The sequence below is a fragment of the Carassius auratus genome, chromosome 37 (genome assembly GCF_003368295.1).
Source record: "Carassius auratus strain Wakin chromosome 37, ASM336829v1, whole genome shotgun sequence".
NCBI classification, from domain to species: domain Eukaryota; kingdom Metazoa; phylum Chordata; class Actinopteri; order Cypriniformes; family Cyprinidae; genus Carassius; species Carassius auratus.
The window spans coordinates 9,836,137-9,957,907 of record NC_039279.1 but is presented as its reverse complement, the minus strand read 5'-3'; the positions used below and the strand labels follow the sequence as shown (position 1 = coordinate 9,957,907).

Below are 121,771 nucleotides of genomic sequence, written 5' to 3'. Positions count from 1 at the left end.
TGATTGGCTGGTGTTAGCACAATCGCAGACTCAAACACACTCTAATCAGGATTTTGTGCTGAATCATCTAAACAGCCTGAGTTTATGTACAAATTTCCAGAAGAGTGTTTAATCCCCTCTCATCGGATAACCTTTTTGTGAATAGACTTGGACTCTCGCGTGATGTCGGCAAGATTGTCCCTCCCATGCGTTCAGTCTTTCACATCGTGCCTGCGCCACTTCCAAGCAGGTCGCGCAGTGACGGTGAGTTTGTGTCTCAGACTTCTGGGTCTAATGGCGGTAGCATCTTCTGTAATCCATATGGGCTCACTTCACAATGTGCCCATTTCAGTGGTGGACGAAAAAAAAAGCAGAGGATTTCACCCCTTTGTTTTGCATCGGACGATTTTAATGACACAGAGGTGTGTTGTGTCAATAAAACATTGGATGTTCACCAAATTCCTTTGAGCTAGTTTCTGTTGGGGATTTGTTTTTGCCACGAGACTGTCATGACAGACGTTTGACGGGTTTGGGAGCTGTTTCAAGGATGTCCAGCTCACGGAGTGTAGACGGTGACACAACACGGCTGGCATATAACAGGTTGGAATCGCTATTGGTTTTTCTAGCGCTCCAATATTTATTGAGACTGCTGTTTGGCCATCAAGTGTTAAACAGGTCAGACAGCATAGCGGTTGTCTTGTATCTGAATCATCAAGGTGGATTACACTCTCGCCCCCTGTTTAGGCTGGCAAATAATATTCTTCTTTGGTCTCAGAACAGATTCTGTCAATCCGAGTGGTTCATGTCCCTGGTCGGTTAAACTTCGGAGTGGATTTGCTCTCTAGACAGAGCCTGGAGCAAGCGGAATGGAAGTTGTACCCCAGACAGTGAGCCATGTAAGGCAAGTGTTTGGAGAGGCGGAAGTGGACTTATTCGCGTCAAGCATGACTATGCATTGGCCACTGTGGTTCTCCCTATGCCTTCCATCACTCCTAGGCTTGGACACGTTAGGCACACGATTGGCCAAGAACCAGCTTATATGCTTTTCCTCCAATTCAACTAATTCCAGCAGTGCTAATCAGAATACGGCTGGACAGAGTGGAGCAGCTGCTGTTGGTGGCTTCGTGGTGGCCCACACTGCCGTGGTTTGCGGATCTGGTCAATCTGCTGATGGGCTCTCCGTGGGAGATTTCCCTCAGACAGGATTTACTATCGCAATCACGAGGGATGATTTGGCACCCAAGGTCAGATCTATGGAAGCTGTGGGTGTGGCCTCTGAGCGGAGTAAGTTAATATGTCCCGGTCTTTCAGTTGAAACCACAGAGACGATAATGAATTCTAGGGCAGTTTCTATGAGACGCTTATGTGCTTTCAAATGGAAACTATTTACTGCCTGGTGTGGAATTTGTAATATGTATCCAGGCTTCAGTAATGGAGTTTCTTCAAGACAGTTTTTCTGATGTAGTCACACCAGCTACTCTTAAAGTTTACATGGCAGCCATTTCAGCTAATCACGTATATATAGATGGTACTTCAGTGGGCCGTCATCTGCTGGTCTCTCACTTCATTCAGAGTTCGCAACAGCTAAGGCCTTTCTGCCCTGCGCAAGTTCCTTCATGGGATTTATCCATTGTGTTGCAAGGTCTATCAGGACATCCGTTCGAGCCCTTGGATACTGTAATTGGAAAAAATCCTGATTTTAAAGATAGTTCTTCTTTTGGCTTTATCAAGAGAGTTGGGGTTTTACAGGCTCTACCCACTGCACCAGGGTTTGTGAAGGTATTGCTGCGACCGAGGCCTAATTATGTCCCTCTTTGCCCTGTCAGAGAGCTGAAGACTTACAGTATGTTGATCGAACAGCTTCATGGTGTAAGTCTGACCAGCTGTTTGTCTGTTTTGGACATAAAAATAGAGGCCATGCTGTCACAAAGCAACGCATGTACCACTGGTTGGTGGAGGCTATATCTTTAGCCTATTAGGTGCTCGGACTCACTTCGCCCTTAGGAATTAGAGCTCAATCCACGAGAGCAGTGGCTTCATCACAAGCTTTTTTCAGTGGATCTTCTATGGATGATATCTGTGCTGCAGCAGGACGCTCCTCACTGAGCACTTTTGTCAAGTTTTACAGTCTGGATGTGAGGACGGCTACTGGCTCCCGGGTTCTCTCTGCTTGAGCAGATGCTTTCCTTAAATCCCAGCTATCAGGTATGGCAGGCGTTATAGTATAGGGTTCCCATATGGTGATGCCACCACAGCATCGAAGTCACCTATGAAAGGGAACATCTCGGTTACGTATGTAACCATGGTTCCCTGCATAGGAAAAAAGATGCTGCGGTCCTGGCCGTTCCGTACCTTGATAGCGATCTTTCTTCAGTTCATGAAATCTGAGTGAAATAGCGAGCGGGACTCGCGTAGGGCGGTGCCAAGTGGTATTTGGCCAATAAAATTGGCGGAATGGTATAGGGCTTCAGACATTCGTCACACCGAAAGGTGTTCCCATATACGGTGAAGTCACCGCAGCATCTCGTTCCTTATTCAGGGAACCGTGGTTACATACGTAACCGAGATGTTATTTTTAATCAGGTCATGAATTTTAGTGGGGGATTGTGTGTATAGTGCACATGGACAGGAGTTTTTTTTCTTTCTTTCTTTCTTGTGAGGACCAAATGATGAATGATAGCAGAATGAATGTCACACGTTTTAAAATCAACAAAATGGGAAAATATATATATGAAGTGCATGCTCACAGATGAAAACAACAGAGAATAAAACAGTGTTGGCCTAGCTCTGTCCTTGTCCGACAGTTTATCAGAATTATTGGCCCGAGTCGTGAGCCCGTCTTTTTTTAAACCCCTTCTCCCAAAACAGTTAAAGGTTCAGTTTTGTATGTTATGGAAAATGTATTTTAATTAATTTAATTTTTTTTAATAAGTTAGTGTAGAAAAACGTTTGGAGCATTTTTTGTTTGTTAAATGTAAGTTTTTTTTGTTTGTTTTTTAGTAATGACAGTGAGATGATCATGGCGTATGTTTGATCAGTGTAGCCTTTTCAACTTGCCTAAAATAAAATCTATAGATATATATCAGTTCAATATCACAATGCTATTTTAAACATTTAGGGCCCTATGAAATCTGTTTTATTTTTCCTAAATTCCATTTTATTTTTTTCAAAATTCCATTTTTCCGGATTCTGTTTTTTTCCAGTTCAATTTTTCTCAACTCCTTTTTAATAGTTTATTAATCATAGATTAACTTTTTTGCCAACAAAGGGGATTTACTATTAAAATTCAAACATGGAAGAAATGTTGTGTGATTATTCCTTAAAAAATAATGTTAGTTTCATTTTAGTAGTAGTAGGCTATGTACATTCTGATTAACCAGACTTTTATTTTGACGGGTTGCCATGAATTCCTTCAAAATTCTGTGCATGTGATATGTTTATGTTCAAATCAGATGGTCAAATGCTCATGAAGTGACTCTCAGAGCAGTTCTGGAGATGTTCTTCATGTATTTTCGTCCTCATTTAGTGAGACGGCAGATGGACTTCCATTGTTATACTTACCTGTCTCCAGCGATCCCAAGTAAGTAAGTGTGTGTGTCCGTGTCCATCCTCCAACATCTCTACTGCCACTTGGATCTTCACTCTGCTTTATACAAAGGACAGTATCACTCTCCCTCATCAGTCCTGATTGCCACTTCAGTTTGACTCACCGGTGTTCACTATCCCATCTGCTTGTGTCAATAAACCACCTTACCTGTGATCTCCCGTCTCCGACCTGTCTGTACTGTAACACCTCACAGACATGAAAAATATTTATATATGTCGGTAAAGGGACAAAAGTTTAGAATGACTACGCCACCCTGGGTCTAGCCCAAGGACATTTATTAAATAAATTTCTTCCTTTTTTTTAGGCAACACAGGTCAGCTCACGAGTAATTGGCAGGGAATGCAGATATACAAAAATATTTTTTTATTACGATTAATAAAAGGGTTTCTATTACATAGAGGGAGGTAGAAAAAAACAGAGCTTAGGGCTGACTGTGAATATACAAAAGTGCATGCTGGTACCTAGTCAGAGCATATCCTTTTTAGGAGTGGAGCTAAATTCAATTAATATTTGAGCGCGTCTGTCTGAAGAGCGCTCACAAAAACTGATCAGCTCTCTCGCAGTCTTCAAGCTGGGACACTCTCCCCCATTGAAATGCTTTCAGAGGATGCCACTTGAACAGTATGCAAATTAGGACTCTTACATATGCGACCACTTCAGCTCTGGCTGAAAAGTCTCATGCCACAGAGCGCATGGCATACAGGCACCTTGCGTCAATGAGTAACACACGACTGCTTGAAAGCACTGACCCCTTGGCGCGATATGACACTGTATCGCCAGGGTGTTCCTATTGGCCAAGTGATCAGGAGAAAGACTGTTACGACAGGTGTTTCCTCGAACTTTGAAGGCTGAAGTGCACAGAGTGTATGAAGGGGCGCTCTGAGTGGTAGCTCGGTCCAACGCTGCTCGAAGCGCATTTGAAATATTCTTTTCTTTAATACCAGTGAGGTTGAGCCAAAGGTGGCACTCAACCATCACCGTAGAGCGTGGCAGCCGCTTGACCTGAAGCTGAGAATAATTAAGACCAGATTAGATGTGACTTGACAACCCTTCAAAGGAAGGCGAGGTCGAAACATCCTGGTTGCGGCCGAGTTCTGCGCAAGATGCTCGGCAAGAGTATCTTCCACCACAGCGTTTGTGATGTGCGCTTAATAAGGCTGCTTCCAGGACCTCGAAATCTTTTGGTGGAGGTCCTGGAAGAAGAGCAGTGGATTATGGGGCTTGGCAGCTACACGACTAGTTAAGAAATGGATAGGGATTCGGCCTGGGCCGTGTCCACATCCAACCCCAGTTTATCCACAGCGTTGGTAACCACATCCAACAGCTCACAAACAGCATTTCTCCTGTTTGCTCGGAGGGAGAAAATCGCATGTGCCAGCCAGGACGTCCTCTGAGTGCAAAGCCGCGGTGGACAAAACATTGTTTGTTAAAGTAACTCTGCTGATTTATCACACTCGAGTGTGGGAGAGCGAGCAAAGTGGAAAAAACTCCAGTGCCGCACTGTCCTCATAGTCCAGGTTGCACACATCAGCCCAAGCCACTGCTTCGCGCAGCGCCTCTGCAACCGCAGAAGTGTTACAGCAGGGGTTCGACACGAGGGCGACCTTATAGAAAATTCCTGAGTGCAGAACTTTAGCTGCAGGCTATCACGGTGAGAACATGTAGAGAGGCTGCTTAGCAAATAAAGTCTGTTAAAATGCATTATAACACTGATTATTTCCTGCTTTTTCTACATGCATTATTTAAATTCCTTAAGAGTTAACATGAAATTGTCAGTAAATTATTCTTCAAAACAATCATGATTCAGACAAAATCTGTCACAATACATTATAACTGACCATTTCATGATTTTTATAGAGGCACTATTGAAATTCCTTCAGAGGTGACATGAAATGTTCAGTACATTCAATTTAAGGGTGACCGTGACTGTGTCCATGTCAAATTTCATAGAGTTTTACTGTATGGTTTGGGAGAAAATTAAACACAAAATCTGTCACAATTAATAATAACATAATTTATTGCCCTTTATAGTGTCTATTGGATCAGGAATGAAGAGACAGAGACCCGGTGTGGACATTGAAAATATTTTATTAATGTCACTTATTAATCTAGTATCAGAAGATAATTGACCAAGAAGATAGAAATCACAACTACATAAATCTCCCTTTCTGCCTGCTGCTATATTGGGATATGTCTCAATTCCTGGTTTCACAGGTACTTGTTTATTAGCTCTCAGAAACATAGGACACTGTTCAGCCTTGCATGTAAAACTTATTAACGAAACTTATTAAAAGCCCAAAAAGAAAAACGCAGCAACAACAACCTACCGGAGTCCACAACATCAATAGACGGCATCATTGACAAGCTCTTGATACGATATTGATATATAGATATACAATATTAAGTAAAAGTGATGTGACAGCCAAGTATGGTGACCCATACTCAGAATTCGCGCTCTGCATTTAACCCATCCAACACAGCATAACCACACACACACCATGAACGCACACCCGGAGCAGTGGGTAGCCATTTATGCTGCTGCACCTGAGGAGCAGTTGGGGGTTCAGTGCCTTGCTCAAACACACCTCAGTCATGGTATTGCCAGCCAGAGACTCGAACCCACAACCTTAGGAGTCAAACTCTAACCATTCGGCCACGGATTCCCCAATAAGTAGGCAACATATCATTCTGCAATTATTTATAATACGTAATAATAATAATAATAAACTATCAAACTGCAAATTGTGACTATATTTGGCTATATTGTTCGGAAAGTTTCAGCAATATACCATGTCAGGTCAGGGATCACGTAATACGTAAAAGAACATCTGAATCATTTTCAACCGATTCTCTGAAACCAACTGTTCAAACGAACCGACTCACGGATTTGAGTCGGACATCCCAACACGGATCACCTAGCTGGGATTCGAGCGGGGAAGTGACGCATTCTTCCAGAGTCTTTCCCCATCCGTATCCGCCGGAACACAGAACTCCGCGCAATTGGAGTCCCTTGATGTCAGTCAACCGCAGCTTAGCCTCCACCTCTCTTGATTCTCGTCTCTGCTGCACTTGGCGACCATATCGGCCGTCAGGAAAAGAAATACCAACGGGATGAGGGGATCGTAGGCCATGTAAATACAAAACGTAAAATGTTCACGATTTCATCGACACGTTGATATTCCGTTTGCTTTGTGATTGTCGCAGTTATGCTCCCGATCGTATCCCGTCCGTGTGTTTTATCCACCACCGTCTCTAGCCTCGGGAAAATGTACCCGACTATTCTTGATTGCATTTTTTTCGCAAACAAAAGAAGACACCAGAAAAAGCAATAAAAGACCACGGCAGAAGGATCGGTGAGTTTATCTCTCCGTGTGTTGTGAATGCTCATCGATTATTTCATATTATGGTGAATGTTCGATGGCTTTTAACTAGTTTTTTTTCCCAGTCGGCCCCTTTCTGATTGTTCGAAGCCGGTTTAACTAAAGCTACCAAGAGAAATATAGAGACACTTCAAATGAAGTACGTTGGGTTATTCAGTACAGACTTAGATTGATGAACCACATATAATTAATGCAATTCAGTAGTACTAATAGCAGGTATATTGTGGAGAGGATCATGAAGATATCCAGAAAATACCGCTATTTTCAAACTGCTGCTGGTGGATTGACTGCAATACCTGACTGTAGTGTAGGTGCACTGTTAATGCAAAGGCCTACACGGTTTATCACCAGAGTTTAAGTCATGTCAGTAAATAAATTATGGCATTCGATTGTTTTTATTGAGATACATTTATGCACGACAAATAAAAATAATAAAAAGTAATTTTCATTTATCTTGGGTCCAGATTTATTAGGTGTATACACGTTACAGCTCATGGAATGACATACAATAGAAAAGCTTGGCCATTTTTATATAATCATTGTCACAAATAAATTTTGTTTAATGGCAATATTTTACCATTATAGGGGAAAGTAAAATAAAAAATCAAATTGAATCTGCTCATTCTGAATCTGAACAATTGGCCATTACGTGGAAGATCAAATCATAAAATTGAATATAAAAGAATCCATAAATAATCCCAGCAAATAAGACAATCCCCACTTACAATGTGCTTTTGAGACAGCTATGTGACAGCTGCACAGTGTCTGTGGAGAACCAAAACCCATACTGAATCTGTTAATAGAAACTCCTAGATATATGTTATGAAATATGTCCAATTTTAGATAATTTACTAAGCACATTTGAAATATCTGGGATGTTTTTATAACTTCCAAGAGGCCATTTGCCCAGAGCCTTTGGTTAGTTTCTTCAAAATGTATGTTTGAATTTGCCAAAAGTGTATTGATCCAAGTGTTATCAAGTGGGAAATGTTACTCAATATAGGCTTAATGCCTATCTATATGCCCTCTATAGGGAGTTGTGGCCCATTGTTGCATAAGATCTACAGTGGTGTAACCTCAGTAGGCCCATAAAACCGCCTTAACACTTCAGTTTTATAGAGGTCACTTTCTTAAAAAAGTGTAGTTTGAGGATGCCTGGGAACATTTTCTATTTCAGCAGACCTCCTGCCACAGTACTAGACCGTAAGATTGTGGGTTCATTTCTGAAAACAAATTATCTTTTGAAATATTATCCGTAGGTCAGAGTATTAAAGATACATTCTCATACTGACATACTTCCGTGTGCAGAGGCTAAGGCCTGTCCAGATATTTTAGTTGTCTTGAGCGGGGCTTAGACATTGCAACAGACGTTTCCTAGAAAGCCTCTTCGCTGCACTAAGTACATTAGTAACACTGTACAGTAAGGTCTCATTTGTTAACATTAGTTAATGCATTAGCTAACATGAAATAATCATTTCAAATATCCATTGTTTGTCCATGTTAGTGAATTTTCTAATGTTACCAGATATTACTTTTTTAAAGATGTTTTGATTAATCTTATGTTAATTTAAATATGAATGTAGTTAATTCTAACAAATTAAACGCTTTTGTAAAGTGTTAATAGTATATCTGCATGTTTATCAGGTGTAACTTCATGGTAGCAATATATAATTTAAATTAGTCTCAAATATAAATCCTAATAGATTTGTTGGTTTTAATTTAGTAGAGAAATTATGCGGTTACAGCTCTCTTGAAATGTATATTAGGCTACACTGATTTTTGGTGTGATGCCAGAATCATTTTAGGTTCCCCAACATTTAAGTGTACAGTTATGCCACTTTTTACACGATGTAATATAAGTCTCAGGTGTCCCCAGAATGTGTCTATGAAGTTTCAGCTCAAAATACCCCACAGATAATTTATTATATCATTTTGAAAATGCCTTTTTTGAATGGAAGCAGAAACATGGGAAATAAAATGTATTTCTTTAAAGACAACATGTATTGTCAGCCACCACTATTCCAGTCTTGAGAAATCATTCTGCTTAAGTTCAAAAGAACAGCATTTATTTGAAATGGAAATATTGTGTAACATTATGAATGACTCCATTCAGCAGAGATGCATTCTGGTGATCAAAAATGTAATTCCTTTAAAAAAACAACAGCAACAGTAGTGTACATAATGCTCTTAAGTTTAATAATAAAACATTCTTTTTTTACTTTTATTACATGGATCAAAGTTGTGTGGTCCTATATTAACTATGGCTCTAAACCTCTGATGTTTCTAGCGTTTTAAAGGACTACTGTAGAATTGAAAGGTGTTGCCACATTTTTCATAGAGCAACTAAAGTAAAACCCACAAGAACTGTGGCTCTGTCCATCTTATCTGTTGTGCAAGGAAGTGCAACCCACCCTGTCTGTCTGCTATCTAGAGCATGGATGTTATCATCAAATATCAGTACAACTTTACCACTTACTGTACTTGTATTTTATTTCACATAATACAGATGTTTTTTCATTTAATATGGTTTCTTGTCAGAGAAGGGCATATTTAGCATCTAGTATTTTCCGCAGTAACTGAAGATGTATGTGGTTGATAGGGGCCCTTTCTCAGTCTCATGCAGTGCTCAGACTTTTATCAAAGGAGTTCAGGCATGTACAGTATTCAGTGTGTTTCAAATGACTCTGTAGTTTTGTGAGTGTCTGTCCAGCATGTGAACATGGCGGACTGCTCCACACTCCTTCCTCTTCTGGCTCTTGGGTGCTGGAGATGTCTGGTGTAGAATTTGGCTGCAGTATCAGGTGAAGGGGGATGAGACCTGGGGAACGGGGGGGGGGGCTGGGCCCACACTACCAGGAAGCAGAAGCTCTGGGCAAGGCTTGTTAGCGTTCTTGGTAGCAGAAACCCAAGCTGAGTAGAGAATAGCATAGTATTTAACGGGCTAGTGTTTTGTGATCTTGTGCCAGATTTCATCTGCAGACTGCCCTGTTGCATCTAGTCAAAGGTAGGACAAGTGGAACAGATCTACTAATCCATTATTATGTATCAACTACTGCAGAAACTGAAATCGTGGAGTTTCCTGTAAGCTGCAGAGTAATGAAGGTTTAAATGTAGATGTTCTTCCTCTGAAGCACAAGATGCTCAATGAATTATTCTCAAATCATGCTGGGGAACATAATCATCAGGTCTGACACAGACTGTCATTGAAGTAAAAGATGTGCAAACCACATTATCAGACATTTTGAAATTGTTTAAATGTTAAGCAGTGAATCCAAGAAGTAATGAAAACATTTGTATTTAAATGAAAGCATTTCACTGTATGTTGGACACAGATCCTCTTTAGAGATTTAGAGACAATTGCTTTCTGCTGTAATTGTTCTTTATCTTGATTTTGTCATATATGATTCTTGCATAATTTGTAGTGTCTAAAGGTCTGAATATGCACCAAGTGGTACTTCGCTGTTTAAGTATGATTTCCACTTAGTTGAGGAAGGGGTATTGCCTTTCCCAAAATGCTGCCTCAACCCAAATAATTTAAAATAGTTTTTAGTTTTTTTTTTTTTTTGCTCTTTGGGTGCGATTCTGTCTCTTAGCCACACAAGGCAGCCCCACAGCCAAGCACAAAACTCCCCTGTGTCACATGCACAGTTCAAGAAAACAAACAGCCAGATACATTTAGTCACGTTATTTCCAAGATTACCATTGCATAGTATGTATACGCATTCTTCCAAGATATATTTATCATTCCTTTACTTGTAAACCCCTCAGATATGAACATGGTTGAGGGCTGTAGTACTACTTCTTTGAATTGGTCTTTTGCCCATTGGGTTTCAGAAGACAGTATATTGAAGATCTTCACAGTTGGTGTGTGTTGAGAAGCGGTTGACTTTAGGTGATAGACTTGGTCTTGAGATCAGGGTGCACTAGGAGGTTAAAGGATTAGTTCACTTTCAAATGACAATTTCCTGATAATTTACTCCCCCCTCATGTCATCCAAGATGTTCATGTCTTTTTCTTCAGTCAAAAATAAAGTAAGGTTTTTGAGGAAAACATCCCATGATTTTTGTCCATATAGTGGACTCAAAGTGCTCTAAATGATCCCAGCCGAGGAATTAGGGTCCTATCTAGTGAAACAATCTGTCATTTTCAAATAAAAAATAAATTAAAATAAACATTTATGTGCTATTTATATACTGCAGTTTGACCTTCAACCCATTGGTTCGCATTGAAGTCCACTATATGGAGAAATATCCTGTAATGTTTTCCTCAAAAATCTTAATTTCTATGTTACTGAAATCAGAAAGACATGAACAGTCTCGGAGGACATTTTTATTCTGAAATTGAATTAATCCTTTAATGTACATTCTCTGTTGCGCGTCCCAACCTTGTTTACCATGGCATGGCTATATAATATCAATTTACTGCTTGTTCTAGTGATTTCAGTAGTGCTAACATTGGTCACGCAACACCTTTTGCGCAATAGTCTTGTTTCAATTCTATACAACTTTTTTTTTTATTGATAATCTAGGCAAAAGCAAATAACCCTTGACTTCATATTTACAACACAATTTCACAGAATACATTTTAATGAACTCTCTAACCCCTTTTTGTGAACCCTTCTGACCAACCTGCACCACAATTTTACAAATGTTATGTAGTGCAAGTTCATTTTGGAAGTGGAGCAAGGTTCCCGAGTTTGGGGGGAAAGGTCAGGCTTGTTGGCCTCTATGCACATTGTCGCCATAGCTGCACTGCCAGATCTGAACTTTGATTTATGGTCATCTTTTATGCTTTGAGGCTGGCTTTGAAAGGGACAAAGACCAGAAAACTACAGAGAAGAAGGGTAGAAAAGACAGAAGGAAGATGCTGAGAGTTAATAAGCTTTGGCTGTACTTGCACTAATTTGCCGTCCTGACATTGAGCAGCAGGTTTTTGCAGCAGGTTCTGCCAAAATGTCACCATGTTCAGTATTTGGAAACATGAATGAGGGTGAAGGTTTAAAAGTACAGGAGTATTATGTCTTGCTTTCCTTGGGTTATGCAAAAAAAAAAAAAAAAAAAAATCAAGACTAAAGAATTACCTCTTTTAGTTCATGAGTTGGAATTTGATATGACAGAATGAGGAAACTGCCTCTCCTTCATGGCTGTTTAAACTTTTTTTTTGTAAAGTCAACAGTTTTTCAGTATTTAAAGGTGCTGTAGGGAACTTTTGTAAAAAAAAAATATATATATATTTTTTACATATTTATTAAACCTGTCATTATGTCCTGACAGTAGAATATGAGACAGATAATCTGTGAAAAAAATCAAGCTCCTCTGGCTCCTCCCAGTGCTCCTATTGCCATTTGCAGAAACTCCATCGCTCCCGGTAAAAAGTAACCAATCAGAGCTGCGGTCCGTAACTTTGTGTTCAAAATGTAGAAAAATGTATATAATAAGCGAGTATACCATGAATCCATTTTCCAAACCTTGTTTTTGGCTTGTCCTGAATCACTAGGGTGCACCTATAATAAGTGTTTATATTCGGACTATTTTAGATTGCTTCGGGGATACCGCGGCGGACTAACACAGTACCTTTGTGATTCTTCATAGACATTAACAGAGAGAAGTAGTTCCGGCTACAATGTTCTTCCGCAAGACGCAAGCAGTTCTGTTTATTAACTGCTAGAGCGTCAAAAGTTCCCTACCGCAGCTTTAAGTCCGGACAAGACCAGTTTCAGACTGAAGTCGAAGATCATAGGAGCATTTGGACTCATGTTTGATATGAATTCGATTATGACACCACAAACAAGCCTTTGCACATTGTAAAATTCAGATATGTTTAACTAGAAACACAAAGTTTTTGACACATTAAAGAATTACAAAATTTCTAAATTCCTTTTAACTGTTTTTGCTATCATTTGCTACTAAATTCAGTTATAAATTTTACAATTTCCTCTCTGCACAAAATTTTGTCTGCACTTCCCATTCCTAATCCATATCTGAATCTATGCTGATACCTAGGGCTGCACAATTAATCAAATTTCTAATTGTGAATACAATTATGGATGCCACAATTACGTAATTATTCAAAGCGGCAATTAATTGTTCAAAGTCCACTTATGTTATTCTGCATGCTTAAGATGCGTTATTTATTTATTTCTTTTATTTTTTTTGCATGTTATCTTAAGGTTTTTCCTCATTATTTAAATTTTAGTTTTAGTATAACATTTTAATACCATTCCTATTTTTACTTTTTTTTATAATTTAAAGAAGAAACCAATCCGATGTACATTTGAGGCTTAATACTATAAGTTTTTTACTTAGTGTTTTTAGCTTGTATATTTTCATATAAAAATACGGCACAGAGTTGCATCAAACAATGGTATAAACATCATTCAATGTAAATTGCCATAATAGTAATTAATAATTGCAATTACAAATTCAAGAGGATTAATCGACAATTATGATTTATAATCGTGTTGCCCTACTGATACCAGTTGACGATTTTCTGTCAGCACCACAATTCATAAGTTGAAATTTGTAGTGCATTTACACAACACCCAGCAGCCTCTAAAAAATGTGACACCCATCCTTTTCTTCTCCACTTCCTGAAATAAGGTGAATAATGCACTGTAGCTCTTTCTCCCCCATGACCCATATTCTGTTGTTCTTTTTTGTTAGGAGACTTGACGAACTATCATTAATTATTCAGGCTCATTCAGGCTTCTGTTGTTGTGACATATTTCACATTAAATAATTTAAAGTCCTGGTTTTTGATTGCAAATTGATGCATGCTTTGATAGTTATTTCTTTTTCATTGTGAAATGATTAAGGAAAATAGGATTTATAGAGCTCATGAAAATCTTCTCAGTTCATTAGTTGCAGAGTGATCTGTTGAAGCAGGTCAGATAAAGTCAGACTCAAACCGGCATTGTAACTCAGCCCACACCAGCGTGTTGACTGGGAGAAGATCCATGAGTTCATTTTTAGCGCTGGCTTGAGTCTCAGTAAGTCTGCTTGGCAACACTTTAATCAGTCAGGCCCTGTTTACACCTGGTATTAACATCCAACTTGGGTGATCAGCCTGGAAAGATTGCCATATACACCTGGAATTAACATGCGTCTCCTGTGGCCACTTGTAATCGCATCTCATATACTGGTGAATCTTGGACAATTTGCCTTAAAAATATTGTCTATTACAGTTCTACACATTTAAGTCTTTTGCACATAATTGTAAATTAGTGTTAATTTTGTTGGAAAATGTTTGAGATTAATGAATTAATAACCCTTTTCACACTGCACGTTGGTTCCAGGAAATTGCCGAAATGCCTTCTGTGTGAACGTAAACTCTTCCCAGAATTGATTCCAGGATCGATTGATCGACTGTTTTCAATGATACAACCCTACAGAGCCGGAGGGGCTAGTTGGTGTTTTAAATGCAGAGAGTGACGTTTGCGTAAAAAATAAATAAATAAACAGAAATGTGTGCAAAGTTGACTGAAGCAGAGACCACTGAGCTCCTTAGTATCTGCGCAGAAGCTTAGATAATCAACTCAATGGAACAGTACATGATGTGGTTGTGTATGAGCAAATTAAAACCTAAATGCAACAGCGTGGTTTCTTGAGAGAGAAATTACAGGTAATAAGAGCTTACTTATTACCTGTGATTTCTCTCTCAGAAGGCACAAGTTTTCAACTAGTACATTACACATCACATCCTGATGTCACGTGTCATTACGGGACCTTTACGGGTTATGTGTGAACGCACACACAGATTTTGGGAAATCATTGGCAGTGTTCCCGGGACACATTACCCATGTGTTTTCCGGAATCTGTGTGAAAAGGGGCTAATGATTAATTAAAAATGAAATATTGACAAAAAAAATAAAATCTCTTTGGTTTTTGTCTTCATGTACTAATGGAAGTCTGACTTTTTGTTCCAGTTTCAGGTGCCCCCACCTCATGGAGAAGGTTGGCAAGGCGTGGAACAACCTGAAGAAGGGATGTCAATCTCTGCTCCACACAGATGGGGGTTCTCGCATTGAAACACCATCACAGCTTCAATCGCAAACAGACGCAGTATGCCAGAGTGTGGACAAGGCCCAGGGAGACAGCACACTGGAGGCTGCTAGTGCCTCCAGCAGTGTGGCAGCACTCCCTCTAGTGGCATGGAGGACCAGTGGTGTGTCACGACAGGGCCATAACTGTGTAGTGGATGTACCCCAGATACTAGAAATCACAGTTGAGCCGGATACCGAAGATTCTCGTGCTCCTCTGGGAGGCCGCAGAGACTCTTATTCACGTCATGCACCTTGGAGTGGAAAGAAGAGACACTCATGTTCCACTAAGGCTCAGAGTTCTCTGGAAACAACAGATCGGCAATCAGGCCGGTCTGGGCGCAGACATGGGACTGGTAGCAGCCGTGAGGAACTGGCGTCAGGGGCAACACGCTCCCTACGGCAGCAGATTCATGACACAGTGGGTCTGTGCCTCCCACTGCGCTCTACCTCTCGGAACAGTCACCTTCCACCACCCAAACGTAAAATACAAATCACAGAGCTGATGCTGGAGACATGCCCCTTTGCACCAGGATCAGACCTTGCCCGAAAATGGCACATGATTAAACAGCACACGTCACCAGTAACAGTGATACCAGTGGATTCATCCTCCGGTGCTTGCGGTGCTACCTGTGCATCACCGGAAGATGAGGAAGAGCGATTACGCGAAAGGAGACGACTCAGCATTGAGGAGGGTGTGGACCCACCTCCAGATGCCCAAATCCACACAGTGGAGGCCATCACAGCCCCCCTAACTTCCCTTTATAAGCTGGGACCTAAATTGGCCCCTGGAATGAGTGAGGACCTAGGTGATAGCCAAGGGGCAACAGCAGCTAACTGTGACTCTGAGGACGATGATACCACCACTCTTTGCCTGCAAGCTCGCAGGCCCAAGCAGCGGCACGCTTCGGCTGAGGGCCTCCTGAGCAGCAAGCAACTGGGCCCTTGGAAAGTACACACTCAGATTGACTACATCCACTGCTTGGTTCCAGATCTGCTGGAGATCACAGCACTTTCCTGCTACTGGGGTGTGATGGACCGTTATGAGGCTGAAGCGCTGCTGGATGGTCGGCCCGAGGGAACCTTTCTGCTGCGAGACTCTGCTCAGGAAGACTACCTGTTCTCCGTTAGCTTCCGCCGCTATGGCCGTTCATTACATGCACGCATCGAGCAGTGGAATCACAACTTCAGCTTTGATGTGCACGATCCATGCGTGTTCCACGCAGCCACCGTCACATCACTCTTGGAACACTACAAGGACCCTAGCGCTTGCATGTTCTTTGAGCCGTTGCTCACTGTGCCTCTGCACCGGACCTTCCCATTTGGCCTGCAAAGCCTAGCTCGATCAGCCATTTGCAATGGGATCACCTACGATGGCATCGGGGCATTGCCACTGCCCCCTGCTCTGCAGGACTACCTCAGGGAGTATCACTATAAGCAGAGGGTGCGCGTACGCTGGCTTGAGAGGGAGCCAGTCAAGGCCAAGTGAGGCAGGGCAGATACTTCTCAGCTCTCCAATAGGAGTAGTCCATTCAGCACTTTGCAGAGGTGGAGGAATTACAATTTTTGGGTTGGGGAAAGGGGTTAAATGTTGGGGATTATATGTATGAAAGGAGGGACCTGAAACTGAACATGATATATAAGCTTCTAACATTTTTTGTTATCTAACAAACAAAGAAATTATATATACAGTGGCTCTCCAGTGTGCACATTTCACTACAGCTTCTGGACTAGGATGAAGCAGCAGAGGTCTTAGTCTCATTTTCCCTACTCCTTCAGTTTCCATGGCTGTACTCTAGGGGAAATCTGCAGATACAGATATTTTCATGCCCCTTCAATCTTTCACATCCTAGCTATATGATTTATAACCATTTCACTTTATTTCTGTTGTACTGTTCACCTCCCAACCTATCCTTAATTTTCTTCCATTAAAACTGCATTGTTCAAGCTTATTCAAAGTAATAATGTGGACAAATTCTGAGGGGTGTGGAAATGAAGGGTGATGTTGCTTTTTCAACTTTCATCATCCTTTGCTTTCATGGTGCTCTGTCAGTGGTTCCCATGGTAACATTCTGTGCTCATTCCGTGGTCAGAGGAGGAGGCATTCGAGAGTAGTAAATAAAAAAGGCTTTCGCCCTGCTCATAGAGAACAATACAGAGAAATCCATGAAAGATGGATTGACCTTAAACTATGTATCAAGACCGCTTTTGGGAATGCGCTGCAGAAGGGCTTTTTGACGTTCTGCTTCCTTGTGCTTCTGGGAAGCGATAAGGATGACGGTGCACAACCTGACGCAGTGTGATGTGAGAGCGCTCGGTTTTCAAAAAACATAGTTACTCACACTCTGCATTCTGTTGCTGGCTATGTTTTGTAATCATGTATTCCTACCAATAATTGCACAGGGGGGGTAACCAATTCTGTATCGTCTTTTTTGTATTGTTGTGAATGGTCTATCAGTGCCCTGGAAATTGGGTGCTGATTCAGAGCACTTTAACTTAACTGTGCTTATGTTAGTGGGTGCAGCAGAGGCAATACATAAACCTGCTACACTGGGACCATTGTTGTTAGGCATAAACACCCTCCTATATAGGAATAAACACTCTACGCTCACTTTGTCTAACCCACATTGTTTTAGAGAGGACGGAGTTAGTTTTGATGTGACCCTTTCAGTGCCATTGGATTTGGGTCAAGCTGGCTTGATTTTGGGATGATTTAAAAATTGATGAATGATCTGTATATTTAGGTTTATCAGATTCCCTTATTTTTAAACAACTAGGAGGAAGGTTCAGGATTTAAATAATAGAGTATAATCACATTATTGGCCCCTAGGCCAAGACTAGCTTCATGATCACTTAAAAATCAGCCAAATCCACACTTGAAATTCTTGACTAAATTTGACTTTCAAATTTCACAGGCATTTTTGATGAATGCTGGAAAAAGGATAAGACCGATTTAAAACTTTTGTGCCGTTTGCCCCATCTGTTTAGTTTCAAAAACACCTAGAGCACTTAAGTAGTGTGCCTTCATACATCTAAAGCTTTTAGTTCATATGGTGCATTCAGTGGATGTGTTACCTAACAGTAGTCCAACTGGAAAAGACATGTTTTCCATTGACTGTTTCTGCCATTGGCACTGTGAGAAATACTCTTCATGGGCTTGGTGCTGATGTATGATGCATTTTGAGTACTGCTAGGGATATGAATATTGATTCCCACATCTTTCTGACTTGTTTTCTGTTGATGAGATCAGGTAGAACTGCCAAATGCTAAGCTCAGGCTCACAACACCTAAACAGCAGTGTGGTACCGTGCAACTATAACCAGCTTGTGTGTATGTGTGTGAGTGTGTTGAACTGCCCCTGACCTCCCTGTCAGCCCTAAGAGACTTCTGCTGACATGAAAAGTTGTGTGTCATCTACTCCTCCCAGGCAACACTAATTACAGTCTATCCTAATGCATTTAAAGTTGTCTTCCTGCACGTTATCCTGTTGAGTCTTTTTGATGTCAGGGTCATCCTGGGAAGAATTCAAAGACACGAGGAGAGAGCTTTGGGGCAATGCTGACTCTGTGTTTTGATCTCCCTCACCTCAACTCTTTCTGTAAGGTGTGGGTGAAATTAGTGCAATGTACACAGAGCCTTAGCTTAGATGGAGGTTGTGAAGCAGGTTTCAGGTTAACATGGCATCTAAAAGGGTCGGCTGTCCAGCTTACCGCTCACCTGTAAAAGTGTCATGCTTGGCTTTGCTCCAGACACTCCTCACTGCACTAACTCATGAAACTTGACAAGTACCTACCTATACCTGTGTGTACCAGTTTTCATCAGGGATGGAACATTCGCTCAGTCAGATTGGGGCAGAGATGCCCCCCCCCCCATGTATCTATATATAGATACACATTTTAAAATGAAATAATTTTTATATTCATAACTAAAGAAATGCAATAATGTTCTCGGGCTTAGCTCTAACGGTGACCCATGTGAAAACTGATGTGAATTGTCTGAGAGGTCCTTTGAAATTGTCTTCAGGTTAGGATCATTTTGTTCACATCATGACAAAAAATGGATATGGTGCAATGTGTCATAAAGGTATGTGTGAGAGAAACTATAGATCGATGTGACCAAAGGTTTAAGTTTGGTGACAAATTTGCCAATTTGATAGCTTTTAGACACCATCCTCACAAAACTGTTGTAAAAATGTTCCAAGATAAACATTTTCAAAGTTAAACAGGGCCTTGTTTTAGACCCTAAAGGTGCTAATTGGCTCATTGTATGGATTTATTAACTTTTCAGAAGTGCCTTTTCTTAAATTTATTCACCCTTTCCTCAAGTAACCCAACTAGGTCCCCAGTCTAGTTAATTTGCACGGTCCAGCAAATTAAATCAAAATTCCATGTTGTAGAAAATGCAACCAAAAACATGCATTAGTTTTATTCTATTTTTTTCATTCAAGTTTGAAGTTGTGTGCCACAAGAAGGTTAAGAAGTTGAAAAATCACAAAGAATTAGTGTACACAATGCTTTTAATCCCCCATATTTTATTTCCCAATTTAAAGTCTGGATTTGCTGTTCATTTGTTCATCAGGACAATGTTGCTATACATGATTAAGAAATATTTATAGATCATCAGGTATATGATTTTATTGGTCAAAATGGATGGAGACTTTATCACGGATCACAAAGCAAGAAGAAAAGTTGTGATTCTCTGTCAGTAGCCTAGCTGGAGTAGCTGAAATTTATTTTAGAAAATAACAAGACTATGTTAAAATGTTCTAAACTCGTTTTGTGTGCAGAGACTTGCACAATACCAACAGGAAAGGTATTCTGTTCAATGTTATTTGATACGTTTCTGTACACAAACTATAGGGAGGTTGTGTTCAGCAATGTTTAGACAGAAATAAAACTGACTGGTTGTCTGATTTGTATTAAATTCTGTTTAAATTCCGTTAAAATCACAAGCATCACTACGTTACCATAAAGCTGTATATGCACATTTGTTTTAGAGGAAGGGGCTGAAGGTGAGGTTTTGGCCTGGGTGACAGCACTTGACAATGATTTGACTTGGGATGACTTTTGCGGCCCCCCCATGACCTGCCTCTGTATTTCTGATTGGACCCTTGGGAGTAGCCCCTCAAAACTTGCTGAAACATGCACCATGGATTATCTGAAGTCATGTGGTTATCACTGTCCCTCACCACCTTATATGTATCAACTATTATTATATTTTTGTACACTGCCCAAGGTTTGTACTGTACGATGTAATTACTCACACTTGATGTCCTTTCTCTCATCTTTTCTTTGTTCTCTCTGGTGTACAGTTAATGGTCCCTACTCCCAGGCTGTTACTAAGTTGCTCTGTTGTATTATTTTGTTTGACTTTGGGTTACAGTTTGCTGTTTTTGAGGGGGCGGGGCTTGCATCTCTGCTTGCCCCTCTTTCACCAGTATCTGTCACTCATGGTGCTCTTGGCTTTTGCTTCATTGTCTTAATATTCAAAAATAAAAGTGTTGTATGTGTAATGTGTTTTCCAGTTTCCTTTTTTTCAATTAGCAAAATATGACATCAGGTTGCTTTATATTGCTTCTAAATAAATGTCTATGAAATTGTAGGTCTTGGAAAAAAGAATTTCAGAAATTTTATGTTGAAATATTTGAAAAGGTTACCTCCATTAATTTTAGTCTGTAAGGGATAATAGGTTTGTAAATTAATTCTTTATACTGAAGATGTATTTTATTTTACTTAGTTTTTAGTTAGCCTTTGCTAAGCAGTCTATTAGCTTAGCCTATTAGCTATTGTGTTAACATTAAATCTATCATAACGCACTACATTTTTAATAAGACATTGAGGAAAGGGATCTTGCGTGACACTGGAACTGAAGGCAGATTCAGGTTCTCGTGTCTCTGCAGTGTGTTCTGTTGAAGTCAGGTAAAAATAGTAAGTGAGTTCAGTTTATCTGCAGCAGACCTTTTTAATAACAGAAAGGCTGCATTGATTGAGGAAGAGATGGGAGGTAGCTGGGAAAATATTATGCAATCTCTAAATTTAATGCATTGGCCATATCAAACCAGTATTATATAATGCATGTCTTGCCAATTCTGCATTAACCCATGTTCCATGAGTCTTCATTCCCCTGTTCGAGGCTTCAGGTCAGTGGGTAAATGTGTAGGGACCTGCTGGAGTTCAGTATGGTTGGAGCCTGCCTTTTAGACACTGCACTGCACTGCACTATAAATATACCCAGACATCTAGGCCTTGCCAACAGTAGTTCATAGTAAGGTTCTTATGGTCTCATGGTAGCCACAATGGAAGTCACATCTGCTTCATCTGGTCTTGTCATCCAGCTCAAACAAGGTAAGAAAAGAAAAAAACCCTGCTAACCTTATTTCTTTCAAGCAGACAAGACTAAACATTAATTTGGAAGATTATTCTTCTACCGTCTGCTAGTGACTTCTGACTCAGGGCCTCTGTAATGCTCAGCTTTACCCACTCAAAGTACTTTTCTACATGAAGGCTGTTTCGTAAGTTCATAGAAAAGGTCCCAGGTCACTCACCTCTTATTGCCATACCCAGAGTTGAGATTCCCTCCTCATCGACTCTGATACTATAATATGTTGTCAGTTCATCACGAAGGGTCTCCATCTCTTTCACAGAAACGGGGAGGGCAAGGGTCGGGTTGCATTCTGTCCTTTGCACGCCTGTCTTTCTGGCGTTTGCAAGACACCCGTGTAATGGGCAGTGGACTACCAAATGATATGCAGTAAACCTATTCATCAAGGAATCCACATCATCTAGCCTGTCCACTAGAAATTAAGTATGTTTTAAACAGATTTAAAAGTCTGCTTTTTGCTGGACTCCCAGAAGTCTACGATTTGCTTATCAATTAAGGGTTCTGAGAATTCACTGTTAACACACACACACACACACACACACACAGGCGTTGACAGGAGCAGTCTCTTGAAGGTCATGATAAGTTCTAGTGTGTGGACACCAAAGAGGGATTTGTGCCATCTGCAATTCTGCTCGCTGTAAATGACACATTTTCAAGTCAAGTCATGTATAATTATAAAGGACCTCAATTTTCTGTCAACTTCTTAAAGGAACAGTTAACCTAGAAACGACAATTCTGTTGTATCTTACTGATGTTTTAAAACCTGTATGACGTTCGTAGGTGGGACATGCAGAACTGCAGGCCTACTTTCAATACGAATAGAATATACGGAAGATTTCAAGCTTCAGAGAGATCGCAAAAGCACCACGAAGGTCTGTGATTGTGGCTTACAGACCTCGTGCACTATATTCAAAGCCATATAAAAGCATGCGATATCTCACCGAAATCCAAGTTGTTGTCGGGTTCGAGATAACGAGCAAATCCTTATTGTGATTCCAGGTGTTGTTTTGTGTTTCAGTTATGTCGATTCATTCCCGAATCGGACTGATCCGTGGGTTCAGCTAATTGATTCACTTGGTTACACTGCGTTCATTGGGTTAACTGGAAGAAAATGTATATTTGAATAACATCTTAAATCTCGACATGTTCTTCGCACGCATAGACTTGTATCAGACGATTTTAGTGCACAAGGTCATATGACCAGCATGTATTATATTTTCTAAGAGTAAGTTTCCAACAATGGGTTTGGAAAGGCATGAAGGCAAGTAAACAATTTTATACATTTTGTTACGTTGATTGTTATTTCTGGGTTTCGATGTCATAATTAGTCTTGTGCTTCCCTTTGTGTCCAGCAGGTGTCGGTGCAGCCACGCCACTGCTCCGTCGCATAAGGAGGTGAGAGCTGCAGGTTGCTCTGATGCCTGATTACTTTACTTTTGCTGTAAACTTTTGGACCTGTGTTCTATATTTTGGTATTTTGTTTATTGGTATATGTGGATCAAATCATTTGGAACCTTAGTGTGTTGGAATTTTCTTTTAGATTATTAAAAATGTTTAAGAACTAAACCCCCACCCCACCCCCCGCCACACACACACTGATTATATCATTCCCACCCTCTTTATCCTTTCTCCCTCTCTCTCCTACACTCCTCTATACATCATTTAACTCTTCACTCATTGGCTCAGCGTGACTCAGCACAACGGCTCATACACTAGTCCATGATCTGCACACTCTATGTCTGTACTGGAGTCAGTTGTTTTTCATAATTACGGTAGGAGTATATTATTTTATACTTTTTTTCTGAAACCTGGATTCAGTTCAAAGACATGACTTTGTAGAAAGCATGTCAAATGGGGAGAGAGTGGTCAACTAAAGACTGTGTCCTCATCTTTGTGTCGCAATGCAGCTGCTGCATGGATGCTGTTGCTTAGCAACCAGAACCTCACCAGAAGCTGCTCATGGTTATGCAAGTCCTCTCTCTTTCTATCTGTCTCTCTTGATTCGTCTTCATTTGTTTCACATCTAGGCTCTCTTCATTAGGGGGTTTTATCTCCAGATCTGCCCTACAGCATGTTTGCTTGCTACAGCTGGCCTGACATAAACAGGTACATGACAGACTGGTGGACTTTGTGATTGGATGCAGGATGTGGGAGAGATTGTCTGAAGAGGGGAGATCTCAGTTTTATTCATTTTATTGTAGGTATCTGTTTGGGCCTGCAAAAGTTTGCTTTTGTGTGTCTTATCGACTCTAGAAGTCTTCATCAGATCAGACAGTTGTGCTGAGTTGCTGAGCAACCACTCAAGATGGATTGATGTCTGTGTCTTGAATAAACAGTCAGAAAAACAGATGTCATATAGACAGTCAAGTGGAAATGACTACATTTTCACATTTTAGTAAGAAAATGCTAGGGTGTTGTGGGTCCAAGCCTCATTGTTACTAGAGTGTTCTGAATGATTACTAGTTGGTTACCTGTGTATCCTGGATAGTTGCTAATGTGTTGCTGAATGGTTGGTGATGTATTTGGTTGTTCAGATTTGTCATGGGTGGATGTCAATTCATTGCTAGGGTGTTTTTGGTGGTTGCTATTATATTGCCTGGGTATTCTGGGTGGTTACTAATGTCTTGCTAGGTCATTGCTAATGTGTTCTGGGTAGTTGCTAGTGTGATTCTAGCTGGTTTCTGACCTGGATGGTTGCTAGTTCATTGATAAGTGTCCAAATTCAGGGTCTACATCCTTCGGAGTACTCATTTGATGGATGTTACGTCACAGCGCCGCGACAAAGGCTGTCCAAATTCGTAGTATCCTTCAAATGCGTCCCACAAATACGTCCTCCTTTTCCCCGAATTGGAAGGATGGGTGTGGTGGATCCTTTCCCGTCCTAACTATCCCATAATTCTTTTCGGCAGAGTGTAATGGCGGACGAAGCGAGCGGTAGCGGAGTGGGAGAGAAGTATGCTTTTCGATGTAAAAACTGGCTTTTCAAATAAAATGTTTTTTTTCAGTGGTTGTCTAGTTAGGCATTTTGTTTTAAAACATATATAAAAATAGGCTATAATGGCTTACCTGGATATGACTGTCTTGTAGTCTGATATAAAAAACTCTCCTACAACGAGCAAAGAAAGAATTTAATTTATTTAATTGCTTTATTTCTTCCAAAATAATTAAAATGAGGAGAATAACTCTTTGTTTTTCCATTTTCCCGCTTCTTGCTTAGTGCTGTCACGATTGCTAGGCGACAGGATATGAGCAACGGGTAAGGGAGGGAACTGAAAGAAGGGTAGGCTGTCTAAATTCGCAAACACCAACTTCCGGGTTTTGCGGTCGTCGGAGGACCCCTCCTCCTTCAACCGGGTAGGAAGGTATGGCATCCTCTTATGTAAGCCTCTTGAGATCAATGGAGTGAGGTTTGCAAGCACAGTTCTAACCAGCTGGATTATTTTACCCTCACCCCCTAAACATCACCCGCACCAGGGTCACGGCACCAATATAGCCCTTCCAGTTTTACTCGCCTCACTCGCTTCGAGTGGGATTCGAACCAGCATTTCCAGCATGGGAGGTGGGATGCACTAACAAGGATGTTAAAGAAGCCTCTAGCATTAGTCGCTAGAGATCAGGGGAGTGTGGTTAACCAACATGGTTTTTGCTTATTTGGCACGAGTTAAGAGCCTATGTAATTCAAGAGAATGTGTGATTTAAATTTAGGGGCACTTTAATGCTAGTTTAGAAATTTGTACAAACTCCATCTCCCAGAAAGTAGTCAGAATAGCTTCCAGCATGTCCTGCTGCTCTGTGTACTCCATGTGCAGGACCATGCTTATCATCCACCTCATCACATTATGCCATGAGCACTCCCTTTCTCTCTCTCTCACCCACTCCTGTCCTATCCACGCCCAGTGATAGTGAATCAGGCCAACCACTTGGGTGCTCTGAACTAGAACAGCAGCCTACTTCACAGTATAATTAGAGCTAAAACCAGAGAGAGGTGTATGTGTGTGTGTGTGTGTGTGTGTGTGTGTGAGTGAGTGTTAAGGGGGAAAAGATGGCCTTGGACATGCCGCTTTGTCTTGAACTTTGAAAAGGCTGTTCATTTTGGCGTGAACAGTGGAGTGACAGTCAAATACATATCCATTTCTCTCTCTGCAGGAGGTTGCGTGGATGGTTGTAAGAAGATGGAAGATTATGACCCCTCCGAGTGGGCATACAGAGCCGGGGATTGCGTGCACAACTGGTGATGGGGAGACAGAAGCTGTGGAATGAGATTAAGATAAAGCTGGATGGACAAGATGCTTAGAGCAGAGAAACAGGGGAGGAGACCGGCCCCCTTTGAAGGGAACGCTTCTCTTCTCACATTTTTAGTTTCATAATAGGGGTCAGTGAGTGCAGAAGAGTTGGATTACATTAGCGCCGCATTATGGGCCAAGCTTTTGCAGCACACATACATGCGAGCAATACGAATTAAAAATAGGTGAATAGTGCAAATTGCTTTCAGATAATAAAATGGTTCAACTTGTGATTATGACGTCACAGGGGAGTCAAGAGAACATTTGGGCACATCTGATGTTTCTGGGTATTAGTGTTCATTTGAATGAAATAGCATGTTAATGGAAGGTTACAGAATATTGAAAAAAATGTGAGTGCACAGAAAATACTGTGTGGACAAGGAACTGTCTTATGAAATGAAGATGCATGCAGAAAATGCTGCACTTTTACACACAAACCCACTGATTTCTGCACCTTGCTTTTCCTGGAATTCCTGAAAAGCATCCACAATTTTCCATTCATCTCAATGGAACCTGCTCAGCACATGACTCTTGCTATTCACCAAATATTGAGATATGCTTGAATATTTAGTTTCCAGCATCATTCACAAACAACTTCTTAAAATGAAAATGTAGGACGGGCCTTTTCATCCACTGGGAATTGATCGGATCATTGGATCGCCTTTGTTTGCTAATTGCTCATGTAAGTGAGAGTTTGATATAGTGTAGGAGATGTTGTCCCACCCTCACGCTGGTGCACACATCATCAGAGAAGAGTTGTTCTTCTGTGGAAGTTAACAGAAGATATTTTGAGGAATGTTGATAAAACATTGGCTTCCATTGATTTGTTGTCCACACATTGGAAGTAAATGGAAACTGAAATGGTGTGGTTACCAACAATCTCCAAAATATATTATATTATGATCAAATAACTCCTTCCCTGTAACAACCCCTATAGCTTCCCTATTGTGTGGTTAATTTTTTTATAACAGTCTCAGTGTGATTTACCTCACCAGACTGCAGTTGGTGAAAACTGAGGTTCAAGTGCATATCTGCTTCACATATGAACCTATAATAGCTGAGTGGTGTTGGTGCTGTTCCATCAACTCTGATGTATATCAGTCTTTCAGACAGTAGTAGCAGATGCAGATGCTGTTTGCATCTCAACCAGCAGAGGGCACTAAAGAGCTCTGTGTAAAAGACGGAACTCTTCAGGGAAGTTCTGGGATATTTCTGCATGTGTGTGTTAAGTGTGTGCATACTTCCTGTCTCAGCTGTTTTGCTTCAGTAACCAGTTTTACATTAGTGACGCAGCACAGGGCAACATAACATTTAATGTAGCATGTAACTTTTTCTTTCACCTTGTGTCATTTCATGGTTTTGTAAGGGCATGTCAGGCAACCATTCACCTAATTTGGCTAGTTTGACAGATGAATTTACAGTTTTTGCAAATTAACACAAGGAAGCATTTTTCCCTCACTTTAAAAAATTTAATAAAACAATATAATGATAATGTTAATATACACTACCGTACACTCAGTAAGACTTGTAATGATTTTTAAAGAAGGCTCGTATGCTTATCAAGGCTGCATTTATTTAATCAGGAATACAGAAAAAAATACAGTAATCTTGCAAAATGTCACTACAGTATAAACTAATCATTTAATGTCCTTTAAAATATAATTTATTTCTGTGATGCAGAGCTGGATTTCCATCAGCCATTACGCCAGTATAAAGAATCACATGATCCTTAGGAAATCATTCCAATATGCTGATTTTTATACAGCTGCCGAATTTTTTTTGGAAACTGCAATATACTTTTTTTTTTCAGGATTCTTTGATGAATAAAACATTCAAAAGAACAGCATTTATTATTTTTTTCTCTCTTTTTTTTTGTATTCTTGATCAAATAAATGCAGCCTGGGTGAGTATAAGAAAATCAAATAAAAAACATTAAAAATCATTCTGATCCCAAACTTTTAACCTGTAATGTATGTATAGCTAGCAGTTTATTATTTGCATTTAAGTATTCTTGGCTCTGTCAGAGCAGACCTGTGGGCCATTTTGAGTCACAACCCATCAGAACTTCTGATCTAGCACGTTTAATAGCAGTCGAAGGCTATGATCTAAAATATTCATTTCCGTCTCTGCCAGCCTGTGTCCAGTAAATATCTTCAGCGTCTTCTGAAGCTTGATCATCCTCTTTCTCTCAGCTCTCTGAGTGTGCCTTTCGAATCACAGGACGGAGCATTCTTAACCCTCTCTTTTCTTTCCCTCTGACCTATTTTTGATCTTCTCTGCTGTTTTCCACTCCATGCCAGATTAACATTTCACCAGGCAAGACGACTGGAGACAAGGAGAGAGCAAAATCTAAGATGAAATGACAGCTCTATACGCCCCCGCTCTCCTTGCTTTATAACTCCACTGCCCTGTCTCCACTTCTGCTCTGCTTTCTTCCTCTCTCCTTTCATCTGCGCTCGTTCCATAATCCAGTCCTCCTCTATTCAACTTGGTCACCCGACTTCAGACTGCAAGGACTGTTGCAATGCATTTGTTGGCATCATCATTAACATTTCAGCTTGAGCGAGTGCTTTTCTTTGTGGGAGAGAGATGGGAGTTTAAAACATGGATGAGAGTGAATTCTCTCAGTGAATAATAATAGGTCACGCTGGAGGAGAGAACGGAGGAGTTTCGTCACCTTGCTTTGCTTTTCTCTTCTGATGTGTTCAGTCTGCAGTTATCTCTCACGGCGGAGAAGTTTGATCATAAGCATCTATTAGACACTAATGAATCAGATCTGCCCTGATTTCGGTCATTAATAGTGAGGTATTGGCTTTGCAGTGATGCAGTGTGGAACATGCAGGGAAATATTCATTTTCAAAGCACATCTGCCTCAATGGATTCCTGCCTCCTTCTGTCCCTTCCAGGATGCCTGCGCTAATGAATGCATGCATGCATCAAACACTTGCACAGCAGCTGTACTGTCAAGGGAGCAAAACTGCATTTTACAACCTTACGACCAAGCACCCCCCTGCCCCCATCTGTTTCAGTGACCTCACAGTTGCTAGGGCAACGGGGATTCCTAACTCATGGATTGATCTGATTGGTTCAAAGATTGAGCGGAGCCTCTAATTGGGCCAACGGGATATATACATGATGTAACCAAATTAGTGTGGATGTGTTATCACTGAATCATAATAAATTATTTTATGTTGTTACCTTGTTATTATTATTTCAAACCGCCATACTGGTGTTCTTTCGGCTCAGGCTTTCAGCAGAACATTTTATACGAATGTGCTGGTATTCTAGGCTGATTATTAAGAAAGTAAACAGCCAACAGCGCATGATTGTGGGCCACAGCTGTTTTGCGTTTGCTTCATTTGCTTCTACAGTCTCGCTTCAAGCAGATTCATCCTCACTCTCTGTTCCTTTCAGAATCCTCAAGTGGGTCAACTCAAACATATTGGGGTTTACAAAACTATTGCATAAAGCAATGATGCAGATGGACAATAAGTGATATAAAGAAGCATACACAGGAGTGTCTGAACACTGTTGGCCCAGTCTCAAATGCTGGTCTGAGCCCTCACAGTACTCCTCCGAGTCCACACTTTGATGACGTAATGCCGCATAGACTGTCCATTGTGAGCACTGTTCTGAAACCCAAAGTGTCACGACACAAGCATGTGATGGTCTCATTGGAAATTCGAAAGACTGCAAGCACACAGTAAGTGTGCCAATTTAAGGATAGAAAGTAAGCATTTTATTCTGTTCAGATTTGTTTGCCATGAGAAATTTTAATTCATTTTAGGAATATAAATTAATAATTTTTGAATTTGCATTTATAATATTTTGTTTTAACTTTATTTTTTTTACATTTAATATTTGTTTGGGGATGGTAAGAATTTTTTCTCTTTATTTTTTTTTAAATGTCTTTATCTTGGCTAAATGTATTTATTTTATATACGGAAAACTTGTGAAATATTACAGTTTAAATTTTAAAATATTTGAAAGTATTCCTGTTATGGTAAAGCTGAATTTTCAGCATCCATTACTCCAGTCTTCAGTGTCACGTGATATGCAGATTTTTTTTCTCATGAAACCTTTTCAAATTATTATTATCAATATTGAAAACTGTGCAGCTTAATATTTTTGTGGAGACTGTGAATTTTTTTTTACATTATTTTAGTAGTAATTTCTTCAGAACAGCCTTTACTTGATATAGAAATCTTTGTAACAATGTAGACGTCTTTAATGTCACTCTCAATCAATCTAATGTGTCCTTGCTGAATAGACTTTTTTTTAAATCATACTCAATCCATAACATTTCCATGCTGCTCGCACTGATGTTTACATTCTTCTTCATTTCAATATAACCTCTTTCCCAATAAATTTAGCCAGATGATCCTCCTTATTGTTGAACCTCACAACTGTGTTGTTTTGTGTAAAGGTGGAGCAGTAATAAGAACAGCAAAGAACTGTATCCAGAATAAAGTACTATGTATACTTTTAGATGTCTGTAAAAACTGGTGAGAATCTTGCCATGGATATGAGACATTGTTCCTGTTGGTTAAGCAATGTTCTTTACATCTGACACAAATGTTTGTGTCCAGCTGAATGCACTAAACAAGAGCTGCTGTTATGTTGTCTTTAAATAACAAGACGCATGATGGAACAGTGCGCCTGCCTTTGAATCTTCATGTGGGATCCTGGCATTTATGTCTGTTTTTCTATTCTTTTAAAAAGTCTAATGACTTTTATGGAATATGGATGCTGCCAAGACCTTTTGTTATAGCAGTGATGACTGAGACTCATCACCTGGTCTTCTCATGATATCTGTTGAGCAATGTGTAAGCATGGGAAAGAATAGTAACCTGTGGGTATGCAGTTAATACCAAACACACCCCTCATGACTTGTAATCTGTCAGTGCAGAATGTGTATTTATAAATGCTTGATTGTGAAGTAGTTATGAGGGGAGGAAATGCCCACCCTTGTGTTGGTCACGCTGGACTATTCCTGTTTACTGGGTCACTGGGGCAGGTGAAGTCTATACTACTGAACAGGGACGCCCAGCTGCTCTTCTCTTCCCATCCATGAGAGGGGTTTGATTGCTCCTTGAAACCATCACCAATATACCAGTATTAGATGCTGCTTCAAATAATTCTCTGGACACACACTCTTGGTCTGTTCCAAAATCTACACTTAATTTTGCCGTCTCTTAAGACATGCTATTTTTAAACCAAGTTTTGCTTTGCTCAATTGAAAATAGAAAGTTGCCATAAAATGCATCACGTAGGCAGTGAGGTAATCCAAGCAACAGTCAGAGGGAGGTCAGACGAGGAATGTCTGCAGCATTGGAGCAGGGAAGGACTAAGGTTTACATCTGGCTCTCTTTCCAGCTCAGGCTGTAGCTGAGAAGAACTGTGTGTAGTGTTTGGCTATGCCAGAGAGCTTACTGCATGGTGTTGGTCTTTGCTAAATGTTTGACTGTCAGATCTACAAGCGGAGTGAGTCATATTCACACTCGTCTGTGCTTCAGTTGGAATGAAGCTGATGAGTCAGCTGAGTTTTTAAGTAGCACATCAAGGCCCTGTTTTCTGTGGGTACAAACCAGAGAGAACATACTGCTCTCCAAAGACTCACAGCCATTTCATAATCAGCTCTCATGTTATGTAAATAATGCATTTATTCCACCATTTATTTATTTAAGCTTGTAAAACAGGTTTTGATTAGGGTTTGAAAATATAGGCATATTCTATAAAAATAATAATAAAAATAATGTATAATTGCTATTTTTTTATTTATTTAACCTTCAAAGCATTATTTATTTAATCCTGTGTGACGGTTCTTGTTTGGTGTTAGATATGTAGCCATATTCTGTAATAATAATAATAATAAATATTATTATTATGTTTTTGATTATAGTCTTTACCTTTATTATTATTATTATTATTTAAACCTGTAAAGCTCGTCCTGGCGTCAGTTAATAATAATAAAAATACTACTACCACTAATAATAATATTTAACATGCTAATCACAGAGAGTCTGTTGTGTTTCACCTGATCTCCGGTTTGTTATTGAGAACATTGTGCTCCTTTTGCTGTTTGTTTACTGTTCACTAGAGATCAAGCAAAGTTTGTGTTTGCATACCTTATTGGACAAAGCATTTTTGTATATTTGCGTGTGTGTGTGTGTGTGTGTGAGCTCCATAAGGAGATGGTCAGATGTAGGCTGGGTGTGGGTGTAGAACATGGGAAGGACACTGTGACTGTACGTGAATTCAGAGGTGATTACTAGTGGGTGGTGATTCACTCTCCCAATGCAGAAATCCAGGCCGATACACAAGCTGTGCTCAAATCTGGACAGAATCAATCCAACTAAACACAGGCTTAGGCGATTTCCATATTGTAAATCCAAGTGGAGGATTTGCATCCTGCCCATCACGAGGAATGAGACATAGTAGACATCCTGAAAGGTGTGTTAAAATGAGCCCAGCTGATTTGCATGTGGAACTCGCTTTCTTTTGGTAAACAAGTGCCTGTTGGTGTACGTTCATCCATGTGTCTGTTGGGTAGAGCAGCTGAGAGCCGAGTGCTGGAGCTCATGGCTGGGCTGAGTGAAATGAGAGTGAGGGGGAAGAGTGACTCACAGCTCTGCCTGCTGGTGGGGGCTGGGGTGTTTGGAGCAATACTTACACAATTCATTTCTGCCCAGCTCATCTCTGTGATTCTTCTGGTGGAGTCACACCGAATTACAGTGGTGGACAGTAACGGAGTAGCTTTACTTCGTTACTGTACTTAAGTACATTTTTCAAGTATCTGTACTTTACTGGAGTAGTTTTATTTTGATCAACTTTTACTTTTACTTCACTACATTTCAAAGCATAAAATCGTACTTTTTACTTCACTACATTTCATAAAACATATCGTTACTCCCTATAATATCACGTGGTCCGACACTCAGAAGCGGTGTCTGACTCATCATGAACGAACTGAATCTTTTCAAAATAAACTTTTAAATCGGATCGCGAATCACACCAAACGATTCGTTTACGAATTAGAATGATCCGATTGCAGCTGTTCTGGAGTCGACCACTCACTGATTCAAATGAACCGTTTAGTGCGAGTCACCAGAAGTAAGAACCGGGAGATCTTGTGAGCGCGCGTGCGTCTTGCGTTGCTAAAAGTAAGTTATTAATGTCGAAATTTTGGATTAATTATTGTAACTGAATATCATATTTAGGTCAAAACTGTCCATTGTTTGGAAACTAAATCCGTTGTAAAGAGTGATCTGTTTAAGCCCACTCAAATGCTCGAGTGCAGACGATGCAGACACATCAATTCTAGGTAAAAAACAACAACAAAAAACCCATGAAATAAAACAGATTCAATACAATAACTCGTGCACGTTCAAATTCACCGCTGCCGTAATGTTAACAGTTTTATTAAAATGTCCTATGTTACGTCTGTTTTTATTTTGTTTATCGACAGTAACGTTATACATATGTATATTGTTTGGATTAACTAGACGAGTAGACAGACATGAATGTTCATCGTACTGAAAATAAGTAAATATTGTTAGCTGATGCTAACTGTCTAGCTAACAAGCTTGTTGGTGCTAAGTTGATGTAATTTTTATAAATAATGTCCAAATATTTTATATATAGCCACCTATATATATATATATATATATATATATATATATATATATATATATATATATATATATATATATATATATATATATAGTTTACATCTGGTTAGAAAAGAAAGGATGTGATGTTCAGAACATGGTAACTACACTAATTATCAGTGGGAAGAGATGCACCCTGTTTGGCCAGGGGTGTTTTTAAACCACAGACAAGATTTGAGAAGGAAAAAATCATTATCTTTATTTTTATTTCTTTTTTTTTTTTCGTAAAATGTTCTTCCTAACTTCAGGCCTTATTATCATGTCATATATATACAGTACAGACCAAAAGTTTGGACACACCTTCTCATTCAAAGAGTTTTCTTTATTTTCATGACTATGAAAATAGTAGATTCATGCTGAAGGCATCAAAACTATGAATTAACACATGTGGAATTATATATGGAATTATATACATTTCAAAAAAGTGTGAAACAACTGAAAATATGTCAATTCTAGGTTCTTCAAAGTAGCCACCTTTTGCTTTGATTACTGCTTTGCACACTCTTGGCATTCTCTTGATGAGCTTCAAGAGGTAGTCACCTGAAATGGTCTTCCAACAGTCTTGAAGGAGTTCCCCGAGAGATGCTTACCACTTGTTGGTTCTTTTTTCTTCTGTCTGCGGTCCAGCTCACCCCTAAACCATCTGGATTGGGTTCAGGTCCGGTGACTGTGGAGGCCAGGTCATCTGGCACATCACCCCATCACTCTCCTTCTTGCTCAAATAGCCCTTGAAGCCTTGAGTGAGACTATAGTCATGAAAATAAAGAAAACTCTTTGTATGAGAAGGTGTGTCCAAACTTTTGGTCTTTACTGTAACTTTGATATTCTGTAAAACAACAAACTTTAAAATACTTTGTTCTTACTGGTGAAAATCAGATGGTCATCTCTGTTTTCTCTCAGGTACATCACAGTGTAAGCTTCACAGTGAACATTACTCTCATCAGCGTAGTCCATATCAACAACAAAAATATATCTTGACTCCATATAGTGGTTATTTTGAAAAAATCCAAGGTATTTTGAGCAGTAGGATTATAAAAAGGATATGTGCTAATATAAAATTAAATTAAGTAGCCTATATAAAATTGCAAAAATCTATCTTGCAGTACTTTTTTACTTAAGTACATAAAAACTCGAGTACTTTTGTACTTTCACTTGAGTAAAATTGAAAAAGGAGTACTTTTACTTTTACTGGAGTAATATTTTACCATATGTATCTGTACTTTTACTCAAGTACTTGATTTGTGTACTTCGTCCACCACTGCCGAATTAAGTTATCCTACTTCTTTCTGTATCTAAACGGCTCTGGAGATCTTTGTGAAGATGCATTTTAGTGACCACTTTTAGGAGCTTGTGCATTAAGTATATTTGTGCATGTAATGTATGTATGTGGGTGTGTGCATTGTTGAGCTAAGAGCCATGTCCACTCTTATTGTGTTTGTTTGTGGTTGGGGTGAGGACAGACATGGCTCATTAATGGCTGTGTGTCCAAAAACCACTAACTGGCTGAGTGCAAATCATCAGTAATGCACTAGAGCATCGATCTCTGCTTCCTCCCATTACCCGTCCCTGTCTTTCTCTCTCAGATACACATCATTCTATTTTGCCATGCTCTTTCTCTGGAAAGCTGAAATGGATGTCATGATTTGTGGATGAAGTGCAATCTATTAAACACAATCTCATGGCAGTTCATAACTATTTTACATTTTGGCGATTTAGTGGCTGATTTGTGTGAACTAATACAATCTCATTCATATATTTTTGTACAATCTGCTAAAGCCCTTGTGATGATTATGTTTAGGGGTGGACCTTCATGCTTTCTTGTTTTAAAAAAATGTTTATAAGTATAATTCAAAATTTACAAATTCAGAATTTCCACCTCATAAAATTGTTACGTTTTCCTGTGAGATCGGGTTTATCTTTTTTTCTAAATGCATGTTTAACTTGTAATGTTTAATCAAACTATTATAACTGGACCTTCTGAAGAAAACAACAGTTTTCTTTTTGGTGCTGTATGAGAGCTTGATTGGTTCTGTAATCATAGTCCTTTTGATCCCGCCCATGCAAGCTTGCATTTTTCTGCCTCTACTTTTGAGGGCACAACCCACATCTTAAAATCCAATCAACAACCATCACAAAGAACCAAGTCCCCGCCTATTTAATTTTTTGATAATCCATTAAGGTCCAGTCACATTAGCAATTTTTTTGTGAATTTTGCAGAAACATAATGGTCCATTGCTCCAACCAAGTCGTCTTCAAACCAAGCAGCTTTCTGTTGGTGAACGTGGCGAATTCATGCGACCAACTTGCGAACATGAGAGGTATCTGTATGGGAATATTTTTTCAGCTTCATGCAAAACATCTGAACACACAGGTGTCTTTTGAAATGACTGGATTTTGTCTAAAAAATTTAGCTGAGAAACAGTAAATGTGACTGCAACTTTACAGCCAGATGTACGTCACAATACAGAAGAAAAGATCTGATGCTACTTCTATTTCATTTAAACTTTAAATAGTGCATGAGGGACTAAAACTTGAAGTTGTGCAATTTATATATATATATATATAAATATATGTGCTGAATTTTAACTTTAAGAGATTTTTGAAAACACTAATCATCAGCAATAGATTGCCTTAGCAAGCACCACTAATGGCTGTATTTTATCTGTTCTTCTCTGTTAAAAAGTACCAAAAATGTGAGAGCACATTAAGGTCTGTTACAATGAGCATTCTGCAGTAAATCTTGCTAATCCATATTCTGTTCATTCAGAGCACTTCAGCCCATTTCATCCAACACATCATCTCCCAAAACACTTATTTCCATTCAGGTGAACAGTTAGTAGCAGAGGTAAGATGAGGATTCCCTGGAGAGCCATAATTCCCTGAATGTTTTATAAGAGTGTGTAGTTTATATTTTACACTCATTTTGATATAAAGGTTGGTTTGATATTTTTGTTTGTTTGTTTGTTTGGTGGTTTTGATAAAGACAGAACAGAGTGAAGTGCAGAGTGTCTTTCTAACATTCCCATAAATCATGAATATTGCATTTTCATCTCTTTTCTGTTGTGTGTGTGTGTGTGTGTGTGTGTGTGTGTGTGTTTTGGGTACCTGATTAGATAGTGTGAATATACTTTTTATAAATAACCAGAACTTGTGCCATGGGCCTTAATGTTCCCTCTAACAACCTATCTAATTAATTCCAGTGAGAGAGAGAGAGAAGAGATGGAGATAATGAGGGAGGGAAGGTAGACTATTCATAAAATAAGCAATATTTGTAATGGTTAAAATAGCTGCCTAGTGGGCAGGACATGTATCACTCTGCATAGTGAAAATGTCTCAGACTGAGTCATTGCTTCACGGGGAAGATGTTTAAACATGCCGAGCCCTGCTGACCCAAATTGTTTGATGTGACAAAATTTGGCACAGGGAGCTCGCAGTGCCCTTTTCATTCTGCCAAGGGATTTTAAGACTGGCATTTGTTGATCCAACCAAAACTCCCAGTTACTTCCTGGAGACTGTTGAGTATGATAGGCATCCGAGGCGCCCAAATAACGCCCAAGAACCAATTAGGGCAACTAAAACTATTCCAAACGTTTTTGTTAACTTACAGAAATCTGAAGTAACATATAAATATTACATGAGTCCTTGGCAACTAACTGAAATTCATTTAAGCTGAAGCAATACAATTTCTAACTGGAAATGAATAAATATTTCAACTTAACTAAACTGAAAGAAAAATATATAAAACCTTAAAACAAATTACCAAAAATTAAAGTTTTTTTTTTTTTTTTGTAAATCACCCCCTTCCCCCCCCAATTGGAACATATTACTTAATTTTGTTTGTAAACATGATGTAAATGATCAAAATCTCTTTTGATAGACAGATAATGTTACAAAAGGTTTCTATTTCAAACACATGCAAATAGATAGATACTCTTGTTGGGTTAACCAGCCCAATACTTATATTCAACCCATAGTTTGCTATAAATAGTATGGAACTAGACGTAGCAAACACTTTAGTTTGTAATCACTGTCTCTTTAGCTCCGCCTCCCTCTCCATGATGAGATTGTGACCCCCAGAGTTTTGGTTAGTGCGGGTGTCATCTCTTGTCCAATTAAGTCAGAGCTGCAGTATGATGAGATCAGGGAGAGATGGGTGTAGGTGCAGATGAGGTCAAAGCACTTCTGACCTGCTTTTATTCTTGCATGCACATGGGTGCCATATCTTTCTCCTCACACAGTCAAAACCTAAGTTTAATGTCTGATACCATTTGAGTTCATTTTAGGGTCAGACTGAGTAGGCACCGCAATGAAACAGATCTAATGAAATTAATGATTAATACTATTAATATTATTATTATTATTATAAATACTATTTAATTATAAAAGTAATAATAAATAAGTAATATGCCAAATGACTAAATGTAAATGTAATTGATTGGCTGGATGCAGTTACAGAGATTACTTGCAAAGATACAATTTGCATTTATAAAGTTAAATTATGAATAAAATAATACATATCAAGCAAAAGACGCAAGTGCATCTCAAAATGGCTGTTTCTTCGTAGCTCAAATGTAGCAAGAAAAATCTAATGTTGATCTCAATATTTCAGTGGGTTGCATCACCCAGATACTTTCGTATGCCTGCTTGTATGTGTGTGTGTGTGTGTGTGAGACCGAGAGAATGGAGAAGGACAGCAGTTATTGTTCACATACCTACCATTTTCTTTTACCACTCTACTTATTCAAGGTTGCATTTTTCTAAGTCCAATAATGAAGTATGTTTGTTTTTTTGTGAGCACAAAGTATTTAATTTATAAGGTCAGTTAGTTCTCTTGCATCGCTTCACATCCAATTCAGTGTCGGACGTGGCCCCCAAATACACACAAATCTAATGTAAATATGGTCTTAATAGCATTAACCTGGGATGAGGATGAATTTGAAATGAAATTTGGGTTGCACTTTAGTTTACAGTACGTGTACTAACATGTACTTATAGTGTATTTACAGTGTATTTATCTAAGAAAGTTCTGGTACCAACTACATGGGGTAGGGTTAGGTTTAGGGGTAGGTTCAGGGTTAATACCTAGTTATTACATAGTTATTCTAATTACTATAATAAGTACATAGTATGTACATGAGAAACTATAAAAGAGGGGACTATAAAATAAAGTGCTACCGAATTTTGTAATAAATAATAATTAAATAATTATGACAGGAATTGGGCAAAGGGCTTCTGTGCTGTACAGATCCCCTTCTTGTCAACACTATACTTCATCATGATCCTCAAAACGCACTGCTGCTTATGGGACGTTTTTTTGTCAGTGCTTTGGAGATTTGTATCTGTGTGTTTACATAATTTGTACATTATACTATGCCATATTCTATGTTTATAATCATGTTTCAACTGATTCATTGAAAAGACTTAATGCCAAAAAAATCTTATATTTGTTCATCATATATTTGTTCCTCACAAGAAAATTAAATCGCACACGAGTCACATGGACCACTTTTATGATTCTTTAATAGTGCTTAAGTTTCCCATTCATTGCAATTATGTGCAAAAGAGCAAATGGTACACTTTAAAAACTCCTTTAGTGTTTCATCAAAGAAAAAAAGAAAGCCATAGAGGTTTGGAATAGTATTTTATCATCATCCACCTGCTGTGGACGATGTAATGACCTTGATGTGTACCAGTTTGACCTAAACGTTTACAGCATTACAAAGACAGGAGGCACAGCAGTCTGCTGAAGCTGAGTAAATTTGAGTTTCTATAATTTAGAGGGTGTTAGCTGGGCCTTTTGTGTGCAGTCTCCGGTCTAGGTCTATCACTCATTCACAGACATAATCCAGTCACTAAACTGGAGAAAGCAAAACACATGGATCAATACACAGAGTTATAATGAAGATCTTTGGTGATTGTGTTGAAAGCCAGGATGGATTTGATACTGAGTGGGTGTTGGTCATCTGTTTCTACTACTATGGTAAAAGCAGCCTGCCATTTCCATTAGTGTGATGCAGACCTTAGGGCATAGCTACACAAGTGCAGTGTGAATAATTGAATATTTATGCCATTGGAATAACCGTCTCACTAAGAATGCATATAAAGTAAAAGAAGAGGTCTGGAAAAGGACGAAGAAGGATGGATGAGGAGAGAGGGGAGAGTCAATCAGAAAAGATCGGAATTCAGATCCCCTCCTTTGTGTGAAGATTTATGCAACCACCTTGGTTTAAAATTAGACGTGACAATTTTCAAGCACATACATGTCAGACATTTGACAAAGCGTAATATTTTAATTAGATGAAAAGGAAGAGGAACCACATTGTGTAAGTGACAGTAACTGTTGGAGTTGTTTTTGGATTTGTATAATTGAGGTCGTGATGACTGTGCTGTGCTATTTTTTTCTCATAATTGCTACTTTGTTTTTCATAATTTCTGATCTTAATATCTCAAAATTTCAAATGTATTTCCTGTGTTTATATCTCACAAATGCAACGTCATATTTTGCCATTACACCATTTTTTTCTCACATTGTGACTGTTTATCACAATTTGACTTTATAAAAGGGCAAATGCTGATTTTATATCTTACAGTGTGACTGTTTCTGATTTTAAGAATAAATGTGCTACCTTCCAGATAGCTAAAGCTCAAATATGTTTCAATAATTTTGAGCATACAGTTCATATTACAGTTGTGTGTGGGCCTGACACTATGAATCACATAGTGTTATGTAGTTGGTTTTCATCTTTATTCACTTTTTTCCTGTACTAATCAAGCAACTTTGTGCGTCACAAAATCGTCATGCATGACCAGAAGACATTCATCCTCCATCTGTCATGATCAGAGTATGTTAGCCTGTATGTGTCGCTCTAAATTTCTTCCACATAATCTTCCCATAAATGCATGGAATGATATGATTAATTTCATCTTTCTGATTCTGGCCTAGTAGAAATTTGATTTATCTTCAGAGTTTTAGGATTTCCTCATTGCACAGCAGTTTCCAGGCACCCTGTCATGCCTGAGCGTGGCTTTCATGTATTTTTTTCAATAACCTGCCAACTCTGACTCTCCTGGGGTTGTAATTAAATTCCATTTGTGGGGTAGCATTCTTGTCAGTTATGCAATGGCGGTATTGAACCCTCGGCTGCAGCCTGACAGGATAAATATGCTCATAGAGAGAAGGCTGCTTGCATGAAAGAACCAGAGTTGTGCTCCAAACGGTTAAGAACTCTCTCTCACACAGGGCATGTAAGGTGAGGACTCCCAGAGGCAGTGTCGATGTCTAATCCACTTATCCTATTCTCTTGTATCCCACACCAAAGATCCTAGCAGTACCCTTAAGATCCCCAGGAGAAGATTTCTTATGTGGGGGATGTGATCATGTTTCCGTTTGGTGGGAATATCTGAAATCTATACAATCACTTGCGTTGTAAAGTCTCTCATTCTCCAGTGTGGGAGGTTCCTTTAATGCATGCGTTTGTTTGTGAACAGGGAAATCATGTCAGACTTTCTCTCGAGCATCCTCCCCTCCCCCATCCTTGCCTCTTTTCTCTCTTCTACTTCTTTACAGTCTTTATAATCAGCCCACCTTCCTTTCTATTCATAACAGGGATGTGTGTTATGTTAGTTATGGATGTGCAGTGGCTATGATTAACCATTCTTCCAGACCATCAGCTTTGGAGAATGATGAAAAAGAAAGAGAAGGCATTCTCAACTTCACATCTCATTCGTGCTCATACATCTATTCACAGTATTATCAGTGTTGATGAGTAGCAAACTACAAGTAGATATGGTACAAACATTCATTTCAAAGTACTAGCTTGTCCAATTACTGGGTATCAAATAGCGGTGTCTCATAACAAAATCCTAAATGTAAAGCAATAAAAACTTAATGCCATGCATTACTTGTTTACTTGCATTAATTACATTAGGCGTGATGTGAAGCATAATACCTAAGAGCCCCTTAACTGTAGAAAAAACACTTTCTTTTGCCAAGCTGTGTATATATAATTGGGTTTTAAAGTGACTTCTGCGTGAGCTGTGCTTCATACACTGCTACACTATTGACAATAGACTGGTTCTTAATAAATTAAACGTAATGTGTTCGTCCTTCGATGTGAATTCTTGAAGGGAAGTTGTCTTTACTGTAGGCAGTTAACAGTCACCAAGCAGTTTTAACTCTGCATTTAAGTATGGGGTGTACACATCCCTGCATTTTTGTTTATTTATGTCATATTACTGTAAATGGCATTAATTAAGTATGGAGATTTTGATCCTGCTTGTTTGCTTGTTGCTTGAAGCAAACTACTTGTTTCAAAGAGTTGCTTGACTATTTTATTGTGAGATACTTATAACTTAACTACAAATAGCTTATGCAAACTACAAATAGCTTTCCCGTGCAGTGTTGTTATTTCTATAAATGTCATGCGACAGAAAATTTGTTTTTCAAGCTGTGCGTATCTGTGGTGTTTCGCAGGAATGCATCTCCTCTTCAAATGCTTTGTTTGAAGATTGTATTGGTCCTCTGCCAGGAATATCAGTCTGGGTTGAAGATGGATTATTTAATGTTTTGAGCAGGCTTGTGTTACTATGCCCTGCTGTGCGTATTCATATTACGCAGATTCAGAAGCATTCATAAAAGGCTCAGTATTTCAAAGTAATTCCATACCACTGAGACTTAAGACATAATTTGATACCTTTACCTTTTAAAAATCATCTTAGTATAAAAAACACCTTTGGTTTTCTCACCTAAGGTTCTTGTTTTTAGTCTATGTTAATATTTTTCCAGTTCAGCTGCTAATATGGAAGTGCTGCAGAACAAATATATGCTATTTTCCAATTCATCACAGGCGAATCTGTTGGCATTTTGGCATAAGCCAGTGGTTTCCCATTATCTTGTTTTCATGGATACATGAGCACTGAATTGGCTTCAATAACAGGTTTTATCTATGTCCCATGGCTGACCCAGAGTCTTCCTAATAGTGCTATTGGACAAACAACACTCCCTCTTTGTCTGTGGAGCACTGGCCCATTCGGCCTCATCAAAGTTTCAAGAGTCATTCAATCGAGCAGCGCGGCCATCCAGGGGAGACAGTGTTGGTAGAGGAAATGGATACTAGGGCACCTGGGTCCAACTCCATTACTGAGGCCCTGTCAGGGCCATCTCTTCTGGGGAGTCACTGGAAAACAGCACAGGTGGGGTTCTAGGCCATGGATAATTCAAATGTGACCACCTCTGATAGCACTGGTAAGGTCTATGCAGATACATATCACTGTATTTATCTGTATTTTAAGTCATGCTTATTATACTATATTCAAAATAGTATTTGAATATAAAATAAATATGCTGAATAATTTGTATTTTAAATATTCTGATAATAGCTTATACCGTGATGAATTGTAAATAGACTATAGAAAGAGTGAAGAAAAAACTCCCCTGATGCAACAAATTTTTTTTTTTTTAAATCTTTCTAAATTATTAATTTAGCTTAATTTCTTTTGCTTCAGAGAGGTTAAGCGGAGGTCACAGAGATTTCAAGGGATCTTGTTTTCATTAGCATGCATCTGAATGCAGATCATATCTCTGTAACTTAGAGTGTGGCTGTTTTAATCGTAGTAAGAAGGATATGGTAGAGTGTGGACACCTATCATGGCAAAGTCACTGGATCAGGAGATGAGATTGCTGATTTCTTGGATTTTGTCATTAGTGAGCCTTCCAAAGATGACCTGGTAGTACAGAAAGCCATTGTTTAGAACAACCCTTTCTTTCAAGAGCTACAGTAGCCAAATCCCTCACTTAACTTTAATATCATAATTTACAGTATACTGAGTGGCTGTCTGCTCTGGGGCCTGTATGAGATCACAAACAGAGATCAAACAGGGATTATATTTAAGCACAAGCTATTATCTAATGAACTTCGTGCCTATTTAAAAAAAAAATGTTTAAGTTGTATTTCACGAAAATACTTTTTTACTATATTTGTGATAAAATAAAAGCAGCGTAATAAAATATGAGGCGTCTTCCAAACAACATAACATAAATCTTGATAAAAACACGATCAGTCCTTTTAGTGTATATATTTTTCTTTTAATATATTTTCTGTTATTTCATAAGGAGTAGTATAATTATTTATCTTCAAGTTAATACAACACAAAGAGGTGTATTAAAAAAAAAATTGTGTGCAAGATTGAGTTAAAGGATTAAAATCTATTTTTTAACAAAAAAAGCATCGATAAGACCAAAAAAGACATTAAACTCATTAATGTAAAAAACTCAAAAACATTAAAACATCTTGCACAACACAAACTTTTAAGCGCTAGCGTATAGCCCAAAAGTTATGAATTAGGTGCTGATATCTCATTCTATCAGGCTGAAAATTATTTTATTTGATTATGCTTTGTGATATCACAGACAAAAGATGTGCTTCCTTTGACATTTGTACACTAAGAAATATGATACATCCTCTCTGGAACTCAACTATGAAACTGAATTATCTTTTGAATATAATTGCAGGAGTACAATACTATGTTCCGGATGTGATTCGCTCATCGATCGTTGTGTCTCACTGCTTGTTGTGGCTCAATTAGAGAAGTCAAGGCCTTCCGAAGCCATCTCCCCGCTGAGCATCCATAAAATGACTTAAATGGATTACTCTGTGCATGATCACATTAGACTGACCACAGCTCTGGCAAGAAATGTTCAAACTCAATTTCAAACCTTTGTAGATCATTGCCTTAAGACCACTAATATCTATTGTCGTACAATAATGAAAGATATTCATACCAATTTACATTCAGTTGGACAATAAATACCTTCGTTTGACCACTTACACTATAAGTCTCTGCAGGTAGACTAAATAACATTTTCGCCCAGATGCTGGAATTTCAACTGTGCCAAAAGATTAAAGGGGCTGAGTCAGATAGCTGAATGGTTTTGATGCCAGTCTTTGCACAGGCATCTAGGGATGAGGTAAAAGCACAGGTCGTAAAACACAACACAAATTGTTCTCGTGGCTCTCGTTTTGCATTTAGGAATGCTGAAGGATATATTGCTGCTAATAAAAGTGATATTGCTTTGATCCAAATTTATGTCGGTCATTATGTACGGGCTGTTTAGAGACATCCCAATGACTACTTTAGTGGTCTACCTTTCCTATACAGTGTGCTGTTGCTCTGGCATTAATGGGAAACACTCCAAGGGTGATATTAGGGTTACTTGTCATGCAGCTAAAGCCTTTTTATTCAAGCCACAGGAACTGTCCCCCCTGTTACGACCTGACAATAAGTGCATTGCTCAAGGGCAGAATTGTGATTATATTAAGTCACTGAGTAAGTGGGTCTGAATTTATAGCCCTTGTGCTAATGGCAAAGGTCCCAGATTTGAATATCAGCATTCGTCAGATTGGACATGAACTCAAAACCTTGCGTTGCTAAGCCATACAACCCATATACATGCTGCTGTGTACTGATCAACCACCAAGAGAAAATTCTGTCATCATGCACTTGCCTACATTTCCCCCTATATCTGTATGACCGGAAAGAGAGAAATTTAAAAAGCTGATCTTGCTGATCTTCTGTGATTCTTCCGTATTGCAAACTTCAAATCCATATGACTCCATGCACTATATATTCCAAGACTTTAACCACACTAACTCTTAAAGGGGGAGTGAAATGCTCGTTTTCACTCAATATCATGTTAACCTTGAGTACATATAGATTAGTACTGCATCCTTCATAAATCCAAAAAGTCTTTAGTTTTTTTATATTCATAAGAGAAAGATAGTCTGTACCGATTTTTCCCGGAAAAACACGACCGGCTGGAGGCGTGACCTGTGGGCGGAGCTAAAGAATCACGAGCGCGAGTAGGCTTTTGCGTTGAGAGCATGTTTTTTTTTGGTAATCTGTGCAGGGTTGTCTTGCCCTGGCAACCAAAAACACACTTCTTTTGTGACTCTTCGCGACGCTCTCGCTGTGATCAGTGAATCGCTCTGATCAGTGAAATGTCTGTGCTGCTCAACCTCGCTATACGGGAGCGCGCGCTCTTCCGGCAGAAGTGCCTTAGGACCCATATAAGGAAATTCTGCTCCATCTAACGTCACACAGACCCATACTCGAAAAAAACTTTCCAAAACTTGTGACAAACCGGAAGGAGTATTTTGGGAACAAAAATACTCCTCCAAATGTACAACTTAATTTTTGAAACTTTGTCCATGTTTAGCATGGGAATCCAACTCTTTAACTGTGTAAAAAACTCAGAATGCATGAAATAGCATTTCACCCCCCCCCCCCCCCCCTTTAACCACTGCTACTAGATTTAGTGAACTGGACTCAAGAACCATTTCAGTCTAATTTGTGAACGAATTATTCAAACAGGTTTTGTGAACCAGATTGACTTTTTATTAAAATGATCCAGCTTATTGGAGTCACAGAATGCACAGCTTTAATTTGGAGGGAAAGATACATGGCTTTATTGAATCAGATACAGTATGTCACTTTGCCCACAGCTTATTGGTCTTGTTTTGATTTGCAGTCTTAAATAATAAAACCTGCTCTGGACTAAGTTAGCCATGTAGTTCAAAGAAACAACCATCCACCTTCTTGAACAAGAAAAACCAGAGCTGGCTCAAACTCAGACTTGCCTGGGTAACCACTGAATCTGGCTTTGTCAAATAGACTACTAGTACTTCTGTTGTAATACAAACAAATACACTCAAAATGATGGTGTAGAAGTACTTTTTTATTTTCTAATTAAGATCATGCTACTGTAACTATATTTTAATAATTGTAAGACTATTGCGCCAAGAACTTTGCTCTTTTTGGGTTTTGCAGAAAAACAAATGTTGAAGATTTGCAGTGAGGTTAAGTAAATGATGAGAGAACGTTTGGCAAGTTTGGACAACTTGAGGGTGAATAAATTATGACAGAATTTTCATTTTTAGTGTGAACTATACCTTTAAGGTAAATAGGTAAATAGGTCTTGAAGCTGTTCACCAGGGATTCATTTGAATGGCAAATGTCCTGCCTACACTGACTAAATCGAGTCTTGTAATACACACACACACACACACACAGTAGTAAAGTGAAAGGATAAACCCTGGGGCACCTTGCTTAGACAGATTAAATGCAGTCTGGTTTAACAGCAAGAAGAAGAATTCAGGTGATATTTTAATTCACTCCCCTCAGCAAGCAAAAACACATGAGTATTAGAGAAAGGTAGAACAGCAATGTCGTCCTAGCCCTTGGAAAAAGTGATTACAAAGACAAACTGCAACCCAGAAAACCATGCTAGCACTTAAACTGTCCTTTTCTTTTTCAGTTTGAGTTATATGACCTCCAAACTCTTTCCAGCACGCTTGGCTTCACCTTTAAGAGTTATTTTGAGTGGCTCTTGACATAATCTCAGCTTCCGACATCTTTTTTTTTTTTCCTGAAAAGAGTTCTTTATGGCATTGTGCCAGAAATGAACCACTCCTCTCAGCGTCAGACCCTTGTGAGTTACATTATGCTAACATTAACGCTCCCCTCCCCCATTTAACTCCCGATCTCTTTCATGCTTCTCTCCTCCGTTTCTTGCTCGTCTGAGAACACAGCTGTTTAGTTGAAAAAATCTCAGTTTTTAATCAAGATCATGCTAATAACTTTAAGATTTATCGGCGCTTCAATAAGTTTGCTCTATTTGGGTTTTGCAGAAAAACAAAAGTCAACGGTTTGCCTTGAGGTTAAATTAATTACTAGATAACCTTTTGGAAAAACTTGAGGGTGAATAAATTTTTTTCATTTTTGTGTGAATGGTCACTTTAAGGTAAATAGACCTCTGTATTTCAAATGTGGAAATAAATCCTTGTGAGTTGCATTAAGCTTCCCCTCCCCCGTTTAACTGCCTATCTCTTTCTTGCTTGTCTCCTCAATTTCTTGCTCGTCTTGAGAACACAGCGCTTTTGTTTCAAAAATCTCACCAGTTTCCACCCCCCGGGTTGAACTTTGTGATATTCTAATTGCTTTCCACTATTTTCAGCAACTTCCACCTCCCACCTCTCTCTCTCTCTCTCTCTCTCTCTCACCACCCCCTCCCTGGCCTTTGAAGGTGGGCAGAAATAGCGCATGTTGCTTGTATCTACAGTGTGCTTTTCTAGACAGAAAAATGAGCCACCATTAATGAAAACGGATCAGTTTTATGACCCAATTTTGTCCGTATCAGGCCTCCTGTGACTCAATCTCATCCGGTGGGTTTCCAAAAGGTCATTTTATGTTTGAAACAAATCGCCTGTTTTTTTTTTTTATTCATTCAAATTCAGGTTAATTGCCCAAACACCGATGACGACATTGATTTTGTGTGGTTAAATCAAACCTGGTAATCCGGTTACACTGACATTACATGTCATTGGACTCCCAAGGCAGGAGTCACTCAATCCCTTCAGAGGGGCAGAGAGACTTAAGAAGAGGTGTTAATTTTGGCGTACGCTGTAAAAACCGTCCCATCCAAACCTTGACTATGGAGACCTGTTGTGAGGTGGCCAAGCACTAACCCCATTAAAATTCCTTCTTTATGAGCAGTTGCCAACCTGGCTGGGATCTGAATTGGGTTTGGCTGCCATACAAGGAGACTAATCAAACCCCGGGCTTCTAGGCAACTGGGCCTATCTTGTTCCTTTAAATTAGAGCTGTAATTTCGTCTCTGAGGAAAAGGCCTTTGAACTGACCAACACTGCAGCGTTTGTATGAAATAACTGTTTGTTCTCATTGCTGCCCTCCTGTGATATCTGTTTTTGGCTTGTTTTTTGGTACAAACTGGGCCCAGGGGGTGCAATGCCCCAAGCCATCCCTGAACCCAGGATTGAAAAATAACCACAAGAGTGCACAGGGGCCCATTAAACACCCCTATCCCATTTATCATGGCACAACAACAGGAGCAGCTGGGAGCTTGCGCTCACACACACACACACACACACACACACACACATCCATCAGCAACATGTGATAATGGCCACAGCGATTGCCAAACCACGTACAGAGAGGGTGGACAGCCAGGACCCAGGGAGAAAGATGATCTTATTAAGTGTCAATGTGGTACGGAAGGCTGTACGTGAGGTGGCTGACACAATCTGAGAATGGCTGGCATTGTGTCCTTGCTGAGTGATAGCAGTACTCATAAGGATGGCAACAACACAAGGGCCAGATGAGCAGAGAACTTTTCAGCTGATGCATTCCAGAAACAGGACAATCAGAAAGACAGAGATGGATATTTGACAGTAAATACCTCACTCACCTGACACCAGAGTGCTAGTTAATGAGATGACTCAATTTTTTCCCAAACTAAATGTTACCAACGGTCAATTATCTCAGAATCATGGAAGGCAGTTTTCACCTCAGGTAATTGTGAGATGAAGTCTAAATACTTGAAATTCCAAATCTAAAATATATATATATATATATATATATATATATATATATATATATATATATATATATATATATATATATATATAAATAGAAAAAAATAAAAATAATAAATTTAATAAAGTAAATTAAAATAAATTGCCATTTTTATTTTTGTTGAAAAACAAAAATTGAAAAGTTTTAATTTTAAGCTATAATGACAATGCAAGATATAAACTTGAAATTATAATGAGATATTAAGTCCCAGTTATGAGAATTACATTTTTGATTTTTATTCTCCGAGGTGAGGTATAATTAACTTGATTGGTTAAACATTATAAAGTTGCAATTTATAAAATCTTAATTTGTAATTATGAGAAATAAAATTACAATATTCACTTTTCTTGAAATATAGTCATGATTGAAAAATAAAATTGCAGTTATCGTTTACCTTATTTTTTTACTCTGAGGCATTAATAAGCTTCCATGCTTAACACAATGATTGTATTTAAAATAGATTTGAACCTGCTTTGCCATTTCCCAAAACTCTTATTTCATTTTCAGGTCTTCTTTCCAATGACAATGAAGACATTACTAAAATAACTCCATAAGAACTGGTGAGGACTTGAGGTGGTTTCGAGATATCTTTTATAGTGCTGTGATAGTGTCTTTGGTTGCCTGATATCATAACAATAATGGGAAGAGCTATTGTTAGCCTGGATCGCAGTAATATCATGAGGTCCCATGACTTGTTGTCTTGTGGACTTTGTCTGCTGCCTTTAAATCCATAACACTGACAGAATCTTTAAACAAACCAGAGGGACAGAAACACTAGAAGGCAAAAATAATTATTTCTTCTGCTGGTCTCCATTTAATAAAGCCTACTCATGTATTGCCATTGGCTGGCTTTACAAATACAAAGCCTGGCCTTGTCTTTTATTTATTCTACCTCCACAGAGCAGCACATTTCCATCATCAGTCAGTTGCATAGTTACATGACGTGAAACATGGGAGCACTGCTCAACTCCCGATGATCCTTTAGAGCCTACTAGAAAAGGGAAGCAGCTACCCGTGAGACTGGAATTCAGGGTTGCTAGGAGACGTGATGGAACATGAATATCACACGCCAGAAAGCTCTGCGCTGTGGTAAATAGTTCGCTGAGAGGAGATGTGCACATATCTCCCTCGATACAGTGAGCTGCTTATGCCTCATTGGCCTCCATCAACATCCCTTCGCATTTGTTTGCATTGTGAATGAGCTTTTGCTCATCCCTCACACTCGCAGTTTCCTACACGTGATTACTTCAAATGCACATCATCTGTGAACAGCTTGTTAACAATGAAACACTCGGGCAGTGTTTGTGTTTCAGCCTTGCAGCTACAAAATCTGTTTTGTATCCAACAAGAACAAACATTTAAGAACATTTTAAGAACAAACATTTAAGGACATTTTAACAAGGCTTATTTTAAGGAGACTGTAACAGTAGTGGTTCGGTAGATGTTTAGTAGATTAAGCATCCTGCTTTTGAGTTGGAAGAGAATTAGCCTGCAAGTCTGACCAGAGGTCCTAGAGCACTTTTTAGGAGGACCAGTTGAATACAGATATTACGAATTGGAATAGCTGTGGCATTTATCATGTTATAAAACTTCAAACAGTAGACTTAGCAACCTCAGTGTGCACGTTTTAGTCATAAGGAGTTTGGGTAACACTTTAGAATAAGGTTCCATTAGTTAATGTTAGTTAACTACTTTCGTTAACATGAACTGAGCAAGAACAATCCTTTTACAGCATTTATAAGTCTTAGTTCATGTTAATTTCAACATTTACTAATGCATTATTTAAATCAAAAGTTGTGCTTGTTAACATTAGTTAATGCACTGTGAATTACCATGAACTAACAATGAATAACTGTATTTTCATTAACTAACATTAACGAAGATGAAAAAAATACAGTAATAAATGTATTATTCATTGTTTGTTCATGTTAATTAATACATTAACTAACATTAACTAATGGAACCTTATTCTAAAGTGTTACCGGAGTTTGAAGTCTTTAGCAGCAGAACAATGGCCATCAGGTTGGCCAGTTATTTGCAAACATAGATATCAATTTAAACAGAAATTGCAGTTTTTTCCATGTAAGACATCTTGACTAATAAAGTCTTTTAAAGAACCTAATTACACTGATTTTCACCATGCAATGTCAAAGTATGTAGCAATGACAAGGTAAGTGGGTAAAACCATCATCATGTCACCGGACTGGAGTGGACTAACAATAGTAAATCCAATTAAATAGTAGTGACATTTTGTTAGTAAATGCTAATCAACCAAAAGACTGTCAAATACTCTTGTTTAGTTAGATTCTACCAATGCAGTCACTTGATTAAAAGGCAGGAGAAGCAGTTTTTGGGTAAATTGTAAATTTTATTGGAAAACAAATATACAACTTGGAATGAATTTTGAGGCATGGCTGTGCCTTAAGCAGTTACAAAAGAAAAGTGACTAATTAAAAAGCATAGTAAGAACAGAACAAATACAAAAAGATTAGAGTGTATGAGTACCTGGTGATAAACCCGTTAGTATTTAATTCAATGATGTTGCAATAGTGCAATGCTGTGGACTTTTCCCATTTCTATTTATACTCAGTCCATTGTCCATGCAGAGTCGCACCTCCACATAAAATCAAAAGAGAAGAAAGAATCATGCCAAAAATAGTTGAAATAACGCCACGCTGACCGTCAGCTGAACCCTTGATGGCAGGCACACAGAGCAAAAGAAGTGGAAAAGGGGCCTGTGTGTAGTCAGTATCTGTGTCTATTCGTATCACCTGGTCCCATAACTGCTCCTTCTAACAAACTGTTTATGATGATTAGGAGTTGGGGGAAGGCATGAGCACTCAAATCTTATAGTATACATGCAGATCTTTTGGACAGGAAAGGATGGGGAGAAATTCAAATTAAACATTTTACAGAAATTAAAAACAAGAAAAAGGCAGATTTTTTTATACAAGAAATTCTGTACAAGGCCTTCACTTCGCTGTCATCATCTGTACAAATTCTATGAAGAAAGAGAAAAGGGTGTATTAAGTGTCATTTAGAGTCACTGCAAAAAAAAAAAAAGTGCAATTCTAAATTCATAACTTTACACTGTTGTAAATGATGATACTCACCTTCATAATTGACCTGACCATCTCCATCAATGTCTGCTTCTCTAATCATTTCATCCACCTCCTCATCTGTTAACTTCTCCCCCAAGTTTGTCATCACATGGCGCAGCTCAGCAGCACTGATATATCCATTCCCATCCTAAACAAAGAGAACAATCATCCAAATTAAGTCTTAGGAATGTTGCTACGAAAACCCTATTAACAGGTTTACTGAATTCAACAGTTCTTCAGAAGCCTTACTTTATCAAAAACACGGAAAGCTTCTCTGATCTCCTCCTCGCTGTCTGTGTCCTTCATCTTTCTTGCCATCATTGTCAGGAACTCAGGGAAGTCTATTGTTCCATTACCTAAAGTACACGGTCAGGTAAGCGATGATAATGTTTAATCGAGATAAAACACTTCAAGGAAATAGATTCAAGTCATATGCAAATTAAACCCTACTCGCAAGAGTTAACATCTTGCTGATGGCTAACAACAAAAATCTAACAACAAAAATGTGTCCTCACCATCTGCATCCACCTCATTGATCATATCCTGCAGCTCTGCCTCTGTTGGGTTCTGGCCAAGGGAACGCATGACAGTGCCCAGCTCTTTTGTGGTGATGGTGCCATCCCCATCTTTGTCAAATAGCGAGAATGCCTCTTTGAACTCTGGAAGGATAAACAGGAGACAGATCAGTGTTTGAGCCACATAACTACATATTCATAAACCCTACTGCAAATATCATACATATCATTCGCTTTTCCATTTAAGCTATAGACAAAAGGAACAGGTAAAGTACTTATACATCTTCATGTCAAGCTTTTCTGATATTAAATCCACATGGCGACTTTATAAAACACACAAAAAAGATCCCAATCCCAAAAAGTGCCATTTATTACATAGCTGTCTATTGCCAAGACCAGTAACAACAAACGCCTCCATTGATAAAAGTCTTTGGTGACAGGATACTGTGGAAGTCACATTCAAACACCCCAGAGCCATCGCAACAGCTGACCACTAGTACTTGTTAAGGTCTTTCAGTGAAGGCAGTTCAACCAGACCTGCCGAGCACCATTAGTTACATACACAGCCAACATACAAAACAAAAATCACCTTCTAGATTCAATTTCAAAATACAACATTTTGTAAAAGTCCAGTAAGAGTCAGCACTATCACTTATCAGTTTAAATGAGGAGAATAGATCCTTGCAGGCATAGTCTAACTAACCTATTGTGACAAGTGAGAGTGCATTTCACCGGTGCCTGTATTTGCCCAGAGGTCTGAACACTAAAGGGCAATACAAACTCCCCTCATCAACATGAGCTGATGAGACTATCTGATACTTCCTGTGATATAACATCAGACATTACAGGTGCTTTACAGAGCTCTCCTATTACACAAAACATGGGCCCATTCAAGATGTTTTTCTAAACACATGTAAAATAATACTGAAGCTTAAGGAGATGCATTGGGCTCATTTATCACGATCCAAAGAAACAACACAAAATACAGAACAATTACAACTTTCCCACTGCAATATGATAAGGTTAAAATCATGGTAATAACTCCATCAATAAACACCATTAGAGTGTTTATTAATATTTTGCATCAGTTTATATTTTAATTTTAAAGTTCTAAAAACTTTCTTGTGTTTTTGTCCTGTTAATAGTTTTTGTGTATATATAATGAATGATATAGTTACATACACAGTGTGAATGTATGTATACTTTTATGTATATACAAAAGAGTGTTTTTTTCCACCCAGCCCCTCCTCCTCGGATTTTACGCACACCAACAGGAATGACTGCACTTGATGATAAATTAAAAGAAATACACTGTGTTTTCTCCAACTGGCAACCAGGGGTGCCAAAATACAATTGGGTAAACTGGCAGTGGGCGGGTTTCTCAAACCAAAACAGAGACCGACATACCGGCCCGGAACGCATATTTTCAATGGAGAATAACTGACTGTAGCATTGTTTTTCAGATAAACAAGTATGTTAACTACACATGTTTCTTAAATATCTGCAAACATATTATAGTATTTTTATGCTTTAGTAGAGTCAAGCACTTACACACAGCACCTTTAATGCAATAATTAAAAAATACACAAGTAAAACATTTTTATATATAGTAGTTTAACATAAGAAAGTCACTTAAATTACAGTTACAAAAATATGTACAGAATCTGTTATAGTTTATGTTCACATATTACTAGATTGTAAAAAAAACTGCAAAAGTTATGAGGCTGCAAATTCAAGTTTTGACTAAGTTACAACCTTAAAAGACAACAAATCAGCAACTATAAAAAACTAGAAAAGACAGGCTATTGCAAAAAGCTATAATCAAGTACAGAAACTCGGAAGGGGTGTGTAAGCAAAGTGCATGTCCTTACCAGCTATTTGCTCCTCTGTGAGTTGATCAGCCTGGGAATGGAAAGAGATTACAAACAACCATATTACTACATAGTGTCGAGGATATGATTCACTAAGAATCCATAGTATTTTGGTTCTCTGACATCAATATCTACTTGTGAGACCAAACAAAGACCTCAGATTGCCTCCCTCCAAATGTTACACCAGCTGGAGAGAATAAAGTGCCACCATAGCGACGGTATGTAGACACTCCTAACAACAGCAGTTCATCCACCCACCTGATTCCCAGCATTTGGTGAACCATTCCCTCGTGGCACTATAGACAGTCATTTTAAATAGTAATTTAACCTTTTTATTGTTAAAGTAGCCCTGTGCAATAACGCTCGAGTAACCTAGTAAGAGAACTGCAGGCTATTTCATAATGACTGAATCTGATCACTGACGTTACGTTTTAACATGAATTTGCGCATTAAAATAAACCGATTTATGAACAAAATAGGTGTGATATTGAACATGAATATCTTAAAATGGTTCAAGAATTAGTATAAGCCCTCCACGACTTTCTGCAAAAAACACTACATTACTGTATTTTATTTTCGGTTTAACTAGCTAAAGTTACTTTTCTTACAGAAATCCGTTACGGCCGGGCAAGTTAACGTAACTTAGCTCACATGTGCTGCTGTCCATTCAGCTTCACAACTAAACAAACCAGGTCACTTTTGGTTCAAACAGAGCTTAGGCTATATAAAAACAATTCTGTCAAAGACTGTATATACTGTGACTTTCTGAACCCTGTTACACAATGTATTCAAAACTACGATGTCAACAGGGAAACTGAATGGGCTCAAACAGCCCTCTGAAGTTTAGTAAAGTTAAAGTTAATTTCCTTCCTTTGGGTTAGCGCAGAGTTTAAGAAAGTGACCTTTAAAAAAAGTAAAGCGGAATATGACAAAAAGTACAGTAAAAGCGGAAGGAATAGATAGAAGATGCGATGCGGTGGGTAAGTTAACGTTATAGTCCTTCATTCAGTCCATCCACTGTAGCTTATTCGTAAATTTGGCGGCACTTGTCTGTAAACGACTGAAGAAAACTCTTTATCTATTTCTTGACTTCTTTACTTACGCGTAAATATATGTTAAGGTCTTTTATCTTTTCATCAAAGCATATCCATCATTTATTTGAAATATTGGTGTGCACTCACCATGTTTTCTTTTTCTGTCGGTCTCCCTCCGTCTCCGTAAGAGATTCACAAATGGTGGTCGGAATATTGGTATAGACCCGCCTTAACGGTCGTACATAAACACCTCCCATCTAGCTGTATCCATCCGCCTACCGCACTGCATTCTGGCTAGGGGTGGGTCTGAAATGCCGCGATATTTGCCCACGAAACTAAAATAAGCTTGAGTAAACGTGATACAGGTCCTTCTTCAAAAACGATGTGGTATTGTTTTGTGCTATCGGCTGATCTTGAAGCAAAAATACAGGCGGACTATCTGACGGCGGAAGCATCCTTTTCGCCTTTCGGTTGTGCGGATGCCTCTGATTGGTTCGTTTGTACCTGCAATGCGTCACTCCCTGGTCACACACAGTAGAATTTGCCCGGCTATAAATGCGTAGAGCTGAAATAGAGAATCACCTGAGCTGTTGTGAATTCCACCCTTGGGTGGCCAACATTATAGTGTTAATGTTCTTGGTAGATGTTCAGATTTTTCAGGGCTGTATGGACACATTGTACATTTTTTTTGGATTCAAAAAAGCTTGTTCAGAATGTGCATTAAAGGGATAGTTCACCCAAAAAATCTAAATTATGTCATTAATAACTCATCCTCATGTGGTTCCAAACCTGTGAGACCTACGTTTATCTTCGGAACACAGTTTAAGATATTTTAGATTTACTCCGAGTGCTCTCAGTTCCTCCATTGAAGCTGTGTGTACGGTATACTGTCCATGTCCAGAAAGTGTTCGGTGTTCATCTTCAGTTCTCTCTTCACAGCAGTTCAGTCAGTGTACTGTTTGAGTACATGAATTACTCCGGGATATTGGTTTGTTTGAACTCAGAGGGAGTGTCAGCCACATTAAAAAAGTTAACATCTTAAGTCATTTGTGGATTCATGCGAATTGGAGACGCGAACTGCTTAAAATGATTCAGTTCGATTTGGTGAACTGGTTCAAAAAGATCCGGTTACATCGAATGATTTGTTCGCAAACCGGATATGACAAACTGCTTTGATTTGAAATCTCTCTCACAACAGACACGGAGGAGAAGACAGTGCTGAATAAAGTCGTAGTTTTTGCTATTTTTGGACCAAAATGTATTTTCAATGCTTCAAAAAATTCTAACTGACCCTCTGATGTCACATGGACTACTTTGATGATGTTTTTAAGTAGTGATTTACATTTACATAACATTTAATCATTTAGCAGACGCTTTTGTCCAAAGCGACTTACAAATGAGAACAATAGAAGCAGTCAGGTCAACAAGAGAACAACAACAGTAAACAAGTGCCATGAAAAGTCTCAGTTAGTCTAGTACAGAACGCATAGCCAGGTGTTTTTTTTTTTTAATAAAGGAAAAGACAAGAAAAGAAGGAAACGTGCTAGTATTAGTTGGTTAAGTGCTGGCGGAAAAGATGAGTCTTTAGATGTTTCTTGAAAATGAGTAAAGACTCAGCTGTTCGAATTGAGATTGGGAGGTCATTCCACCAGCTGGGCACATTCCAGGAAAAGGTCAGTGAGAGTGATATTGAACTTCTTTGGGATGGCACCACAAGGCGTCATTCACTTGCAGAGCGCAAACTTCTGGAGGGCACATAAGATTTAACCAGTGAGTTTAGGTATGTTGGTGCAGTGCCAGTGGTCGTGATGCCATCAACCAGATCCTGTTGTGTTTAGCAAGGCCTAAGCACCTAGCTTCTCAATGCTTAACTGCTTTAGCTCCCTCCTTGCAGGCCACCTGTCTCTGGCCATGTCCCAGGTCTGTTGGATATTGAAGGGGGGGATTGAGGAATTTCATACCAAAAGAGCAGTAGGAGCAACTGAGATTATCAGTTGAGTGAACCACCTTCAGTATTATTAATGTGATACATTTGTATTGTATTTGTCTTAGGTGCTATAGGGTTCATTATTTACCCCAGATGTTTTCCATGCCTCTGCACTGCCTCAACTCTAACCACCACCCCTCCAAAAAGGAGATGACTGAATCCAACTTCCTTTTAAGAAAACAGTTACGTCTAAAACAATACAGCTTGAACTTGGGTGGTTCCTGCATGTTTGCCTTTCTAGAGCTTGTAAAACCAAGGGAAAGAATGAATCATGCAGTGGTTATACCCACAACACCAACATGTGTGTTTTATGCCTCTTTCAGGTTACCTAAAAGTTTCCGCACTGTATGGATGCAGAGGGGTGTCTGGTATCTTAAAACTATATAAGACCTGTAAGACTTGATAGGTCTTCTCAACATAAAAAAAGTGCAGTGTTGCCATTTAAACTGAAAATGTATTGTGCAATATTTCATTTGGAAGGCAACATGAAAATGAGCTTTCAAGGACATTTGTTGGAATAAAAGTAAATTCTATTTTTAGAGTATCACACACACACACACACACACACACACACACACACACTCACACACACACACACACACACACACACACACACACACACACACACACACACACACACACACACACACACACACACTTTTTGTGAAAAAAGGGGACATCCCATTGGTGTAATGGTTTTTATAATGTAGAAACTGTATATTCTATCGCCCTTCACCAACCCTACCCCTAACCCTAACCCTAACCCTCACAGGAACCTTTGTGCATTTTTACTTTCTCAAAAAAACCTAATTCTGTATAATTTATAAGCGTTTTGAAAAATGTGGACATGGGTTATGTCCTCAAAAGTCACCCTCTCCTTGTAATACCTGTGTCATACCCATGTCATTTTACAGAGTTGTGTCCTGATATGACACAAAAACATGCCCACACACACACACACACACTGTGAAACTTAAACAAACTAAAAACCAAATCAATATTAGAGCTAAATAGAACTTGTCAATGAGAAAAACTAATAAAAAGTGACAAAAGCACATAACAAACTGACTAAAACTATACATTAAAAATAAAATATAAAATTATAGACTAAAATAGTCAGATTTAATCTTTAATAGTTATTTAAAAAGTTTTACTGCCTTGCAATAAGAATGTTATATTGTTAGGGAAACATTGTAGTGTCATAAAATGTCATAAGGATAAATATTATTGTGCAAATACGTGAATATAGCACACTGAAAAATGATCATCATGTTTAACTGAATTCATGTACTCACGATTTAAAATGAGTAAAGCTAAACCATGGTACTGCTTTCAATTATGCCAAGACATCTGGTAATAAGATGCCAGAGTCTGTGAATGGGTAATTGAGGCCATAAAAAGCCATGTGAGACACAGATGGTTGATAATCACTTGTGTAAAGAGCCCCTGACCACTCAGGTGTTTACTCAGAGTTAGGGCCATGATACTAAGACCTATTAATTCTTTATGTACATTGAGGCTTTGTACTGAATGCTGGCAGACTTAGCAGCACCAGGCTCCGGTTTCCCAACATAGACCCTTGTGTGGCTGTGTACACGTGTGTCTGTGTATGTGTGGTTGTGTTGTCGAAGCTGTACATAAAGGAAAAATAGCATGACTGAGATTGTCTTTCCCTTTCTGAGTATCCACCTGTTTCCCTCTCTCTTTTTTGAATGACAGCCAAAAATCATGTAGTCAAATAATAAAGGCATCAGTTGTCAATGTTAGCAAACTGCACAAAAATGTCAAAGATACATAATATTTCTGGTCGAGATTTATACCAAACTGACATGGTCTGTCAGGAATGGATGAAGGATATTTCAAATTAAATTCTGGAAAATTCAATTCAGATATTGTTAGGGAAACCACTGTAGAATTCAAAGAAGCTTGAATCTTGACTCATAACAGACAAGCTCCGTATCTTTGGAAATAAAGCTGATTTAAAAAGGGGATTTATGTTCACAAAATCTACCATCTCTGTCAGATTTCTCAATAAGAACAATAAATAAATCTGAATTAAATGAACAGAAATATAGTATTTTGTGGCTAACATAGGCTTTTATTTTATTAACATCAGGAGCTTTAAGAGATCAGTGATATTAAAAAAAGAATCTAAATTATGGATGGTTTTTGGTGCTTAGTGTTCATAGAGATTTAGCTATCTCCATAACTGAAATGATTATATGTAATTTTATTAGATAGTGCAGTCTAGTCCACAATGTTCTTCAAGTTGACATAATCTATTTATTAAAGAAGTGACATAATAAACTATGATAGCCATTGTGTAAACAAAACAATACATTCAATAATAAGACTCAAAGAATACATGACTGCAACACTGAATAGGATTAGATTTAGAAGCACTGATTTCTGTCTACAGTGAATATAAATTACGTCACATTCCTCTTTATTGCCCTTTGCAGATATGCTGTAGAGCACCATGGTTAAAATAAACCTCAACTATAGCTTTAATTGCTGCAAATAAAATGCTTAAACATAGGTTAAAGTGCATCACGACTGATAGTGCAACAAGTCGCCTAACCTAGTAATGGTAAAAAAGCAATGCCTTTACAAGATGGCTTGATAAAGGGAACAAATAAAATTTAAAGCTAGTTAATATGCTATGACTATTTTATTGATCAGTATTGTTGTGTCTTGTGATTCAAGTACAGCAGAGGATTCAGTTTCACATACAGTACAGTATTAATGTTTAATGTATTTAGTGAGACCTATCTTACATTACAGAACGCTCCAGATAATTAACACACTTTGAAAAGTAAGCTTAATAGAGAACAAACTGTATATTTATTCATCTGTTCTTTATTAGAGATTGTATCTGTACGTTAACACAATAGCAGAATACACATGCAATATATGCATCTTCAAGATGAATTCCACATTATTTTTAACCTTTTAGACTTTCTCTCCCGCTCTTTCGCTCTCTCTTTTATTCCAGACAGCCCAATTTTAGACATCTGATATGCAAGACTTGACTTCTCACACTCAGTACTTACTGATGGCCAAGTTACTGAAATGCCATTTAACAGAAAACAATGGGAAGACTAAATATGCACATCTATTGTGCTGACAAGAGCAATAACCGACATATGACCGAATTAAGTAACAATTGATAGCTTTTTTTGGCTGATCCTTGTATTGTGTTCTTCCAGAAATCATTTTATTGCTCCTTGCGGCCTTTTGTTCTACAGCACTGTCTACTTGTCTTGATGATGTACAGTTATTGACACCAGTATTGCTGGTTTACTTATACAATATATTTAGATAGTTTTAGAAAATCAAACACCATACTGTGTGTGCATGTATTACAACAGAGAAAAGTGGCATAAAACAGTAATTTTACATTTTTATTATGGTCTTGCAATAATAATGTTATATGGTCTGGACTAGTGTCATAAAAGATATTGACATTAAACACAATGATACAGATATATGAACATGGCACTGAAAACGGATCATTAACATGTTCTTGTGCACTAAATGCATGTACTCAGGATATAAATAATGACACCACTATTACTGCTTATTATATCTATATCTATCTGTCTGTTTCTCTTTATTTCTCTCTTTTGCTTCTTTATGGCTTTTTATGTGGTCTTAATGATTATTGTTTTACAGTTACACCAACTACACCACTATTTCTGCATGTATATAAGTTTGAGATCATGCACATATTACCATTATTTGAACTAGAAGTGATGACAGGTATATTCTCAATTCAACAGAGGGTACTTTAAAATCTGTCGGTCCACATCTCAATGATTTACTCCTCTGCAGTGCTCCCAGTTTTGCCATGTCACGGCAATAACAGTCAGACCACTGCATCTGGCCAACATCCAGAGCGCTGCAGCAGGCTGCAACCCCCATTAAAGCAGGCCATCCCGCCACAAAAGGACATTGCAGAGAACAAACACACTCTCACTCGGCCCATACGGAATTCATAGGAGAACAATATCTCTAATATGTTATTTGGACTGCAACAGATACAGGTTGTTTACATATATAATTTGGCATGTGTATACACTATTAGTGGCAGTTCCTTGTATATTAATTTGTAACATAGCCTACTTAACCGAACACTTATCCATAACATTACTTAGTCCATTGGGTAAATGTTAATTTTTTGGTGAACTATTCCTTTAATTTTAGTCGGTAATCCCTTACCTATTTTTACACTGAACACACACCACTGTGCACATCTCAACTCTCAACAGAAGACACTTTCTGACTGAATTTTGATTGAAAGAGAAAGCAAAAAATAAAAGTGTCATATTAAAGGCATAGTTATATGGGATGCAAGGTAAACCCAAAAATGAATATTTACTCATCCTCATGTCATTGCAAATGTACAACTCTTTGGGTAAACACTTTTGGTTACCATTGCGACTCTCATTAGATCAAAAAAGGTATTTATCTGAATTTATTTAATTCTCAAATAATCTTCTATGTTCCACAGAAGAAGTCATACATATCTGGAATGACATAAGGGTGAATACGTGATGACAGAATTTTAATTTCTGGGTGAACCTCAAAAAGGACACAACTGTATATAGATAATAACTGATAGGCCTACATATGAGTGAAGGGAAAGAACTGATAAAATAGATGGAATAATGATTCCTCTTCAGCTTTGGTTTGTTCTTTCAACCTGTTTTCTCAAGTTTGGAGAGTGACTTACGTTTCAGAAAAACAAGGTTGCGTGTGTGTACACATGTTGGCAAATATACACATTACTTGACTATTCCTACACATGCAGATCAAATGTTTACCTCATTTGATTCCCAGGACTGTTCATTCAGTAAATGAAGTGAAGGTACTTTAGGAAGGCACACAGCTGAAGTGGCTGTTACATAAGGAGTCTTTCATGTAGAATCCCTGCAGAGATGGATCACTTTTCATTCTGGCCTCACCAGCTCAGTTCTGACACCAAGTGACACTTACCTGCTATTGCAACTTCAGCACACCTTGGGTTCCAAAACTGTCAAACACTTGAAGCAAGCTTAAAGGTACTATTGCTTTTCAGCTATTTGCCATAGCTTTATACAAGCTCATTCGTTTGAGTGAAACTCAGATTGAGGGCTCAAATTTTCAGGCCTTTAATTACAGCTTCATACAGAATGGATGGTAATCTTGTCCCAGGGAATGAAACAAATAACCATCATTAAATGTGATCTTGCTGGTCTGTGATTAACCCGACACATGCAAAACAGCTATTTTCAATCAGTTTTAGCTGTGATTCAAGCATATTCAGTTGATTATGGGAGCTACGTCAGCAGGTTAAAAAACAACAGTGTCGTATAAATACAAGTCAGTAAATCCCTGGAAAAAGGGCTTTTGTTTAATAATACTTCTAATAATATTACATAAACGTAACATGAGGTTATTCTCAGTTCTCTTTTAATAAAATGTGTTTATGTTTATTTGTTCATTGACTCATTCCTTCATTCATTCTTTGTGAATTTATCATTTATTTTCTGTTGCTCTCTCGATCCAATACACACACAAACACACACAAAGACTTATAATTAAAATGAAACAGCATTAATCTGTGCACACCTTCTTGGACAAGAAAACAGAAAGTTAATGTTTTATAAATGGTTACAATAATAATAATAATAATAAAACGTAAATAACATTGTGATAAAAAAATACTTTTCACTTAAATTAAAATTTTATTTAATTAAATAACATAATTAAATATATTTAAATTATATAATTGTACATATGTGCAAACATAATAAAACACAAATAAAATATCACATCAAATACTCTAATTCTTACCACACATGCCAATATTCCCAATACATTTCCAAATCCTTCCAGATTAATGTTGAATTGAGATAATGGTAGAACAACTGAGGACTTGTTTCTTTTCCCAATCCACAAAATTCACAAATGCCATGTAAATAATTGTTAAAAATAACTCTTATTGAAGAAATTATTGAATATTACAATCAATTTTAACAACTGAGTCCACATACACAAGAAAGAACAATCTTAATCTGTAAAACAGAATTTAGAGTTAAATAAATAAATAACATAATAATATTAATAATAATAAGTAAACATACATAAAAACAACTAAACAATAGTTCAAATAATCTTCCTTCCTTAGGACAATATCAAGGACTAACGTTTGGGAGAATAATAATAATAATAAATCCTCCCTGAAATACAACTGTCATTCTTTTTGTTATTAATTCGCGTTAGAGACTCTTTCAAATATTCAATTTCTAATAAAAATAAATTTTGGTATGCATTTCGCAAATTTTAGTTTTTGAATGTAATATTTACATTGCAAAATGTAAAAGTTAACGACATAATCATTTTTATTTTGTGTGAATAAGTTCAAGTAACATCTTTTAAAGAGAGCATGTAATTACAAAATAACCATTTTTTTTAATGCTTTATTAATTCAGTGCCACAAGAACATGAGGTATTACATATTCAGATAATCAAATTAACATTAGCTGCCAGAGAAAACAGAGCGAGATAGAAAGAGAGAGAGAAAAAAACTTACATACATTTCAATGATTTCAGAGCATTAGGCTACATGTTTTCAGTGCTTTTTTGTTTTCTGTTTGTTCCAAGAGATTTATATATAATTTGAAGTCATTTATAAAATGTACAAAATTTGGTTTACATTGAGCCCATTTTTTCTTATGTGTATGGGATTTTCCTAACAAAATAAACAATTGTATAATATGTTGTTCTTTACTATTCAAATTTTCGTTTTCTGTATAAAAACTTACATAAAATATACAAATTTCTATCATACCTTAAATTTTTCTGTTAATAGAGAATTCCAAATCTTTCCAAAATATTACAAAATAACCCTTCTTTATTTGAAGTGTGGATGTTGTCGTCATTTTAACTCCGCCCCGTTTGCCTTTGACCCTCCCGGCGTGCCGGTGCGGTGGCGGGAGATTCCAGCATGGCGGTGCAACCTAAACAAAATCTTTCCATGGACAGTGCATCTGAGCATGGATTTCTGAATTTTTATTTTTCTATGCCAGAGAAACCAGACACCACCGTGAGAGTATTTGATCGAAACGATTATTATACGGTTCACGGAAAAGATGCAGCTTTTGCAGCCAAGGAGGTTTTCAAGACGAATGGAGTCATCAAAAACCTGGGCACAGGTTGGCTGTTGATTATGGAATTATTTCATAAAACAGTCAGTTCATTAAAGAAATATCTTTTTTTGTTTCTTTCTATTGTGAAGATATATGCCATGCATATTAAACGGCATCATTATATTAAAAGTTTATCAACCTTAAAATTATGTTTGTATTGTGAAATATATGATTATGGCTAATAAAGGTGATTTATATTTTCAAAACGCAGGAAATAAGAGGTTGGAGAGTGTGGTTCTCAGTAAGATGAACTTTGAGTCATTTGTGAGGGACCTGCTGCTGGTCAGACAGTACCGGGTGGAGGTTTACAAGAATGCCAGTAAGAGTAGCAAAGAACATGACTGGCAGATATCTTACAAGGTATCTTACTTTCTTAATTTTTTTCATAACATGTTTCTCAGTATATCACCTCTCCTGGTTTCATCATGTCTGTGTTTTACATCACAGGCGTCTCCAGGAAATCTGACCCAGTTTGAGGAGATTTTATTTGGCGGTGGAGGAGGGCCTGGGGAGGGAGCTGCTGGTGTTGTCGGGGTTCGTCTTGGCACCGGGGCCGATGGACAGCGTGTTGTTGGTGTTGGCTATGTGGACAGCACCCTCAGGAAACTCGGTGTCTGTGAATTCCCTGACAATGACCAGTTTTCCAATCTGGAGGCTCTTCTTGTGCAGATCGGGCCCAAAGAGTGTGTGCTTCCTGGAGGAGATGCAGGTGGAGACCTTGGGAAACTCAAACAGGTAACTTGCTTATAGAAGCCAGGTAGTGTGTTATTAAACAACGTGGAGATGCACAATATATTGGAGTCATGTTGAGATATAAATTCAGAATTCTGATTTTTTTTTTCTTTCTCAGAATTCTGAGTTTATTTATTTATGTATTCAGTTACAGAATAAAAATAAAGTATAAAAATGTATTCTACTGCATAGACAGCCAGGTTTTATTAACAGCCCATCTTGTCTGTGGTGAATGAAGCCCTCTTTAAATGTAATGTAAAATAATAAATCTCAAAATTTATAGAATTTGCTGTACTCTACATCATGTTGCTGTGATTGCTAAATTCAAATGTATAAATTAAAAATGTTTATTTTGATAAAACAGTTGAATTTGAGTATAGGCCATTTATTGGTTATCATACACCAAAACAAAAACAACAAAAATAATCTGCAGCTTATTGTATCAATTATGTATCATAATTGTAAAATTAATATTGGTGCATCCTTAGAACAAGATCGTATAACCATAATCATTTATCTTACATGCTGGTTTCTGTCCTTAACTCAGGTGGTACAGCGTGGTGGCATTCTGCTCACAGACAGGAAGAAATCTGAGTTCACAACCAAAGACATTGTGCAGGATCTGAATCGGCTACTGAAGGCCCATAAGGGAGAGACTGTGTCCAGTGCTGCACTTCCAGAGATGGAGAAACAGGTTTGGGGCTCTGCAGCACAAGTTAAATGTGTCATGTCAGGTGCTTGACCAGGTGATTCAATCAGGTTATTGCTTTTTTCCAGATTGCAATGTCTTGCTTACAAGCAGTCATCAAATACCTGGAGCTTCTCTCAGATGAGGCCAATTTTGGTTCCTTCAAGATAACCACTTTTGACCTCAACCAGTACATGCGTCTGGATAATGCTGCTGTGCAGGCACTGAATCTCTTCCAGGTCAAAAGTCAATTAAAAGACAAAAATATTAAATTTCTTCAATGGAGGGTTATTGTGAGTTCTGATTTGTTCCTCCTCTGATTTCTCAGGGTTCCTGTGATGATGCTACAGGCACACACTCTCTGGCAGGCCTCTTAAACAAATGTCGTACCCCACAAGGACAGCGGTTGGTCAGCCAGTGGATCAAACAGCCTCTCATTGACAAAAACAAGATAGAAGAAAGGTGATATTTTTTGCTGCTGCATATAACTTTAAATCTTGAAATTGGTATGAAATGTCTTTGATTCGGTTTGATACATTACATATTTATGGAATCATATAGGATATTTAAGTTGTTAAGGGAGGATTTTAAATTTTTCCCTAATGCTGATATCATTTTTGTTTGTGCTTATTTGAATTGAACTGCTGCAGCATACATTGAGATTATAATTAATGCTTTTATACTCTTTTAAAAGTTAAGGGATGGTGGGATTTTTGAATGAAGTATCTTATGCTCACAAAGGCTGCATTTATAATATCATATATTAATATCATGTAAATCTGTTACAACTTAATTATTCTTTTCTATTTGAATATATTTTCAAATGTAATTTATTCCACTGATGGCAAAGCTGGATTTTCAGCAGCCATTACTCCAGGCTTCAGTGATACATAATCCTACAGAAATAATTTTATTATGCTGATTTGGTGCTCAACATTTATCAATTTTGTAAATCAGTTGTGCTGCTAACAATTTCTGTTAAATCTCAGATATTTTTTCCCCAGGATTCTTTGAAAAGAATGTTCAAAAGAACACCATTTATCTGAAATAAGTCTTTTGCAACATTATAAATGTCTTTGTCACTTTTGATCAGTTCTATGCATCCTTGCTGAATATAATTACTTAAATATTTTTTTAAATAATAAATGACTTCAGTGATAAAACTGAACTATAGTGTCAGTTGACATTAATAGACACAGCAGCTCTTTTTCTTGATCAAGTTGAAGTATCTTGTGGATGTAGCATATTTTCAACATTATAGAGGTTTTATTTTTTTCTTTTACTTCATTCGGCATTTGTGGTTTTGATGTGCAGACTGGATCTTGTGGAGACTTTTGTGGAGGACTCTGAGCTAAGGAAGAGTTGTCAGGAGGATCTTCTCCGTCGTTTTCCAGACCTGAACCGAATGGCAAAGAAGTTCCAGCGTCAAAGCTCTAATTTACAAGACTGTTACAGGGTCTATCAAGCTGTGGGACAACTGCCGAGTCTGGTGCTGGCGTTGGAGAGATACAATGGTGAGCACAATGTTGCCTGTTAACCTTCTAGTTTGCATTTACACAACAAAATGTGTTGTGGAGCAACACAATGAGTGACAGCTGTATTTTGATCAGGGAAACATCAGGTCCTCCTGCACGCAGCATTCATCTCTCCCCTCAACGACCTCATCTCTGACTTCTCCAAATTTCAGGAGATGATTGAAACCACACTGGACATGAACCAGGTCTGCCTTGTCATCTACACACTTTAAGCTCCGTTCCTACGTTGCTCTGCCTAAAAGTTGGAATTCTTAAAATGTATGCCACTCTTGTTTTTCCTTGTCCAGGTTGAGCATCATGAGTTCCTGGTGAAACCCTCATTTGATCCCACATTGACTGAGCTCAGGGAGAACATGGATCGTTTGGAGAAAGCCATGCAGGCTGCCTTGAACAGTGCGGCTCGAGAACTGGGTAAGTGAACATAATATGGCAATGAAATTGATTTCCTATTAAACAATTTAGCGCTGAACTGGTAACCAATTTTGCTTATTTTGATTTAGGGCTGGAAGCAGCTAAGACTGTGAAGCTTGAATCCAATGCACAGATCGGTTACTTTTTCCGAGTCACATGCAAAGAAGAAAAGAGTCTTCGCAACAACAAGAAATTCACTACTTTAGATGTTCAAAAGAACGGAGTGCGATTCACTAACAGGCAAGAGAGATGTTGAGTGAGATGTTTAAATACTGGAGCAGGTAATGACTAGACTTAGTGAGTGACGGGGTTGTTTCTTGTTCACAGTAAGCTGAGCTCTTTGAATGAAGAGTACATTAAAAGCAGAGAAGAGTATGAAGAGGCTCAGAACGCCATCGTCAAAGAGATCATCAGCATAGCTGCTGGTGAGAGTCACTCAAGGCTTGTTCGTTGTGGTTTTTGAACTTTTCCATGTGGTTTAATTTCCTTAATGAAGGAATGTTCTGTTCGATGTACAGTAAAACACCTGTAAAAAATTAATTCATTAATACAGCACATTGTGCCCTTTTTTAACTTCAAAATATAAAATTCCAGTTTTAAAACAAAAAGTTTAAAACATGCAAATACATTTGGAAGACGTTTAACATGCTGTTTTCAAAGAGACCAGATTGAAACATTGTGTTAATGAGACTAGCTAAGATAAAACGGTTATGAAAGAAAACACTTTATAAATGACCGACATCAATATCTCAGCAGTTCATATCATGCAGGAACAAAGGAATTATTGGGATACAAGCGTTTAAATATTAATGTCAACCTGAAACAGAAATTTATTTTCCTTATTGTGAAATTCTTGTCATTTTAGAAATTGATTGGATCGTCTGAGGTGGCTAATTGCTGCCATCCCATGTATATTTGATAAGTAATGCCAGTATTCCTTAAAAATAAAAATGCCTATTTTAATTTCATAGTGACTTAGTGGCCTAGTTTTATGGTCTTAAATTATTTCCTGTGGTAATCCATAAATGTTTATAGCTCCTAATGTGTATTGAACACATTAACCGTTTTGGTCTCTAACATTAAACTGTTTTCAGCAATCTGGTTGTTGGCACATTGAGAATGAAGAGTTTAATAATCCTGTATTTGTACCATAGGATATGTGGATCCAGTACAGACTCTGAATGAGGTGATCGCTCAGCTGGATGCAGTGGTGAGCTTTGCTGTGGTGTCCCATGCTGCCCCAGTGCCTTACATAAGGCCTAAAATACTAGAGAAAGGGTCAGGGAAACTCGTTTTAAAGGCAGCAAGACATCCCTGTGTTGAAGCCCAAGATGATGTGGCTTTCATTCCCAATGATGTCACCTTCGCTAGGGCCGAGGAGATGTTTCATATCATCACAGGTAAGTTCTTATTTGATAGGAGGATACTAAAAATGAGCTCGTGGGTAGAGTTATAGCATTAAATGGAAGTTTCATGGACATAAATGCATTAATCCATAATTTTTATTTATACTGTTAGGTCCAAATATGGGGGGTAAATCTACATACATCCGTCAAGTAGGTGTGATCGTGCTGATGGCACAGATTGGTTGTTTTGTGCCATGTGATGAGGCAGAGCTGAGTGTGGTGGACTGTGTGCTCGCTCGAGTGGGTGCTGGGGACAGCCAGATCAAAGGAGTGTCCACATTTATGGCTGAGATGCTGGAGACGGCTGCTATTCTTCGGTCAGAACTCAAATTTGACATGCTTTGTATGCCCATCATTCTTAAAAGAATATTCTGCATTCAGTACAAGTTTAAGGGACAGTCCACCCAAAAATGAAAATTGTTACTCACTCTCATGTCGTTCTGAACTTGAATGGATTCTTTTGTGGAAGATAAAAGAATATTCTGAAGAATGTTGGTAACAGTTTCTTGTTGAGTTACTAACAATACTCCGTGGAACATAAAAGAAGGTATTTTAAAGAAAGAAATGCAGGTCTAGTAGGACATTAGGGTGAGTAAATGACAACATTTTCCTTTTTGGGTGAACTTTCCCTTTAAGCTAAATCAAATGCAATTGTATACAGGTTGTTGTTGTGAATAGAGGCAAAACATGAATATTAAAATACTTTTTTACCACTCAAATATGCACGTTTTAACAAGAGTGATTTTATAAAATATCCTACAGTTTCTAAATCCTCCAGAAACTGCCAATAGCTTCAATTGTAGATGCCTCACTATAATCACATTTGATATTTTTACAGCAGGGATGGCCAAATTTGGTCCAGGAGGGCCACTATCCTGCAGTTTAGCTCTAACCCTAATCAAACACACCTGAACCAGCTACCGTATTTTCCGGACTATAAGTCACACTTTTTTTCATAGTTTGGCTGGTCCTGTGACTTATAGTCAGGTGCAACTTATTTATCAAAATTAATTTGAATTGAACCAAGAGAAATGAACTAAGAGACATGAACCAAGAGAAAACATTACCGTTTACAGCCGCCAGAGGGCGCTCTATGCTGCTCAGTGCTCCTGTAGTCTATACTGAAAACAGAGCGCCCTCCCGTGGCTGTAGACGGTAATGTTTTCTCTTGGTTCTAAATAAATGCGATTTAGAGTCCAGTGCGACTTGTATATATATTTTTCCCCATCATGACCTATTTTTGGACTGTTGCGACTTACAGTCAGAAAAATATGGTAATTAAGGTCTTCAGGATCACTAGAAAGTTAAAGGCAGGTGTGCTTAATTAGGGGTGGAACTGAACTCTGTAGGACAATGATCCTCCAGGACTGAAGTTGCCCATCCCCCATTTACTTTTTTTTTTTTTTTTTTGTAGTGAATGCATGTCATGTTTTGTATTCGGACACTTTAGATCAGCCACAGAGGATTCTCTCATCATTATTGATGAACTGGGCAGAGGCACATCCACATACGATGGCTTTGGTCTGGCCTGGGCAATCTCAGAGTACATCGCCACCCACCTCAAGTCCTTCTGCCTGTTTGCCACTCACTTCCATGAGCTGACGGCGCTTGCACAGCAGGTTCCCACTGTCCGTAACCTCCACGTCACTGCCCTGACCACAGACAGCACTCTCACCATGCTCTACAAGGTGAAAAGGGGTAAGTGTCTCTTGAAACGTTTTTCTAAAAACTGTTTTTTCATCTTTTCATTGTGTTTGGTGGTGTCTAATGTTTGTGATTTATTAGGCGTTTGTGACCAGAGCTTTGGGATTCATGTGGCAGAGCTTGCTAACTTCCCCAAGCATGTGATTGCTAATGCAAGAGAGAAGGCTTTGGAGCTTGAGGAGTTCCAGGATATCTCAAGAGCTGGGGAAGAAGCTGGACCCGAAGCCAAGAAACGCTGCCTGGAGAAACAGGTGAGATTTGAAAGAAATGTTTGCATTCGCTCTGCAGCTCAATATATGAAACTTTTACAGTTAAATTGATGTGCTGTCATCTTACCAATAGGAGGGGGAGAAGATCATCGAGGCTTTCCTGGCTAAGGTTAAATCAATGCCTGCTGAAAGCATGTCTGATGAGGCTGTCAAAGAGGAGCTATGCAAACTCAAGGCAGAGGTCATCGGACAAAACAATAACTTTGTTAATGACATAGTGTCACGTTCTGCCAAAGTCAAACTGACTTCAGCCTAAGGGCTGAGTATTGGCTTAGTGGATTAAAGTCCAACATTTCTGTAAAATTGTTTATGTATAATGGAAATTGATATAATCTATAGTAGATCAGAAAAACGTTCCATTTTAGCATCCTTTTTAATTTTAATTTTTTTTTCCTTCAGGTTATTTTGCAAATTGTTGAATCACACTGTCATGAATCATAAATTCATAATAAACTTTTTAAAAAATATAAAAAATGGTCTGTATATTGTCAGTCAAAATCACAACTACAATTTTTGCTTAGTGACAATGTCGCCGGCTAATTGATGCGTTTGGAAATGTTTACTTTTTCAATTTTATTTTTTACCTAGTCTCAAAGCTAATTTAATATTATAATTACAGACATGTTTAGTTAAGAGTTATTTGTACCATTTTTAAATTTACATTTAAATAAAAACAAATATATATAAAATGTTTTATAAAGGCACTAAATACACTAGGATGCTGCAGTGAATTGCTAGGAGATATGGGCTGGGTGGAGGTTGTGAATAATAATAGGATTACATACATTAAAAAAAAAATACGAAACTATTTTACATTTAAATATTTTTGCACAGTATAGATTGGGTCTTTAAACAATGTATATAGTATCTGGGTTTTAAATTTAAGGATAGGGGTCCCACACACAAGGATCATATATGAGAGTTATGAATCATATTTTGGGGTCGGTGGCATTAAAAATCCCTGGTGGAGTTTACCTGGTAAATAAAGCTAAGACGAACAGAACATCTTTCACTGAGCTATGCTTTATTTATTAAATTGTTGAGGTTTGTAAAAGCAATACATTTAAGTATGTGTGTTGTCTAACGAAAACATCTTAAACCAGCCCAAGATATTTTACTAATCTTAGCTGGTTTAAGATAGCCAGCTGGTCTCTCAGCCCTCCTAAGCGGGTGCTCATCTGGTCTTGCTGGTCTCCCAGGATCTTAACCAACCTCTTGCTACCTTGACCAGACAAGGGGTCCAATTTAGGCTCCAGGGAAAGCTTTTACAACTGTATTGCCATTCAGATCCTTGCTTTTTATGTCACCAGGGCGGTTAACACTGTGAAACACACTTCAATTAAAATGAGAAACTCAGTATTTAAAATCAATGACACGCTGAATGTTACTCTTTCTGAACATCAGTGTGCAATGTTCTCAGTGTCCATGTTAATGGCTCCTCCTGTTAGAGAGAGAGAGGGAGAGAGCGAGAGACACGGAGCTCAGCACAGGGGGGAGCTGTCCGAAAAAAAACACACCAACAACACCCCGAATAAGAAAAACTGCCCTGGGTCGGTGTCCTTTTTTGGCGTAGACGGGTGACTTGATTTGTTTTAGACCAGAGATTTGTGTAAATGCTAAGTACAAGAGGATAAGGTTCGAGGGAAGCCTATTTTTTCTTGGTAAAGTCACCTCGCCAAATGAACTCCGTCAGAGCGAGCAGCAGGAGACCCAGGCGAGTGTCGAGGCCGCGCCCGGTGCAGCCGGAAAGAAACAACGCAGAAAGAGGTGAGACGGGGATCTTTAATTCAACAACGCTTCAGTGTTGTGCCGTGTCGTGTACGGTACTTTATCTGCAGGACCCGACACGGCCACTCCGAAGTCGCAAGGCCTGAATAAAAGGGTTTGTGTGCAGAGCGTCGAGGCGCATATAAACAGGCCAGGCCGCGCTTTGTTTAGGCTTCACTAGCCAGAACCGTAAACGGCTAGCTTTTAACACGCTTACCAGCTTTCCGAATAGACTTTAAACTTAGAAACAATGTGACAAGGTAAATATTGATTTACCTTTACTCTAAGCCACCTCTCATATGTGGCAGAGAGACGTGAGAAGTGGATTTAGGTATGAAAATCTGCGCTGCGTAGCTGCTAGTATCCAGTGTGGGCTGCCATTGATATAAAACACTGTACATTTAGGCCAAACACTATCACACTATCTGCTTGTTGCACCGCATTAGTACTTTCAACAGCATTGTTTGGTTTTGGTTCGCTTTCAATGCAGTAGCTGTGAAGTAATCTGTGTTTACACTGCTAGGTAGCACGCCTGCTAATACGAGTAACGTTAGCTGCGCAGTTGAGCTCACCGAGAGCAAACGGGGTTGATAAAGGCTGTCTTTGCTGTTTTGTTGTTGGTATGTGAATTACGGGACATTTATCACATAAGTGGTTATTGTCGCAGGTTTGTAGATGGTATGCACAAGGCCCTGGGTTCTGTTGGTGGATATGCATCTGCGATGATCAATCAGAAACCTTTGTTTCCACGTTTAGCTTGGTTACAGACCCCCCCACCCGGACAGGCTTTCCCTTAATAAAGTGTTAACCCATTGAGTTTTCAATGTCTTCCAGCATTTATTGATTCATTTGAGACTAGTAGTGATCAGTACATTTAGACTACATTGCTGTTATCATTTGGTGTGATGTGAAACGTTCGCAGTTTTAGCCTATTGCAATGAGAAAATCAGCCTAAGCAATGCATTGAGCCAAGAGTGTATAGTATATTCATATTAATATGTTTATATCACGTGGTGTAACCTGTACACATTAAAGTACTAAAACTGATAATGTTTTTTGGACATGCACCATAGTAGTTATATGGTATTACCATTTGATACCATCACTGCATTTCATTGGGGTAGTTGGGCTTTTAGACAGTAGAATAATGAAGTGTCTGTGTATTTGCATTAAACGTATGTTATGCGCCAGGCTCTTAATCTGTATTTTAGATTCAATTTAAGAACATCATCTACACACTGTTTATTTTGGTACTGCTTTCTAGGCAGGCACACAGAAAAATGTGTACTAGAGTCACAGCTGATCAGATAAGGATTAAATAAGCAGGTGTTGTCTTGATATTTTGCCCCGATGTAGCCTACTTTTGTTGCCTTGCTGTCTTGTTGCCTGTAAAGTCTTTGTTACCAATGGATCAGTCAGCTGTGAGTTGCCATACAATTCGTGACAGTTCATAGTCAAGCTTTAGCTGCTATTCTCATCTTTCATTTTTGGATGTTGTCTCCAGGTACCAAATGTGCTGTAGGGAAGGACAGACTGTAACGCTCTCAGGTGATCAGTACACCAGGTATTGACAGGTAGGTAGGGTACTTGCACACACAAACAGAAGTGAACAGGTAGAGAACTTTGAAACATTTTTAGCTGATTGAAGAACAGCATTTGTTGCATCTTACCTGGGCGGATCAAAATTCATCTAGCTATGGCTTTCTTACATATATAATGATGTTTACGATTGCGAAAACAGAGAAGGTTAAGGCTTTTAAGACTTTTCCTCCTTAAATATCAAGAGATGGAAAAGCAAGCCGTCTCGAAGCATGGAAATTCCACAGATTTTTCCACAGATTGTCACGTTCTTACTAAATAATGGGTGGAAGTGTCGTCTGCACTGCTATGCTTTTGGAGAAGGCCAACAAAAAGTTTTTTTTGACTGTTTTCATTGCGAGAATGGTTCTATTTTGTTCCAGCAGGAACAGTTTAAAAAGTGCACACATGGAAATCAGAAGTTTGCAGTGGAACTTGGGGTCTGAACCTGTGTAGGGCAGGTTGAGATATGTTTCGCTGAATGGATTGTTTTTTCTCTTCCTATGTTCTTTGTAGATGAGGACATCCCTGCAGATATGGTTGCAGAAGAATCTGGTCCAGGAGCTCAAAACAGTCCATACCAACTCCGTAGAAAGTCCCTGTTGCCTAAAAGAACCGTGTGCCCCACAAAAAACAGTATGGAGGTAAAGATTTTGCACTCATACTATCACTTTTTAACAGAGATAGCCCTTCTGATGTGTTTGTAATCCAAGGCTACGTTTACACAACAACGATGTAGTCAAAAACAGTTTTTTCCTTGCGTCTTTAAAAAGTTTTACGTATGCACGACTTCATTTTCAAAATGATTTGTTTTATGTATGCCAGGCCAGTAATTGACACTTTCACCTTGTTAGTAAACTGTATCTGTAGGGAAGTGACGATTGTGGTGTATTTGATGCGTCTCTGCTGTTGGTTGTAATATTGGTGAAGTAAATACACATACACATTGCTGAAGAAGCGTTAGCAAACTCTTGAGCAGCAACAACAGTACCATGTACTCCGCTATTGTAGTGTTTGTTTTTTCGCACTTGCCTTTTAAAAACATGTACTGCACGTCTACATACCTAACACGTATTATGCACACGCAAGATGTCTCCGTTTTTAAATATTCCCGTATTGGGTGTTTGCACAGAAACGATAATGGTGGCGTTTTCAAAAACTTGCACTCTGAAACCTGTTTTCAGTCCCAAAAACGCAGTTGTTGTGTAAACGAACAGGCAAAAGTTTCCCATTTTTGGCTGAAAACGTTGTTGTGTAAACGGCCCCTAAAATGAGTAGTTTAAAAGTCAGCGTCTGGTTTATGTGATGCAGGGAGCCTCCACTTCAGCCACAGAAAATTTTGGTCACCGAGCTAAACGTGCAAGAGTGTCGGGAAAATCTCAGGATTTGCCAGGTGAGTGCAGAGATTGGTCTCAAGTCATTCAATTGTGGTTACATTATAACAAATTTAGTTTCTTATCAAAGGGCTATTAATTCAGTGTTATCCGCAAGCAATTTGTTTTAGATTGCTTCTCCTGTTGACTATATTTCAGCTGCCCCTGCAGAGCAGTATCTCCAAGAGAAGCTTCCGGATGAAGTAGTTCTGAAGATCTTCTCGTACCTGCTGGAGCAGGATCTGTGCCAGGCTGCCTGTGTATGCAAGCGATTCAGTGAGCTTGCAAATGACCCCATTCTCTGGTGAGAATTTTATACTTAGAATAGATTGATTTGCAGAAACATTAATCTCTTAAATTGTTGGAGTATGGAGGAAAACTTTAAGGGCCATGTCTAATACTATTGATTTAATAGATCATAACGTAGGGACAGCTGGCACATTGTTGCATTTTTTTATGTTATGATGATCATGACAGGTATACAGCAATAATATTGCAGCAAAAAAAGAAAAAAGGTAGAAATCAGGAACATAAGTTTAATGCTTCTCTTTGGAGGAGTGTAACACCTGACATTGCCAGCATGCACAGTCTTGACAAAATGTCTATTGGGGCTTTTAGATATCAATCTTGATAGCAACTTTAATGAAATAAATACTGTAAAAAAAAAAAAGTATTTTATGATCGCCAAGATTGCATTTATTTGGTCAAAATACCATTATTGTAATTTAGGATAGCGGTTTCTATTTACAAATTCTGGGTATATTTTAAAATATACTTCATTCCTTTGATGGCAAAGCTGAATTTTGAGCAGTCATCACTCCTGTCTTCAGTGTCACATGATCCTAAAGAAATCATTCTGATATGCTGATTTCATGCAAAAAAAAAAAAAAAAAAATACATGTCTATTAATGTTACCATTGTTTTTTTTTTGTGGAAACTGATTATTATTTTGTTTTCATGAATAGAAAGTTCAAACGTTTTTGTAACAATGTAAAAATCTTTATTCTCACCTTCAATTCAGTGCATCCTTGTAGAATAAAAGTATTAATAACTTTTCATTAAAAGTAAATAAAAACCTTTGGAACAGTAGTGTATAACTGACCAATCGTGTGTAAGTAGTGACACTAGTGTATAACAGCTGACCTGGAATTATGGTACAGTTATTGAAATTTGCACGAAATGCTTATTTGGTACCATAAATGGGGGATTAGTTGAGATGTTACCGATTCCATAAATGTATATTGTTAGCGATTTTGTCTGCTTGTGTGATTGACAGGAAGAGACTATACATGGAGGTGTTTGAGTACACACGGCCAATGATGCATCCAGAGCCGGGCAAGTTCTACCAGATCAACCCAGAAGAGTATGAGCAACCAAACCCGTGGAAAGAGAGCTTTCAGCAATTGGTATAAGAGCTGAATTTCTGTGGTCCTTTATAAGTCCGCTTATGGATAATAGTCTTCTCACTTCAGAATAGTATCATAGATGATTTTTACATATATGATTTTTTCGGTGTGTGACCTTTTGTTATTTTTCAGAGTAATAATCCTGTTCACTGTCTGAAATGTCATGATTTTTACACACATTTCCACTTCGTGGTTATTTGTCCGTCTTGGGTGAATCGATTAAAAATTGTTAACACAGGTGCTAAAATGTGAGTAAGCATTCATTAAGCCTGTGCTTTTCTTTTTCTACAGTATAAAGGCGCACATGTAAAGCCTGGCTTTGCAGAACACTTTTATAGTAATCCAGCCAGATACAAAGGCAGAGAGAATATGTTGGTATGGATCTTTGGCTTCAGTATTTTCTTTTCTGTTACAAAAGGTCAATAAATGCACTGAGGATTTTTCAGCTTCATTGTAATTGCAGTGTTTTTTTTTTTTCTGGTTTGCAGTATTATGACACCATTGAGGATGCATTGGGAGGGGTGCAGGAGGCCCATTTTGATGGCCTGATATTTGTGCATTCTGGCATTTACACAGATGAATGGATCTACATTGAATCCCCCATTACAATGATTGGCGCAGGTGAACCAGACAATCCTGTTTTCGTTACCTGTGCCCTCTAAATCTTAAAACTTTTAACCTCACATCCTTAGATAAAAGTCATTTACACCCTTGTTTTCATTCCTCTCAGCTTCAGGGAAGGTTGCTGACAAGGTTGTCATTGAAAACACTAGAGACTCAACATTTGTGTTTATGGAGGGATCTGAAGATGCATATGTGGGTTACATGACCATCAGGGTGAGTCTAGCCAGCTTTTGTCTTTTAGTGCATTATCTTATTATACATGGTGCATTTGTGAATCATTGCATGATGTCTTTTAGATAATACTACTTGCTCTTTTCTATGCTCTATGATGCTTTTTGTTAGAGATTGCAGCAAATCAAGTTTTTGAGTGTGTGTGTAATTTTGCTATTTATCCTACAGTTCAACCCTGATGATAAGTCAGCACAGCATCATAATGCTCACCACTGTTTGGAGATCACGGTTAACTGCAGCCCCAACATCGACCACTGTGTTATCCGCAGTACCTGCACAGGTATTTTTCATTCTATTTAGACAACCATCTGCTTGCCTAGCATAAGGCACTACAGTTTAAAAGTTTGACCTTGGTATGATTATTTTTTAATGTTTTTGTGAAATGTTTCTTATGCTCACAAAGGTTGCTGATTTTTTTAAATCAAAAACACTGTATTTTGAATTGTCAAGCAATTATTACTTCAGTGTCACATGATCCTTCAGAAATCATTCTAACATGCCGATTTTTGGTAGAATCGCATAACATTTCTTAATTTCTTCTTTAATTAGCTAAAATACAGTAATAGTTATTGGATGGTTTTGAGATGGGAGTCTCTCTCTATCTTTTTGTGCAGTGGGATCAGCGGTGTGTGTAAGTGGTCAAGGTGCCGGACCTACCATCAAACACTGCAACATCAGCGATTGTGAAAATGTTGGACTCTATATCACTGATCATGCACAAGTAGGAGCCTTCATTGTCTGTTTTGTGCATTAAAGGAACTGTTCAAAATGGAAATCATTGTATTGAAATTAGAATTAGAATTAGAAATCAAAATATTATGCTGCTGTTTTCTACATGCAAATGTTTCTAAGCAGTAGGACTGAACAGGAAAAACATAAAAAGCTCCTTAAAAGTGACACATATATTGTGCTTTTTCAAGATAAAAGATCTTCAAAAAAAATCTTCCTAAAATCTTCACCTGCAAGCTGTTGTGTTACAGGGTATTTATGAAGATAACGAAATCTCAAACAATGCACTTGCGGGTATCTGGGTAAAAAACCATGGCAATCCTATCATCAGACGTAATCATATCCACCATGGCAGAGATGTAGGAGTGTTTACCTTTGACCATGGCATGGTAATTACACCTAACATTTGTTCATTCAGAGACTAACTATTCTGGGCACTAGCCGGTGAGTTGATTTCTATCTCTTTGTCTCCCTCTGCAGGGCTACTTTGAGAGCTGTAATATCCATAGGAACAGGATTGCAGGATTTGAGGTGAAAGCATACGCGAACCCAACTGTAGTACGCTGTGAGATCCACCACGGCCAAACGGGGGGGATCTACGTACATGAGAAAGGTCGAGGCCAGTTCATAGAAAACAAAATCTATGCTAATAACTTTGCTGGTGTGTGGATCACCTCTAATAGTGACCCAACTATAAGGTTAGTCTCCATTGTCCTCACTGTCTTGCCTATGTAAATTAAGTTAGCAGTGTCATATTAGTGTAAATCAATATTGCTATATAAAAACTTTAATTATTAAGTCTTTTTTGCATTTTGGATAGTGATTAGCTTGTGCGGAGCTCAACAAAGACTCGGCACAATGTAAATTTGATTTTTCCATTTTGTTGATGATCTATAAAATCAACTGTCTGCGCTTAATCTAGGGGAAATGCCATCTTCAATGGAAACCAAGGAGGCGTTTACATATTTGGTGATGGGAGGGGTCTCATTGAGGGAAATGATATTTATGGAAATGCCCTGGCTGGCATTCAGATCAGAACGAACAGCTGTCCTATAGTAAGGCACAACAAGATCCATGACGGCCAGCACGGAGGAATCTATGTGGTGAGCATGACCTGACTGTAATAGATAACAGGCTGCTGACAGAACAAAGAATATAATTTAAAATTAAAAATTAAATTTATGCATTTAGCATACACTTTTATCCAAAGCGACTTCAGGCTATAAATTTTTACCTATCATGTGTTCCCAGAATATACACACACTATTCATAGATCATAGAATAACTCTGTGTTCTGTCTGTTTCTCTTTGTAGCATGAAAAGGGCCAGGGTGTAATAGAGGAAAATGAGGTGTACAGCAACACTCTAGCCGGAGTGTGGGTGACCACAGGAAGCACGCCAGTACTCAGGAGGAACAGGATACACAGCGGAAAACAGGTTTGGAACTTCAAAATTTAGTTCTGTATGATCTAGCATTCATTCTTCCCTCCTAATGTTGTTATTTCTCTGAAAAGGTTGGAGTGTATTTTTACGACAATGGACATGGAGTACTGGAAGATAATGATATCTACAATCACATGTACTCTGGAGTCCAGATCAGGTAGGACGTGATTGAATTTGTGAAGTATCAGGGGTACAAATTGGTTTTCAAGAGGCTTGGTAGTAAAACAGTGTACTGCGTTTTTATACTGGATGCATATTTTGCATGCGTTGTACAGGATTGATGTTTTTTCCTTATGTTTTTACAACAAAGAACTGGAAGCAATCCAAAAATCAGAAGAAACAAAATTTGGGGTGGACAGAATGGAGGCATCCTTGTTTACAATTCTGGTAAGTTCTTTATCCACTTTCTCTCTGTTTTCTCTATTTGTCTTTTAAGTTCTTATGAAGCTTGTTTTTATTGTTGTGTTTTAGCCATACAACAGTGACAGGTCTCAGCTGTCATATTGGTCTGTCTAGTTGTGAGAGGTTTCTGTTTGTTGTGTTTGTTTAACATCATTTGGTGGACTGTTCTTAGGGCTGGGTTTCATCGAGGACAATGAGATCTTTGATAATGCCATGGCGGGGGTGTGGATTAAGACAGACAGCAACCCCACGCTGCGCAGGAATAAAATCCATGATGGACGGGATGGGGGTATTTGCATATTCAACGGAGGGAGGGGTAAGAACGGATTGGAAAATTTCTTACTGCTTTCAGATGCAGTGCAGGAAATGCTACGCCAGCTCAGTGAATTAAAATAGAAAGATAAATCACACAATTAGTGATGAAAACCCCTGTGGTTCAAAACTAAGCTTAATCTGAGTCAAAAAGCTGTCCAGTTAAAATAATGGATGTACCATGTTTTATCATTATGATAAAACTAATAGCAGTGTCTTCATATGCATGTTCAGGGTTGTTGGAAGAGAACGATATCTTCAGGAACGCACAGGCTGGTGTTCTCATCAGCACAAACAGCCACCCGGTGCTGCGGAAGAACCGGATATTTGATGGCTTTGCTGCAGGTCAGTAGGGTTAAGTCAGAATTGTGTACATGCTGCCACTGTGGTGGTCTCAAATCGATAGTTTGCCCACAAAATTTAAATTTGCTGAATGTTAACCCGCACTCAGGCCCTCCAAAATTTCCATATTCACAGAAATTTAACATTACATAATTTGCTCTTCAATAATAATCCACTTGAATCCAGTCAGTTAATGTATTGTGAAGTTAAAAGCTGTGTGTTTGGAAGAAACATATTGTGACCCTGGACCAACGAAACCAGTCATAAGGATCTTTTTTTTTTATTGAGTGTAATACACCACCTGAAAGCTGAAGACAGAAGCTTTCCATTAGTTTATTGTTTGTTAGGATAGGACAGTATACAACCAAGATACAACTATTTGAAAACCTAGAAGTATTGAGGAAATTGACTTTTAAAGTTGTCCAAATGAAGTTCTTAGTAATGTATATTGCTCATCAAAAAATCAGTTTTAATATATTTATGTACAAAAAAAATTTACAAAATATCTTAATGGAACATGATCTTTACTTAATATCCTAATAATGATTTTTGGCATTAAATAATTTTTTTTTTGACCTGTACAGTGTATTTTTGGGCTTTTTTTACAAATATTACCCAAGTGACTTAAGACTGGTTTTGTGGTCCAGGGTCACAATTCCTCTTTAATGTTTCAACTTTAAACTTGCTTTTATCCAAAATACCATGAGCTGTAATAATGCTTCCTCCAGTGACACATTCACTGCAGAGAATCCATTGGTGAGAAAGTAATATAATGTTCAATTTCCTCAAAATCGGTTCCGATGAAGAAACAAACTCATCTACAACTTGGATGGCCTGGGGGCGAGTAGATTTTCAGGAAATTACCAGATAAACTATTCCTTTACTATAAAACGGTTCTTTTGTGGTCTTAATGGTAAATTGTAAAATAATGAAAATGTATGTGTCATCATTACATATTTCTATTCAGTCTTCCAAATAACACGCACTCTCACCCCCACTTTAGGCATTGAAATCACAAACCATGCCACAGCGACTCTGGAAGGCAATCAGATATTCAACAACAGATTTGGAGGTTTATTTCTAGCCTCCGGTGTCAATGTTACAATGAAAGGTAAACATTATCATTGAAACCCATAACCAACTATCTTTCTCACTTCACCTTAATATAATATAATAATATAACCGTTTTTCATAACTTTGTAGATAACAAAATCATGAACAATCAGGATGCCATAGAAAAGGCGGTGAGCAGAGGTCAGTGCCTGTACAAGATTTCCAGTTACACCAGCTACCCCATGCACGATTTCTACAGGTAATCAGAAGGCAGGCAACTTGAAGCCGTCTGCGTTGAAAACCAACAGATCTGGTAATAGTATTTCACCTTTTTCCATTCTCTTGTATTAGGTGTCACACCTGTAACACAACAGACCGGAATGCAATTTGTGTGAATTGTATTAAGAAGTGCCACCAAGGGCATGATGTGGAGTTTATACGGCATGATAGGTCAGTGGCAAACCTTCTTGTATACAGTGCAATATGTATACATTACCATTCAAAGATTGGGGTTGGTAAGAGGTTTTTGAAAGAAATCTTTGCGGCTCACCAAGGCTGCATTTATTTGATCAAATACAATGAAAACAGTAATTGTGGAATATTATTACAATTTTTGTTTTCTTAAAACAATATTTTATAATGTAGTGAACACCTTTGGTGCATAAGACGTAATCAATTATGACTTCTCATAATTCAGATTTTTTTTTCTTGCAATTCTGAATTTACATCTCGCTTTTCCTCCTCATTGTAATAGAGCAAGACAAAATTGTAAAGTGTTTTTTTTTTTTTTTAGCAGAAACGAGCTTCCATAGAAAATGGTTGTGCTGCTTAATATTTTTGCAAAACTGATACATTTTCATGAAGAACCTATAGTTCACGAGAATAGCTGTAGTTACAGGTGAATTGCAGAATAATAGTTTTTTTCTGTAAAATTCAGTGGATGCATAGATTAATCTGCTATAATCCCTTTTATTATCTGTCCTATGCAGGTTTTTTTGTGACTGTGGCGCGGGTACATTGTCTAATCCTTGCACATTGGCTGGAGAGCCGACCCATGACACGGACACTCTGTATGACTCTGCACCTCCCATAGAATCCAACACATTACAGCACAACTGAGATCCAGCTCAACCTCCATCACAGCACCCTGGCCTTTATCGTACCTGCCTACAAATCCAGAGCGCCTGCCATTTCTGGGCCAGAGAGGACTAAAACTGTCAGACTTTGAATTAATCATTTTAAGGGAAACTGTCTTTGGAGGGGTGAAATGCAGAACTCCAAAGCCGTGTAAAGCTGCCTCAGTGTTGGGTGCGGACTCTTGTATATCGCTTACTGAGAAGATGTTTTGATGCAAGGAGTTTTCTTCACTTCTGGTTGGGAGCATGATGGATGATTTAGAAGAGTGAAATATTGTGAAGCAATATGTTGACTCAGGATTCTGGAGATTATGGAGGTGGGTGCCACAGTGGAGTTTAGTTTGGGATGGGAGTAGACTTTGTTTGGTCCTTCCAGGTGCAAAGTCCAACGCTGTGCGCCCCGCCCTGTGCAACTTCAGCGCTGTGTGGAGATTCAAGACGAGTTCTGCTGCAGTTTTTGTACAGATCTGACTGTGACCCGAGCCACTTGGAACTACAGATTGTGGTTTTCTTGGATTAGAGGCAGAGCCATACCATTAATGGCTTCCCCCGGTGACTGTTTTTTGACAGCAAATGTGCTGAAATATATGTATGATATAAAAATTCACAACCCCTGACCCCCACAAAAAAAAAAAAAAAAAAAAACTGTGATTAGCACTTGCTTTTTTTTTTTTTTTTTTAATGTTAATGTGTTTCTGACCTACAAATATGATTTTAATTCTTTCTCATGTAGTTTTGTATTTTCATGCAAAAAAATCTTATTGTATTTGAATGTCTCTTATTTTATTATATATTATTATTATTATTATTATTGTGAATATTTTTTTTTAGCACACATTAGGCTTGCTGTAATCATGCTCATGTCTCAGCATATAAGTTCTTTCTGTGAAAGAGGAATAACAAAGAAAAGATCAGAAAACTAACACTAAATTGTCCTCCAGCATTTTTTTTTTAAATGAGGGTATTTCTTTTAAGTTAATTTCTTTTATTTGAGTGATTGATTTGTGGAACTTATGGTTATGAAGGTTCCGATATGTTTGCTTCACATTTGTTGCTGCCATAATTAGAAAAAGGGTTGTTTTTGCTTATTTTTAGTTATCTTTCTCATTCTCAAGTTCCCTTTCGAAATATTTGGAGCTTTAATCTCCAATCGGTTTGATGTGTTAACCAAGGGCCCAAGAATTCTGAAACATGTTTGACCGTTAATCTTACATCGAATGTAAAGAAATGGTTTTATATTAAAAATAATCCCAGAGCATTTTCATTCAGTAAATTTTGTCCATGCAGTCATAGCATCCTGAAAATGTATCCTGACTTTAGAAACATTTTAATGCATTCTTTTGGGCCCATGGCCTGACTTGTGCCTGTTTTAAATACGCTAGCGATTTTGAAAAGTCTTGCTGGAGTTGGTTTATATTGGAGGCCTCTGGCCTCTTTGAAGCTGAGACAAGTATCTCTACAGCCCCATTGTCTTTTTGCCCCTCAAACTCCATTTATGTGTAATGTGACTGTGGCTTCTCATGCAGCCTGAATTTTATGCATGTGTACCATAACATCTAGACTTAATATATTGTGAAGTCTTCAATAACCATTATGTAGATTCTAGAATGAATTTAAAAAGGGTTTAATTTCCTAGAAAAGGACAGAAACTGGTCATTTTTAAGAAAATAAACTTTATTAGATCAACACTGGTTGTGTTTTTTTGTTGATTCCTAACAATATGTTTGACATATAAACAAGTAGTTTGCTGTTTTAATAACTTGTTTTATAGGTTGCGCTACTTTGACAAAACTTGCCTGTCCTCTTGTCCATAAAGCCATGAAAACCCCCAACATCTGTCACTACGGTTGAACAGAATCATACACTGCCTTCAAGAGCTTGTTAAACATGATTTGATTACAGTTATTATAAGACAAAACCACCCTGATTGCAGGTGTCGCCTTCCTGTAATAACCTAATAGAGATACTCGACTTGTGTAAATAACACAAGCAAGTCTCCAAAGCAGTGTCTTGTGATGTAGGAGACTTTTACAGCAGTGTGCTTTATCTAGTCTGATAAGAATAAGTCGTTATTGATTGAATACATAAACCCTTCACTTGCCACAATTCCCGGGTAAAAAATGCGCCATCTATACGCAAACAACCTAAATAAGCCTAAAATATAACTGAGATGACCTACATCTACATCTTAAAAACAATGTATGTGATATGATTCAAATCAGATACAAATAAATAGAAAATTTTAGCAATCTGAGATCAAAGCTGTAACCTCAGCCACAGTGACGGTTTAAAGTTGAAAGGTCTTAATGATGGATTTGATTCTTACAAACAGGCAGCTGCACAAGGCATTCATTGATGGACTGGAGTCATGTGAAATACTTGTGAATTATTGTGATGTTTTTATCAGATGTTTGGACTCTCATTCTGACGGCACCCATTCACTGCAGGGGATGCATTGGTGACTAGATGATGTAATGCTACATTTCTCCAAACCTGTTCTGATGAAGCAGCAAACTCGTATACATATTGAGGGTGAGTACATTTTCAGCAAATTTTTAATTTTGGGGTAAACTTTTCCTTTAATATTTGATCATTTAATTTGAAAATTCATCATTTTCATGTCAGCAATGAACAGCCCAGTGGCTTCCATAAAAGTGCTTGACAATTTTAAAAGAATAAATTAATAAAAAAATAGTTAAATAACATCAATTCCTTAAACTAAATGGCCTTGGTCATATTTATAGCAAAATGAACATTTAATTTTGCACAATTCTTATCTTCTGAGATTCATGTTGTCTGTGTGAGACCCTCTCAACTCCTGACAGACCCTCCTCCGTGCCATGAATCAATCATGGGATTGGAAACCACATGCATGGAGGTTATATTTAGTAGTCTTTTACTTATTTCTTATTGTATAATTAGATATTACATGCCTGCATTTAAGGCTAATTTAATCCTTGAATCTATAGGGGTTTTTTGTAACTTAAATTAACCCCTATAGATTCAAGGATATTTACTCTTCTGCTGCAAAACTGCTAGATTTGATTTGGTATTAAAACTGTTTCCTTGTCAAAACCAATACAAAACATTATAAATTACCATTAAAACATCACAAGCGTATTTTGTTGTTATTAACTGATTATGGCTGGATTTAGAATAGAAACGAAGCACGAAAAGGCTAAATATTTCAGCATGAAATAGTTAAATAATTACCAGATGGAACAAAAAATAATAAAAAGTACAATAATATACTTATGGTCATACTCCTGACTTTCCAGACAGTTTAAAATCTCATTGGAGCACGATACTTATATATAAGTTGGTAATGTTTAAGTACCTCTAGTTTACATTGCTAAAGAGCCTGCGATTGGACGACGAGCATCCGGGACTCCCCAAATAATGACGCAACATCATCTGACCTCGTCTCCAGCGTAAACTGGCTGCTGGTCAAACGCCGTCGAAGTTAGTAAACCTATTAAATATGAAGCAAATACTCAATGGGATTATGACGTCAAAATATTTAAATCTACACCAGCGGGTCTAGACTCTCCTTTGAAATAACATCGAGTTTTTCGTCGCGAATCTCTCACGAGCGAATGAATAACGTGGTGCAACGCGGAGCGCATGCTAAACACGATTGCTTAGGTTTGCTAAAAAAGTGCTATGGCGATGCGGCAGTTGTCAAGGGGGATATCGGCGAGCTGGGGGTGTGATTGGCTGATGTAGCCCTGTTGCCTTGGCGACGGTAGGGGGGGTACGGAAGCGTTGCTGTGAGGCGTGATCTCCGCGCTGCGTGGACGGAGGAAGCAGCTGCTGATCTTTTGACACACCGCGAGCGAAAGGCTACCGCATGAAAGCACGGGAGCTTTTGTCGTCGGACGCGACAGTAGAAAGCACGAATGTAAGTAAAAGCTTGTGGGTGTTATTTATAATACTGTTAATTTGAAGGGAATATTATGTGTCGGCACGTTTTTAATCAGATGACAAATATGAAACGTGTCTCGTGAAAAAAAAAAACATCTAGCCAATAACAAGCCATTGAGCTGCCTAATTGTGATGTTTACGTTTTTTTTAAGAATATTTTTGTTATCCATTTTTCTTATTGAAATATACACCAGTCTGTTTTATTTCCAGAATACATTTATTAACATTTTAGACCATGTGATCTTTCCTAGCTAACTTAGTTGAGTAAAATGCGTGCGTTTGCCGTCGAGTTGACACGAGACCATAAACCAACCACATTCCAGTCGTAGTACACTTTTCCTGAAGGAATACTGAAACAACAAAAAATATATCCAAGGACTTTTTCTTCGCTGTTTTATGTCGTTAGTTCTGTCGAAGCTTGCCGCGAAGATTTGCTTTAAAGCCACGCATTAGCTTGTCGCTAACTGAAGATCCTCGTTCTGAAGACTGGCCAGCATTCTTCTGACATTATCAGCGGAAGTTTCAGAACGCACGAGCACGACAGGTATGTAGTCATAAAATGTTTTCTAAATAAATTTACAATTCAAACGTCAAGTTGTCGTGAAAGTGCTTTTAAAATCGGAACTTTCAAATAAGAAAAACATTCGAATAGAACGTTATTCGAACGCGCGATAGTCGACTATAACAGCAGAGTAATGCTGAAGGTTACAGTTAAAGGTTACAAATATACATTCAGTTGTGGCGAGTAGTGAGAATCTAGGGCAACTATGTAACACGAGATGTGAGGTTGGGTGCTGTTCTTTTATCTCTTTGTTTTGCTTATCACTTGTGGTTGTACATAAGTATTCGTTGAGATCGAAAGCAATGGACTGGTGATAGTTTTGCTCGTGACTTGTTGATGAAATGGGATGTTCTGACGTGGACGTGCACTCATTATTTCCGGCGGTAGATAACGTCTGAGTGACATTGACACGTGGTCCGAGTGAACGCATAGCTGTACTTGGGGAAGAGCTGGGGACTGGTAACACAACTCTTGAGCAGTGTGTCACATGAGCACGTTATTTAGTTCTGCTGTCTACATTTGCACTTTAGACTGTAGTCTCATTCAGGTCATGTTGTGTAGGCAGCGAAAAGGGTTTCTGTGTTGTTAACAGGGTTGTCATGTATGCGCTTTTATTTGCTGTATTTCATTATCTGCGTCCACAGTCTACAGGGTTCAGATGCATAGCTAGCAACATCTGAAAGGGCACAACTGCCTGCAGAAACTTCATTAGTACCGAATCCTGAGCTAATGTAGTGAATGGCAATAGTGTCTGTGCAGTGCTGTTTTCTCTTGAGGGCTTTTGTAGGACACAGCAAATGATCCCTTGCTTATTGCTTCTCTCCTGGCATTAAATGGGAAATTAATTAGTCTCATTATGACTCTCACTATGATAGATAAGATCTGGCTCTTGGCTGTATGCAGTTGCTGTCCCTCTAAAGCTGAAGAAGTTAGAAATGCAGCCAAAACAGTCATTTAAACTCATACAGTGTGCAAGGTTCAAATTTGAACATTTAAATAAATAAAACGTGTGCGTGTTAAAAAAAAAGTTTTTGCTTTATTTTATAAATATATATTCTATTATTTTATTTATAAAAAACATACACCTGGTTAAACCTAGCAGCCAAAGACTAATTTTATTATTTTAAATAAAAAAACTAAATAAAGGAGGAACGTATATATACTTAAGAAGTCAACAGTAATTTAATCAATAGTAAAAAACTATCAAGAAAGAAACACAAAAGCACCCTAGACTGTGTAAATTCTTCATTTTCACTGCAAGAGGGGTTTAAAAAAAAAACATCAAGTTTCGTCTTATTAAAACCACAAATTTACGTTTGGCAACCCTTCCTGGTTGAGTGGTATAACATGTTAAAGAACATGCAGTTGCTTTCCTCCAAAGACAGTTGAGCATGCTTTATTATGCAAGTTAAATGCTCAATATAGAGGTTTTATTTTTTAGTAAAACTCATCAATTTGTCCTAACTCAGTTTGAAAAGCTCATGTCCAAGCTTTTATGCGGCTTGTAATGACCCCTCTTTCCATCCTCTCATTATACCTCCAGCTCCAATCTGCTGTTAGCCTCTTTTTGTTCCTTGATGCCCTCAGCGTTAGACCAGGAGGCTCAACTCGCGTCCCCAGGAGGCTATAATGCTGTTGTTGCCATGGCTACATGGTGACACCGGGGTGTGGTAATCAAATATAGGCGACTGCTCTGGATTTCAGATGTGCAAATGTGTGCTTTTTTTTTTTTTTTTTTCCTCATTTGTCTGGACCATGTCAGATCTCACTCCCACCCCAACCCCCCACTCAACATTGTGTTCTCAGATTTTTGTTTAGTAACCTTCACCTCCTTTCTGAAAGGTTGAAGTCAGTAGGCAGTTAGGGCCACTCTATCCACTGGCAGTGATGCTAATATCAGCCAGTGCCTTGATGAGGAGAGCTCGCCCCCCAGTACCATAGCCTGTGTCATTCTGGTCACGATAGCCTCCATTGTGTTTTTCACTACTGTGTGAATAAAGAGGGTGTGTTTAATTGAGACTTTAGGGTGTGACAATGACATGGGATCAAGTCCAGACAGCATGCTGTGAGGATTGTGTGGCGGCCGGCTTGTGTGTATGAATGCTTTAATGCCACTAGCATGTAAAGCTCTAAGAAACATTAACCCTGCTCATATCTTATATTGATGTGTAGGTGGTGTCTGTTTCAGGAGTCAGGACTATATAAATACGGTATACATTTCTAAAAGTTACAGCTCTCTTTTTTTGACACTTAGGGTTCATTTGTGTTTTTTTGATCTGAGATGATGAGATCTGGCTCTTTGGTGTATGCAGTTGCTGTCCCAAAAAAGCTGAAGAAATGAGAAATGCAGCAAAACAGTCATTTAAATGTGTCATATAATGCTTTTTTAAAGATCATTGTTTTGTTTATTTGGTATAACAGAATATTTTGACATGCTTTAACGTTCAAAAAACAAATTTTTCAAATACTGTACATTATTGTAGGTTTTCCATGACCCGCTTCTCTCAAACACGTCATTTATTACAAAGTCCCTCCTGCTGAAAAGCACAGTCTGCTTTGATAGGCCAGCTGACCCAGTGCATTGTGATTGGTCGAACATCGCAAGCACTCGTCAGAAATGTAACGCCCATTTCCCTAATCGCGAGCTTCATCTTTCAAAATAAATGTAAAGACAGTTAATAATGTCCTTAGTTTTACCATCAGTTCAAGCCTGGAAGGGGAACAGATTCGCATTACAAACACAGCTGACTCCACTTTGTGAACCAGTCTCTCTCTCTCACACACACACACACACGCTCGCAACATGCAAAACTCTGCATTTGAACATTCAATAGCAGATACTTAAATTAATAACAAAACATACTTCCAGTAGTTGATTCTGAAGTGCCAGATTGTCGTAGCAAAGTCAGAATGACCTCCTCTCCTAGTTCACGAAATGGTCGTCCATAAAATGCATTGCTGTTCTGTTGGAAGTAATCTTAAAGATTCCTAAATAAATCTACTTTCGGAAGGCCAAATAAAGTGCTTTTGCTTTTGGCCTAGAAACACACTGTATCTCCCTGACACGACTGCTTCAACACTAACTGTGGTTACTGAAACCATGCCTTCTTTCTATGCGTGAACATTTGTGAGGCATAACGCAAGTATTTCCACATAGTGATGTAGACATGTGGGGCGTGTTTGAATGAGCCATTTTAGGGGGGCTTGGTAGAGTCTTAACTTTGATAGAGAATATCGCTTTAGATACGAGTCTTTAGTCTTTGCTACTTTACAGATCTTCTTTATTCACCTAGAGCTTGTAACACTCCAAAGAGCAAGGAAAGATTGAAATCGCATCATATGTTCCCTTTAAACTCACACACTGTGCAAAAAAAAACTGATTTTATACATTTATATTATTTTATTGATAAAGACATCAATCAATGCAGCCAAATTGCAAATTTTATTGTCATCTTGAATAAAATAAAAAAACTATTAGGGATTATTCACTTTTTTTGGTGAAGAATTCTGTTGCTTCTGTATCTTCATTGCAAGTGAATGATACAACAAATCAGAATTCTCCTTTAATACAAGAGACATTCAGTTGTAATATGCATCTACTGTACACTGAGAATTTGGATGATAAATAACAAATACAAAATATTTGCTCCTGTTATTATCACCTAGCATACATTTTTTTAATACTTAGTGAGGATTAGTGAGCATAAGTGACTTCTTTTTGAAACGTTATAAAACTCCACATTACACAACTTGCATAAAGTGCTGAAGGGGTGTAAAAATACATTTAATTGGCATAGCGTTCATTCACAGATTGTCAGAAAATTCAAGTCTAGAGTTAAAGCTATGTGTTCCATTTTAGCAACAATATTTTGTCACAAAAGCACCAAATTGTTGAAAGCCTGAATCAGAAAGAGAAAAGAATGCCAAATGGACTTGTTTCTAAACCGCTGCATTAGAGATTAATTAGAGCCTTTGCAGACAAATTATTGGGAGAGTTTTTGGAATATTAAGTAAACAAGTTTTACATAATGTTAAGAATTTAACAAATGGGAAGCATTTTTAAAATTTAGGAATGCATTTGTTCATAAAATTTGCAAGTTTTAATGGACTCTGCTTACATTGATCAGGAAATTGAAAACATTTTTCTGATTTAAGTTTTGAACTGAATATTTAAAATGGAAGGTGATATGAAACAAACTCAGGCACTGTTCATGTGGTGTCTTTACCACTGTGGATTGCGGCTTTCAAGCTTGCAGCATATGAATGTGTTTAAGAAGCTTTAGCTTTGGAACGTGCTTCGGAAATGTGGAGAAAACCAGCCCCAAACTAACTGACAACAACGGGCTCTTTGTATTGTGTGATTTGTTTTATAGTTTCTTAGAGCTTATTGTGACTGGAACTAAATTCATAAGTCTCTGTCATATTTCTCCTTGACATCAAAGAGAATACCTGGTTTTGGGTTAAAAGTAAAACAGCAGTTAATCTCTTGCTGTTTCTAATAGGGCTAGGTGACCTTCCTGCTGGGCTTTTAGATCAGCTTTCACAAATCAATGGAGATGCACTGGGAGCTTTTGAGTCATGATACTTGACAGACCAATACCAACCACTACAGGAATCAGAAAGGAGAAACCTCCAATTCAAACGGCTGTCTAAGCATCCTTAAACACACAGAAGATCCCTTGATCTCCATCTCCAACTGTTTTATTACAGATGAACATGTTCTTCCCGGTGCTCTGTTCTGCAAACATCAGCAGTTCAATACTAATTTAAATCCTTCTTCAAATTTTGATGAAAATTAGTTTGTGAATGGCGGTTGTTCTTTATAATAATCAGTTTTTGAGGAAAATATGGTGCATGCAAAAGGTGCTTCTCTGCTTTAGTGAATTTTATAGGACGTTGCTGTGCATTTGCTAAGGAGTCCTCAGTGTTTTTTAGTAGGGATGCACGATAATATCGGCACAATATCGGTATCGGCCGATAAAAGCTTAAAATGACCATTATCGGTATCGGCCGATATGAATATTTCTGCCGATGAGCCAAACCGATATTCTCCAAGCGAAATAATTGACCTGTTTTTCAGATGTGAGTGTCTGTCTACATTTGTAAAATAATACATTTATGGTAGAATCAGTACAGAAGAGATACATGGATTTCTCTTCAGTAAAATTAAAGTTTAAATATATCAGTATATATTTGTATATATATCGGTATCGGCATCGGCCAAAATTATTTTGAAAATATCGGCATATCGAATATCGGCCAAAATCCAATATCGTGCATCCCTATTTTTTAGTCAGTTGCTAGGGTGTTCAGAGTGATTTTTAAAGTCTTGTTAGGTGTTTGCTTTCAGCCCAAGTTGATAGAGCCCACCTCCAAATCTCTGAAATGGCTTGAGGGCATATTTCAATGCATGTTTATGGGATTTTTCACCTGTTTTATAATCTATCCATGGTGAAGAACATTAGCATCACTCCTCAACAAGCCTTGAAAGGTGCGGGAGTTGGCGAGGTGATGTGCTGAGGAGCCTGTTGGAGGGAGTTAGATTTGTCTTGCTAAGGCTGACTACACACTTGGAAGATTTTAAGGCTGATTTTTAAGCCTTATTTGTCTGTTCTGTCCCATGGTTTTAAAATTGGTTAAGATTAGGTGTGTCCCAGGCCTAATGAGAGGCGCAGAGTGCAGGGAGCAGGTTGGGAAGCAGATAGCACTAAATGTCCTATGAAAGATGTACTGCTGTTGTACCACATAAAGAAAGACATCCAAAGAGGATCCTATAAGAAAACAAAGTGGCATGTGGATGCACTACAGGAGCATAATAATGTGGACAAGGGTGACAGATGGTTTGATTACAGGGCTGCAGAATATTTGGAAAAAATTGCATTGTTGTTTATTTATTTGTTTTTCCAGCTTCCTGTAGTTCAAAACATACATACAAAAATGTTAATGTTAATATTAAACAAAAGAATAAATGTATTGCAGTAATGCTGTTGTATTGTGCAATAAAAAATAAAGTATATTTGATTAGCTTTAATTACAGCTGTAAAATCGCAATAATATTTGTTAATTTCTTCATTTTCAATCTTTAAACCATTGAGCTTTTATTTTTTTGGATTACCAGCAAATACATAAATGTGGCCCTCGACCACAAAACCAGTCTTAAGTCACTGCGGTATATTTGTAGCAATAGCCAAGAATACAGTGAATGGGTCAAAATTATCCATTTTTCTTTCACGCCAAAAATCATTAGGATATTAAGTAAAGATCATGTTCCATGAAGATATTTAGTAAATGTCCTACTGTATATATATTAAAACTTAATTTTTGATTAGTAATATGCATTCCTAAGAACATCATTTGGACAACTTTAAAGGTGATTTTCTCAGTACTTTCAAATATTTGTATCTTGGCCAAATATTGTCCTATCCATACATCAATGGAAAGCTTATTTATTCAGCTTTCAGATGATGCATAAATCTCAATTTAAAAAAAAATTGGTTTCAGAGTGAAGTGTGGTACTATGTTCTTGTGCACACTGAGACACAGTATCTCTGAAATCACAGTGGATATATTTTAATATTGTAATATTTATTCATCTATTTTTCACGCAGTAGGCCATATCAGGATAATGATTTATTTTTTTTAAGTGCCGTGACGTACAGCCAAGTATGGTGACCCATACTCAGAATTTGTGCTCTGCATTTAACCCATCCGAAGTGCACACACACAGCAGTGAACAAACACCCAGAGCAGTGGGCAGCCATTTATGCTGCGGCACCCGGGGAGCAATTGGGGGTTCGGGGGCCTTGCTCAAGGGCACCTAAGACGTGGTATTGCCGGCCCGAGACTCGAACTCAAAACCCTAGGGTTCGGAGTCAGACTCTCTAACCACTAGGCCACGACTTTCCCTTCAAAAGATATCATGCAGCCCTAATTTCAGCTAAATTATCATTTAATCATCCTCAAACAAAAATGGCTTTCATACATTTATAAACACAAATGTTGAACACAAACAGAAAGCATTTTCAGGGAATAATGGCTTAAATTTTGATCTGATTTTCCCCTTTTTGCAATTGGATGGCCTTTGGTTTCCAATCTCTTATCATTGTATGGAAAAGCACAGCATCAATATTCTTCAAAGCATCTCCTTTTGCGTTTCACAGATAAAGAAAGTCAAACGGGTTTGGAACGACACGGGCATTGGTAAATGATCACAGTCGTTGTTTTGGAGTGAACTATCGCTTCAACTTTGTGGAAAAGCTGTTTTTTGTTGACACCTTTTGTTACAGTACTCATGTGAAGAGGAAGGTGTTTATTTGTGTCTGGGGTGTTTTGAATGGCCTGAAAGAGGAAGTGGAACCCCCTCCCTGTGCCCTTCACTCTATTCACCAGAGTGGGAGAGAGAATGATTCAGAGCAGCACTTTATGTGATTATTTATTTATTGATGGACTGTATGGTTTCCATGGCAGTGGATATAATAGTAGGGAGAGAAAGCTTCACTCTCCTAGGCACTCAGCCCTCTTTTACTTGAGCTGATGCCTGATGATTTATTTATAAATATTCTGTGTGCTTTCCATGGCTGTCCATTAAAGCCGGTCACTTAGTCTGTGGCAGGTAGATTTCTGATTGATCTCTGTGAGTTTCTTCAAGCTGTACGGAGCCACCATCACTTATCCTCTTCATCTTTGTCTGTCTTATTACGTGGAGCTGTTAACAGTGATTGTCTAAGACCCCTAGAGTACACACTTTGGTTGTTCTGGTGTGGTATCATCTTAAAGATGAGGCTCATGGTTCTCAGACACTTCAGTAGACATCTAGGAGGCCCTTAACTCCGTTTTAAAGGGCCTCTTAATTCTCTCAAGAGAAATGGTGCAGGCACTGAGATTACAATGTTTTAGGGGTAAAACAAGTCGGAAAAACTAAGACTTTTACATGCATTACTATGACTGGTTTAATTTATCACCTGAAATGATCTATTACCTAAACTGAATTTACAGATGTTTCATAAATGGTTAATTTGTTATTTGACAGTTGTAGTAACCAGTGCACACTTTCTGATCTCTCCAATATCCTTCACTTCCACAGACCCTCCAGGTTTGATGGGTCCGATAATCGGGATGTCTCCAGATAAGAAAGCCGAATCTCCTGGAGCACAGGGTGTGTGTGGAGCTGGGACTCTTCCTGAAGCAGAGAGTGCTTCCAGTCCCATGGCTACCAGTCTGGATCAGATTGGTCGGGCTGGAGTATTGAGTGTGGTTGCGGGTGAGTCTGAAGATGATGAACTAACCAACTTGAACTGGCTTCATGAGAACTTGCTGCAGAACTTCACGCTCGGAGGCGAGCCGCAGCCCACCAACAGCCCGCTGTTTGACATCGAGGGAGGCGGTGGGTCGCCTCACAGCAACACCACCTCGTCCACCTCCTCTGTCTCTCCGGGAAGCGTGAGAGATCCATACAAGTCAAAGCCTCCCTTCTCTTTCTCCTTACTGATATACATGGCTATTGAGCAGTCGCCCAGCAAATCTCTCCCAGTGAAGGACATCTATGGCTGGATCCTCAAACATTTTCCATATTTCTCTAGTGCCCCTACTGGCTGGAAGAACTCAGTGCGCCACAACCTGTCCCTAAACAAGTGCTTCCGCAAAGTAGAGCGAAGCATAGGAAAGGTAAGAATGCAATAAAAATGGACATTCTCATGTCCATAACATTCAGCCAGTCATTAACAAATAAAACATGTAATAAATGCAGACAGGGAATGGATGCACTATTTGTATCAAGTAGGGATATGTCCATAATTTGAATTGTAATACATAACCATAATGGTTGTCAATATTACAGTTTTGTATTGTCTTTTTTTTCTCCAGTCATTATTGCATATTTAATTGTGGACCAGAGTTCTAATTGTTTACTAAATGTAAAAGTATTTTAAAAAAAAATCATAAATTTAAATTAAGTTAAAAAGTAAAATTGAAAATAATATTAAAATAAAGTAAATATAAGAATAAAAATCTAAAAGGTAGAAAGGTTCTCTTGGCAACTAACTGAAATAGAATGAGTTTAATTTGATGTACTAAAATAGCTAAAACTAAAACTGAATTAATTCTGAATATAAATATTTTTAAATAGCTAATAAAAACAACAAAATTACCAAAACTAAAATAAAAACTGAAATATAAAAATAAAAGCAAATTAAAAATATTAATAAATATCATAATTGTATATAAATAATACTAAAGTAAAACCCTTGTAAACACGGATTTCAGTCTTTTTTTATTAACATTTTGGTGCTTTTGCTTTTTGTTAAATGTAACCATTAGCAAAGGTATATATATTTTATAATGTATTAATTTTTTACAATTTTCTAATGCCTTTATTAGTAGCATTTGAATTGATTAATTTTAGTGTTTCAATTCTTAATATACAAGACAAAATATATTTTAAGAGTATTTTAATATTAGCAATTTATTGGTAATTGGCCATAATCCATAAATTGCATAAAATTATTTTCGGCAAGCCATTTGTCAGCCAGAAGTTTTTGCATAAAGGACTTACTGTAATTTATCTCTAAAATAATTAAATAAATGGAGTTAAAGTTATTTTTTTATGTGTGACCGCATAGTGCTACAACAGACATGAAACTATCACAGTGAGACAACGCTCAAATGCAGTTCGGTGGCCATTACAGAAAAAAACTCTCTGACCTCAGAACGCTGCAACTGACCAATCAGAATCAAGTATTCCAGTGAGCCTTGTAATAAATTAGAACACCTTCTTTTTCTGAAGAGCAGTTCACACAACATTGCTTCAGAGCACTCTCTCAGACGTTTAACTAACTGGGTCAGTGTATAAAGAAGTGCACGACTGATTGCAGTGTACTAACAGGGTTGTCAAGAGGGATAATGCTTTAGGGCTTTTTTAAAACCCGATGTGTTCAAAGCAGAGCACACAGCCAGTTGAATGAACTGAGGCAGATGTTTTCATTTCTTATACGCGGACCGTAGATGGCAAAATGATTTATGGAATGGTGCGGACAGTATGTTTCATTAATGTGTGACATTGTGTGAATCTGTGGGTTTCATATGTCTCAGCCCTGGTGTCTGTTACCATGGCAATGTTTCCTCTTTCCTGTTTATGAGCACTGCTAGTGAAGCGAGTCAAGGTCATATTCCCCCTGCAGGACCACACCTCAGACAAAGGGTGATGAGTCCTTTATTCACACACACAAATACTCCCATGCAAACACTATAGGAGCCACCGTTACACATGCTTCCCATGTGGTCATTATAGCTTCATGATGGTTTAAAATAAGCATTTGCAGCTAATGTATGATGTGCTTATGCGCAGTGGACATAGAGAGAGCCAGATGGTCCTGTTGTCAATTTAACCTGAGCTTTCTCCTCACCCCAGCATGCTGATTTCATGCTTGCTTCTTGCGGTTCTGACTCCTCCCCTCTCTGCCCCTTCTAGACCAATGGGAAAGGCTCTCTGTGGTGTGTTCACCCTGAGTTCCGGCCCATGCTGATGCAAGCCCTGAAGAAACAGCACTTCCCGAATGCACATGTCTTCTGCACTCCCCCCGCATCCCCTCCTAGGTAAAAACACTGGCCTGATTATGTGACAAATGGATAATTCTGACATTTATCCAGGTTTCAGTCGTCTTACTAGGATAGTGAGCATACTGCTTGCTAGGATTTCAGTGATTTACTCTATGAATGGTCACAGACAAGCACTTCCAGTGTAGACAGCTTTGTTGAACATAATGGGAGCGAATTAGTTTTGATGTGTCACGTTACTTCGCTTATGTTTAATGTGGATTAGTTACCAAAAATAGTCCAGCTTTTTGCATTTATATGAAATGTATATTCAGCTGCGGTCAAAGGTGGGTGTATTAGTTGTCTAATATGTTGTTTTTCCTATGTATTTATAATATAGTAATGTGAATCTTTAAACTGATTGTGAATGGATTGGCTTTTGAATCAAACAGTTTAATTTAAATTAATTAACACAAATTTTAAGAAGTACTTTAGACAGTTTTTTTTTATTTAATTTGCATTGTATTGCTATTCATTTTTCCTCAAACTCCTAATTTGCCGTTTATTTATATATACTAAGGTAGTTGTTAACTTAAGGTATTGGGTAGGGATTTAAAATGTAGTCATGCAGAAAAAGTCATTAATATGTGCTTTTTATGTAACAATAAACAGCCAATATGCTAGTATTATACATGCTAATAAGCAACTAGTTAATAGTGAAAATTGGTCTTTTTAAAATAATATTGCTATTTATGTAATTTATTTTAAATATGGTACACAAATATATAAATAAATAATGGTTATAATATATATACTGTATAATATATATAATGAATGAAAGGATATTTAACAAATCTGTTTTATTACTGGGTGATTCAACCCAACATACTGATGTTTTACCAGCTAAGATCAGCACTTTGAGTTTCTGATGTGAGCATAAGTATTGGAACAATTGCCTCACAGGCCTTCTATGTGTTCAGCTGTGTCCTGTTGCATTTATTCTTCAGATATTAAAAGCAGGGAATGTGTCTTATTAGTTATATCTATTGCTTCTGCATTCTAAGTCTTGCATTCAATGATGACACACACAAACCAGGATGAAGACGAGGAAGCCAACTCTGAAAGAAAAGCAAGCAATTTGGATGCTAAAAGAAAAGAGGAAGTCAATTAGAACTATAGGAAAAACAAAGGGCATGGAGAAATGAAGACTTTGGAAACTATCTGCGACATCAGCAACCAAGTAGTTGATGACAGAAAAATAATAAAAGCTGTGAAAATGAACCCTAAAATACATGTCTGTAAAATCTCCAACAACCTCCAGAAAGCTGGGGTGATGCTCTGTCAATATACAGTCCACAGAAGAATTTGACACAGAATTACAGAAGCTACACAGCAAGATGCAAACCTCTGATCAGGACCAAAGATAGAAAGGCAAGATTCTTCAAAAATGTGAGCCAGTAGAGTTTTGGAAATGAGTTGATGGACCGATGAGACAAAGATTAACCTTTATCTAAGTGATTGGAAAGCAAAAGTGTGGAGAGAAAAAAGGGAACTGCAAATGATCTTAAGCATACAACCTCATCTGTAAAGCATGGTGGAGGTGGTGTTATTGCATGGACATTTTAATGATGACTTAATGTATGATGGTAGTAGCAGTATGAATTTGGAAGGGTACAAGATCCTCTTGGCTACCAATATTCAAGAAAATGCCACCAAACTCATTAGAAAGCACTTCATATTGGATCAGGACAAAGACTAGAGACAGAAACTCCTCAAAACAAGCAACAGTTGGAATTGGCTGCAGAGTCTGGTTATGTCTATGGGTTGCAAACTCACTGCTCTGATTGCATGGAAGGGATTTGCAACTAAATATTAGCTTTTAATCTTTTATATCTGCCTCAAATTCAACCTTTCCAATACTTATGCTCAGATTAAATTGTGGGATGAACTGTAAAAGTGCTGTCCTTTTTATTTGGTAAAACGGGTGTGTGTCTAAAGGCCTAATAATAAAATGTGACATTCTTTAGTTTTGTTGCATATTCATCCTTTAATCATATTTGTCTTTACTCAAGATTTGTTAATTATCTTCTCATGCTTTCTCTCTCTTCTATAGTGCCTCGTCTCCTCCTCATCATCTTTTCACATCAGAGCAGGGTTGTGCCCTAAAAGGTTAGTATACTTAATCAAGCCTGATCGGAAAAAATCTATGACCTGGTCACATCTTTTTCACACCATTATTAGACGTATCATCACACAATGAAGCCTACCACTCATCTCAACTCATTGTGTTCCTCTCGCCCCATACTTGGTGCTTCTAAACTGTGCACATAGATGCCATCTCTTTCCTGTATTTGGTAACCTTGACAACAAAGGCACTGGTACTTCGAAATTAGAGAGAGACTTTTTCGCTCCTGGGTGGAAGTGACTCATTCACTTAAACACACACACAAACACATCACGTAGTCGATACTTGTTTGCATCAAACATTTCTTTCTCTTTACAGAATGTGATTTTGATGCTGCCACTGCCATGATGCTGTTAAAATCTGCCTCTGAGCAGAACATAGACTCATGTAAGAAAACACCATCACATATACCAACACATCATTTTTGTCTTATTTTGTTTGTCCCTTCTTTTTATTCATGTTTTACATCAGGTTTATTTTAATCAAGATATGCATCTAGGTACTTGTTCACATAATCACAGCAATCACGTCTATGTGTTTATTGGCTTTAAACGGATCATCCAATTAAAAATAGTGTTAGAACAATCTATTTGTTACATTTGTATTTCAAAGAAAGGCTGTTCTTTAAAATATTGCTTTATTTTATTATATAATATAAGCAAAACTGTTTTCAACATTGGTGTTAATAATAAAAAAAATCTTTAGCACTTTATTGTCGCTGCATATTAAAATAATTTCATATGAAAAAGACTGAGGTAATGAAACTGCATCATTGCTTCTCAGGTGTTTGGTCATCTCAGGTCTTTGTAAGTGCTGGATCCAGACTGAAAATTGTTTTAACTCCTAGTTAGAAACAGATAAACAAATTGAGACATAATTAGCGTAGCTGCTGTTCCGACCAAGCCAAAATGATTTGTTCAACCCAAGCTAAGGAATAATAATGTGCATTTGATCAGTTATAACTGCAGTACATTGTAAGATGCATTATTTGAATGCTTGGCCAAAGAGATGTGTGTTTACCTAGATTTAAACAGACAGAATGTGTCTGAACCCCAAATGTCATCAGAAAAACTGTTCCAAAGTTTGAGAGCTATTGGCAGTTTCTAAAATGGATGAATGCTGTTTTTGTAACATGGGAAATATGATTTTCAAAAGACAAGTTGCTGTTTAATATAACACCCAGATTTTTGACTGTAAAGGAAGTAATAGTACACGCATCTAGTTGAAAATTTTAATCCAAGAAATTCTGTGTACTGTTTTTTTGGTCCAATAAGTAATATCTCTGTCTTATCCGAATTTAATAGGAAAAACATATTGTTCATCTAATCTTTTAAAAACATTATACACTCCTTTAGCTTAGATAATTTAGAAGTTTAATCTGGTCTTGTTGTGATGTATATATTTGAGTATAATTAGCTTAACAATGGAAACTAATTCCGTATTTGTTTTTAAATAATATTACCAAGGAGTAAACATGTATATTGAAAATAGCAGAGGAACTAGGACAGATCCTTGTGGCACTCTATACTTTACTGTTTATAATTGAGATGACTACTTGTTTAAATCAACAAAGTGATAGCGATTATACAGGGAAGATCTATTCTAAACCAACTTAAACCCACCCTTGAACACCTGTATAAATTTGTAATAAATCTATGAGTATGTCATGATCATGATGTCGAATGCAGCACAAAGATCAAGTAATACTAGGAATGAGATGCGGCCTTGGTCTGACACAAGAAGCAAGTAATTTGTAATTTTAACAAGTTCCATTTCTGTGTTGTGATGGGGCCTAAATAAGTATTTGATCCCCTACCTACCAGCAAGAATTCTGGCTCCTAAAGATTGGTTACGTGCCAATGTGGAACACAGATAAGTCCTGCAACTTTAAGAAGTTATTCCTAATGTTGGCTCATTAGGTGTATAAGACCTGTCCACACAATCTGTATCTTCCATTCAAACCTCTCCCACCACCATTGGCAAGACCAAAGAGCTGTCAAAGGATGTCGGAGACAAGATTGTAGATATTGAAAGCTAGATAATTACGAAAAAGGTAAGGGATCAGCTCCAAAATTCATGGGAGGAGCTTGTTAATGATCTTAAGGCAGTTGGGACCACCATCACCAAGCAAAACATTGGTAACACACTATGCCGCATTGAACTGAAATCCTGCAGTGCCTGCAAGGTCCCCTTGTATTCTGTTTATAAGTAAAAAAAAAAAAAAAAACCTACCGTAAAAAATACATGACCTTAATTTCTTTGTAAATGGCCAAACTTACTAAATTAGCACAGGATCAAATATATATTTTCCCCACTGTACTGTGTGTGTGTGTGTGTGTGTGTAACGGTTTCTTTTGGTTTGTTTCTATCAAGTTCCAAATATAATAAACTAAAAATTGTGTTAATTCAAATAGAATAACATAATTAAATTTTACTTTACTTATCAAAATAAATGATAAATTAAATACTTTTAATGAATTATCCTCAAATATTAATTATATAAGCACATTTTTCAGCAAAACATTTTGATAAAATGTTATTTCAATGAAAAATCTCAACATTAATATATTTATATAAATGTGAACATTATAAATGTAGGATGTGTACCTTCTATTGTGCTTCTGTATAAATTACTTGTTCCGTATCGTATAGTTTTGTTCATACTGTTATTCATAATATTGTCTCTGATCATCAGTTATCACTCTGCTTATGATGTTTTAGACCCAGATGACCAAGAAGGACCCATAGATCTCTCTCGAAGGGACTTGGTGGTTGTGAGTCGAGATCCAAAGCAGGATCACAACTACAGCAGCACCCCTGTCCCGCCCTGCCCTCGCCAGATGCCTCTGTCACAGCCGGTCAACTTCAGCCTGGCTCTGCACCATGATCAGGAGAGAGAAGGCCGGGCCCAATGGCCACACAGCCCACTGCAGGATCCATATTTAGGGAAGAGGAGCAGAAGAGATTGTCGGCCAGATGTGGATGAAGAGCTCAAGGAGGCAGCTGGCTCTCTCCTACACCTGGCTGGTATTCGCACAAGTTTAGTCGCCTCAAGACGCAAGAGCAGGAAACTCAGTAGGAAATGATCAGTAGGATTCTGTAACTCTATCCTCTGGCCTGTCCAACCTCTCTCTTCTGGTTTGGTGCATCTTCCTTCTTGTGTGGAATTGTTGGGATGTTTTCTTTCCTTTCGTCTTTTTAACTGGGATATCATTCTGGTCCACTCATCAAACATGGCAATACTACAAACACAGGAGAGAAAAGCCATACTGACAGGTTTTATCTACAAAAAAGAAAAGAAAAAAGAAACCGATTTGAATGAATGGCCCATATCATTTGAGTTTAACAGTAAGAGAGTTTGAAGATGTTAATCATAAAAGAAAGACAAAGAGAGAGAGAGAGAGAGAGAGAGAGAGACACTGGTTAAAAAAAAAAAAAAAAACTTCAAGATTTGCATGCTTCCACCTCTAAATCAACACAAACTTATTTATATGGAAAATTAATGCATGGATTTTAAAAGCTCCCAAGACCTCTCATGCTTCTCAACTATAGAGGGAAAGACTGCTTAAAAAAGTGAAATTTGAAAGTGCCATTGATTTTGGATCATAATGTAAACATGATACAAAATAAGAAATGCAATAATTAGTTGACCTAAATACCTGTAATTATTTTATTTTTGTACTGCTTGTTTATATCTCGTGTGATGGTGACGGCATGCCCCTGGGAGCCTTTTGCTGCCGCAGTTATGATGTCAAAACCATGTGGTTCCTCCCGTGCATCCTGATTGGATCGGTATTGCATCCCCATCCTGACCACTATGACTGGAGAACAGCTTGAAGGATACAGCTTTTGTTGCATGCACATCAGCCACAATGTTTCTCAGATGCTAGCAGTCTGTATAATCAGGTTTTGTGCTTTTCCATGTGAACTGCCTTGATTGAATCATTGCCCATGCACATATTGCTTGCTTTTGGAGCATACTAACTAGCGGCCAATCAAAACAAGAACCTCTTTACCTCTACTGTAAGATTTGAGCCAATCTCTCCCCTTCCTGCTCTGAATTTTTGGGTCGCTTCTACCCAAATCAGGCCTTTTTGTTGCTGCTCATCTTTTTCTTGGTTTAAACTGTGTGACAAAGTCTCCAGCAGGGGGAGCTCTGTGAATCGCCACGTTCCATTGCTGCTTTTGAACTGGCGCTGTGCTGCTCCAGACCTCCAGAGAGTTCCCAGGGATTCAGATGAAACCAGAGACACAATGTGAACTGCACAGTAAATGCGCCTGCAAGCAGGGACAAAGACATTCTCCCTGCTTTAAAGCTTCTGGATGGTCCGGTTCATGGGAGAAAGGACCACAGGAAGTGAAGCTGGGGAGAGTGGACAGTATATTTGAGGAGCATGACAGTAATGGGAGAGAGCCTACTGGATGTGAACTGAGAATTGTGCCACTAAGAACTCTTCTGACTCCCGGCCATGTTTAACCCAAAGTGGTGTTTTTTTTTTTTTTGTCCCCTTTGAGACTGCCAAAGTTGCTGCTCTTAAAACTTGCCTGGCTGTGCGTTCCCTGTGATCTAGAATGTTTGTTTGTTTAATATCAGGTTTTTAAGTGTTCGTTTGAGGCTACATTAGGATTTTATATACCCAAGCATGTGAAATTGTGAAGTATAACTGCCCTTTGCCCCCCAACACTGGCAAACCTGAACTTTCTGTTTTGAGTTGATTACTTTAAAACTGCCTATCCTTATGAAGCTCTTTCCATGTCACTTTAACCATGGCTGCCAATCAGTTCCCTCCCAGCTGTACATAGTGCTAATTACAGAATGCAAGTATTAATGCAGGGAGGGGGACCGAGCAGTAGTTTTAGAATTGAAGGCCAATTCTAAAAACAGCTGCCTATTAATTATTGTTATTATTATTATTAAGATGAGGTCCACTAACTGAGTTGCCACTTCGCCATCAATTTCGACATGTTCTTCTGCCATATATGTGGCAGTCTGAACCTGATTTTTTGATTTTGTAAGCTAACCTCTGTTAATAAAAGGTTTATAAAGTTTATTTTTGCCAAAGATATGCAATTGTTGCATTATATATGGTTATTAAAGAAATAAAATAGTTTTTCTTTTTACTTATTTAGTGTTTTGTTGTTCACTTTCCCACATATGTCTGCTGAAGATCTCTTCATCTGGAAAGCATCTTCTGTGTACAAACATCTGATAGATCTATAAGATGTCAGTTTAACAAACATTTTAAATCATAAACTTCTTTAAAGACCTCTTCTAAATGTCTATTTGACATCTGATAGGAAACGCCCTATAGACATATACTGTATTCCAGATGAGGAAATACTCTTTAAAAAAAAAAAAAATACGTCATGCAGATATGTCAAATAGACATCTCTATAATGTAAGTGTGCTGTCTGGGTATATCATCTGTCATTTAAGAGTGTAAAATGGCTTTTTCTCAAACAAACAAGAGACCTGAAGTAATTAATTTCCAATGTAGAGGCTGGTTCATATGTGTATGTGGAAGTTTCGAATTAGATTTTTTTTAACACCATTTCTATAAAATGAACGGTTATTAATACTTCTGTTCAAATTCATATATTCATTATTTATTTTCCATGGTAAATAGGCAGAAGGTAATGGCTGCTTCAGACCATTTCGAAAGTTCCTTGTGACTGCCACTATGGGGTAAATTGAGACAATCATGAACCTCTTTTCCTGAGTAACCAATGCACGTTGCCATGATGGACTCTAACATCAGTTTTGATGCTCTCTTGAAATGGGGATAAAAAGATGGACTGAATTATTTAAACAGAAACATTTTAAATACAACTAAATATAAAAAGTGTGCCTTGCTATGGTCCATATAAATTACTAAATGAATACTGCTGGAATATACACTTTAGTGCTATTTTTTGAAAAATGGTAAGTGAAAATTAAATGGAATAATGTTTCAAACAGTACCATATAACATAAGAAATAATCCCTGCCTTTATTGCATTTTTGATCCAGTATGTCTAAAAATTGTCAACGTTTGCTGGTCCAATCAATTAATGAGCCATGAAAGAGGTGTAAATCACAGCTGAGCTGATATTCTTTCAGGATCATCCATCACACTGTAACGGGAAGGTCACGTCAAGCGCATTGCATTTTGGAATGTGTTCTTCCACAGTAAGCTTTTATATATTAGAATATTTGCATACTTACTGGCGTGCACAGAATATATACACTATTATGGAGCAATAGTAAGTAGTATGCAAGTATGCATGTCTTGCTTTGTGCTTTTGGAGGATTGCAGCGCCACCCAGTGTTCAGTTGTAGTCAAGTACTTGATATTCACAGAAATCCTAAAACACTTATGTTCTTATGTACTTAATACATAAAATAGTCACTAATTATTGTAAAAGCATGTATTTTGTGCTGAAGCTTGGTCCTCACTGTGGTGTAGGAATTTAAATGTAAAGTAGGCCTACAGGCATGGGTTTTTAGAAGTAATGATTATCTCCTAAAATGTATTTTTTTTTAAAATGATTTGAAAGTTATAATGGTCGCAGTAACTGCTCTCTGCATTCTCTGTGTGTGGTTTGCTCACAGTCTGCTGTTCCCTTGACTTGCGGTATTGAACTCCTGGCCTTGATACATGAGCCATATCTTCATAACAGATTCCTCGTTTTTTTTTTTTTTTTGTGTGTGTGGACTTCCTCGGCCCATCTGAGGTTTGAGTTCAAGGTGCTGTATTGCACAGCTGCTGTAACTGCCACACACTCCCATTGCTCCACTCCAACACTGAGGCAAACATTGCTGCCGCCAAAAAAAGAAAAAAAAAAGAAAAAGGCAGAACAACAGCTCTCTGTCTCAGAGCTTAAACATTATTGCAGGTGCAAAGATAACAGAGTCAAGACTTGGAGAGAGGGAAACTCTCCTAACTTGGAATTTATATTGTGCCTGATTCATGTAAGCAGACTCCGCTTTACTTTCTTGTAGATGTCCAGTGAAGGATTCATTAGCTGTACCATAAGTCCATTCAACTTAACACTCTTATACTTTCTCTGAGATCCTCTCTCATACTGCGGTTGGCCTGCGAGGTTATTGTGACCTTGAACAAATCATTCCATGCAGTGCTAAAGGACTGAAATATTTGTGATAAGAAGGGGTGATGGCTAGGGCTATAAATGTATTTTTAGTTTCAGCACACATGAGAACTTAAATAAGACAACAAAACAGTTTGAATGGATCAAGAGGTTTTTATATTGTGTATTTATTTTTTTAAAATGAAGACTACTGTTTTTAGCTATTATACATGAACAAATATACCAAACACACTCCTCATGATTCACAATTTCTTTCCTTGTCTTTTTTTTTATTATTTATTTTTTTTACTTTTTTTTAATTATTATTATTATTATTTTTTTTTTTTTAAACTCAAAAGTTACTCTGAAGAGTGTTTCAGTTGTCTTTGTCCATTATAATGAAAGTCAGTTTAATACAAAACAACACTGGATCCCATCGACTTTCATTGTATGGACCAGAAAAAAAAAAAAAAAGTACATTGTTTTACACAAGAGAAAACACATACAAGTTTGAATGAGTTAATGATGACAACATTTTCATTATACTAACTATACCTTTAAATGTAATAACTTTTTCACAAGAACGCTTCAGAAGTATTAATTCATTTGCTGCATGCCTAATAATGGTGCATCCTTGTTAAAAGATGTAGAGATCTAGATTATTCATAGTAAAGATATCACCTAATCTTAATTTTGGCGCATTAATGCATGCTGGACATCAAGAATACGGTGATATCAGGATATCAAAGGCCAATCAAGCAGCATCTTGTAAATGGTCGAATTACTTCTAAAGACATCTGAATCGTTTGACCAGAGAAGTCGAGCACTATCGATATGAGATGCCTTTACCCTATTCCACACCATAGAAACCTTCAAGAATTTCATATCCAGATTCCATGTTTTTCCCTATTTATCCTCATTTCAACGTCCAAGCAGCATATTTTGGTGGACTGATACGTGGTCAGTACACTTGGGCGATTTGACCAAGGGAATACAGTGTCCCATCACTAGTCTTTGGTGAAGGCACCTTGGCTCCGTTTTGCCCTGAAGAGATCTCTGTGCGGTAAATGTGTGCACGTGTTTTAAAGCAGCCGAATTGGCTAGTCAGAATGAAGAAATCCCTCTTGAAGGTTTTGGTGAAGAAGGCGTAGAGAAACGGGTTCGAGCAGGAATTTATGGGGTAAAAAAGCACTAGCAGGACTTTGGCGTGAGAAACGGTGATTAGCGGTAGTTTTAAGGCTGCGGAGATGGCAAAAAACGAGATGGGAGCCATGCACAGGAAGTCAGTGAAGATGAGCACAGCCATGCGCTTTGCTATACGCATGTCTGCGTTGGCAGGAACGAAGGTGGGATTGTGGACGGTAAGGTAGATGCGCATATAACAGACACATACGATTAGAAAAGCAGCTACATTGAGAATAAGCAACAGCACCACGTAACCTTGTGAAATCACCGTCTCTACATCCATTGGCAGGCAGATGCTGGTCTTCTTGTAGCTACTCACTCCAAAAACAGGCATCAGAGCAGTAAGCAGGGCGAACAGCCACCCAACCGCCATTATAGCGCAGGCATGGCGCAGGCGCATCTGGCGTTCCCGCTGCATGGCGTACGTGATGGTGTGCCAGCGCTCCAGAGTAATGGCAGTCAGAGTGTAAACAGACAGCTCGCTGGAGAAGACCGTGAAGAAGCCTGCCACATGGCACCCGGCTCCCGTCTGCCAGTCGATGCCATAGTTGTAGTAGCGGGACTGTGTGTCAATGTCCTTTGCAGCAATGATCAACAGGTAAATGCCCATGCAAAGGTCTGCAAATGCCAGGTGGCACATTAAAAACCTAGGAACAGTCAGTTTGTAGCGGCTTGAAAGGAGCACCAGGAGGACAGCACAGTTGCCCACGATGGCCAATATACTGATGAACCAGATTAGAACCCGCAGGAATGTAAAACCCATGATGTCCTCACAGGGGTTGAACGCATCTGGTGTGGGGTAGCAGGTCACTTTTATTACATTCTTACAGTGGTCTTCAAAAAAGTATGGCTCTAGGAATGGGGCACCAGAATTGTTACACATTTGATTGTATACAGACCTGTGAAAACAGAAATAAGATATGAGAGTATAGATGAGTTTCCAAGAAAAGGAAAATATTCCATCACCATTTACTTAACCTCGTGTTGTTTCAATCCTCTTTGTCTCTTTTCCAAACAATGAAAGTGAATCACAAATGACAAAAAAGCATCATAAAAGCTGTCCAGTACAATCTTTTGGTCTCTTATTGACTTTAGAAAACTTGGTATTTAGGGAAGGCAGGGCCGTCCTTAGGCCAGGGCAACTGGTGCCTTGCGCTTGAGGGGTGTCCCGCGGTGAGCGTGGGAAAAGGTTAAATATTTATGCATTGCCATGAGATTGTATTGGATGTTTTACAAAAATATTCGGTCCAATTTTTGCATGTCATTTGCCTGTTCAGACCAATGCAGAAGAAAACATCCGACAGGATTAATGAAAATGCAAATTCACTCTCTGACAGTAGGTGGCGCAAAGGCCAAAATTACTACGATACTCAAAATGCTGCAAAATGTTCTGTTTCTGACCCCTGCTTGTCACAGAGGAGAAAGGAATGAAAACTATGTTTACATACTTTCAAACAGCTGTTCAATTTTTTTTTAATAAGCTATAGTGCTTATTAGACACATTGACTGTATAAAAACATGGACGCAGTGTCCGTGATGTCACCTGTAGGTTTCTGAGGAGCATTTTTGAAGCCCAAAGTGGGCGGAGTCAGCTGTCCCCATATTGGCAGCCAGTCACTCCTTGATAATCGAAAATATAAAAATATATATATAATCACTCCTCTCACAGTTGTCACTAAGTGCAAAATTAGCTATATAGACCAAAACCACTTTTTGTACCAGGCTGTAACATATATATTTTTGTAAAGTTGGGCATTTAACAATGGTGGGTCTATGATACTGACTCTCTTTTCGATGAATTGTAGTTTAAGTCACTTTTGTTTTGGTTTCTAGAGAGACCAGTAGGTTGCCGCTTTGATTAAACCATATCAAACACAAAAATGCAGAGACAAGAGAGTCGGTTCCAGATTCACTGTTGCTTAGCAAAATACTTTGTTCGTGAGTGCCACCAAATCTTAGTTTTATGTAACAACAGTGGCTCTGGGCATTTGACTAAAGGTGCAAATCTTGGATAGCCAGCTTTATTCAGAGTGGATAGAAAAGATTAGAAGATAGAAGGATTAGAAAAAATAAATAAATATTTGTGTCTTAACAGATGCTCATTTAAATGAAAATCATACCAAATTTTCAGATTTTTATGGTGCTTTTTGGTGATTTTGGCAGCTTCTGCACCATCTAATAAGTAATAACACTGTATGGAGAGAGCAATGTGAACATTCTGCCAGGTATCTCCTTTTGTAAAAGAAAGAAAACCACAGAGTTTTGGAATGATATAAGGATTGTGACAGAATAAACTTTTTTTTTAAAGCAGTGTGTAACTGACTTGTTTTTAGTGAAGTTTTTGAAGGCACAGCAGTGGCTGGGGTAGGTCAGGTTGGCCTGCGTGAGCTCAGTAAACAGCTCCAGGCTGGGAAGCTTCTTTAGAGAGTAGACAGAGATGGCCGTCAGAAGCTTAAGAGTCCTCAGCATGTTTTCTGGCAGGGTGTGGACAGCTGTATGTGAGATGTCCCTGTAATGACAGCAGCTATTTCAATGTCTACTGCCGGATTGGGTGTATTTACCCTGTTGTTGAACTAAAGCAGGTACAGAGGTTAGTGTGAGTGAAACAGGCATTGCTGTGAGATTTTGTCCTGAGGACACAGAGTGGGTGTGTGGTGCTCCAGCTGGTGAGTTGTATTGTTGTTGAAAGTCAGAGTTGTTCATGCTTACAGAACGATGGGGCCTTCAGCTCCTTTAAAGGCATATCTGTCGATATGACTCAGCTGCTGGTTTCCCATGAGAAAGCTGTGAGAAAGAGAGAGACACTGGTTAGATGAAAGATTAGCGGTTTTATGTGAGATGCTAATTTATGAATATATAAAAGATGTAACAGAACTCACAGTTTTTCAATTCTGGTACCATTGAATGCATAGCTCTCTAACGCACGGATCCCATTCTTTGTTAGTCTCCTGCAAGAGAACAGTTTTCAAAGTTTGCGGTTGGTAGGTTTTTTTTTTTTTTTTAATTTTATTAAGAAGTCAGTGTCACATGACCCTTCAGAAATCATTCTAATATGCTGATTTGGTGCTCAAGAAACATTTCTCATTATCATCAGTGTTACAGTTGTGCTACTTAATATTATTTTGTGAAAACCAAGATCCTTTGAATTGATAAAAAGTTCAAAAGAACAGCATTTATATACAGTAAAAATATTCTAATATAATGTGCTAATTAATCTGGTAACTAAAAGTTCAATGTTTGTGTATGATATAAAAAAATAAAAATAAATAATTACATATAATTTTGCTGGAATAGAATTAAGATAAATAAGTTTATTGTTTGTTATGCACTCCAAGACAAACTTTATTCAATTTAAGTGTGTGCATGCTTTTTCAATAATTCAACAGCCCATCATATTATTGACTTCTCACATAAAGAATAACTCAATCGCACAGTCGCATACTTACAGCTCAGTTATGGTGGCACTGGTCAATCCGAGGAAAGCGTTACGAGGAATCTTATCTATGTGAATGTTATCTTGTAGATCACTGTAACATAGTTTTGATATAGCATAGATTATTTTTTAACATAGGTCAGCTGTACTATACGATCATTTCTTTGTTAATTTTTTTCAATTTGTATGCTTTTTCTATATGAATCCAGCCGAACCAAGTAAAAAATATACATTAAGACAGTGACAGCATGAGTAGAGGCTTACAAAAGAAATTCAAGAGCAGCGGAGTTGATCTTGGAGAAATCAGGCAGGGCTTTAAGACCAGTGTTTGATATAGTCCTAAAGGAACACACACACAGACAAGATTAATGAATGTAATACATCAGAGAGACATTTGTATTTTGTCTTTGTAATATACTCCCTTTAAATTGCTGAACCCCAGCATGAGACCACAATGATTCAGAGTTTACTAGACAAGAGTAATGAAGACAGAAAAGAACTCACAGATACCGTAGCTTTGGAAGTCTCCAGAAGGCATCTTTGAGCGTCACGAGGTTTTTTGATTTTGTAATAGTTCTGATTAGATAGATAGATATATAGAAATGATCTTTCATATTATTAGAAATGATGTTTCATTTTATTTACTAAAGATTTTGGTTCCAATTTTAACATACTATTTTTAAACACTAAAATAAAATGTTTTGACAAGAATGTAATTGGACGTAATTTACACACGTAGTGCAGCAACGTACATTTCCTGTAGCTCTGTCAGGTTAGAGAAAGCAAAGGGTTCAATTCGCTCAAGAGCACCATTTTCCGACACCACTCTGAGAAGAAAAATAATAATCATATAGCAACAGATATTATGTCTAAAGCTTTATAAAAACTGGTTGCAATATGACAAAATGTTTACAAAATCTTAAAAACCACGATGCACAGTGCGCACTATTTGCTTGATGATTTCTTTAAAGGAATAATTCATCCAAATATGAAAATTAACTGAAAATATAATCACCTTTAGGCCATCTAAGATGTATATCAGTCTGTTTCTTCAGTGTCACAGATTTGCAAAAAAGAATAGCATCACTTCACATCACTTGCTCACTAATGGATTAAATACAGTGAATGAGTGCCGACAGAATGAGAGTTCAAACAGTTCATAATAATCCACAAGGAATCTACAAGACTCCAGTCCATCAGTTAACATCTTGTAAAGCAGTAAGCTGTGTGAAACAAATCCATCATTAATGCGTGTAGAACTTCAAATAATCACTTCTAGCTAAAATATCTATCCACATCCTCTATCTATAAAATTGCTTTCTCCTGTGAAAATCTGAATCAGGAGAGAAATATGCACAGATCAAACACCATTTACATCTGAAAACAGTTCAAAACAAATATGTCCGTGGTTTTTTAATTTAACTTTTTCACTGGAGGAAACATTACTAGGGATTTTTGCCAGTTCAATCACCGTAATTATGGATTTGTTTCCTACAAACATGCAGCTTTTCCCTTTCAAAGATATTAACTGATAGACTTGAGTTTTGTGGATTTCCTGTATATTATTGTGACATTTTCATCAGCTGTTTGGACTCTTATTCTGATGGCACCCATTCACTGGACACACACATTCTCCAAATCTGTCTCGATGAAGAAACAAACTCATCTACATCTTGGTTGGCTTGAGGTAAATTTTCAGTAAAAAAATTAAATTATATATATATATATATATATATATATATATATATATATATATATATATATATATATTATAAATTAAATTACATACATATGTGTATATATATTAATTTATAATATATATATATATATATATATATATATATATATATATATATATATATATATATATATATATATATATATATTAAAACTGTATATATATCTCTGAATAAGAAAAAAAAAACACTCTCTCTCAGGTTTTGCAGTTTTGATACTGTGATACATATGTGTTTGGGTCACTGTTAAACATAATGTTCCATATCAAAGTCTAAACATATTCAAACAAGACTAAATATCATGTGTTTATATGCGGTTTTGCATTAAGTGAAAACTAAGCCAAAAGCCAAGAGCAGTTGTGAGCATTCAGTAGCAGTTGCTCTAGGTTTTAAATAATTGATTGAATTCTTTCTAATCTCCATGTGGTTTCTTGCTGAAAATACACTTCCAAGTTTTAATAGTAAACAGCTTGGTGTCCTTCACTCTTTGCACTCACATTCTCTTCAGCTCATGTAGTTCAGACAGGGCTGCTCGGTGAAACACTCTGATCTCTGTCAGCTTGATCTCCCTGCTCAAAATTAGACAGAAGAGATGTGATTCGCCATCCAACAATTTGTTACCATCAAAGTGTTAGAGTTATAAATAGCACAATCTTTTCAGAGGTGAATGTGGTATTATGATTCTATTTCAGAAATAGCAGTTTTTTCCTGCTTTCACCAGATCGCCAATCACTTAATTTGAATCTAATTTAATAAGTCAGAAGATACTGCAACCCTTTTGGTGAGAATTTCTAGGTAATGGGCACCTCCACAACTGCTATTTACTTGAATGGAAAGTATGCTACAAATTCTCCTATTTGGTCTTTCTCCATTCCATTATAATGTTGACAATAAAAAGCAGAAACACTTGCTGAAATCAAAACACTCTCATGGCAATTTGTAACTGTTTTACATGTTGGCAAATTGGAGGCTAATTAGCATGAATCTGGACTTTCATGCTTACCTTTTTCCCCTCTTAAAATCATAAGTTCATATATATAAATCACATTGCACAGATTCATGCTTTCAAGCCATACCAGCTTCATTTTCTCATGAGATTGGGCTAGTTTAAATTTAGAATATGAGTGTTAGTGTGTGTGTGTGTGCGCGTGCATGCTCTAAAAAACTCTTTCCAAGTATATTTGTGAACTTACACCAATCTTCCACTTCAGGAATCTAATAGGTTCTCATGAAAGTTAGTATAAGCAGAATGAGTCATAGCAGAAACTAGGTCATTCAAGATGCGAAATGTTTTGAGAAATGGAAACACATTTGCCAGTAGCCTATTTACAGACTGCAAATAATCTATTTACTGTCAAGATTTGTGTGTAATTCTTATTGCATGCTGTCATTAGCGTCTGTGTGTTTTTCCTGGGGATATTCATTCCTGTAATCCCTCAGAAACGCAGACAGAACAATAACACAAAGCACTCTGGACATGAATGCCTTGTAAAGCATGTGGTTAAGTAAATTGTGTTGGTATAAGAGATACAGATATGAAAGATTCAGATCTTTGTTACATCATAGTTTGACTGTTTTGATCCTTGTTATGTTTACTTATTTGTTCCTGACTGGGTTTGTGGTGGGGTTAGCTAAATGCCTGATGTAATTCCGTTTGGTGTTTTTAGTGGTGCAGAAATTACACAATACAGAAGAGTGCAGTGTTTCAGACATTTGCCTTGATATTTACAGTTATAAAGAGAGAAAACATCTGCAGCATGAACTATTCCTATCAAGCACAGCACTGTTCGTTCTTGCAGTCCTGAGTACAGAGTCTGACACGCTGAGACACACAAGCTGAAAAGCTCTTGGTGCTTTTTCCAAAATGGAAAAATCAAGTAATTAACCCAAAGCGCAGACAGCCATAGTGAGGCTCAGAGCTCAAAGGCCCTGTCAGGTTGAAATGTGTGATCCCGGTGGGCATCTTCAGATAGATTGAGCTGGGCAAACTTATCTAAACTGAATGGCAGTCAGTGCAAAACAGAATCAATCCTGATTAACCTGCTTGTGGAACAAAAGATGGTTTTATTTCATCTTCATGTTTACCCCTCTCTCTTTTTGACTGGTTGAAATAACAAATGACTTCATGGAACACAAGAAAAGCATTTGACATTAAAAACACACTCCCCCATGTCAGGCTTGAGAATTTGTATGAGGAACGGTAGACTTGAGATTACAAAAAATATTTGGGGACTCGCAAAAGATTCCTTGTCAATCACATTCTCTCCGAACCACAATAACAAGCTCTGGAACAATAACAATGTCACTGAGAATCTCGGGTTTTTAATTAGACTGTCAAGCTTTTGAATGGTGTTCATCACTTTCATTACGTTTATTAGGTTTCATTAAAAGTCTTATTTATTGAATAAATGTAGAAAAAGTTCATTTAATATCATGCAGTATCGTTTGTTTTGAATTAGAGAAAATTCTAAATAAAATAATTGTATGTAATACGTGAAAAGTCTTAAAATTTAATTATCTGTTGTTTAATACTATTTTAGAGTAACTTGTAATCATTATATTTTTAATAAAACTGATTATACTGAATTATGTGCTTACATTTTATACTTGTATTTTACCATATGAGATCACCATATCAGTATTATTTTGGTATTATTTATATAATATTATAATGTTTATTAATATTTATAATTAAGTTTTAATTAAATATTTTCCTTTTATTTTTAGTTTATTTTTATAGTATACTTGTTAATTTGAGTAATTGTAGTAAGTTTTTTAAAATCTAATATTTATTTATATTAATTATTTATTATATAATCATATTTTTTTCAGTTAGTTCCCAATGCGACATGTGTTTATTTTTTTTTATCTAATATGTAATATTTATTTCTATTAATTATTTATAATATATAATATGCATTCATTATTTATTTAGAGAATTAATATCTTACATCTAAATTTTTTATTTAAAATTATTTTTCAATTCATGAAAACATTTTTTCATGGTTTTAGTTAACAATATAAACAAATACATACTATAGCTACAACATCCAGAGCTAGGAAGCATCATAATATTTCAACTGATGTTTCTAATGTGAAATGCTGTATCTAGATGTTATAACTATACATGCATTGTAACGTGTGTGTGTTTTTATACTCACACAAAAGTCGTGTTTTCCGGTATATGTCTTGGCATCTCATGGACATTATTGCCAAGACAGAAGAAATTACAAGTCGAACCATTGAATGAGCAGAAATGAGATCCAACAAGCGTGCCTTCTGCGTGTGACACGAACCAGCCAAGACTAAAGCACAGCATCATCAACAAGACCATCCTCTTTGTCATCTTCTCTTTCCAGGTGGAATGGTTTGTACAGTGTTTGTGAACTGAGGCCTTTAGTGTGTCCTGGGCTCCGCTGATGTTCAGGTGAGGGCTGGGAGAAGATTAGTCTGCGTTAAGAGTCTGTTTGAGTGGTGTTTTCTGGTCGTAGTGGTCTGTTCTAGTGAAGCCGTAGGGAGGCTGATCTTTTTCTGAGAGGCGTTCTGGTCAGAAGCCCTACAGCCAGAGCCAAGGGAGACCTTGGGAGAGAGGTCCTCTGATAACAAACAAATGTTTTGTTCGTTCCTCCCCTCCAAATCCTTATTTCTCTCATCTCATCATTTTCTTCAAAAAGTGAATGCGGTCCTCCCCATCTATACTGAGCTCTGAAAGTCCCAGAAAAGCTACATATAAAGCAGTCTCCCATTGGCAATATTCATTGCGAAGCTACTACCATTGTTACTTTTTGTTGAAAGCACTGTGTGAACTACTTGGTAGTTATTTCGCTTTTCAAAAATGTGTGCTTGTGTACAAATTCCTTTTCTGAATGACATGTATGGGAAGCTGTAATGTTTGTCATTATATGAATTACAGCCGGTTTGATGCTAGTTGGCTAGTGAGTGCTGGTCTTACTCAGGGAATGACCTGAGCTGTTTAGTCTTAAAACTTTGTTTGAGTCTGACATGTGCAAGTTTGATAGTAGTGGACTGCGTGTTCAGACACTGACACCAAACAGATACACACGCGCGCACTCTCAGCTTATTCCAGTGCAGTTAAAATGTGATAAAAATTAATTAGACACAGATGCATAAGATGCATAAAATAAAGTGGGGCTAAATGAAAGCTGAGTAAAATTTATGGAACGAATTGGATCGCAAGTAATTCTTTGTAAAAATGTGGTGACATCCGGGCATTATGGGATGGCATTTTGGTGTGATTTCCATTCAAGTTTCCATTTAAAGTTAGTCATAGGACTCTTAGGGTGTTTTTTTTTACAATGATTGGTTAAACTAACACTTATTTACAAAACTAATTGTAACATAATGTAACTCATAATGTAATTGAATCTTTCTCAATCTCTTCTCATTTCAAATTGTGGTAAATGTAATAATAATCTTTACTGCTAAAATTCTAAGCTTGACCGCCATTAAAAAAAAAAAAATCTATTTGTTTTAATTGTTGTGCATTTGTGCATTGCTGCTTGTGTGTAGTTGTGTTAAAAGTGCGGTGTTTGGAATGCAGCCATGCCAGAGAGCTGTTCAACTGTGGGCTTTATAAAATGGATAACCTTGAGGAGGAGTTAGTAGGGGAAGGGTGTTTTTATTGCTATTATTGCTAAATTCTGTTTATTTGACCTGAACGTAGAATTCAACTGTCGTGGCTTCAAGAAAAACATACTATAATGTTGGATTTTTTTTTTAAACATGGTTCCCTTTGAGAAGCATTTTTATTATTGTTTTATTTAGTATTCTTTTTTTTTATTATTATTACACATTTTACTTCAATGCACAAAAGACATATATTAACACACAAGTACACATAAAAGGGAGAGGAAAAAAACGCTCAGTCGCTCAGTATACAATTCGCAATTATACATATTTAATAATATAAGATATATAGATTAATTCATAAAAAATCCGGCCTTCAACAGATAGTAAGTACCTAATAGTATTTCCCCACACACGAAGGGCTAAAAGGAAGAATAAAAGCATATTTATAATGCTATATTTTCCACATAAAATATTAACATTTTTCCTAAAAGCAGCCATTCTTTTCATTACCATGTATTCTGGCCAGATGTGGGCCAGACCTGGGCCGAAACTGCTTGCTTTCTGGGTTACAAACAAAATGAAGGAGAAAATAGTATTTCAATTCCAAGTAGAATATGCAATTTCTCTTTAAAGCCCAACCAAAAATTCTGAACAGAACTACAATACCATACGGAGGGGAGGTAAGTATCTATAGGTACAGAGGTTACATTGAACACAGATGGGTGAATAATAATAATAATAATAAAAAAATGTTTTTTAATTTTTCCATATTTTTACCAATTTGTGGCCAGACATTACAATCTTGGGAAAGAGATAAATCTGAGTCCCATTTTTCAGGTAAATCAATGTATCTATACTAAGAATTAATTTATATGATTTATTTATCAGCATTATACATTTATTATTATTTATTAACATTCTTTTTGAAGGCAAAACTGTTCTGAACTGAGTGACAAATGCAGAAGGTTGAAGCATATCGTAATTTTAATATATATATATTATTCCTGATTTCCTCCTTTATATGTAAACAAGGAATAGATTCTCTTTTAAGAATAGCATAAATGAATATTAAATCTTTGAAGGAGATAAACTTATTATTGTCACAGTGTCTGGTCTGTGTTTCTCTGTGTGTTCTCTAGTGGTCTCACTTCCCCATTGTCACCCCACTGCAGGCCCTACATTTTCCCACAAGCCTTTGTGCCTTTCTTCACTGTTAATTGCACACCTGTTAATTGCACTCAGCTGTCTCCACTTTCATCATCTTCACCTATCTATATAAACCGGTCTGTTTCTATCTGTTTCATGGAGTCCTTGTTTTCCGTCACCTGGCTTTCTCCTGTTCTTCTTGTTTCTTGTTTTGGACTGATTTATGGTTATGACTTCTTGCCTGTTTTTGGATATTGATTTTTGGATAACCCATTAAAACACTGCATTTGGATCTCTCATTTCCGGTGTGCATTCATTACAATTATCAGTAAATAAATGATGAAGATGAGTTATGCCGTATTGACTCCATTTGCAGCAATAAAGAGGTTTTGTTTGTTAAAATAGAAATCAGGACTATACTAAATTGAAGAATGTATACCTGGATCCGTTAAAGATTTAGTCATATTTTTAGTTTCCCACCAAGTCTTGGGAGTCGAAGAAATTAGTGGCAGTTAAATTATGACTATAATATTTTCATTTAAAATGTAATTCCCACATTATAATTGGAGCTTTAGATGCTTCTAAACGCATACAATGCTGCAATAATTAGAAACAACAGTGAAGCAAAGTGAATATTTAGGTCAATGCCTGTTTCATTACTACAGAGTCCCAAAAGCGAGAATGAGGAAACGGGGAAATGAGACTCTGTCGCTGCATCTGTGTGAAATACGTAATTAAGCCCTCTCAGCTAAATTCTTATTTTACCTTGATGATAAAGATGGTGAAGGTGCTAAAAATAGCTGGGTGGGTTAGGCAATCAGAGAACCGTTCCTGTCTTATCAAGCCCAGGTGAATACACAACAGAGTGCACAGGAAACCACAGAGCTACTGTAATAAAAGGTCAAGGTGAGCAAAAAATGAATGTAACAGATACATGTGACATACTTACATAATAATACCAACATTATTTATATACTATTACTGTTTTTATTAATATTTTGAATCCACTTTGATATTTCCTTTTAAAATTTCGTTTTAATTTTTGTGTTTTGAAAAACCCCTAATAATAAATAGCATGCTTAAAAGAAGATAAACTGATGATTGATGTTAATGTTTAAAATATGAAAAAAATATTTGCGGGGTAAAAAATTGGTTTAAAAATGATATTATCTGTGCAAAGTTGTATTATATTCCAAACATTAATGCTCAAGTAGATCAGATATGTTTTCTGAAAAACAAGACAAAAAAAAAAGACTTATTAATAATAAAAATGTTCATTTGCATATCATCACCAGCACTGCAGATTGAACTTGACATTGCATTGTCGTTACACACAACAGGTCAGCAGGGGGCAGGAGAGAACCACAAGTGAAACTAACCAGGCCCATTCGCCAGACACCCTTCTGTGCTGTAGCTGCTCATGGCAATACTGTTGTAACCTATTCATGTCAACCTACATTTGTGCTACTGTTCATGTTTGCTTACAATAAAAAACCCTGTGTTATATGTATGGATGAGCAGAGTAAGATTTCATGTTGATAATATCACAAAGTTTACGCTATGTTGCAAAGCATACATGTTTTATGTGGGGAAATGAACCCTAATCCATCTATATCTTTAAAATGAAACAACGTTTACCCATTTGCCCTCACAGTCAGTCACCTCTGGATGTTGTACTTCGCTTTGAGCCAGCTGCAAGCTGTGATTTGGATGTTCATAGCCTGATGTCTATCTGCCTGGAGCCTTGTGCTATCTGCCTACACACAGCGTAGGCTACGGCATTCTGCTTTCCTAGTGATGTGC

The 121,771-nt window shown here is 37.8% G+C and overlaps 6 protein-coding genes across 11 annotated transcripts; 4 read left to right on the top strand and 2 right to left on the bottom strand.

Moving 5' to 3' along the window:
- Nucleotides 1–6,544: 6,544 nt before the first annotated feature.
- Nucleotides 6,545–20,516, top strand: LOC113056130 (suppressor of cytokine signaling 5-like). Its single transcript, XM_026222669.1, has 2 exons — nucleotides 6,545–6,939; nucleotides 14,891–20,516. Exon 2 carries the CDS (start codon nucleotides 14,910–14,912, stop codon nucleotides 16,491–16,493), a length of 1,584 nt encoding a protein of 527 aa, XP_026078454.1. The 5' UTR covers nucleotides 6,545–6,939; nucleotides 14,891–14,909; the 3' UTR covers nucleotides 16,494–20,516.
- Nucleotides 20,517–32,812: 12,296 nt separating this feature from the next.
- LOC113056128 (DNA mismatch repair protein Msh2-like) lies at nucleotides 32,813–71,678 on the top strand. 2 transcript variants are annotated; one of them, XM_026222666.1, is made up of 17 exons: nucleotides 32,813–32,831; nucleotides 35,556–35,656; nucleotides 64,680–64,828; nucleotides 64,916–65,203; nucleotides 65,748–65,894; nucleotides 65,978–66,127; nucleotides 66,217–66,350; nucleotides 67,203–67,402; nucleotides 67,499–67,608; nucleotides 67,711–67,834; nucleotides 67,924–68,074; nucleotides 68,162–68,259; nucleotides 68,989–69,234; nucleotides 69,353–69,557; nucleotides 70,691–70,938; nucleotides 71,026–71,195; nucleotides 71,287–71,678. In XM_026222666.1, exons 2-17 carry the CDS (start codon nucleotides 35,563–35,565, stop codon nucleotides 71,467–71,469), a joined length of 2,697 nt encoding a protein of 898 aa, XP_026078451.1. In that variant the 5' UTR covers nucleotides 32,813–32,831; nucleotides 35,556–35,562; the 3' UTR covers nucleotides 71,470–71,678. The 2 variants fall into 2 exon arrangements, with proteins under 2 accessions (XP_026078451.1, XP_026078450.1); XM_026222665.1 differs by lacking the exons at nucleotides 32,813–32,831; nucleotides 35,556–35,656 and adding an exon at nucleotides 64,205–64,474.
- Nucleotides 51,115–55,546, bottom strand: LOC113056129 (calmodulin). Its single transcript, XM_026222668.1, has 6 exons — nucleotides 55,436–55,546; nucleotides 54,255–54,285; nucleotides 52,384–52,527; nucleotides 52,118–52,224; nucleotides 51,881–52,016; nucleotides 51,115–51,768 (listed from the first exon to the last, which is right to left on the bottom strand). The coding sequence occupies exons 1-6, from the start codon at nucleotides 55,436–55,438 to the stop codon at nucleotides 51,740–51,742; spliced, it is 450 nt and encodes a 149-aa protein (XP_026078453.1). The 5' UTR covers nucleotides 55,439–55,546; the 3' UTR covers nucleotides 51,115–51,739.
- Nucleotides 71,679–72,680: 1,002 nt separating the features above from the next.
- Nucleotides 72,681–85,297, top strand: LOC113056125 (F-box only protein 11). 3 transcript variants are annotated; one of them, XM_026222661.1, is made up of 23 exons: nucleotides 72,682–72,980; nucleotides 74,485–74,554; nucleotides 75,075–75,202; nucleotides 75,870–75,951; nucleotides 76,091–76,235; nucleotides 77,208–77,337; nucleotides 77,629–77,712; nucleotides 77,826–77,958; nucleotides 78,068–78,174; nucleotides 78,361–78,472; nucleotides 78,807–78,913; nucleotides 79,173–79,310; nucleotides 79,402–79,619; nucleotides 79,844–80,024; nucleotides 80,236–80,358; nucleotides 80,436–80,521; nucleotides 80,675–80,751; nucleotides 80,939–81,082; nucleotides 81,313–81,423; nucleotides 82,424–82,531; nucleotides 82,624–82,732; nucleotides 82,825–82,923; nucleotides 83,463–85,297. In XM_026222661.1, the coding sequence occupies exons 3-23, from the start codon at nucleotides 75,095–75,097 to the stop codon at nucleotides 83,590–83,592; spliced, it is 2,532 nt and encodes an 843-aa protein (XP_026078446.1). In that variant the 5' UTR covers nucleotides 72,682–72,980; nucleotides 74,485–74,554; nucleotides 75,075–75,094; the 3' UTR covers nucleotides 83,593–85,297. The 3 variants fall into 3 exon arrangements, 2 of the variants coding, with proteins under 2 accessions (XP_026078446.1, XP_026078445.1); XM_026222660.1 differs by lacking the exon at nucleotides 74,485–74,554; XR_003277663.1 differs by lacking the exons at nucleotides 74,485–74,554; nucleotides 82,825–82,923 and having other exon boundaries at nucleotides 72,681–72,980; nucleotides 82,624–82,786; nucleotides 83,463–83,624.
- Nucleotides 85,298–86,969: 1,672 nt separating this feature from the next.
- LOC113056126 (forkhead box protein N2-like) lies at nucleotides 86,970–105,931 on the top strand. Of its 3 annotated transcripts, XM_026222663.1 has the most exons (7): nucleotides 86,970–87,510; nucleotides 87,940–88,077; nucleotides 96,179–96,759; nucleotides 98,561–98,685; nucleotides 100,739–100,794; nucleotides 101,129–101,197; nucleotides 103,532–105,931. In XM_026222663.1, exons 3-7 carry the CDS (start codon nucleotides 96,193–96,195, stop codon nucleotides 103,894–103,896), a joined length of 1,182 nt encoding a protein of 393 aa, XP_026078448.1. In that variant the 5' UTR covers nucleotides 86,970–87,510; nucleotides 87,940–88,077; nucleotides 96,179–96,192; the 3' UTR covers nucleotides 103,897–105,931. The 3 variants fall into 3 exon arrangements, with proteins under 3 accessions (XP_026078448.1, XP_026078449.1, XP_026078447.1); XM_026222662.1 differs by lacking the exon at nucleotides 87,940–88,077 and having other exon boundaries at nucleotides 86,986–87,510; XM_026222664.1 differs by lacking the exons at nucleotides 87,940–88,077; nucleotides 101,129–101,197 and having other exon boundaries at nucleotides 86,973–87,510.
- Nucleotides 105,932–108,231: 2,300 nt separating this feature from the next.
- fshr (follicle stimulating hormone receptor) lies at nucleotides 108,232–117,932 on the bottom strand. Its single transcript, XM_026222659.1, has 10 exons — nucleotides 117,394–117,932; nucleotides 114,730–114,801; nucleotides 113,249–113,323; nucleotides 113,001–113,072; nucleotides 112,761–112,835; nucleotides 112,510–112,590; nucleotides 111,943–112,011; nucleotides 111,773–111,847; nucleotides 111,387–111,572; nucleotides 108,232–109,962 (listed from the first exon to the last, which is right to left on the bottom strand). Exons 1-10 carry the CDS (start codon nucleotides 117,576–117,578, stop codon nucleotides 108,840–108,842), a joined length of 2,013 nt encoding a protein of 670 aa, XP_026078444.1. The 5' UTR covers nucleotides 117,579–117,932; the 3' UTR covers nucleotides 108,232–108,839.
- Nucleotides 117,933–121,771: the final 3,839 nt, after the last annotated feature.

Excerpts from the sequence above, each read along its gene's own strand:
- LOC113056130 (XM_026222669.1), top strand. The coding sequence starts at position 14,910 with ATGGAGAAGGTTGGCAAGGCGTGGAACAACCTGAAGAAGGGATGTCAA.
- LOC113056129 (XM_026222668.1), bottom strand. Across the intron at positions 52,225-52,383 it reads CAATGAGGTGGATGCAGATG|GTAATGGAACAATAGACTTC; the intron begins GTGAGGACACAT and ends CGTGTACTTTAG. Across the intron at positions 52,017-52,117 it reads CTTTCCGTGTTTTTGATAAA|GATGGGAATGGATATATCAG; the intron begins GTAAGGCTTCTG and ends CTCTTTGTTTAG.
- LOC113056128 (XM_026222665.1), top strand. The coding sequence starts at position 64,267 with ATGGCGGTGCAACCTAAACAAAATCTTTCCATGGACAGTGCATCTGAG. Across the intron at positions 67,609-67,710 it reads CCACACTGGACATGAACCAG|GTTGAGCATCATGAGTTCCT; the intron begins GTCTGCCTTGTC and ends TTCCTTGTCCAG. Across the intron at positions 69,235-69,352 it reads GATGTTTCATATCATCACAG|GTCCAAATATGGGGGGTAAA; the intron begins GTAAGTTCTTAT and ends TTATACTGTTAG.
- LOC113056125 (XM_026222660.1), top strand. The coding sequence starts at position 72,893 with ATGAACTCCGTCAGAGCGAGCAGCAGGAGACCCAGGCGAGTGTCGAGG. Across the intron at positions 75,203-75,869 it reads CCACAAAAAACAGTATGGAG|GGAGCCTCCACTTCAGCCAC; the intron begins GTAAAGATTTTG and ends TATGTGATGCAG. Across the intron at positions 78,175-78,360 it reads TGGGTTACATGACCATCAGG|TTCAACCCTGATGATAAGTC; the intron begins GTGAGTCTAGCC and ends TTTATCCTACAG.
- LOC113056126 (XM_026222663.1), top strand. The coding sequence starts at position 96,193 with ATGGGTCCGATAATCGGGATGTCTCCAGATAAGAAAGCCGAATCTCCT. Across the intron at positions 100,795-101,128 it reads GCAGGGTTGTGCCCTAAAAG|AATGTGATTTTGATGCTGCC; the intron begins GTTAGTATACTT and ends TTCTCTTTACAG. Across the intron at positions 101,198-103,531 it reads TGAGCAGAACATAGACTCAT|ACCCAGATGACCAAGAAGGA; the intron begins GTAAGAAAACAC and ends ATGATGTTTTAG.
- fshr (XM_026222659.1), bottom strand. The coding sequence starts at position 117,578 with ATGACAAAGAGGATGGTCTTGTTGATGATGCTGTGCTTTAGTCTTGGC. Across the intron at positions 113,073-113,248 it reads CTGACAGAGCTACAGGAAAT|AACTATTACAAAATCAAAAA; the intron begins GTACGTTGCTGC and ends CTATCTAATCAG. Across the intron at positions 111,573-111,772 it reads GCTGAAGGCCCCATCGTTCT|GGACATCTCACATACAGCTG; the intron begins GTAAGCATGAAC and ends CTGTCATTACAG.